Source organism: Schistocerca cancellata, chromosome 1 (assembly GCF_023864275.1).
Source record: "Schistocerca cancellata isolate TAMUIC-IGC-003103 chromosome 1, iqSchCanc2.1, whole genome shotgun sequence".
NCBI classification, from domain to species: Eukaryota; Metazoa; Arthropoda; class Insecta; order Orthoptera; family Acrididae; genus Schistocerca; species Schistocerca cancellata.
In genome coordinates this window covers 863,253,749-863,397,927 of record NC_064626.1, presented here as the reverse complement: position 1 = coordinate 863,397,927, position 144,179 = coordinate 863,253,749, and the positions used below count along the sequence as shown (strand labels likewise).

The 144,179-nt window shown below is 39.1% G+C and overlaps 2 protein-coding genes across 5 annotated transcripts; one reads left to right on the top strand and one right to left on the bottom strand.

Annotated features, from left to right (window-relative positions):
• The first annotated feature begins 27,268 nt into the window (after positions 1 to 27,268).
• On the top strand, positions 27,269 to 63,271 carry LOC126189501 (CD63 antigen-like). Its single transcript, XM_049930948.1, has 6 exons — positions 27,269 to 27,390; positions 32,794 to 32,982; positions 33,469 to 33,639; positions 51,626 to 51,756; positions 56,914 to 57,016; positions 61,958 to 63,271. Exons 1-6 carry the CDS (start codon positions 27,316 to 27,318, stop codon positions 62,141 to 62,143), a joined length of 855 nt encoding a protein of 284 aa, XP_049786905.1. The 5' UTR covers positions 27,269 to 27,315; the 3' UTR covers positions 62,144 to 63,271.
• A 14,125-nt stretch (positions 63,272 to 77,396) lies between these two features.
• Positions 77,397 to 127,060, bottom strand: LOC126189455 (transmembrane and coiled-coil domain-containing protein 6). 4 transcript variants are annotated; one of them, XM_049930947.1, is made up of 6 exons: positions 126,579 to 126,707; positions 122,286 to 122,459; positions 120,007 to 120,205; positions 112,098 to 112,240; positions 98,077 to 98,252; positions 77,397 to 77,938 (listed from the first exon to the last, which is right to left on the bottom strand). In XM_049930947.1, exons 3-6 carry the CDS (start codon positions 120,038 to 120,040, stop codon positions 77,464 to 77,466), a joined length of 828 nt encoding a protein of 275 aa, XP_049786904.1. In that variant the 5' UTR covers positions 120,041 to 120,205; positions 122,286 to 122,459; positions 126,579 to 126,707; the 3' UTR covers positions 77,397 to 77,463. The 4 variants fall into 4 exon arrangements, with proteins under 4 accessions (XP_049786904.1, XP_049786902.1, XP_049786900.1 ...); XM_049930945.1 differs by lacking the exon at positions 126,579 to 126,707 and adding an exon at positions 126,191 to 126,492; XM_049930943.1 differs by lacking the exons at positions 120,007 to 120,205; positions 122,286 to 122,459 and having other exon boundaries at positions 126,510 to 127,060.
• Between the last annotated feature and the right edge of the window lie 17,119 nt (positions 127,061 to 144,179).

The window sequence follows — 144,179 nt, the reverse complement described above, 5'->3', positions numbered from 1 at the left end:
CGCCGATTTGGAACCAAGAAATTACATCTTATAAAACAATTTAACAAGAAGGGCTGATGTTATTGCTTAATATAGAATTTTTCTTATAAAATTGGTTATATTAAATTTACTTAGCATTCTTAGCCGATCTTGAAGTACGGAATTTCACATTCACATTTAGCTGCCATGAAAAGATAGTTTTCGTTTACATAAGTTGAGGACGGAGGTGAAACTTAGCGATTTGAAATGAGGCAGACAGACATGAGCAATAGTTAGTCACTCGCCTTTTCCTTCGTATCATTCTTCTGAAATGTCCTCGCAGGTTCCGTCTGGTGTGGTCGTCCAAATGGCGCGATATTTCGGCAATAAGTCGGCTTGCAGAAACATCGCACCGTTTTGACGACACTACCCACCTGAACACCCGAGAACGTTTCAAAATCATCATTCGCTGAGAATGACTTGCTGTCCTCTACTATCTTTATGGACCCGACACTGTGACAGAGATCTTTTATACACAACTAGCAACCAAAAGGGGGCTGATTGAATTGAGTACTCGGCTAATGTGTTGATAATATTAATTCATTTTTATACCTTATTTATACGTCACTTATTTCTGCATTCGTTTGATGACTAAGCAAGGATGGAATCCGGTGCCATACCATCTCGCATCTAACAACTACGACTAGACAACAGGTCTATATCAACGGGAGAACTGCTTTCATCCGCTGTTAGAGAAAATACATCGTCTAGGATCTGGTAAGCAGAAAGATTCTCCATTACGAGACGGTATGAACAAGGCCCCTCTCTCCCACTGGACACTCAGGATATGTGCCCAGAGCCCCCGATCGACAGGGGTCCCCTAGTTCCTGCCAGATCATCAAACGATAACCGATATTTGAACGATAATGACTGACTAAAATATTACTTGCTTATTAGCTTTGCGCAGTGCACAGTTCTGCACGGAGCGAATAGCGACGTAAAATCAAACGTGACCAACCGATTTAAATAAATCGACTCGACGATAGGGGATTCCCCTGTATTTATCTGCTCTGTTGTGACGTTTGCTTTGTTTGTAGTTATGCTGTGAGGTATTCTTTGATTAAATCGTCGTTTGCATTTTTGTTTTGTGTTACCGACTATTTTCGGTGTAAAAGTAAATAATGGCTTGTAATATAAAATGTCGAAATGGTCATATCCTAGTGGATCTACGAAAAGGAAAAAAGCTGTATATCAGAAGGAAGTAATTGAAAAGTTACCGAAATTAACAGCATATTTTACTACTACTACTACTGCAACAACTTCTGTAAGTAGCAATCAAATAATAATTCTTCCACATGATCAGTTGTGTCGATCACATATTGCGGGAATTTCTGAATCTTCATGTTCTACACCAATTTCAGATTTCTACCAATTTAGGAAAAGAGATTGAGTCAGAAAGCGACCGTCCCAACGACAAAAGTGCAGCAACTTCAGTGACTTCACCAACACTGACAACTCTGTCAGTTGAACAACAGTTTTCCAGCCCAGAAGAAATATCACACGATCCCGCTGATTATTTTCGTAAAAATTTTACAGAAAGAAATCGCAAAATTTTGATTCATAAGGGACCTGTATATTTTCAAAATAAAGATTCTGGCTTTTCTGAGGCATCCAGAACCTATAAAGATGGTAATAAATCAAGACTAGGTATTTCAACAAAGCATTATTTATTCGCAAATTAAAGAACATGTAAGTGTCGAAAGAAAATGGTTGTTCTGCTCGCCTTCCAGAACCTCAGTATTTTGTTTTTCATGCTGCTTATTTAACCCTTCTGGTGCAAAAATTATGCTCTCCGAGAGGATGTGATGATTGGAAGCACATTAATCACATAATTTTATCACATGAAAATAGCCCAGCACATAGGATTTATGATGACTTATCTGGCACGAAGTAAAGCGGTTGGTAGAATAGATTTAGACTTACTATCTCAACATCAAAAATATGTGGGTTACTGGAGAAATGTACTGAAGCGGATTGTAGCTGTTGTAAAATTTTTGGCATCGAGACGGCTTCTATATCGTGGTGACAATGAAATCCTAGGCACTCCCAACAATGGAAATTATTTGAGATGTGTGGAATTATTGAGTGAATTCGATTTCTTGTAGATCACTTACAAAAATTTGGGAATCCTGGAAAAGGTAACACCTCTTATTTATCAGCGAATATCTGTAATGAGTCGATTGACGTAATGGGAAAACAGGTCCTAAAAAATCATAAATGAAGTTAAATTAGCAAAATATTTTTCCATTAGCGCTGACAGTACACTCGATCTGTCTCATGTTGACCAGCTAACTTTTATAATTTGATCTATAAAGACCGTGTCTCTGTTGAAAGGTTCCCGAAATTTGTATCTATCAAAGGTCATAAATCTGAGTATTTAGCGGAAACCATCCTGAATTTTTTAGAGACTCATGTTATTTCCATAAAAGATTGGAGAGGACAAAGCTACGAGAATGCTTCAAATATGTTAGGAAGTATGCTAGTCCACCTGCAAGAGTCAAGGAGAAATGTGACTTTTTCACCTTTGTACGATGTGCAGGACATTCACTAAAATGGTAGGTGCCCATGCTGCTGGGTGTGTATCAGAGTCAACAAAGATTTTTGAAATGGTTGAGAAAGTGTACAACTTTTTGTTGAGCTCTACCCACCGATGGAATATATCGACAGAACATTTAGGGTCAAAAAAAGTTGTTAAATTTTTTTCACAAACCAAATGGCCAGACGAGCTGATGCAGTAAGCACCTTGCATGAAGGTCATGAACAAATTACAGAAACTTGGACGTTCATCGCAGAAGATACAGAACAGACAAGAGAAACCAGAGACGAAGCCCTTAGTCTGTCCAGAAAAATTGGGAAACCTAGAATTTATTGTACTAACGGAAATTTGGAGCTCTATATTGGAAAGAATAAACAAAACAAGTAATTACCTTCAAAAAGAAACAATAACACTGCTCGTTGCAACTAATTTGTTCGATTCATTTTATGATTTTATCATTAACCTCAGGGATAAATTTGATGGCTTCGAATCGTCCGCCAAAGAAAGAAACCTGGAATCTGATTACAAGGACCTATCTCAAAGAACAAAACGTAGGAGCTTACGCCAGAGGTTTTTTTATGGCTTTGCACTGTCAGTCCAACTAAATGGAAAAGAGGAATTCGAAGTAGAAATCTAAGCGTTCATCTAAAACAGCGATTAAGTTCATATGAGAACATTAGTCAACGTTTTGGTTTATTTTTTTAACTAGAAAACTCTGAATTCCAAAGAGCTGAGACAAAGGTCCAAGTTAACGAGCAAACATTCATAGTAAAAATGGGGGAAATTAATAGTATATTTGAAATATATCACATTTTGAAAGAAAACAAAATTGAAGACACATTTCCAAAAATAGAAATCGCACTGACAATCTTTTTTAAGCATGATGGTAACCAACCGCAGTGTGGAACACTCCTTCTCAAGACTGAAAACAATAAAAAATGAATTAAGAAGCACAATGCTTCAAGAGAGATTAACTAGTTTATCGCTGATGTCCATAGAATGTGATATGCTCAAAAATATAGATTTTGAAGAAGTGTTTGACGATTTTGCCCATCTCAAATCTAGAAGGGTACCTCTTCAATCAATATAGATTTTTAAGCACTGGCCTGTGAAGGCTGAAAGAGTTACTTTTGTGGTTTATATTATATTATCTATTCATTTAACGTAACTGTAAAGAAACAAAAAATATATCTACAACCTTGCTTATCTACTTTCTTTGTCTGCCCTAACAAAATAGTGCTCTGTCAAAATCATAGGGGTCCCATTCTCCTAATGTGCCCAGGGCCTGTACGAATACTAAAATTACATACCTCTGCAGGTAAGCATTGCTGGTCTTACCGTATCGCCCACCCAAAACAAATCTGCCCAAACTGCAGGCTAATTGTGTTATGACCAGATGAAAGTACAATCATTCGGCCATAACTGTGGATGTTTTTATTTCTTTGACTTATCTGAATGTCAACATATGAAATGTTAACTGACTTTATCACACAAATGATAAAAAGATTTACTTAACATGATACAGTCCTTTGTCACAGAAGTGCCTGATAATTTACAACTGTCATCAGCTATTAAAACATCACTTAGTGCACTAATTAACAAACTGTTCTCCTGAAGTGTAATGTTCAACATTTACAAAAGTACATCCATCTGAGATTTGAATAACACGTTCGTCCTAATCAATGATGTTGACTACTTCAGCTGATTGCAGCAAGACTTTGCTAATGTCTGTGATATCAATGTGCTTGCTGAATTTGGTGGTGCCACGAGCTTTGGACAATTCCACAAACTGGGACTGTCATTGGCTTAAAGACCACACACAAATATAAATATGCCAAGCCAAAAGGCTGAACTCCTAAAGATGTGAGAAGAAATACTAATAGAAAAAATTAAATCACTGAAGAGAGACAAAAAATGGAAAATAAGACCTGAAGTCTGGAAAACAGAAGTAATATCCCCTACCAATATATGTAATAAATGTGATAAAATGGTACGTGAAAATTACCAAGGCATTCCCTACTAAATGTTGTGAACAAGCCTGTCACTTAAATTCTCAAAAATAAGATCATGATTGGTACGTACAGTCAAGAAATCTCAATAAAGATTCCAATAGGGAAAATCAATTGTGCATCAAATTCTCAAATTCAAACAAAAGTTAAAAAATGCTTATGAACTAAATATCAAAATGAAGCAAATCAGGGACTGCATATATTACATCCTGCTTTAACACTCCTCAACTGAGAATACATCCAACACCTTCCTGAATGATGATTTGCTGACAGTCTGGATGACTCGCCTCGTGATTGCTGGAGGACTCATATCGTAGCATCGATGTGCATCAGCAAGCACTGTATCTCATAAGTACAAGAGATCTTTCTCCATGCTCAGTGTGTCCAATGGTGGATTCAATACACAGGGTGAACCACAACTCCACTAACAAACTTTCAGAGGTTGTTTCAAGATACCTTCTGAGTATTGAGGTGTAAGCGACTCACAGTCTCCAATAGTACATTACAGAGTTATTGCATGTCACTTTGTTTCTTGCCCCAATTAGCTTTGTGTCTGTATTCCACAGCAAATAGTGCACAACAGCATAAATGTAGCACTGTCATGTTTCCATTTTCTCACAATACCTTTTGTTGACAACAAAAATGCTCCCTTAACTCATTGCCCTCAAGCTTGCATTTACTAATGCTCTGTCCTGTCTAGGGTTTTGTTTTCCAGTAGTGTTACTTTTTCATCAACAGCGATAAAGAGCAGTATTATTATGGATAGGTTTACTGATGCAGAGTTGGCTGATAGGCACCTTGTGTAATTGTTCACTAAATGCAATGGAAGAAGGGCACAACACTATTCTGAGCTGTCCCCACATCAATGGCAAACACATCACTGTGCTACAGCATCTGTCTGAGTGTTGTTACATTTATGCTACCAGACATCAAAGACAAAAATGTAAGATGTTAGCTAGATCAGTTATAACCTATGGAGTGGAACAAAGATACTTACAAAAAGAGAAGAAAATGCAAAAAGAAAATACTGCAGAAAACAAATGAACCAGTATACAAAAACTGGGAATGAGTGCATGAATGAATACAGAACTGGAGTATCTGTATGGAAATCCAGGAGTACCAGCAGTCATGAGAACAATGTTGGGAGGGTATATGGTAAGAACGCTAGACGCAACATTTATGAAGATTGTATTCCAGGGAAAACACTAGAAAAAGAATGAGAAGAAGAAGGCATAGGAAATAATGGTTAGAAGACATGGAAGAAAATCAGAGTAGAATGGGCCTAAGTGCTGAGGAATAAGTGAGTAGATGGTGCAGTAGCTAAGGCAAGGGGCTCCTGTTTGGGAGCAACGGGATTCAAATCACATCTACTCATCCTGATTTAGGTTTTCCTTAATCATATGAGGTGAATATGTGGATGGTTTCTTCAATAAGGCCAGTTCTCCCTTCTTACTTGTCCAATAAAACCAATGATTCATCTCTAGTGAGGTCACTGTCAACAGACTGAAACATTTTGATCGTTGTCCTACAGACACTAGAATCTGACAAGAACATGCAGTTTTCACAACTCGATGGCCTGTTCCTCCAAATACTAAATGCAGAGCATGACAAAGTAACTCACAGCAGAAGAGAGGGAGAATCACTAAGATAGAGCCACTAACTGAACTACATGCCATGTGGAGAATTGTTCTCAAACTGGCTCTGTCTATAGTGAGGACAAAGTTAGACAAAGATGAAGAGAGTGTGTGAAAAAGTGTAATGAAAAAGGAGAAAGAGGATGTGTTAATGATGATGAATTCCAGGAGGGTGTGAGGATCAGGGGCAGTTTGAGAGCATTTTTCGACATATCATATGGTGCCCCTGCCTCTCCGTCAGATATCAACTGCCTTCCCTTGGGTTCTTGGTTAGATCATCAAGTATAAATATAACTCTAGTTATCATAGAAATGCTTTTTCTTCCTTTCAAACTAAATAATACATAGTCACTCCTCCGTAACACAAATAAACCTCTGAATTTTATTCTTGTGTTAAATATTAAAAGAAGAAACAATAAAAATGAGCTATCTATTAAACTGAGTGGAAATAATGTAAATGCAATACTTATGTTAGTGTTAGTATAATAATATAACTTTTTTAATTCTATAATTTATATATTATTTCACTTTCCATCAGAAAAAGTGAAACAGAAATACAAAGCATAACATAAGGCATTGTTTAACAACATAAGTTGTAAGTTACAACAGAGAAAATTCTCTGATTAGTAGCTAAATTTCAGAAAATTTGTCACCAAAGTAGTTGAAAATTGGCCATACTTTTTATGTATGCAACTGAAAAGAAAAATGCAAATATGTATGTGATATCAAACAGAAATATTACATTATTTGAGACATGTATAATACCTACAGTAGTTCAGTACATGTACTGAGAATTTTCCCTTGGAAAAAAGCATTATACTGAAGTTTTTCTAGACTTAAACTCAGCAAAATCTTTCAAAACTGAAATTAATCTGTTAACTTTGAGGTATCACTTTCTTCAGCTTAAACAAACAGTGTACACAGTTTTCCTTGAGAAAGTGTTGACCTGATGGATGTCTTTATGGCCTTAAGTTCTCAAAAACTCATTTCACCATTAGCTATAGATATTGGTAAACTCAGGAGGATTTGTAACCTTATAAAACTACCAGATTTGGGAAAAATTTGAGGCCAGTTAGATGGCAACATAACTGAAATGTTGATATTTCAGATACATTTATACTTAGTAGAACAATATTTCATACAGATGTCAGTGGCCTCTCATAACCACACATCCATAACTACACTCCTGGAAATGGAAAAAAGAACACATTGGCACCGGTGTGTCAGACCCACCATACTTGCTCCGGACACTGCGAGAGGGCTGTACAAGCAATGATCACACGCACGGCACAGCGGACACACCAGGAACCGCGGTGTTGGCCGTCGAATGGCGCTAGCTGCGCAGCATTTGTGCACCGCCGCCGTCAGTGTCAGCCAGTTTGCCGTGGCATACGGAGCTCCATCGCAGTCTTTAACACTGGTAGCATGCCGCGACAGCGTGGACGTGAACAGTATGTGCAGTTGACGGACTTTGAGCGAGGGCGTATAGTGGGCATGCGGGAGGCCGGGTGGACGTACTGCCGAATTGCTCAACACGTGGGGCGTGAGGTCTCCACAGTACATCGATGTTGTCGCCAGTGGTTGGCGGAAGGTGCACGTGCCCGTCGACCTGGGACCGGACCACAGAGATGCACGGATGCACGCCAAGACCGTAGGATCCTACGCAGTGCCGTAGGGGACCGCACCGCCACTTCCCAGCAAATTAGGGACACTGTTGCTCCTGGGGTATCGGCGAGGACCATTCGCAACCGTCTCCATGAAGCTGGGCTACGGTCCCGCACACCGTTAGGCCGTCTTCTGCTCACGCCCCAACATCGTGCAGCCCGCCTCCAGTGGTGTCGCGACAGGCGTGAATGGAGGGACGAATGGAGACGTGTCGTCTTCAGCGATGAGAGTCGCTTCTGCCTTGGTGCCAATGATGGTCGTATGCGTGTTTGGTGCCGTGCAGGTGAGCGCCACAATCAGGACTGCATACGACCGAGGCACACAGGGCCAACACCCGGCATCATGGTGTGGGGAGCGATCTCCTACACTGGCCGTACACCACTGGTGATCGTCGAGGGGACACTGAATAGTGCACGGTACATCCAAACCGTCATCGAACCCATCGTTCTACCATTCCTAGACCGGCAAGGGAACTTGCTGTTACAACAGGACAATGCACGTCCGCATGTATCCCGTGCCACCCAACGTGCTCTAGAAGGTGTAAGTCAACTACCCTGGCCAGCAAGATCTCCGGATCTGTCCCCCATTGAGCATGTTTGGGACTGGATGAAGCGTCGTCTCATGCGGTCTGCACGTCCAGCACGAACGCTGGTCCAACTGAGGCGCCAGGTGGAAATGGCATGGCAAGCCGTTCCACAGGACTACATCCACCATCTCTACGATCGTCTCCATGGGAGAATAGCAGCCTGCATTGCTGCGAAAGGTGGATATACACTGTACTAGTGCCGACATTGTGCATGCTCTGTTGCCTGTGTCTATGTGCCTGTGGTTCTGTCAGTGTGATCATATGATGTATCTGACCCCAGGAATGTGTCAATAAAGTTTCCCCTTCCTGGGACAATGAATTCACGGTGTTCTTATTTCAATTTCCAGGAGTGTATATGATAAATGAATCATTTGTGGACCCACATTTACAGGAACAATTTTGCTTGTATTATGGTATACTTTCACACACGTCAGTCAGTTTTCATTACTAATTATGATATATAATTTTGCACCTGCGTGTCAAGTAAGAATTATGTCATTTGGTCATTAAGCTTACTCCAGTCAAGACACAAGCATATGCTGGTGGCCAAATTCCCAACCCCAAAGTTCAGGAAAACAAGTACTGGGTAGAAGAATTCAAATAGCCCATGTAGTGTAACCAGCACTCAGGTGCAGAGACTTCTATGGCATAATGTGCCATTGATGAATTTTTATAAAGATACTTGAGAATGGTCTATGAATGAAATTGTGCAAATGTACAACAAACAAAGAAAAAAATGACAGCTGCAAGGATCACTAAACTACTCAAACAATTCATCACAGTAGTGAGCCCAGTTCCAATGAAGCTCTTGCAGTGAAGCATGTTCAGCTACTGGATATACCAGTCAGCCTCAAAGCAAACAACTCTTCTATACTCACTCATGCACTCAAACAGTTTGATGATGGTCATACCTATGTAAAACACTGCTGTAGACATAAATTAGTCAATAAACAACACACATTGTTTCACGAGTTACTCTCACTTTGATACCAGTGTTGGGGCTAGATTATGTAGTAATGGATGGGTATATGGAGCAGCGTTTACAGCAAGGATGATTGCACAGATAGGAACCTTGAGTTTGGAAGAATGGATTGGTAATGTTAAAAGGTTTGACTAACATGTTGTGAAGATTAAGAGGATGACAGTGGGCAGTGTGCAGTGGATATCATTTCATGGCTTGACTTGAAAAAGCCATACCTGTAGTTGGTTGGGTATTTAGGCATGCAAACTCTGGGTGGTACCAGGTGATGAGAGACATTTGTCTGAGTTTTTGGAAGTGGGATCTCTATTAGGCAAAGGATGGGAGGAAGATACTGCCCAGGAAATTTGTTTGTGATTAATTCTTAATGAGCATTAGCGGGATAGCAAAGCCTGGAAGAGGTTCAATGTGTAGGTGTTGAGCGATTTAATCAGAGGTGGAGAAGATACATTTGCCATGGATGCCTAAGCAGTACAGGAGAGAGCACTTAATGTTGAAGAAGTGCCAGTTATCAAAGTGTATGCATTGTTGCTTGTTGTTTGGTTTCATATGCAGTGACGTTTGGATTTGGACTTCAGTAAGATGGCAGCCAATTTCAAGTAAGTTGGCTTTGGATTCAGGCAAGTACCATTTGAATTTGAATTATGAAAAGGAGTTATGCTGATGCAGAAAGTGGAGGGGTAGTCAACCTTCTTATACCTACTGCCCACTTTTGTATCTCTGTTAGTAATAAAATTTTCTAATTGCCCACTGGTTCCACAGTAATGGTGATTTATAAAGTGGGGATGTAATTTTATAAAGCAAAGTTACAGCAAGTTAAAGTACATAATAATAATAATAATAATAATAATAATAATAATACTTGTCAAATTCTTTATGTTGAACTTTTGTTAAGTTTAGCAGACTAAGTGGCTCTGAGCACTATGGGACTCAACTTCTGTGGTCATAAGTCCCCTAGAACTTAGAACTACTTAAACCTAACTAACCTAAGGACATCACACACATCCATGCCCGAGGCAGGATTCGAACCTGCGACCGTAGCGGTCGTGCGGTTCCAGACTGTAGCGCCTTTAACCGCTCGGCCACTCCGGCCGGCAGCAGACTAAGTCTTTATAAAACAAATTCCCATAGTTAAAACTAACTTTCTATTTATACTTTGCATACATTGAAGCATAAAGTCTCATGACATTGCATTTAGGTAATTAAATTATTAATGCGGTACCTGAGGTTGATGCTGTGAAACTAAATACTGGTTATATGGCACAATTTTTATAAAGAAGTAACAGAAGTCTCCTCATTCAGGATTATTGAGACAGTTTCTTTGTTTGGTCACAATATGACTAACAGAACTAAAGCCTGAGTCCACAAGATATGAGGTACGGAATGACGTCAATACACTGGACCGCATTTTCCACATATTTGGAAATAAGACAGGCATTTTTGTTATTTTGCCATAGATTATCATATCAGCCAATATCAAATATATGTTTACTGTACTTTCTTCATCAGTCTACTTTCTAACAGTTCTTCATGACAATTTGTATCCACCTCTTCATTATCTGTGGTAAAAGGATTTTACATCCAGTCATACATCTTCCATTTCAAAATATCTTCATATCGTTTTTTTATGCCCAATTTAATTTGTTGAGGTGGCTACTGAAACGGTCAATAAACTGTGGAGTTACATAATTTTTATATATGATAATTCAGCAAAGTGATAAAATTAGCTCTTCAATATGTTATAATGAAGTAATCCAAGTCTGATAATAAAAACAATGCTTCGGAAAACTGTAAGCATTTTATTAACTTCTTGAAGTAGCAAATTGGCATAATTAAATCTCTTGACAATGTCTGCCAAAAAAGAGATCATTCTTTACTGTTCTTAACTGCTAACACAAACTGGCCTCATTATAAGTTTCAAAAAATTGTGTAACACCATCATGTAATGATACAAAACAACCTAGAGATGTACCCTTTGATAGCCACTGACCTCCCATGTGCAAAAGTAGCTTAATAAAATCTTCACTACATCCTGGAAAATCTGTCAAAACATTCTATGACATTTAGAATTGGATTTGATCTTGTTTATGGGTCAAATTATTATATTTAATGATGAATGGAAACTTGTTCTTTGGTGTTTTCATACAAGTTGTTGTTTGTGTGCCACACAGTGAACAGATAAAGCATTTGACACTTCTTCCTTTAATTAAGCAATAAATCCATGGTATTGACATATCACTGATGGTGCTCCATCAGTAGCACGTGCAAAAGTATTATTCAAAGAAATCTTCTGTGTCCATCCCACTCCCACTACGCATGTTGCTTGTCACCTCTCCCTCTACACCAGCATTCCCCACGTACAATGGTCTGTCTACTGCTGAACGTTCGCTCAGTCAGTGACTGCTTGATTCCAAACCTATGACATCCTTCCTGCTCACCTTAATCAACTTTATATTTACCACCAATTACTTCACCTCTGAGGGGCAGACATACAAACAGATCAGGGTTATGGCCATTGGAACTAGGATGGCTCCTTCATTTGCCAAGCTTTCCATGGGTCACTTGGAGGGGGTTTTCCAGCCCCTGGTTTGGTTTAGATACATTGATGACATCTTTGCCATATGGACTCACGGTGAGGCTGACCTGTTAAAATTCCTGGAATCTCTAAATACCTTCTCCCAATCAACTTTCACATGATCCTATTCTGAATCTCACACCACTTTCCTTGATGTTGACCTCATGCTCACTAAAGGCCTGTTCAAACATTCCCTCCCAAATAACCTTGGCATTCGAGGCAAATTTATTTGTTTGGATGCAGACTCTTTACAGCTACACACCACCATTCTCACCTCAGCCTTCACTGGATGTAGTTACCCCACCAGCCCAGTTCATAGCACATTTCCTGGGCCATTACATCCAATCCTAGTACTGCTGATCCCTCCAAAAAAGAAAAAAAAAAAAAAACTTCAGAGCACACCACTTGTCACTCAGAATTATGCCAGTCTTGAATGTATTAAGCATCTACTTCGACAAGGTGATGATTTCCTAAAATAACTCTGTCTGAGATTTTGGCCACCGCACCTAGAATAGCTTTTAATCCAGTACCTCACAGAGAAAAGAGATTATAGCATTTTCAGTTGTCAAACGACTTCTAAAGCCAAACTGTACATTCAATAGCAAATTGTGTGATATAAAATGATCAATTAACCTTACATACACAGCCTTTTCGATAACTTTTGAAAACACTGATGGCATAGAAATAGGTCTAAAATTATCTACATTATCCCTTTCTCCCTTTTTATAAAGCGGCTTTACTACTGAGTACTTTAATCGCTCAGGAAACTGACCATTCCTAAAGGAAAAATTACAAATATGGCTAAATACAGGGCTAACATGTGCAGCACAGTACTTTAATATTCTGCTAGACACTCCATCATAACCATGAGAGTCCTTAGTCTTCCTGAAGAAACTAAATTTTTATTTAATTAACCGGCAATGCTCAGAAAGTGGTTGTGAAATACTGTACATATATCTGATTTATCAGTAACAGAAATATTATTACTGTGAACTGACTTTATATCATCAACCTTGTGCTGCTGACCCGACACTTCCATCACGGCTGACCATATGGCTTTAATTTTATCCTGTGAATTAGCTATTCTATCTGCATACCACATACTTTTTGCCTTGCTAATAACATTTTTAAGCACCTTACAATACTGTTTGTAATGGGCTACTGTAGCTTGATTGTGACTACTTCTAACATTTTGATATAATTCCCGCTTTGTTCTACATGATATCCTTATCCCACTAGTCAGGCAACCGGGCTGTCCATTACTGCTAATACCCCGTTTAGAATGTTCTAATGGAAAGCAACTCTCCAAGAGCATGAGAAATGTGTTATGCAAAGCATTGTATTTATCATCTATATTATCGGCACTATAAACATCTTGCCACTCTTGTTCCTTGACAAGTTTTGAAAAACTCTCTATTGCTGTTAGATTAACTTTCCTACATAGTTTGTAATTAAGTATGACATTGGTTTGACTACAGAAACCTTTTAGTGTTAAAATTTGTGCATCATGGTCTGAAAGGCCATTGACCCTTTTACTAACAGAATGCCCATCTAGTAATGAAGAATGAATAAAAATATTGTCTATTACTGTGCTACTGTTCCCCTGCACCTTAGTTGGAAAAAACACAGTTTGCATCAGAACATATGAATTTAGGAGATCTACCAACATCCTTTTTCTCGCACAATCATGTACAAAATTAATATTGAAGTCACCATATATAACTACTTTCTGGTACTTCCTACAAAGTGAATCAAGAACCCTCTCTAGCTTAAGCAAAAATGCTCTGAAGTCGGAGTTAGGGGACCTATAAACAACAGCAATTAGAAGTTTAGTTTCACTAAATTCAACTAATGCTGCACAACTTTCAAACATCTGTTCAGTGCAGTGTCGTGATATGTCTATGGACTCAAATGAAATACTGTTTTTTATATACAGAGCCACTCCCCCACCCCGCAAGGAACTCCTTGAGAAACAGCCAGCTAATCTGTAGCCTGGTAAAGGAAACCTCTGAATTATCAAATTATTTAAGTGGTGCTCTGATATACCAATAATTTCAGAGTTAACATCTATTAGCAGTTCACTAACTTTATCTCTAATACCTCTTATATTTTGATGTAATATGCTAATTCCTTCTCTACTTGGAAACATTACATCCTCTGGAGGTGAGCCCTTAGTTAGAGGCACTTCCTTTAAGCAGGTATACCTATCAGCTGACTTCAGTCTAAAAAAGGTACAGCTCTAACACCAACTACTACAGGAATTTTTCCATGAGTGATACCACTACCACCACCACCCACTACACTGTCACCTATAAGCTTAGCCAGCCTCCCCTTCCCATACCTATTGAGGTGCAGGCCATGCCTAGTGGAACCCCATCTACTGATGGACCCAACTGACACCACTGAGATGTGATCCATGCCCTCCGCCATCAGTGCCCTCCCCAGCCCCACATTAACGCGCCTAACAGCCGCATTAACGTGAGGCCGGTCATGACGCTGAAACAGTTGCACGAAATGCGCATTAGTGCCACCAGTTTGAGCAGCTATCTTAACCAAGTCACCACTGACATCATATTCCTCGTCCCTATCGAGATTGTTCCCTGCTCCACCCACTATCACTACCTGATCCTCTTTCGTAAAATTCTTACATAACTCACCTACGCTTTCAGTCACCTGAGCCAACCCTGCAGTAGGTTTCACAATGCTGGTGACCTTGTACTCACTCCCCAACACTTCCTGCAACTGCTGGCCCACACCTCTACCATGGGAACTACCTAGCAGCAGAACCTTCTTTCTGCTAGACTTTGCAACTAACCTAGGCCTCCTAATTGCTGAGGACTGCTGCAAGTTACCTACATCTATGGCTACATGAGGCTCCTCTCCACTCAACTCTGACAGTTGGTCGTATCTATTGCATGTATGCAAAGTAAAACTGTCTGAATACCTCCTCTTCCTAGCTACCTTCTTGCCAACTGCCACTTCCCATTCCCCACCACCCTTCACCCTCCTCAACCTATCTAGTTCCTCCTTTGTGCATTGTAACTGCACCTGAAGGGCACAGATCTTACGCTCCTGCTCCTCTATTAACTTGTTTCTACTACAGATTCTACATTCCCAGGAGAGGATCTCCCTAAAATGACCAATGGCTTCCCCACTGCATTCCCCCCAATGAAAATGCTTTGAACAAATCCCACACCGTAATCCACTACTCACAAACCTATGGCTGAGCTCACACTTTTCACTCATGGTAAAATTTTACAGTTACTGAAAAAAACTATATGTCTATGTTACCAAAGTTCAGTTACACCAGTAGAACTATTTAAGAACTAACAATAATGGTCTCGGAATTCCTTGCCTACTAAGAAAGCAGCTACTTGTATTAATACTACTACAACACAGCCGATACCAATACCAGCAAAACTTCACAAAATTATTAGCTAAAACCCAAAAATTAAAACAACCACTGTAACACTAAGCGAAGTTAAACCACTAAATAAAATTTTACTGAAATATTTCACTAGAAAGAATAATAAACGTCAGTTGAAAACTAAAGCACGAAATTTACTAAATACTTCAACACACTGAAAACTCTATAAAACACAGCGAGCAAACAATTACAAAAGTTTATTAAGTCGTTATTTTGCCACAAACGGCATGCAACACCTCTGAAATCTATTAAATTTAATAACTGTATTACAAAGCACAAATAAGTTTGTCAGTACTTAGCTTATAACCGCTACAGCTGCAGCTACAGCTACAGCTTCCATGCGCTTTTACTCCAACAAATGATGTCTGTTGTCTACACAAATTTAAGATAGCTTTGTGTTCCCTGTGTTTTATCCCTAACAACTTTTATCACTTTTCATAATTAATTGTGAAGGCAGGAGTGGCAATCAATCCATCTTTGTCCACTGCATGTTGTTTCTTAAATGACACAATGACTGTTGAATGATTTTGAAATGTTTTATATATTTCCTAAAAACATTCAATGGTCTCTTCATTTGGATGCTTCATTGAAAGATGTTCTCACAAGCATTTTGGCTTCATTGCCTAAATGGATAACGTTTTATGGCAATAAACAGACTGGATTTTGTTTATTTACAACAGATCAATGAAACACATATTCATAGCTACAGTTGCATCTTTTCTTTTCTTTTTTTCGTTTTGAGACATGAGTTCACAATAATTGACAATACAGTGGAACCTCACTTAACAATTGCCTCCCATAATGTGCAATTTGATAATGAGCAAAACAAACTGCAAAAAGTGACTCGTTCAGTGAGGAAGCCACTAGATCACGCACTGTGGGCTCTTACCTAATGTGAACTAAACTTATGCATGGGCGATACAAATAATATATTTTCTAAAATTTAAAATTTAAATTGTTACTAGGAAGTTCATGAAAACCTAATGAAAGTTTTTGTAAACCACTACTGCCTACCACTCACCATCAAAGCTGGAACACCCACTAGTGGGTGGTAGAGACTGTTGATTGCTACTGTTTTGGACCACAATGAGGTCATCAATAAATCTTCACCAAGCCAGGCGGCTCAGTTTCTAGATCATGAGATATGCCTCTTCCATGTGATTCATGAAAATACAGGCACTGGACAGGGCTATCCTGGTTACCCTAGCAATCTCTGATTTGTTTGTAGGGCTAGCCCTTAAAAGTGAAGCGGTTATGAATAACAATGAAACTGATTAGGGTTTGTGTAGAGTGAGTTCATGTCAATGGAGACAACAAAGTTTGAATTGGTAGAGGAGTGGGAATTAATTCAAGATGTTCCAGGAAGTGGCTCACATTTTGTCAATTGCATTTTCCATTGATGTTATCACTTGGGCCATTTTCAGATATATTGCTACCCAAACAGCTTGCTCTATGCACAGATAGAGTAACATAGGAGATTGGCTCCAACTGTGTCTCACCTCTTTCTCAGTTATTGCCTTCCTTCCATGCCCTTTTACTCCAACAAATGATGTCTGTTGTCTACACAAATTTGAGATAGCTTTGTGTTCCCTGTGTTTTATCCCCAACAACTTCAGAATACCAAAATGTGTATTCCATTCAACATTACCAAAGACTTTTTTTTTAAACATGCAAGCGCTTTAACTGTGGGTTTGCTTTTCTTCAATCTATCTTCTAATAACAGCAGTGAAGTCAGTAATGCGTAATATATTTTTTTCATTTCTCCAAAACCCAAACTGATCTTTGGCTAGGTCAGCTTCTTCCAGTTCTTCTGTAGATAATGTCAGTATTTTGCAATGACATATTAAATTGCTGGGTTAGTTAATACACACACACCTGCCATCTTTGGTATATTTTTCTTGAAGTCTGGGTGTATTTCGCCTGTTCCATGTATCTTGCATAACACATGAAATAGTTTTGTCATTTTTGGTCCCTCCAATGACCTCAATAATAATTCATATTCATCCCATGTTTCATCTCTGTCTTCTTTCCTTAGTACTCATTTGGCATCTGCACTCTTGATAATCATAAAGCTGCTTCTCTTTATTCCTGTATGCAGCATCATATCTTGTATGCATGTTTCTACACAACTGCAATTCTTCTCTAGCCATTCCTGCTTCAGCAGTTTGCACTTCTTGTCAGTCTCATTTTTAAACAGGTGTATTCCCTTTTAGCTGCCTCATTTGCTTTATTTTCATAGTTTCTACTTCCCCTAATTAAATTCAATATCTTTTGTGTTATCTGATTTCTGTTGTGCCATATCTTTTTGCCTGTTTGATCCTCTGCTGTGTTTGCCATTTCATCTCTACATGCAATGCACATTTTCTCCAGTGTTATGGCATTAGGGATCTGGAACTCTCCCTCATTAAATCATATCTCAGTAACAGAAAGCAAACTGTAAGCTACTATGGTCAAAAGTCACAGTTACTGAATGTCACTAGAGGTGTACCCCAAGGATCAGTGCTTGGGCCATTATGTTTATAATATTTATAAATGACCTGCCCAGCAATATGCCATGCAAATCTGTGCTTTACACAGATGATACAACTTTCATCAATTCAGGGAAAGACATAGATAACCTGAAGGAGCAAAGTAAAGATTTTCTCAGATTATCCAATATGTGGTTCGAAGCCAATGAGTTAGCTATTAACAATGAAAAGACTGTAAATATATCCTTCAGCTTATCCAATGTTGATATTGAGTACACTTCTACCAAACTTCTTGGCATATGCTTAGATACGAAATTAACCTGGCAGAGTCACATAGACAACATATCTCGAAAGCTTTCGCGAGTTATCTATCTACTGAAAAAATTACACACATTTGTTTCTGAAAGCCTGCTGATAAATTCCTATTATGCATTCTTTCATTGCCATATTAGGTATGGTATTCTTTTATGGGGTAATTCTCCATGGTCCAGGAAAATTTTTATTTGGCAGAAGAAAGCCATCAGGAGCATCTCTGGGATTACCAAAAATAACATATCATGTAGGTCATACTTCAAAGAATTACAGATAATGACAGTCCCTTCTCTTTTTATATACAGCTGCCTTTTGTACATAAAAGAAAACTTTAACAGTTACAACCTTAGGCAGTCCGTTCATAATCATAACACTCGTCAAACATTTAAGATAGACATACCAACAACTCGACTCAAGAAAACACAAGACATTTATGAATACATGGGAATAAGGCTTTTCAACACATTACCTGTGCAGGCACATTGTGTCTCTCTTAATATGTTTAAAAGTAAGACTAAAAAATGGCTGAAAGACAAAGCTTTTTACAGTGTTAAAGAATTTGAAAACTCTTCGAAAATAGACCTGACTTACAAAACAACTTGTCACTCTGTTTGTACCTCTTCCTAAGATTTTTTGGTCTCTGTAGTTCCACATTTAAATGTTAAACATGTGGAGAAATCCTTATGTATGAAATGTATTCTTTTATTATGTATGTTCTTTTAAAATGTATACTTTAGCTTTGTGTGATACCTCACAATAGTTATATTTCTTAATATGTAAATTGTACATTACTCATGATGACATCAATTGCATGTAAATGCTTAAAGATGGATAAATAAATAAATAAAAGTTTCAGTAAATTATTGGCAAACAGCCTCTTCAAAACTTGCATCACCTTCAGGTTCTTTCTATTTATCCGGGTACCTTTGCTTTGATTTCCTACCTGCAGCAACTTCTCCAGTTTTAATCACAGTCCAAATCTGTTTTTAGATTTCTTTCTTTTTTATTTCAATTCAAAATGTAGTAAATCTCTCTTGAACCTTCTGGTGTCTCCAGATCTCCTGCATGTGTACCCAATCTTCTTTCATGATTCTTAAATTAAAGTATTTGTAATGACTAAACAACAAATTAAATACGTGCATTAGTGTATCGTTTAGTCTTGCCGTTAAAGGTTTGACTTTTCTTTGCGTATTTTTTCAGAAAACATGAAAAGATCGTAACTTCGCGAAGTCGCGCTTAGGCTTAAATTTTGTAAACGTGTTTGTTTCTTGTTTCACGGTAATTTAACTAGTTTCTCGGTAACAAATAAGTAAACTACCGTAAATAGCGTATAACTTCATTGTTTTAATACAGATTTCAGAAAAACAGCGTAATTTTATATCAGAAACTTGCCTATATACATTTGTTTATAGGCCTAATTCTCGTAACGTTTTTCGAGAATCAAAGTTAAAGTATCTCGTTTAATTGTCCTTTTTTTCATTCCATCGAGTGAAATATATAATAAATAGCGTATACCTTCGTTGTTTTAATACAGATCTCAGAAAAACAGCGGAATTTTAAATCAGAAACTTGCTTATATACATTTGTGAATAGGCTTAATTCTTGTAACGTCTTTTTTGGTTTTCGGTAATTTAATTGATTTATTCTAGCTAAAGTATTATTTTTGCCATGAGTGAGAAGTGCCTGACTTGCCGTAGAATTGTTAGTTCCGGGGTTTGGTGTGATGGATGCAGTAGTTTTTTTCACTGGGGGGACTGCAGTGGCGTGGGTGTTGGGAAAGTGGATCAGGCTCATCAGTGGTTATGTAGGATTTGCAGCAGAGATAGGATGATAGTGGAACAGGAGGGGAAAATTGCTGCCCTTCAGGCTGAGCTAGATCAGGCTAGGGAAGATCTGGACAGGTTAAGGAGGGAGAAGGGCAAAGAGAGGTGGGAAGTGGCAACAGGTAGCAGAAGGAACAGGCCTAGAACTAAGTCTGACAGTTTTGTGGTGAATGTCAAAAATAAGTTTGACCTGTTGCTTCAGTTAGAAACTGATGAGCCTCAAGCAGAGGTAGGTGTAGACAGGACACAACAAACTTTCAATAGGAAATTGAAAAAGAATGTAGGAAAGTCATCGAAAAGGAAGAAAGTTTTGTTGTTAGGCAGTTCTCATGCCAGAGGTGTAGGCCAACTTCTGCAGGAGGAATTAGGACCAGAATACCAGGTCACAAATTTTTTCAAACCAAGTGCTAGTCTGGATCAGGTGACAGAGGATTTACGTTCACTCTGTAAAGGATTTACCAGGGAAGACACCGTGGTTATTGTGGGAGGGCCAGGGAACAGCATCGACAGAGATCCTGGGTACAGTATAGAGTGTGACCTGGTAAAGATTGCGTCGGCATCGAGACACACCAATGTTGAATTTGTATCTGTCCTGAGACGCCATGACTGGCCACATTTGGACTCTTCTGTTGGGAGAGTTAATTTGGAGTTGGAACGGCTGCTTGGGTCAGGTGCGGGGGCTCATATTGGTGTGGTTCCTGTTGATTATCTCAGTAGATGGGACTATACCAGGCACGGCCTACATCTCAACAGGAAAGGGAAGGGGAAACTGGCTGGGGTAATAGCAGGAAATTTAAGGGGGGGAGGCACTACCATAAATGGTAAAATACCAGTGGTTACAGGTGCTGGAGCAGCACCTTTTTTAGGATAGGTAAGACAGAAAGATGTCAAGTTCTACGAGAGGTCAGGATTGAAACAAATCTTCAGTTTAGGAAAGAAATTAAACAGCACAATTCTAGCACATTAGATCACCAATCACAGCTACCAATTATAAATTTTCACCAATCACCAGAAATTTTATTTCCACCAAGTTGTATCTCAGTCCTAGGTAATTGCATTGATGAATTAAAGTCACCCAACCCAGTTGACATAATCTGCCTCTCTGAACACCATGTGACCACTGGTATAGGAACTAGGCCTAAGCACAATGGGAAACTCAGACAGGAGAGTACTGCAAATGTTAGAATAAGGAAAGGTTCTCATAAAAGTATAATTAAAAATAATGTAAGTATATTTCATCAAAATATTGGGAGTTTAAAGAATAAAGTAGATGAGCTTCTGGTTTGTTTAGAAGATTTAGAAGCTGAGAATGAAATAGATATACTATGCCTGTCTGAGCATCACATTGTTACTGATATGGATAAGGTAAATGTAAGTGGTTATAAGCTCTCTGCACATGTAATGAGAGAAAATATGGAGAAAGGAGGAGTTGCCATATATGTCAAAAGTTATCATTGTGCAAAAAGTATAGAAACAAAAAAGATTTGTGTAGAGAAACATATAGAAGCATGTGCCTGTGAGCTTAAATTAAATAAAGGGACATTTATAATTGTAACTGTATATAGGTCCCCATCAGGAAATTTTCATCTATTTCTGAAAAATTTGGACTCCTTGTTGTGCTATCTGTCAGACAGGGGGAAGCAAATTATTATTTGTGGGGACTTCAATGTAGATTCTCTGAAATAGGGTAATAGGAAAAATGACCTTGAAGTATTACTCGGTTCTTTCAATTTGACACCCGTTATTGATTTTCCTACTCGGGTGGTAAAGGATAGCAGCTCACTGATAGATAACTTCTTTGTAGACCAAGATAAGTTTAACCAGATAAATGCTCAGCCTGTTGAGAATGGTCTTTCTGATCATGGTGCACAGCTAGTTACAATATATGACATAGCTCCATTCAGCAATACTAAACAGTCCTCCAAAGTAGTACGTTCAGTCAACGATTTAACAATTGCAAATTTCAGGGAAAGCCTACAGCAGTTAGACTGGGATGAGGTGTACCGTGAACCTGGTGCCAATTTAAAATATAATTTATTTCATGACATTTTTGTAAATGCATTTGAAAACTGCTTCCCCAAGAAAATAGTTAAATATACTCGTAAGAAACCTTGTAACAAACCATGGCTTACTAAGGGTATAAAAATATCTTGTAACCGGAAAAGGGAAATGTATCTGACAGCAAGAAAGAGTAGTGACCCAGAAACTATCAAAAATTATAAAAACTACTGTGTTATATTGAGAAAAGTTATTAAAAAATCCAGGAGTATGTGTATCATGTCTGAAATCAGCAACTCTGATAATAAAATTAAAACAATTTGGAATATTATTAAAAGAGAAACAGGTCAACCAAGAGCAGAGGAAGACAGTATTACCATCAAATTGAATGAAAGCTTTACGAACAAAAAGTCAGAAGTTGAAAATATTTTTAATAATCATTTTCTAAATGTTGTGGATATAGTAGGATCCAGGTGTTCATTAGAAGATGCTAGGCTGTTAATGGAAGAGGCCATACCTATGCAATTTGATACAATTGAAATCTCACCCACTTCTCCCTCTGAAATTAAGAAAATAATAAACTTGCTTAAAAGCAAAAACTCACATGGAATTGATGGCATTTCCAGCAAAATACTAAAAGCTTGTTCTCAACAGATAAGTAAGATTCTCAGCCACCTGTGTAATAGCTCTCTGGAACAGGGCATTTTCCCTGATAGACTGAAATATGCAATTGTTATACCTTTGCATAAAAAGGGGGATAGATCTGATGTCAACAATTACCGTCCAATCTCCCTTCTAACAGCTTTATCCAAAATTTTTGAGAAAGTAATGTATTCAAGAGTAGCTTCACATATCTGGTAAAAATGAAGTACTAACAAAATGTCAGTTTGGTTTCCAGAAAGGTTTTTCAACAGAAAATGCCATATATGCTTTCACCAGTCAAATTTTGAATGATCTGAATAACCGAAAACCACCCATTGGGATTTTTTGTGATCTCTCAAAAGCTTTTGATTGTGTAAATCATGAAATTCTGCTAGACAAGCTCAAGTATTGTGGCATGAGTGGGATAGTGCACAAATGGTTTAATTCGTACCTAACTGGAAGAGTGCAGAAAGTTGAAATAAGTAGTTCTCGTAACACGCAAAGATCAGCACATTCCTCAAACTGGGGAACTATCAAGAATGGGGTTCCACAAAGGTCAGTCTTGGGTCCTTTGTTGTTCTTATTATATATTAATGACTTGCCATTCTATATTCATGAAGAGGCAAAGTTAGTTCTCTTTGCTGATGATACAAGTATAGTAATCACACCTGAGAAACAAGAATTATCTGATGAAATTGTCAATACTGTCTTTCAGAAAATTACTAAGTGGTTCCTTGTAAACGGACTCTCACTGAATTTTGATAAGACACAGTACATACAGTTCCGTACAGTGAATGGTATGACGCCATTAATAAATATAGACCTTAATCAGAAGCATATAGCTAAGGTAGAATATTCCAAATTTTTAGGTATGTCCATTGATGAGAGATTAAATTGGAAGAAACACATTGATGATCTGCTGAAACGTTTGAGTTCAGCTACTTATGCAATAAGGGTCATTGCAAATTTTGGTGATAAACAGCTTAGTAAATTAGCTTACTACGCCTATTTTCACTCATTGCTTTCATATGGCATCATATTTTGGGGTAATTCATCACTGAGGAATAAAGTATTTATTGCACAAAAGCGTGTAATCAGAATAATAGCTGGAGTCCACCCAAGATCATCCTGCAGACATTTATTTAAGGATCTAGGGATATTCACAGTAGCTTCTCAGTATATATACTCTCGTATGAAATTTTTTATTAACAACCAAACCCAATTCAAAAGTAATAGCAGTGTGCATAACTACAATACTAGGAGAAAGGACGATCTTCACTATTCAAGATTAAATCTAACTTTGGCACAGAAAGGGGTGAATTATACTGGCACTAAAGTCTTTGGTCACTTACCGAATAGTATCAAAAGTCTGACAGATAACCAACAAGTATTTAAGAAGAAATTAAAAGAATTTCTGAATGACAACTCCTTCTACTCCACAGAGGAATTTTTAGATATAAATTAAGAAAAAAAAATTATTAAAAAATAAAAAAAAATAAAAATAAAAATAAAGAAAATAAAAAACACACAAAAAAATAAAGTTGTTATATTAACTTAAGTATGTTGTTAAATTAACCTAATTATGTCATGTATTGGAAAATTCGACTCGTTCCACATCATTACGAAATATCGTATTCATGATCCATGGAACTAGTATTAATCTAATCTAATCTAATCTCTTTCAAAACTCTACTGGGTCACTTCCCTTTTCACCAATTTCCCCCATTCCTAGCTCTCCACCTATTTTTCCTTTTCTTCCTTTTCCTATTGTCAAATTCCAGTCCCTGTGACAATTAAATTTTTGTCTCTCATAACAAACTGAATAATTTTTTATCTTATCATATATTAACTATTCATCATATATATTTATATATTTCAGTATATCCATTTCTCTTTTCAAGTTCTCCAACATATCTACCTGATTAAGTGATCTAACTTTCCACCCTCCAACCTGTACAATGGCAATCAGATGCACTCTTTTTGTCATTCTCCTGCATAGTCCCCAACCAGAGAATCAAATGGGGACTATTTTATCTCCAAAATATTTTATCCAAGAGGTTACCTTCGTTATTAAACCATGTGGTAAAGTTGCATATCATTGGGAAAGACAATGGTTGCAGTTTCTCCTTGTCTTCAGCTGTTCAAAGAACTAACATAACAAGGCCATGTTGGCTAATGTTATAAGGCCAGCTCAGTCAATCATCCTGACTGTTACCCCTACAACCACTGAAAATGTCGATGTCCCCCTCCACAGATAACTTCGTGATGTGGCTGCACCTACTGTACAGCTATCTGTATCACTGAAGCACATAAGCTACCACCCCATATCAAGCTCCATCTCATGGCAGATGCAGTTTCTTATAGTGGGTCAACAAAGCTTATAAGTGAAAGACAGTTTTAGAACCCTGGCCAATGATAACATCACTTATTGTTGGTAGCACAATGGTACACTAAGAATGTCCAGCATTTCATGGCCTGTATAAACTTCAATGAACACATTCACATACACTAACCTTTCATATTTTTGTCTGGACCACAGTGTCCTAGAATTCAGCTAAAATAGTTCCTTTCCCCTGCATCTGACAAATTCCAGAATTGGAAATCCCTCCCAAATATTCCAATTTCATATTGCCTCTGCCCCACTATCAGCTTGTCTGGTAAACCCTTTAAGAAAAACTTTACTCTACAATTTTAGAGGACAAAGAATGTAAAGAAAGGAAACAGAACTTTTCTTTACTACAGTTTAGTAATAATGCTTCAACCATTTTTGGCAATAACCCATCACAGAATTTAACAGAAAGTTTAACAGCTACCAGTTTCATTAGTACCTGCTCTAATCACCTCCCTGTGAATATTCATATCAGGAAAACAGTTAATTTTATCAGGACAGTGTACTAAATATAAGCTATTATTACCAGCAGATTAAGAAATGCTGCATATTACCTGGCTTTCACGTATTTGTATGTCCATTTGTTTCTTACACTTTATCAGTGATCTTTTTTTATGCTGCTGAATGCCTTTACAAAAAAATGATTATGGCTGGTGCAGAGTGTGACACCAAATTCTTCTAACCACATATATTTTTCTGTAGTTTGGTATTTTGTTTAAGCTTAGATGGTGCTTTTCTCAGGAGGGTACGAACTTTGCCAGTGAGTATTGACCTCAAAGATGAAAGTACATAAATATATTTGTATTTTGCAATCATTTTTTGACCTTTTCCACATAATGGATTGTCAAGTCCCCAAAACAAGGGTAAGTATCTTTTATTTTGTACATGCACATGTCTGCTTTTATGTGATTGCTTGAGTTTTTTCCATCTCCATCTCATCATAGTTTCATAGTTTCATTTTGAAAATCCTATCCTTTTACATTTTATGCATATAAATGTTAACATACTTTTCATTGACTTGTAGAGTGGTGCTCTGTATCTGAAATCACATAATATGGGTTCTTATTAGATCAAGAGTAGAGGTGTTTGTCTGCAAATTAAATATGGCTCATTTTGGTACCCTTTTGTTTGATAGACTTTACTTCAATATACTGCTTGGAATGTTAATGTTATCAGGATATACCATCAATTCTAAAAGACCTTCAGTGTCTTCAATAGATAATTTATATGCATCAGTAAGAGAAATAAGCTGCAATAAATGTGATCCCTTGTTTTCTGTTATGTTTACTTGATGTCATGGGAAGATGTACTACTATGTAAAAAGCATTTTACAATGACTGGATTTTTCAGAGTTTCATTTTGCCTACAGACAGTGACACAACAAGTGAGTTTCAGTAGTCACTCATTCTCTTCACCCCATTATCTATATTTACATGTGTAACTTGCATTCCTGTAGGACTGAAATCCTACCAGCTCAATTTCATTTTGAGATTAACAGAGGAATGACAGAAGATACAATGAACATGTCAAACAATGATTAAACATTTGTATATCACCATGTATCCGTTGTTTTATGAACAAATCAGAATTTGGCTGTAAAGATTATGAGTCAATGCTCATACAAATTTCGTTTATTGGTTAAACTGGTTTTGACTCATAGTCATTTTCAATAGCCCAAAATGCTTCCTAGCTAATTGCTGCATTGTAGGAGTTAGTATCTCCTCATGGCTTCTGCTAGAGGGTGGATGCTCTATGCCAATAATGTGGCAAATATGGACAGTCAAATTAGAATCCTTGGAGATATGGTTGCTCTTTACTGAAATGCTTTATTTCAAATATTTAAGACATTAAATGCTCCTGCATATTGATGGATTTAATGTTTTCATTATTTCACAGTCCAAACTGAATGCCTTTTTATTTATTCATTGTGCTGGGTGCCTTAATTCTGTCACTGTTGACCTCAGTTAAGGACCTTCAATACATCTTATATCTATTGTTGACTTTAGCCTTTCTGTTTGAAAGTATGTAAGTGTTTGACAATACTAATGTCATCAGCCAGCTCCACTTTTAAAGCAAGACAATATAAGGTTTTGGCTAGAAGTTATTCTATCTTATCTAGTTAAAAGGTACTTCTCAGAACTGGCAGTAGATAATTGATCTGTTTTATCACAGAGATAATGGACTCTGTTGATAACAGAAATGCCAGTCTTGTGATCAGTCTGTTACTGCTGCAGCACACATAAGGATAATACAAAATGGCTGTTCAAGATCTAGATAAGGGAATGCGCTGTATTAAATATTTACTTTTCTCTTTCAACCTTCTATTTGTGGTAAGTTACATATTGACTATAAAATACATATAAATATTTTAATGGTCCTGGAACACATATTTCAGATACTGTTCAAAAGGTGATGTATAACACAAGTTCCAGACATAATATTTTTGAAAAGTTGACTTTCCCTTACCAACAAGTATTTCATGAGTGGTACAATTATGAGCCCTGTAACTTAACTCTTACGTATTCATTAGCCAGTGACCAAATGAAGTGCAGAAATTTTGGATGAGAATGAACTGTCTTTGCCATAACTGATAAGAAAAAATAATTGGGACAATGGATGATATCAGTTTACAATTCAGTCAAAGAAAATATGTTCTATACCTTAAAGTTCTCTCTTGAGCTGGGTTGTCAATGGTTTGTCATCCACCTCTGTATCTGTCATTCTTCCACATGTTCCAGTCTGCCTTTCCTTTTTGCTTAGTGTCCAGAAAAATAATGTTAAGTGCACCACAAATATGGATAGTGAGTTTATACAGCTGCATGAGGTACCCATGCTGTTAACAGAAACAGATATACAATAAATTGGAGAAAAGGTTACGTTTGAGGAAAAATCAAAAATGGAATGGAGGAAAAATGTAAGAATGAATTTTCACACTGATTTCTTTGTTTTTGTGTGCTTTCAAATGAGGTTATAGTTTTTTTCCTCTCCAAACAGCACTGAAAACAAAGCAACTTCAGTTGATATTTATTATTTTATTTTAATGATTTAGTCTTAGGTGAGATTTCTTAGATGGAAACCAATTATTATAGAAAATGAAATAATTATGTTAGTATATTCTGCACAGATGCAGATGAATTGACATGTCATACATCTGTGATCTTTAGATAAAGCATATCAAGACTATCTAGATAAGAAAGATTTTTCTCTCTTTCTATAATGAAAGTTGTGTGGCTCTGATGAAACCCTCTGTCGATAATTCATTTTTCTAAATAATGAAAGTCTGTGAATGAATGTAATAGAAAAAGCTGATCATTTTTACAAAGGCAATACACTGAGGTGACAAAAGTCATGGGATACCTCCTAACATCATGTCAGGGCTCCTTTCGCCTGGCATAGTGCAGCAACTTGATGTCGCATGCACTCAAGGAGTTGTTGGAAGTCTGCTGTAGAAATATTAAACCGTGCTGCCTCTATAGCCATCCATAACTGCAAAAGTGTTGCTGGTGCAGGATTTTGTGCATAAACTGACCTGTCCATTACACCCCATATATGTTTGATGGAATTCATATTTGGCAATCTGGGTGGCCAAATCATTTGCTCAGATTGTCCAGAATGTTCTTCAAACCAGTCATGAACAATGGTAGCCTGGTGAAAATTCCATTGTTGTTTGGGAACATGAAGTCCATGAATGGCTGCAAATGGTCTTGAAGTAACCAGACATAAACGTCTCCAGTCAACGATTGGTTCACTTGGACCAGAGGACCCAGTCCATTCCATGTAAGCACAGTCTACACCATTATGGAGCCACCACCAGCTTGCAAAGTGCCTTTTTGACAACTTGGGTCTATGGCTTTGTGGTGTTTGTGCCACTCTTGAACACTACCATCAGCTCTTACCAACTGAAATTGAGACTCATCTGACCAGGCCACGGTTTCCCAGACATCTAGAGAACAAACAATAATGTCATGAGCCCAGGAGCGGCATTGCCATGCTGTTGTCAAATGCACTCATGTCAGTTGTCTGCTGCCGTAACACATTAACCATATTTTGCCACACTGTCCTAACAGATACATTCATCATTTGTCCCACATTGATTTTTGTGGTTATTTCATGCAGTGTTGCTTGTCTGCTAGGTTATTAAGTAAAGGTCCATGGTGAGAGATAAGGCCTGAAATTTGATATTCTTGGCACACTCTTGACACTGTGGATCTCGCAATATTGAATTCCCTAATGATTTTCAAAATGAAATGTTCCATGCATCTAGAACCACCAACCATTCCTCATTCAAAGTCTGTTAATTCCCATCGTAGTGCCGCAGTCACGTTAGAAGCCTTATCAAATGAATCACCTGAGTACAAATGCACTCTCTTTTATACATTGTATATGCTATACTACCACCATCTGTATACAGTATGTGCATATCGCTATCCAATGACTTTTGTCTCCTCAGTGTACATCACTGTTCCTTAGTTACAGAAAAACTAAGAAACAAAAAAGTGTGGAAGAAAACAAAAAATAATGCTATTAATTGGGATACATATTTTAAGCAGGGTACCAGCTATTGATGAGTACATAGTAAAAGATAACAGATGTTGCAGCTGGAAAGGAAAACATTTATCTTCAAAACACCAAATCTATTTTTATTGCCAACATCATTTGTAACAGTGCCTGTAGAAGAAACAAGATTATCAATCAAACATGATAAAGAACTTACCTTTGTACACAATGTCCATTCAACAATATCAATGGCAAGCTACAGCTCTTTGTCAGTTCTGGACTTGAATCTGGATCTTTGCTTTTTGCATGCAGTGTTCAACCAGTAAGACAATGGACTCATACGCAGGAGGACAATGGTATAAGTCCTCTACCAACCATTCAGATTTAGATTTTTCATGATTTTGTTAATAAGGTCATGGCAAATTTTCTTCCCCATCCATCTGCAATGAGAGTTTGTAGTTCATCTCTTATGCCTCATAATCAAAGGGGCATAAACTTTAATCTCCCTCTTTTTTATATCTATGATTTTGTAATCCATGGAAGCAAAAGCAGGAATAAATTGCAATTATTAGTTACTGAACTGCTGTAATCTTTTTACTGATGCCTGTAACCAAAAACTTCGGTAATTTAATAAGAAGCACTGCTAAAATTGACATTTTTCTTTCTCTGCCACTTGTGCCTTTAATTATTGCTCTAAAACTTTTAAGAATATAATTATGAAGAGAGTCAATTATTTTGCTAAGAGAGAGATAACAAGATAAAATTTCTGTGTTTTTGTTCTTGGGAAAACAAACAATGAGAATAAAACTGAGACATCAAAAAAGAAAAAAAAAATACAGTACTCAATCATTACACTATACCTGTGAACATGGAACTGTTATGCTGAAGCAGGGCTGCTAAAGTGTATCTAGGAGAATACCTATGATTGCTCAACCAAAGTCTAAGGTTAATGTTGCATGAGGGTCCAAGTAATATCATGTTTTCACCACTGATGGAAGACTGATACCCCTTACAGTAACAAACTGTTGCCATTCCTAAATAATGTAGTTGTTGCACCCTAAAATATTTTGAGACAACTCTCAAACTGCCAATTCATTCATTGGGAAAGAAGCTCTGTTAGGTAACTTTCATTATCATACTTTGTATGTACTGAATGTTATACTCTAATACAATTAGGAAAAAAATTCAAGAATATAAACACAATACAAAATTTAAAAATCAAGCACTCACATGTAGCTGATCTATGCAGTACATATAGGTATACAAAACAACACAGAGGCATTACTAATTTTCATCTGCAGCTCACGGTCTAGTGGCTGTCATTGCTACGTGTGGATCATGGGGTCATGGGTTTGATTCCCAGCCAGGTTGAGGATTTTCTCCACCTGGGGACTGGATGTTTGTGTTGTCCTCATCATCTCATCATCATTCGGGAAGTGGTGAGATTGGAACTGGAAAGACTGGGAATTTGTATGGGTGCTGATGACCACGATGTTGAGTGCCCCATAAAGCAACATCATCATCACCATCATCATCATAAGTATATAAGTACAACATAACTTCTGCACAATTTCAGTACAGTAATGTGTTCACTGAAAATTTGTGTGTGTGTGTGTGTGTGTGTGTGTGTGTGTGGTTGTGTGTAAGTATAATCTAACTTCTGCACCATTTCAGTGCAGTAATGTGTTCATTGTAAATAAGTATTTCAGTAGTTATATTACATGTTTATTACCTTATAAATAAATAAAAAACTTTTTTATTTTAAATTCAGTGCTTTAGTATTTGTAAAATGACTCTTAGTGTTCATTAAAATATGACGATCATTCCACTTGGGACCTGTGGAATGGTACATTAGCTTATTTGTTTTAGTTGTAAATATTTGTCATGTATTGTTGTTTTTCTGACATGTTCCACATCCTGGAGGACCTCCTCACTACGGATCAATTGGAATGAAAGTAAATCTAATCTAATCTAAAACTAATTTTCAACTACCTCTCATTTTCTAGCTTAAGTGCACAATTGATTCATGTGGCTGAATTTGTGTGTCTGTGTGTGTCACTGATTGCAGACTTAAAAGAGTGGTAGTTCAAAAGCTAGTAATATATCTATGCTGTTAATTGCATCTGTGAGTAATGTGTCAATCATCTAAGGTGAATGGTTGCATCCTAATTTTTGTTGGTTGTTATATCCTTTATAATCAAAACCAACAATACAGTAAACAGAACAGAGATGCAAGGATCTTTAATTTAGATGTTTTGTTATTGCTGATGAAAACTTGGTCCCTCCATCAAGAAAATTATAAAAATAAATGGTCAAGGATAATTGTAAAAATTCTTCTGGCATAGGGTTATGCAAACTGTACCTGAAAACTGTGGCAACACTTAAGTATCTGTGCATATATCACAAAGGTATGCCAACTGTATTTCAAGACTGTCATGAACCTGGGGTGGGAAGTGGTCTCTCAGTTGCCAAATGAAGACTCTGCCTCTGTTATCATTGTTATTATTTCAAACAAAAATTTTATTGATCACTGTCTAGTATAGTGATTTTTTTCTTTGTCTCATTGACACACACATCCAATTACATTAAGAAATGAACATCCTCTTCAGTGCAAAAATTATTCAAATCTCAAACTCTGGTAGTTCCAATTCTCCGCCAGTCTGTGCTCCCTATATGTAACATATTCTTTAATACTGCCCTTGACATCATATCATTTCCAACTACTTCCACTCCCAATACCTGAATGTTCCTCACAAACTGTTATTCTAACTATAATTTTAGTTTCTATGATGGCATCTCACTAACCATTTTTCATTGGCTCTCTCATTATCTGTCCTCTACTCTCCTCCATAAAATTATCTTAATCATCTCCTTCGAACTGTTCCCTTCTGTCCCTGCTCCCTGCCTCTTCCTACCCTCTGTTTCTTCCACATTCACCTCGTCGCTCCACCAAACACACACATACACCTCAGTCAGTCTGCAAGCATAGGCAGTGAAAGAGAACAAAAGGGAGAGATATCTCGACAAATTTCTGACAAAGGATGCAAATTCCAAAGTGAAGTACAGCATTCAGGATATTGTTTATCAGGCTATACTCTGCTCAAAACTTTCTTTATATGAGTGTTTGTGTTTTTCCTACCATTGTTCATATTCTACCAAAGCTCTTCCATTTTTAATTCATTTAACCATCTTGTATTACTATTATTATTAATTATTATTATTATCATTATTTTCAGATAACTGGTATCCTGCTCATCATGGTTGGAACAACAATTTATGCTATACATAATGATTACATAAATTTTCTGGAGGACAAATACTTGACACCTGCCACCTTACTTATAGCTGTGGGAATTATTATATTTATTGTTGCCTTCTTTGGTTGCTGTGGTGCAGTACGTGAAAGTACATGCATGGTAATGGTGGTATGTATCAAAAACACTTTTCACGAAGGAAAAAAACTCTGTAGATAAAGTGCTTAAGTTTCAGATCACCAATTTTAATACTTTAGTAGACATCCTACTGACATTTTACTATGTTCTCACTGAGTTTGCTCTGAACATCCATGAACTTTAAGTGGAATTTCCAGCATTGACATTGAAAAATTACAGTAGCATTAAATTAATGCTCAGGTGTCAAAGCAGATCACAGCAGGAAGATTTATAGTATTACATGCAATTTCAAATGAAATTAAGTTATTCAATCTGTGAAAGACATTGGCCCCACATTTTACACAAGCAAAATATGGTAGGATGAGAAGAAAAGGAAATTTATACTTGTCTTGCTGTATCATGCTAGTAATAGATACTAATGACTTCACTACTTAATTCCTGAGTGGTACTTCATACACCTCTTGCAATATCCTGTATAAGGATTTTATGAAGCTTTAATAATCTTTTTTGTATTAACAGTTTGCTGTCCTTCTTGGAATTATCTTCATATTGGAGCTCTCAGCCAGTATTGCTAGTTATGTCCTCAGGGATGGACTAGTGGACATGTTAGTTGAAAGTATAAATTCTACAATGCACGATTATCCAAAAGACGTCTACATGGCACAAACAGTGGATTACTTACAACAAACTGTAAGTTAAACACAAAAATTACATTGGTTCATGAGATAGAACTGTGGTATGTGGAAACTGTAATATTGATACTATACTTCACAAATTGTTGTTTCATATACTCTAGTGTTATATGTTTCTTGTGGTTTTATTTTGTAATCAAAACACTAAGACTTGACATACTACTTGACCAACATTTCATAATGTTATACTGATATTGCTCAATATCATAAAGAAAAGCTAAAAGGAAAAAATGTTGTACAAATAACAGATGAAGAAAAAATTAAAGATAACAATGGCATACACACATGACAAAAAAAGAGAGGCAACAATTCTTTAGAGAGCAAACAGTTCTACATCTACGAGGGTAAGTCAATTATCATCCACAAAGTAGTTATAAAATTTTATTGTAATCAAATGGGAAACTTACAAGAACATCACTTTTTGACATAGTCTCCTTGCGTTTCAATGCACTTGGTCCATCATGTACAAGCTTCCTGATACCCTCATAAAAGAAGGTTCTCGGTTGAGCTGCAAGCCAGGAATGCACCGCTTCTTTCACTGCTTTATCCAAGGCAAATTGATGGCCCCTTGATGCCTGTTTGAGTGGACCAAACAAGTGATAGTCAGAAGGGTGCAAGATTGGGACTATATGTAGGATGATTCATTACTTCAAATTTGAGTTTCTGGAGTATTTCAGCAGTATGGACAGCAGTATGTAGGCGGGCACTGTCATTCAACAACACAACACCTTTTGACAGCAATCCTCGGCATTTGCTTTGAATTGCAGGCCTTAGCCTGGCAGTAAGCATCTCACAGTAATGTACACTGTTTATTGTTGTGCCCCTTTCCCCATAAGATTCCAGTACTGGACCTTGTGCATCCCAAAAAACCATAAGCATCAGTTTTCCTGTGGACAGTTTGGTCTTGAACCTTTTCTTGCACAGCGAATTTGGATGTTTCCATTCCATACTCTGCTGTTTACTCTCCAGCAAATAATGATGGATCCATGTTTCATCACCAGTAAGGATCCTGTCTAAGAAGTTGTCCTCTTCGTTATCATAGTGATCCAAATGTTTTTTTGCAGATGTCCAAGCACATTAGTTTATGCAACTGTGTGAGTTGCTTTTGGACCCATCTTGCACAAACTTTATGAAACCCCAAGTCTGTTGTGGACGATCTCGTAGTCAGCACCATGACTAATCTGCAGATGATGTGCCACTTCATCAATAGTTAATCATTTGTCTAAGAGAATCATTTCACGTACATGAACGCTCAATGGTTTCTTCATTTGTGGCGGTAAACGGTCATCCTGCTCCTTCATCATGCCTAACACTTATGCAACCATTTTGGAATTTTTCAATCGACTTGTAAACACTCTGTTGTGGAAAAACACTGTTCTCGTACTGTACCAAAAGTCTTTGATGAATTTCAGCCCCTGATATGCCTTCCACCCACAGAGAATGGATCACTGAACATTGCCCTTCTTTGGTGCAAATAGACAGCGGAGTAGCCATGATTAACAGCATGGCAGAGATAACAAAACTAACCTAGCAGCTTGAAAATTGCAAAGATATGACATCAAATAACAATATATTTAAAAAGAAAGATGATGAGACTTACCAAACAAAAGCGCTGGCAGGTCGATAGACACACAAACAAACACAAACATACACACAAAAATCTAGCTTTCGCAACCAACGGTTGCCTCGTCAGGAAAGAGGGAAGGAGAAGGAAAGACAAAAGGATATGGGTTTTAAGGGAGAGGGTAAGGAGTCATTCCAATCCCGGGAGCGGAAAGACTTACCTTAGGGGGAAAAAAGGACAGGTATACACTCGCACACACACACATATCCATCCGCATATACACAGACACAAGCAGACTTTTTGCTTGTGTCTGTGTATATGCGGATGGATATGTGTGTGTGTGCGAGTGTATACCTGTCCTTTTTTCCCCCTAAGGTAAGTCTTTCCGCTCCCGGGATTGGAATGACTCCTTACCCTCTCCCTTAAAACCCATATCCTTTTGTCTTTCCTTCTCCTTCCCTCTTTCCTGACGAGGCAACCGTTGGTTGCGAAAGCTAGATTTTTGTGTGTATGTTTGTGTTTGTTTGTGTGTCTATCGACCTGCCAGCGCTTTTGTTTGGTAAGTCTCATCATCTTTCTTTTAAAATATATTTTTCCCACGTGGAATGTTTCCCTCTATTATATTCACAACAAATAACAAGACGTATGTCATCAATGTAAAAGACAGTACTACCAGAATAAACAAAAATATAACTGAATTGTGGATAATAATTGACTTACCCTCATACATCCATACTCTGCAGACCACAGTGAACTGCATGGCAGACGGTACATCCTATCATACCCGTTACTACTGCTTCTTCCCATTCCATTCACATGTGGATCATAGGAAGAATGACCCTTTAAATGCCTCTCTGTATGCTGTAACTAACCCAGTGTTGTCCTAATGATCCCTACAGGAGCAATAGAGAGGTGGTTGTAGTTCTATTTCTAGAGTCATTATTGTACATACAGCTGTTAAAACTTTGTAAGTAGGCTTTCTCAGGATATTTTGCATCTATCTTCAGGTGTACACCACTTTTCATGTGTAAATAAAGTGCTTAAGTTTCAGATTGTTAATTTTAAAAACTTAGTACATACTCTACTGAAATTTTCTCTGCTTTCACTGAGTTTGCTCTGAATATTCACCAAGTTTTAATTAAATTAAGTTTTTTATATGTACTCCACAGTATCAAAGACAGCCATCACACATGGCACTGTAAATATTCTGTTCCTTCAGTTTGTTCAGTAAACACATATAACACCAGGATTATTATTGTTTTGATGAATTTCATGTCATTTTGACTTTCATCAGAACTATGCTGTTTTAAATGTTCATCAGATGTGACCTTAGGCTGACATAAAGCATGACTTTCTATAGTGTTTCATAATTTCTCATAATCAGTCCTGTATGTGTTAGATTCATATTGGTATAGGCCTGCACCCTGTAAATTTCATCCCTTGGCTATAAGAACACATTTCTTTAGTACGTTTGTAGCGTTATGGGCTAATTTGTATGGGTAAGTCATTGTGTACCATGTCATTTGCTTTTAGGGGTTAACAATGTGTGCATGTGTTTTACTTAAGTGTAAGCATCATGCTTGGAAATTTTGCTGTTTTAATTGTGTTGTGTTTATTCTGTAGCTAAGTATTAATATTTTTGTTTAAGCTCATGCACTGTGTGTGTGGCATACTCATAGTACTTGGCTATGTGCCGATTCTTTGCCTGTCTTCCTTGTAGTTTCTTTTGTTGAATAGGATTCTGATTACTCAACACTCTATGTATCTCAGCAAGTTTTTAGCTGTGGGGATGTTTGTAGTGATGTGTAATATTATGTCAGCAGTTACTGGTTTCCTGTAAGTACTTATTAAAAGAGTATTTACCATTACCTTTGTTGTTTTGTCAATAAAGTTTACTGGCAGTAAATTAAAACCACTATTGTTTCTGATTTATGTAAATGACATTAGTGTTGGAATGGAATAAACTTAATAACTTAGTATTGCACAAGGAAATAAAAAAAACTGGAAAATGCAAATGAAAGTCAACAAGAAACTCTCACAAACAGCAACAGTAAGATAAAACACAGAGGCTAGGACCAGATTATGTCACAGCATGACAACAATGATGATAGCTGTATGCAACACTTGAGTGCCAGAAAACTATACTGAGGACAGAACGCAGACATAGTGAACAAGTCATATAATAATATGCAAATTATTATGAAATTACTGAACATTGCACGAAAGAGTATATGGGTTTAGCGTTGTAGGGTTGCCGAATCCAATGATGCACGCTACACCACATGTAATAAACACTATTTTTATTTCTCGTAAGCACACATATACAGTTGTTTACATTCTGAATTCTCGGTACACGTCCGTACACTTTCACGCGCGACCACAGACTGCCGCAAAGAGCTTGCCAAAAACAAAGATATTACACGCGACTTGGTCGATAGTCGCCACATTAGCCCCCCCCCCCTAGAGTGTGGAGCACAAACATAAATATTGGGGCATACATGTAAAGGGAACACCCAGGGGGGAGGGAGAGGGTGTTTAATCAGAAACCATACCTTACATTACATTACATTAGTAATTGAAGTCTTCGAGCCAGCGAGGGGGGCGGATGGTCCTGCCTGACCGGGTGAATCCTCGTACAGCAGTTGAGGGATCTGGGGAGGGGATGGTGGGTTGTGAGGGGCCAGGATAGCGGATCTGAATGCCTGTGGCGGTACGTAGGACTTTGACCGTTGATGGGTCAGTACCAACAGGCAAGGGGACAGACTGGAGGAGATGAATGTGAGTTAAGTTGTCACTGGGGAAGCTGGCTTGTTCGTAGAAGATGTACACATTACCCGGCTGCATAACAAAAAACACATTAGAGCTGCAAATAAGATCTGTGTTGACATTCACTACCACTTCCTTATACGGGTTGACAGAATCTCCACACGAGTCGTCATCGGTGACATCACCCGCTCTGAGGCTGGTCCCTGATACATCACTGAATCCTAACAGGGGAGAGGCGAGGGGCTGCCTGTAGGAGGGTAAGTCATCACACGCATCACTCTGCATAGGAATGTCACACGCACCTGTAGCACTGTCACACGACTGGGAGTGGGGAACGTCACACGTGTGGGAATGGGCATCGCTCACCCATGGACTGTCGGTAGATGCCTCATGTGAGGTGGGTGCAGCAGGGGATGGGGTCTGACTGGGTGGGGTATCGGGCAGTTCTCCCAGAGTCCATGCAGGTTTGAGGCGGCAGACGGATACCGTTTGAGGCGTGCTGTTAATGAGCACTTCGAACGTGTTGGTACGCCGTGATATGACTCTGTGCGGGCCCGTATATGGAGGTCTGAGTGCCGGTCGGATGGTGTCATCACGCACCATGACATGAGTGCACGACGCCAAGTCCTTATGCAGAAATACGGGAGGGGGCGTGTGTGGTCGAGGAGGCGGCACGCGGATGTTAGCAATTAGCTCCTTGACCTGCCCGACGAATGTCGAGTCGCAGATTTGATCTGGAGGAAGTGAAGGCTCGACTAACTCTGCTGGGAGTGTGAGGGGTTCTCCATACAGTACCTCTGCCAGGGATGCGCCAAGGTCCTCTTTGTACGCGGCCCGAACGCCTAACATTACCCATGGTAAGGCATCGGCCCACTCACCTCCGTGGCACATCAGGGAAGCTTTAAGCGTTCGGTGCCAGCGTTCCACAAGCCCATTGCTCTGGGGGTGGTATGCTGTAGTCCTAAATCGTTTCACCCCACACAGTTCACAAAGCTGTCGGAAGAGGGCAGACTCGAACTGGCGGCCCTGGTCGGTGGTGACAGAGACTGGGCAGCCGAAGCGCGAGATCCACATTAACAGCAGGGCTCGGGCCACTGCATCGGCTGTGATAGTAGTGAGAGGAATTACCTCTACCCAGCGGGTAAACCTGTCAATTGCGGACAGTATGTAACGGAAGGGGCCTGAGGGAGGTAAGGGCCCTACGATATCGATGTGTATGTGCTGGAATCTTCTTTTTGCCACATCGAACGTACCCATGGGGGGCTGTGCATGACGTCCTACTTTTGCGCGCTGACAAGCCACACATGCTCGTGCCCAACTGCGACACTGTTTTATCACCCCGGGCCAAACAAAACGTTCAGATACCAGACGTGCGGAGGCGCGAATGCCAGGGTGTGCCAAGTCGTGGATACTATTAAATATGTCCCGGCGGAGAGGTGCAGGAATCACCGGGCGTATGCGTCCTGTTGAAATGTCGCACCAGATGGGTGATGAAAACCCAGGAAGTGTCCGTAACTCTAGTTTGAGTCCTGTTTTGATATCGGAACGCAATGCTGCGAGTTCAGTATCCTCTGTCTGCAATTTAGGGAGCTCACTGAGGTCCAGTTGTGAAGATAAAACCGACACCCGAGACAGAAAATCAGCGACGACATTGTCTGCGCCTCTGACGTAACGTATGTCATTCATAAACTGACATATAAGGTCCATATGCCTAAAACGTCTCGGGGATGAGTCCTTACCTGGGTTACGGAAAGCGTAAACCAATGGCTCGTGGTCGGTAAATACCACGAGATGGCGACCTTCGATATCGTCTTGGAAATATTTGATAGCAGCGTAAATAGCAAACAGTTCCCGGTCGAAGGTCGACCATTTACGTTGGGAAGCGGTCAGTTTGTGGGAGAAAAATCTGAGCGGCTGTACAACAGAACCCACGGATTGCTGAAGTACTGCCCCCACTGCTGTATCACTTGCGTCTGTAGTAAGCGAGATGGGAGCATCAGGAATGGGGTGAGCAAGCGTAACAGCTGTCCGTAAGGCTGACTTTAGATTATCAAATGCGCGACGCATATCTGGAGTCCACGTGACCGCCCGAGACCCTGATGTGTTTTTTCCTGCGAGGGCATCCGTCATTGGGGCTTGTATGTCGGCGGCGCGGGGAATATGTTTACGGTAGTAATTTACCGTTCCAAGGAAGCGGCGGAGGCCCTGAAAATCTTTGGGCAAAGGTACCGTACTAATGGCCTCCACCCGTTCAGTTAGGGGGCGGATGCCGTCGCCAGAAACTCTGTGGCCCAGAAAAGTGACACTGGTGCGGCGGAGTTGTGACTTAGTATTGTTCACTGCGATACCGTTTGCTTTTAATAGTTGGAACACTGTATTTAAATGTTGTTCATGTTCCTCGAGGGAGGAAGAAAAAATTAACAAGTCGTCCAGGTACGCATATGCAAAGTCCAGTTTTCCAACCAGCGAGTCGATGAACCGTTGCCACGTCTGTGCAGCATTTTTAAGGCCAAATGGCGTAAACAAATACTCGAACAACCCGAACGGGGTGATGATAGCGGTCTTTTCAACGTCCTCAGGTGCCATTGGCAGTTGGTGGTACGCCTTATGACAATCGACTACACTGAAAATTTGTGCCCCATGCAGCTGGGAAGCAAAGTCTTGAATATTTGGGACGGGATAATTATCTAAAATTGTTCTGGCGTTAAGCGCCCGATAGTCACCGCAGAGGCGGAAAGTGTCATCTTTCTTGGGGACCAAATGAATGGGTGATGACCAACAACTAGAAGAAGGGCGGATAGTCTTATTATCTAAAAGTTCCTGAACAATAGCTTTAGCGTGTTTAAGTTTTTCCGGATTTAAACGCCTAGCCTTTGCACGTACCGGTGGGCCTTCTGTGGTATTTATTCTGTGGACAGTACCGTTATTGATCGCGAACACCGATGGGGATGCTGGACCAGCACCCGTTGCACTGTGACTGACCTGTAATGCACACGTGTGTGTGTCCAAGGCCGGCAGTTCAGCAGCAGTGGCGGTGATCCACTGGTAGTCCTTGTCGAAGAGCTCGGTGGGGTACCTGGTAGTGTCGCGGGTACAGCTTCCGTCCGGCAGTAGAAATGTCACGCGGCGTCGGCTGCAGGTGCGAGGAAGTGGTGCGGGGGTTGGGGGCGTGGCCGTGTGCGACAGCTGGGCGGCCTGCTTACGCGCGTCCGTGAGCTTGGCTTGCACGGCGGCGATGCGTAAGCGGAGGGCCCCATTGCTGTCCCGAAGTTCGTCGTTGTGTGATCTAAGAGAAAGCACTGCAACAGCAGTTTCCGCTAGCTCACACAGCAGAATGGCGCTTTCGGATGAGAGGGGTAAGATATCTGAACCGGTGGTACGGTCTCCCGAGTTAAAGGTTAGTGTACCTCGTTGTAGGTTGGGTGACAGCGCGTGGGCTAAGAGAAAATCTACCCCAAGCACGGGTTCATCCACATCCGCGATAACGAAAGTCCACTGTAAGGGCGTATTAATGTCCTGCAGTTTAAGGCTTAAATTCGTTATTCCATGAGAGCGGATCAGGGAATTATTGGCGGCTCGAAGCGGGGGGCAAGGCTGAAGCTCGAATTTAATACCTGCGGACAAAGGTATCACACTAACCTCGGCCCCCGTGTCGACTAGAAATGAAAGGCAAGACACTGCATCTTTCACGTACAAGCGTCCTGGCGCGTGAGGAGAAGAAGTATTTAGTGATAGGTGTCTGTGCGGTGCAACGCGGCCCGTAGCGCCTGAATTGGGTCGCGTTACTAGTTTGGGAACGCGCATGGAGAACGACATTTCTTAGCCGCGTCGCCAAAGCGGGAGTGGAAATAACACCAAGCGGGGCGGCGCGTGGCGTCGCCCGTCGCGCTGGTTGAGGTCGAAGCGGCAGTGGAGGGGGACTTGTTTGTAGTTCCCTCCGATGGCGACGCTGCAGTAGTGCTGGTAGGAGAGGAGTTACTGCGGCGGTTGCCAGGCGGCGTTGGCTCCGCGCGCATGCGTGGAGCGAGTCGTGCGCACTCTGTACTGCAGGATGGGAACTGCCGCGCAGGTGTGCCAACCCCTGAGGCCTGAGGGCACCCTTGGGGGGTATTCGGGGGGGGGGGGCAGAATGTTGTAAACCTGGTCTGCGATCTTCAGTTTGGCATCTAGTGGGGCCGAAGTTACATGTAGAAGGTGAAGTTGAACTTGCGGGGGAAGTTTCAGCAACCAGATGGTCCAAAGTGTAATGTCCGGCATGTGATGCGTGTCAATCATAGCGCGGAGATGACGCCAGAGTTGCGACGGGGACCTGGATCCCAGCGATTCCTGACTGATGAGGCGGATAGCTTCCTCTGTCGATGTGGATAGTCGCTCGAGGATGGTGCGTTGGGCGAACGCATATTTGTCCGTAGCGGGGGGCGAAGCCACAATGTCGCAGATCAGATCCAGTTCGTCATGGAGGTGACACAGTAAGCATAGGAACTTCGAATTGTCGTCGGCGACGCCGTGTAGCTGCAGGACGTGGTCGACCAAGGCAAACCATGTGCGTGGGTGATCCTTGCGAAGGGGTGGTAGCTTCGGCCAACGGGTGGGAAAGTCTTGACCTAAATGTTTATCAGAAACTGTCTCTCCCTGTCCATAGTTCTGCAACGTAATTGTCTCGGGTGCAGTAGCGGTGCACCAGCTTCCGCCACTGTCAGTGGCACGCGGCACGGTAGGCGCGGCTGGCTCGACCTTGGTCGAGAAATCAACGAATCGAGCGGTCGACGGAGTAACGCCGACGGGCGTAGAATGGACCGGCGCGGTAGAATCGACCGTAGTCGACCGATGTGCGGCGAACGACGGAATACAGTTTCCGGGCCCCTCCCCTACAGGTGCATTAAAATAGTTAAAATCACCCAATGTTTGTGGAACACACGCGGCAGGAACGGCGTGTGCCGTCGGAAACACTCGTAAAGCGGACGCTGGTGGTGTAGGGGGGGTTGGTGCAAAATCCGGAGTTCCGGCAGAAATATGAACTCTCCTGTCTTGAGCGTCCGGCTCGATTTGTACAGTCACTGATTCGGGTGGAAAATTCACTCTTGCACTTGGGAAACCTGTAAACATAGTCACTGGGGTTTGAGCACATTGTGTCGGCTGTTGAGCACTCTGAACACGCGGAAAGTTCGTATTGGACGTAATACGTTCATATTCAAAGTTTTGTGCGCGGAAAATGTTCTGATGGTACGGAACACTGTCACACGACGGCTGACTCATGTACGGTAACGGAAAGTTATTGTTCGTACCTGATGCCGGCACACGTGGCTGTGGAATTGTATAAACACTGTCCTGTTGAGTACAGCTAGTCGATGTGTTCGGAAACTGCGTAGAACTATTGCGGACGCCCGGTGGATAATTGTAAAACCATGCCGAAGCGTCCGTTGGAACACTTAGTTGGCACGTGTTCGGTGTAGCAGGCGGCAAGCGATCCATTGTGTACTGCTCGACGGTATAAGATTTCGTTGTAGCACTCGCGAACAAAATTCGGGGTCACCAGTATGGGTTTAGCGTTGTAGGGTTGCCGAATCCAATGATGCACGCTACACCACATGTAATAAACACTATTTTTATTTCTCGTAAGCACACATATACAGTTGTTTACATTCTGAATTCTCGGTACACGTCCGTACACTTTCACGCGCGACCACAGACTGCCGCAAAGAGCTTGCCAAAAACAAAGATATTACACGCGACTTGGTCGATAGTCGCCACAAGTACAAAGGTGAAACCGTCAAGCTCAATTGACGCTGACTGTCACATCAAGTCATATCCTGTCAGAAAATTTTACAATGCATTTGGCAGCATCTGCACTGGCCATCATGTTACAGCATGGCAGTGTCAAGGTTTCTCAGCAAGAAAGTGTTGATGGTTGATAACATTGTCTGTGATTAAATCATGTGACCCCCAAGCTCACTTCCTCCTGATACACAGCCATGTGCTCATCCTCCATACTTTGTTTCATCATGCTTTTCATGGTTGATATCGGTTGTTATTCTGCATCTACATACTACTCTGATACCCACCATATGGCACATGGCAGAGGGTACCCTGTACAACTACTAGTCATTTCCTTTTCTGTTAAACCCACAGAGAGGGTGAGGGACAAACAACTGTCTCTATGCGTGTGTATGAGCCCTAATCTCTCTAATCTTACCTACATGGCCCTTGTGTGGAATGTACATTGGCAGCAGTAGAATTGTTCTGCAGTCAGCCTCAAATGCTGGTTCTCTAAATTTTCTAATAGTACTCCTCCAAAAGAATGTTGCCTTCCCTCCAGTGATTTCCATTTGAGTTTCCAAAGCATCTCTGTAATACCTTCATGTTTTTTGTACCTACCAATAACACATCTGGCAGCCTGCCTCTGAAATGCTTCATTGTCTTCCTTTAGTCCACCATGATGCAGATCCCGAACACTTGAACAGGGTGAACCACATTTTCCAAAAAAAATCCACCAATAAACCAAAGTCGACTATTCACATTCCCTACTATAGTTCTTAAATGCCCATTCCATTTCATACTGCTTTGTAATGTTATGCCCAGATATTTAATCAACATGGTTGTGTCAAGTATCTTCTAAGTCTTTGTTATTCAATATTTTTGTTATTTGTTGTCAGTTGTTTAATTTTGTTATTTCTTTTGTTAAAATTTACAGTTTTATAATGAATGACAAAAGATTAACTGAAGCAGTGTGCAGTAGTCTGAATAATACATGAATGATATGGGGTACTCAAACTACATTTAAGCATTGTGGAAAAATAAAGAATGTGCAAGATCTGATTTCTAAACATCTTAAACCTTCTCACATTTATATTGCAAATGTCACATGCCAGAACAGTATTTTCAATAGCACTTCTAAATTACATACCCTCTACTACATTTATAAAGTTTACTTTTATACATAACAGTATTTAATATTTTGCAATGAAGTGGACTGCAATATGACTACAGCCCACGGTGAAAAAGGTGCTGTGGATATAATCAAACTCATTAGTAATTGGAATTTATTTGTATGTTGTCAGAAATTTGTAAAGTTTGATAAAGAAATGAACTGAAACCTTCAGACACTGCAATAATGGCAAAATGCTTGTTTTGTGAGGTGTACATCAAGTAACATATTAGAGACATTTGTTTAAATTTGTATTTGTATTTGTGGCAGGCTTATATACTGTTAAGCAGCTCCATGGGCTGTGTGTGAAACAGTTTTGCAAGCATTAGTATTCAACATTTATGCAGTTTCATTAGCTAACACCAATACAAATAAGGCACTTGAACTATTAAAAGCCAAATAAAAAATGTAAAGAAAACCTATAGCTAAATCTCAAAGGGAAAGATATTGAAGGAGATTTGCCTATTGCACAAAAATTTACACTGAAATGGCAACTAAACTTAACCTTAAACAAACCAATTTTTCATGGGTTGTGATGGCAGCTTATGACACTGTGTTCATTACAGTAATTCTGGTTGCAGTTTGACAAAAAATGGGAAAAAAATGCTGCTTCGATATCCTAAAATATGTATAAAATGCAGATTCCTCTTCTTTGAACTCCTTGTAGTGTGTGTGAAATTTCCCTTATGTAACATGTAACAAAATTATTTTTCAGACTCACAACCTTCCACCCCACCCCCCCACCCCTCACGCCCCCCGTCCTCTAACATACAAGCTATCCCTGCAAGCTGCAAATCATACTAGTCTGATAAGTGTCTGAATAATGTGAAAAATTGATTTTGTACACATGTGGACTCTAATATCAACATACAAAAGCTACCACATTGTGTATGTGCACTGCATAAAGCAGTTGAGAACCATCTTGCAAAGACCATAACTCCCATGAGAAAAGAGTTGAGTACAGCCAAATGATTTGAGATCATGTGACCTGAACTGACTTGATGTTATGGAAATGTGAGTATACACCCTGAAGTGACACTGTCACAATGGCCAGTGTGAATTGGCCTTCACTACTGCTTATAAGATCCCAGATGGAGTATGCTGGAGTGATATTGGATCTTTCACAAACATACACATCAAAATAAATAAGAACGCAACTGTATGCAGCCTGGTATTCGACGAGAGCCTTCAATGGACAAGTAGTGTCACAGAAATGCTAATGAATCTGAAATAGGAATGCATTATACAGATAAGAGTAAGAGCAAGACTTCATGGAATTTACCAAGTACAGGTATGTAAGGGAAGGAAAGGCTATCATTACAAATTAAGAGTGTATGGAAATTTTGGAATAATAAATTTGCATAAATATTCATTTTTAGGTAGAGGTATAAAAGTTTGGTAAAGCTTACCAAGCAATCTCTTTCATTTTTAGTTTTGTAAAGGCAAGTTACACAAAAGATAGTAGCGACCTGCTCTGGTTTATTAACAACAGGTTATATCTGCAACATGTACTTCAGAAACAGCACAAGGTAATTTAATTAACAGCACAAGGTGTGTTCTGTAGCAAAGTCTAGTCCACACCATATCAAAGTTCCATCTATGACAAATGGAGTCCATGACAATAGCACCAAAGCCAAACAGGTAGTAAATTCACATCGCACTCCACAGATCGCATTACAGCTGACTCAGATCAGCCCTCAACCAGCTTACATGCTAAATTCTGGTGTGGTCCTGATGACTAGCACCATCTAAGTAATGGCACTATGGCCCTCAACGTTAATGCTGTACCAGCAACAAGATTTCTGTAGCAATATCATATGGTGTCACTACATACACCCATCAGCCCCTTCCCCTGCCCCTCACCTGCCCCACCAACAATCATGGAGGGTGAACACTGAGTTGGTGCATGGCTTGGAGGAGATACGAGCAGCAAAGGTGATGGATTGACTTTCATGGGCATTGCTGCAAAATGACAGGGTAGAACAACACTCCATGTGAGTAGTATGAGTTGACACAGAACCAGAGGAGAGTCAGCTGGGGGCTGAGGAACAAACAGCTGCTCACCAGGATGGGAGAGGTGAAGTTGATTTTGGTGGTACTGCGTAAGTTCACGGGAGGAGGTCATCATGCACATTAAGCAGCTGTGACAGATGGAGATCATCCTGCAGATTCAGACTGGGTGGCATTTGAACAAATCCTTCACCACTAGGGGACAGTCATCCAGAGAGAAATGGTCTCATTGACAACATGTGCCGGAGGTGGAAACAATATATCAATGTGGGTGCACTGAGGGCAGCCGTAAGGCTGCTCTGCTGGGCTGCGGCCATCAGTTGGTGTGACTGTAAATTGCTAGAAAACTGTACAGCATTTAGGTGTCAAGGTGGGTGCTAGCTGCGAAATAATCTTCCACTGATTCAGATTCATTAGCCAAAAGGTGAACCCTAAATCTGTTACAGATGGTTGCCTGAAAGAATACTGAAGCAGGCTGCATTTTAGTCCACTTACTGTTTCACGAACTGTCAATCCAAAGGTGTGAAAAAGAGTATATCCCAAAAACATTGTCCACTGCAGAGTCAGCTACCATAAGAAAATTTACAGGACAAATGACTTTGTTGTAAGTGAAACTGGAAGTTTTCCTGGTAAGGGCAACTAAGAACACAGATAAGCCTGCATCTTTGTCTTGGCTCCCTGCATGGTCAGTGCCCCTAAATTGAAGTAGATTGATTCAAGATAGAGTCATAAGCACTGGCGTCCAGAAGTAATTTCACTGGGTGTTTGCCTATGAACACAGCTAAGCATATTTACTGGATTGTGTCCTGAGAAATCTGCACTTCCATAAATTTATCACTTACCTGGTACACTGTCATAGGTTCGAGACTATTTGTTTTGGGACTGCTACAACCTCCCTCCTGCAAGTCTCATTTTTTGCCACACCTGTGGATGTTGTGTACTGTTACGAGTCAAGCATTGTGTGCATAGCAAAAGAAGCAATGTTTACAGCCAAGCAATGACACCACTGACATGTAGCTCTTTGCTGCTGGTGTGGTTGTTTCCAAGGTTGTCCTAGGTCATGGAGCATGTGGAGGCCCAACTGGAGATGGCATGATGTTCTGCGTGACTGGTGCCAGAGAACTGAGTACTGTAACATTTTCTTCCATCATATGCAAACTCTGGGATGCACAGGCAGTTTCATGGGCTTGGGCAATTCAGTTACCTCAATTATGGACAGATCTGATTTTCTCAGTGTGTGGTTGCTCACTTCCAAGTTGGGGTAAGATGCTCCAATGCCCCTGATTAGAGAGTCTGTGTTATCCTGCCCATATAAATATTTAAAACTGCAATTCCTATTTAATGCATGTGAGCCACAGGCCACATCTCCATGAGATTGACTGGGCCCCTTGTCTGTTGATAAAATTCTGATCTCATGCCTTTCTCAAAAAATGATCTTGCAGTAAAGAAAACATTCTAAATACCTCTTGCTCCACCAGATTTGTTAATAGCTCTACTTTATGTGTTTGATGAAACAGTTCAGGAGTTCCTGACAAGAACATGGCATTTGTCTTTCTGTATTGGAAATTTGACATGCTGAAAAATATGACTGTAGTCATCAATGGTAAGCATCCCAGTCCTTCCATTTTTTTTGTTAAATGGTGGAGAAGCCATGTCCTGTGCAGTTTGCATTAATAATTGTTGTAAGTATACCATGATTGAATAATCTGAACTCTCACCTAATTACAAAAATTTTCAGGGTTTGCTTTGCACACATTACAGGAGTCCTAAGTCACTGTCACTTTTGTAAAAGCAAATTACACATGAGCTAGCAAGGACTCCCCTGGTTATTTATAACAGGAAATGTATACAAGATGTTCCTCTGAATTAGTACAAGAAATCCACCTAATACACAAACAGAGATGATGCCAAGGGATCGAGGCGGTAACAAGAATCGGGCAGGGCAGATATAAGCTGGCACCCCCCCCCCTCCACCTGACAGACAGATGTATCAGTTCACTATTAGTTTAAAGAAAGGCAGAAAATGGAAAGCATACCCAGAGCCATTTGTTGTGAAATCAAAAAACTAATTTGCCACCTGCTACAAAACTAACACGAGTTCCCCCCTCTCACAAATCCCACTACCATCCTCACCTACCCTGCCTCAGATTATGGGTAGATGCTTGGAGATCATCATTAAATCTTGAAAATTCTTGTTTCTTGGATTGAATCCAACTATGTTAACTATTCTTTCTTGTTTTGTACTGTTAACTACATAGCCAGTCACTAATGTGGTGTCACCGCCAGACACCACACTTGCTAGGTGGTAGCCTTTAAATCGGCCGCGGTCCGCTAGTATACGTCGGACCCGTGTGTCGCCACTGTCAGTGATTGCAGACCGAGCACCGCCACAGGGCAGGTCTAGAGAGACGTCCTAGCACTCGCCCCAGTTGTACAACCGATGTTCATAGCAGTGGTTCACTGACAAATTACGCTCTCATTTGCCGAGACGATAGTTAGCATAGCCTTCAGCTACGTCATTTGCTACGACCTAGCAAGGCGCCATATCCTTTGCTATTTATCTTGTGAAGCATGTACAGTCAAGAGAGATGTTCACCAATTGTGGATTAAAGTTAAGTATTCTACCAGTTACCTCCTGTTTTGCTAGTCTTATTTCTCTGACCTGTTCCAGACCTCACGCCAGCCTGCGTGAGCTTAAACGCGTGCCTTTCGGCTTCCTCCAAACTCCGTGAATTGGCTCCTGCCAATTCACAACAACTAAAACTGGTCAGGTCAGTTTCATGGCATCTGTTAGTTGAGAATTACAGGGGAAGTTACTTCTTCAAAGGTTTAGAAAGAAAAATTAAATACCAACAGCTGGTGCATACAATGGAGTAACAAATAGTTGACAGTCGTCACCTTTGCCTGGAATTGGAACTCTTGTTTCTCCTCTCCTACCATTGTTCCCAATGATAGCATCATCATTTCTCTTGCATTTCCTACTGGTTGACTTAATTTTTAGCACAACAGTGTCTTCTGGGGTAATTTATTGTATCTGGTTATTCATATGATATAAAACAAAGCACACAGTGAAATAAAATATATTAAACAGACCTGTGGTATGGACTTATTACCCCATTTATATTTTGTTGTCCTGTCATCCTTATTTGTGTGTAATATTATGTCAATAATTAAAGCATTTAATTCATCTAATTGCAACTGAATGAAATGAGCTTTTCATACCATAGGTGTTTCATCATTATTGTTTGAAAGGCGTCATCAGTGGCTTGAAATATTTGTGTTCACAATGTTTTGTTCTACATACTGGACAGTATGCAGTATTGCAGTTATAAACAGTTCTGGCAGTTTCTGATTTTTTAATATGTTATTGTAGTTTAACTTCCTATGTACAGACTTCATAGATCCTGCTCTCCCTGCACTTGTGTTCCTATTTTACAGCTGTTGCTCTGCATATTGCTATCTGCAATTTCACAAACACAGCACTAAGAATGAATACTCATTTACTTCATGAACATGCAAAACATCATGACGTAAATGAGTGGTCATTTTCTAGTGCTGTGAAAATGAAATTGTGAATGGCATTAAGCAGAACAACAGCTGTAAAACAGGGACACATACACATGTGGAGCAGCATCTATGAAATTTGTAAGTGGAAATTTAAACTACTATTATGTTATAAAAACCAGAAAATGGCAGAACTGTTTGCATCCTCAGTGTACAATGTCCAATATGAAAAACAAGCTACTGTAAACACAAATATGTACATTTTTCAGGCCACTGATGGCACCTTCCAAATAATAAAGGTGAAACATGTCTGGCACAAAAAATTCAGTTGCAAACAGATGGACTCATTACCAATTATAACAAAATTCTCTTTAAGTATTTCTTCATAATTTGGTTTAAAACATTATTTTTTAATCAGTATCCAGCATATACTAGGAGCAGATGGTTGGTTAGCAGACTGTTCCTCATAGTTTCTTCTTCTGCCCCCTCCCTCTTTAATTATTATTTATTTTCTATGGAACTGAAGAGAACAATCACCCTCTGTATACACTCATAGAGTAATGCGCATTGGCTGTTTAGCTTTGCACATTTAAAGCAAATCATTTTATGGTAACTTTGTTCAGTTACTTTGTGAACACCAGCTTTTCTTAAAATGAGAGCATGTAATCATGCTTAGAAATTAATTTATCCAAAAAATCAATAAATGTGTGCAAAAGTACCAACATATTCTTCCTGTCAACAGATTTTATGTATTAGCTAGAAATAAAATTCATCATACATTCAACTGTGTGTGAATTCCTAAGAGACCAAACTGCCGAGGTCATCGGTCCCTAGACTTACGCACTCCTTAAACTAACCTATGCTATGAACACCACAAACACCTATGCCCGAGGGAGGACTCGAACCTCTGGCAGGAGGGAAAATTCATCACAACCAATTACAAATTTTATAAGAAATTTACCGACTGAACATATCTATGCAGTCATTATATTTTGACAGAAATATATTAAATGACACTAGTGGACACATTATTTCTATTTGGCTTATAATACTGAACATTAAAAATATTTTCAATGTATTTGTCAGCTACAGGATTATCAGTTCTTAACTAAGTACACAATACAGTGCAGCTTACATTAAAGCAAGCAGAAGTGACTTTTTTCCTGGCCTATGTTTTACATTAACTATAGTAACTTTATTTATTTTTATATTTAGATGCAATGTTGTGGTCTTGCAAGCCCAAAGGACTGGGCTGGAATACTAACAGAAGGGGAGAACACATTTACAACCAATGGAACAGTATTGCCGCAGTCATGTGTAGCAGCTTTTGCCTCAAATGAAACTACGTAAGTATTCAAATAAACTCTACAGATCTAAGCAGGCTGATACAGGGTCCTTCAAAAAGCACACCAGTTTTTAATCATGTAGTATATTTTTGTTTGCCAGTTGATCATGTTGTTATGTATCGTTTCGGTTACCGTGAACATTCAAGTTGTTCCTTCAGTCTAAATTTCTTGGATTTTTTTGTTGGGTGTCTAATCATGGAGCAGTTTATTACTGTGCAGCATGTGCTAACAGTGAAAACATTTTATCAGAATGGAGAAAGTTAAGCAGCAACTGTCAGATGTCTTCATGTGATTCTATGGCTGCATAGAAGTACTGAGTGAATCAACAGTTCACAGAATTATTGTAAAGTTCAATGAAATGGGTTCATCAGCAAACTTTAGAGTTGTGAGTGCACTTGTACTGGCCATTCTGTGCAAAACATTATGGTAATTCATGACAGTGTGGCTGTTAGTCAACTGAAGTCAGTTTTTCACCATTCCCAAGAATTGCAAAGATGATATTCTTTAGCATGGCAAATTATCAAGTATGATCTCCATTACCACCCCTACAGGATACAGTTAATACAGCACCTGTAAGAAGCCAATAATGAGACAAAGCAACATTTTGTTGATTGATTTCTGAGATGATGACAATCTAGTGTGGAACATAATCTTGAGTAATGGGGAGCCCTTCCACTTAAATGGATCTGTGAATAAAGTGAACTGCCATGTCTGGATCTCAGAGAACTCTTCCATGGTTCAAGAGGGGGAAATGTATCAACAGTAACTGATAGTTTGATGTGGCTTTTGGATGGGCAGCATTATTGACCCATATTTTTTGGCAGATGAGGCAGAACAAGCTGTGACAGTTGATGAAAACTGATACTGCGGGATGGTAAGAGTTTTTTTTTTATTTATTTATTTATTTTTTTTCAGTGGATTGGATATTTGTGAGTTGCAATTTCAGTAGGGTGGTGCCACCTCTCACACTTCCTGCAAAACATTTGAGGTCTTCCACAAGAGTTTCCGGATCACCTCATTTCGCCTAACAATGACTGACAATGGCCACCAAGATCATGTGACTTAACCACAAGGGATTTTTTTCTTTGGAGTTATCTTAAATAATTAGTGTATGTCAATAAACCCTGAAACATTCATGACTTAAAGGAGGAAATCCAGTGCACACACACACACACACACACACACACACACACACACACACACACTAAATAACAGGGCTGACTGTGGTGCTCCACAGGTGTGCGCTCTCAATTTTGAAGAGAATCAGATAATGAGTACTCAAAAGGGATGTGCCCCGCATGAGCATCTGGCATCCGCATGACCAGTAACTCCACCAACAGAACATGCATAAATTGACCCCTGCAGATTTTCTGCAATGTGTCAATTTCTGTATGTGGTTCCTACATCATTGTGTCAAAATGCCCAAATTTCCACAATGCGTTCTTTGTCGGATGAAGCTTAATTCACCCTAGTGGTTTTAATGTTTGGTGAACTTGTTTTACAGGAGAAAGAGAGTAATGGTGAGAAGTAATGTGAAGCTACAATTATTGTGACTTACTCTAATGTAGTCTTTACAATAACATTTTTGCTCTTCGCTGCATTCCTCACTCTTTTGTTTCTTAATGTTGGTAACTTTTCACTGTTCCCTATAACTATTGTTCACAGTATATTAACTAGTTATATTTTTCCCACCAAACGTCAGCCCAAACTGTGTTGGTCTTGTGTTATTTTGTGGTGAAGGCAATGGGGAGATCCATTTTCCATGAGTACAATTAACACCTATATTTTCTCTTCTTCAACTGTTTGAATCTATTTAATAGGATTAAAAACACTTAAAACATTACCCCTGCTTTTCAATTCACAGACTGAGCAAGATAATACAGAGAAGCAATGAAAATATGTTTACAACATGAACTATTACTTTAAGGATAAATGCTTAGTGTTAGGTGAAATATAATACATCAAGTGAAAGTGAAACAGCTAATGATCAAGTTAATTTTAATATACCGAAAGATCTTAATAAGAGATAAACAAGATTATATAATTAGAAATGGATTTATGATTTGAGAGAAAATACAAACAGCTTCTCATATCATCATTATTAATCCCAGATTTTTGACATCCATTTCCAGATAAAGGCATCCATGTTATTCCTGAGTGTTTTCTGATGTCAGCTGACCACCTTCCATCAGACTGCCTTCCAGGTATTTTCTTACCTCTCAGACAACACCAAAGTACTTCATTGGTCATTCTATCATCTATTCGTCTAGTTACATGTCTAACCTACATATATTTACATTTCATTATGGTCATAATTATGTCTCCCAATCCAGTCCATTCCCTGATCTATTTGTTTGTTTTCCCATCTTTTCCAACAAGTATTTCTCCATTGCCCATTTAGCTGTCCTCCACTTCTGAATAATTTTTGTATTAAAAGTCCATGTTTCACAACTAAAAACTGATAATATACAGTATTATCAATCTGTCATCTTCAACTACCCTTATTACACAGTTGATCAATGACATCTGTGACTTTACTGTTAACAAATACAACCTTCTTCTTAATGCAATGAGTTTACATCATTTTAATGCTAACATAATTCATTGTCAAACTTACTTTCAAATTTATCTATACTATTGAGTTCTTCCATTAATTGCTGGAAATTTGTCTGCACTGATGGTAAACTGTACAGTGTCATCATCAAAATGATGTTTCAGATACTTTCCATTAACATGTATTCCTTTTAGGTTTCCTCAGTTTAAGGATCTTATAATTTTCTCAAGAACTCCAGAGAATAATTTTGATGATATGGAACATCATTTTCTATTACTCATCAAATTCTGAATTTCTCACTGCCAGAGTGAAGTCTAACAGAGCCTGTAGGATTTATAAATCTATTCTTCACTATACCAGTGAAAGCTGAATCAGTGCCTTGTTTTTAAGGGATCTTCCTATGGACTCTGTGAAAACAGTCTTATTGAAACATATGAATCCCAGACATTCATGAGCTGAAAATAGTCTGCTGTACTACATCTACAGCTAGTTTCTTCTTTCATCTGCTTACAATCTAATGTTTATTTCATGTGATAGTTTCAATGAACTCTGTCTTTACTGAGTGGTGGCTGACTGTTTTCTTTTATTTTCATTCTTTTGTGATGTAAAATAATTACAAATTTTTTCAAGTTTTTGGGAATTGTCCTCCTCTGCAGCCACATTGTAAACAAATTTCCAACTTTCTTTTGCATCACTTTGCTTCCAGCTTTAACTATTCATAATGAAATACAATAATATCTAGACACCTTTCTTCATACTTCAAATGACTTCACACACCTTATCAGTCATTGCTCTCAGGCATAATTATTTTCATTGTAAGCCGCCTGTGTTTCTCATTCACAACTTGAAATTTGCAAACATTTAAATGTATCTTGGAATGATTGAACAATTTTCTCTCTGTAATTAATCACTGCCATCTGTCATCTTAACTGACAAAATGGATTAGATTAGATTTACAGTACTTTCATTCCAATTGATCCTTAGTGAGGATGTCCTCCAGGATGTAGAACATGATGTCTAACACAAACAAGTTTCTGTTTCATTCATTTATCTCACCAAACTTTCATCCTCTTAAAGGCATTTATGAGCAGTTTTGTAGAACTCAGCATGCACAATGATGGTAGTACTGTTATCTAAAGACAACTTTCACCTTCTCTATAAAAGCTATGTTGTTCCATTTGAACTTTTTTCTTTTCTTTTGTTTTCAGTATACAAAGACCTGTAGGCCTATGATAAAATATCTCTTTTAATCCTGGATGAATGTTATATACAGTCCTCGAGTGGGTCTGTTTCATCTAATAATAATACCGGTACCTCTTTTACCCAATGAACTTCTGACTCCTAAAGAAGTATTATTGCCTTTTTGGGCATAAAGAAATACATCATGGAGTAGTATGTATTTTCAGTAAACCAAACATTTTTACAGTTTATGTAATGACTTTGATGGGAAAGTACACTCCTTGTCTTCAATACACTTGAAGTTGTTATGAAAATATTCTAAAAATTGAAATATAACATAGTTGTCATAACTGTTGTGTTTGTGCAAGATCATCATTCATGATTTACGTAACTGAGAATATAAAATTTCTGTTACCCTCACTGTGTGATGCAGGAAGTGTATGGCCATCCATTATTGAAAAACCCCATTCCCCACATATCTCTGAGCAATACAGATAACACCACATACGTGATTTTTCTCTGCAGTGACATGCTGCACGACTGTCATCACCCAAATTATGTTAAACTACTCTGAGGAATACTCCACTGACATGTGAGAGCTTATGTGGCTCCAGACATCCTGTGACCCCAATCCTATCCAGCACATTTGAGACAGCTGTGGGCAAATATGTACTTTGAATACCTCTCCAATTAATCTCAATGAGTTGTGAGCAACATTTCAGCAGGCATGATTGGTTTAAGGATCCCCACCCACCCACCAATCCCATCTGCCTCAGTACTTTCAGTCCATAACACACTGTGTTGGTACCATTATTAGAGGGAAAATGGATGCTACACACTACTAGGTAATTATATCAATTCATTTGCTAGTGAATGTATATTGTACCTTCCACAAATATGATACTGACAAGGGCAATAGACTAATACTACACTAAACAAAAATTCTCAATGATCATGAAAATGTTTGCTAGTCCTCAAACCAGTTAGGAATATGTGTCTGTTTCTTTACATGGTTCTTTTCAGTCACAGACTACTGCATTTTCTGAAGTTATATGTATAGCACTCATGTATGTATCATATATTTTGTATCAGATTGTACTATGAGTGCACAAAGTACTTAAAGAAACATTTTTTCTCAGTTATTAAGTTTAAATGTAGAAAACAATAATAAAATACTTTGGAACCAATAGATTACATTGTGTGTGGTTGAAATAGCAGAACATATGCACTCACACGAACACAGTCACAGTTCTAGCAGATAAAGTTCACGCACCTGTCTTGCTGATCTGCTGTCATCAGTTATAATTCCACCTGTCTTTAAATAATGAGCACACTTTTGTTAATATATGCAGTGTAGGTTATGTACAGACACTGTAATTGTAAAACATGTAAATGAAGTACTTTATGTAATATTCTTCTTGCAGAACAAGTATCTTTGCTACTGGGTGTGTGTCACGTTTGGGACTCCTGATTAACCAAAGTGTCCTGCTGCTTGCAACAGCTGCTATTTCAATTGCTTTATTACAGGTGAGTAAAAAAAGCAAATAGCACAAATGTTGTGCTTAAACATAGCACATTTATTAAAGCATATTGCATACTCACGGTATTCTCATGGCTATAATACAAATTACACCCAAGGTTTGCAGATACAGCCATGAACATTGAAGCAATGTACTACATTAACTCTGACACAATGTTAGCAGTTAATGTCAAATTATGTTTCCATGATGATTGTGATGATTGATGATGATAATAATTATTATTATTATTTCTTTATTTCTCTGCAGCAACTTTTACAAATTGTTAAAGCTGTGAGGTAGCCTGTGAGCTATGCTTGAGAGGCACAATTGGTTGACAAGAACTCCACTGCGCAGTAATGGATCAACATATAGAAGTGGAAAACTTAACTGCATGATCCTCCCTGTTCCTACACACAACATGCAACTGCTTCTGATCTGTGACTATTTAAACTCTCTCTGACATTGTACTACTGTTCTCTCCCTGTGTTCTCTAGTCCTTGCATGTTCCTTATCATGTTCACCCAATATACTCCATCCAAGACAACTATCCATTCTAGTTAGGCTGACCATCAATTGCAACCGGTTACAACACTCCAATAGAAAGATTCTCAGCCTCTTGTCATTCAGAATGTCAGCCGTATTCCTTCATACATCCACAGTACTAATTACTTCTTCACCATCTGTCCACATTAGCTGTCCCAATATCAATTGTCTTATTTCTTGTCCCTGTGAATGCTATGTCCCTGTACATCAATATCCCCATGCCTACAGCATTGCTGCCATGCATAAACACCTTTCCCAACATCCTCCTCATATCATACACACCACCTTCTCCTTAATTGTTTGGCCAATTACAATTTGACCCACAATTATTTTTCCTTACAAGAGAAATTGCTCATACCCATTAAACACCTAAAACCTGTTGTCCGATTTAGATTTATTGATAACATTTTCACAGTGTGGCTCTGTGTCAAGGACAGTCTCTGCTCTTACCCGTCCAGCTAATCCCAAATCCATTTCACTTGGTCCTTCTCAACTCAATGAGCTACCTACCTAGAAGTCCATCTCCACATTTTAAATGGCCACTTAAATTCTGCTGTTCATATCAAACATCCCAATATCCAACAAAACATCCATTTTTAACCCCCAACACAAACATGATTTAATCGGGATGGTTCTTAGCTATGTTTCATGAAAGTCTGTTCAGCTGTTTAAATTTCATCAGCTAAATTAAGTAAAAATGTTTTCTGACAGCATGCCCACTTGACATACACTATGTAATACGTAAGAGCAACTTCATGTTACCACACTGTTGAGCTCAAAAAGATCCAAATAAAAATCTGTGAGAACATAAGTTCATCTCTTATGGTTAACTTATAATGATGATTTTTGTCTTTTGAAGTCACCAATTTCAGCACCTACAAAGCAGAAAAAGAGTGACTGTGACTCAACTGTAAAAGACAAGCACATGCTCTCACAGACTATTTGTAGTTCTTTTTGAGGTCTATAAAATAGTACAAGATCAAATGATTTTTCTCTAATAGTTTAGGCAACCTATTTCAAGAGAGCACAATGGCAACCCACTTACTTGCAACCTGATTTAGAATTATCACCACAGCTTACTGCTTATGTTACCTAAATTAGTTACAAATATACTGAAACAGAGCCAATGAACATATGTGTGAATTAAAAAAAAAGAAACACACAAAGCAAATAAGTGACAATGATAAAATAGAATGATCTCGTTTCGCCATTTCATGTTCGTCCCGCAAAGTATTTGTGTAGATGTGGGGGTAGTATGAAAATCGGAGGGTGTCTACTAGTAAGATATAAAGTCTGAAAAGCATGAAACAAAACTTCAATTAAAAATTTAAAAATGACTGAAAAAACCTGTAGAAAGTAAAAGATAGTATGTTGTACTATTAGTGCTATAGTATTACAGATAGTATCAAACCAATGCACAACACAGAACATAGGCCCCGTAAGATAAATTAATGCCTGAAACTAAGCTCTTACATGATTATGCAAAAATATGATATAAAATAAATAGGCAACTAGGATACTAACTAGGATACTAAAAGGTATCAGATAGATTACATAATGGTAAAACAGAGATTTAGGGACCAGGTTTTAAATTGTAAGACATTTCCAGGGGCAGATGTGGACTCTGACCACAATCTATTGGTTATGACCTGTAGATTAAAACTGAAGAAACTGCAAAAAGGTGGGAATTTAAGGAGATGGGACCTGGATAAACTGAAAGAACCAGAGGTTGTACAGAGTTTCAGGGAGAGCATAAGGGAACAATTGACAGGAATGGGGGAAAGAAATACAGTAGAAGAAGAATGGGTAGCTTTGAGGGATGAAGTAGTGAAGGCAGCAGAGGATCAAGTAGGTAAAAAGACGAGGGCTAGTAGAAATCCTTGGGTAACAGAAGAAATATTGAATTTAATTGATGAAAGGAGAAAATATAAAAATGCAGTAAGTGACGCAGGCAAAAAGGAATACAAACGTCTCAAAAATGAGATCGACAGGAAGTGCAAAATGGCTAAGCAGGGATGGCTAGAGGACAAATGTAAGGATGGAGAGGCTTATCTCACTAGGGGTAAGATAGATACTGCCTACAGGAAAATTAAAGAGACCTTTGGAGATAAGAGAACCACTTGTATGAACATCAAGAGCTCAGATGGAAACCCAATTATAAGCAAAGAAGGGAAAGCAGAAAGGTGGAAGGGGTATATAGAGGGTCTATACAAGGGTGATGAACTTGAGGACAATATTATGGAAATGGAAGAGGATGTAGATGAAGACGAAATGGGAGATACGATACTGCGTGAAGAGTTTGACAGAGCACTGAAAGACCTAAGTCGAAACAAGGCCCCCGGAGTTGACAACATTCCATTGGAACTACTGACGGCCTTGGGAGAGCCAGTCCTGACAAAACTCTACCATCTGGTGAGCAAGATGTATGAAACAGGCGAAATACCCTCAGACTTCAAGAAGAATATAATAATTCCAATCCCAAAGAAAGCAGGTGTTGACAGTTGTGAAAATTACCGAACAATCAGTTTAATAAGCCACAGCTGCAAAATACTAACACGAATTCTTTACAGACGAATGGAAAAACTGGTAGAAGCCGACCTCGGGGAAGATCAGTTTGGATTCCGTAGAAATGTTGGAACACGTGAGGCAATACTGACCTTACGACTTATCTTAGAAGAAAGATTAAGAAAAGGCAAACCTACGTTTCTAGCATTTGTAGACTTAGAGAAAGCTTTTGACAATGTTGACTGGAATACTCTCTTTCAAATTCTAAAGGTGGCAGGGGTAAAATACAGGGAGCGAAAGGCTATTTACAATTTGTACAGAAACCAGATGGCAGTTATAAGAGTCGAGGGACATGAAAGGGAAGCAGTGGTTAAGAAAGGAGTAAGACAGGGTTGTAGCCTCTCCCCGATGTTATTCAATCTGTATATTGAGCAAGCAGTAAAGGAAACAAAAGAAAAATTCGGAGTAGGTATTAAAATCCATGGAGAAGAAATAAAAACGTTGAGGTTCGCCGATGACATTGTAATTCTGTCAGAGACAGCAAAGGACTTGGAAGAGCAGTTGAATGGAATGGATGGTGTCTTGAAGGGAGGATATAAGATGAACATCAACAAAAGCAAAACGAGGATAATGGAGTGTAGTCGAATTAAGTCGGGTGATGTTGAGGGTATTAGATTAGGAAATGAGACACTTAAAGTAATAAAGGAGTTTTGCTATTTGGGGAGCAAAATAACTGATGATGGTCGAAGTAGAGAGGATATAAAATGTAGACTGGCAATGGCAAGGAAAGCGTTTCTGGAGAAGAGAAATTTGTTAACATCGAGTATAGATTTAAGTGTCAGGAAGTCATTTCTGAAAGTATTTGTCTGGAGTGTAGCCATGTATGGAAGTGAAACATGGACGGTAAATAGTTTGGACAAGAAGAGAATAGAAGCTTTCGAAATGTGGTGCTACAGAAGAATGCTGAAGATTAGATGGGTAGATCACATAACTAATGAGGAAGTATTGAATAGGATTGGGGAGAAGAGAAGTTTGTGGCACAACTTGACCAGAAGAAGGGATCGGTTGGTAGGACATGTTCTGAGGCATCAAGGGATCACCAATTTAGTATTGGAGGGCAGCGTGGAGGGTAAAAATCGTAGGGGGAGACCAAGAGATGAATACACTAAGCAGACTCAGAAGGATGTAGGTTGCAGTAGGTACTGGGAGATGAAGAAGCTTGCACAGGATAGAGTAGCATGGAGAGCTGCATCAAACCAGTCTCAGGACTGAAGACCATAACAACAACAACAACAGGCAACTCAATTCTTTAACAATGTTAGGCTACTTAAAAATTGACTGGTTTTCATATTTTACATAATAAGCTAACTTCACAAGCTATTTTGAGGTGTGGATGCAGGATTCGCAGGACTGGGAGAGATGACACCAAAAAGAAGAGGCTTATACCCAGCAATAACGAAAGTATACTGTTGAGGAAAGGAAAGCTGCCGTTAACTTCTCTCTCTCTTTCTCTCTCTCTCTCTCCTTTTTTAAATTTTTGTTTATTTATTTATTTTTGCAACCACTACCACTTTTTATTGCAGTCCAGGGAAGGGCACCTCTTATCCTATGAAAAGTAGGGCCACATGTGAAAGCATATTAAGTATAAGCTACATTGCAGTTACCATACATAACCCCATGTGGAAACAACAACTTAATTGACGATTTCTCCACTACAACCTAGTAGAAGGTAGATGTAATATTTTACTATCTTTATTTTCATGTAGGTTTAGTTTAGAGGTCCTCCCCTCGATACAGAGATAGTTAATCATTCTGTTAGTCATGTATAAATGTCAATATAAATTAGATGAAATTCAAGAAAACAAAAGCATGCTAATATTAACAATAAATGCCATTTCAGTTCCTTGGGATGACTTTCGCCTGTTCTCTTGGAAAAGCTATCAGGGCGCACAAAACAGAACGTGAGGTACGTCGTCAGGAACTCCAAGAACAGCTTATTAAGAGCTATTCTCTAATTAGTAACAGTGATCCGAAGAGGACATTCCCTGTTGTGTACATGGACGCAAACAGGGAGTACGACTGCTGAAACTTGCAAGAAAAACTATATTTGAAAATGCATACTAATAAAATAGAATAATAATTTTTCAGTGCAATGTATAATGTATATGTGTGTAAGAGTTTCCAGAGGAATTACCATTTTTTATTAGGAGCTCTAGAAATGTGTAAAATAAAAATACAGCTCTGACATTAATTAGACATGAAGTACATTAAACAAGGAGATAAAAACTGAATCTACAATGAAGTAAAAGCACAACACTGTCATGAAGTCAATAATGTGGTAACAATTACATAACCATCAAGGTTACATGGAAACTACACACAAATTTATCTGTAAGCTCTAATTTACAGGACAAATTCATGTCATTACCTCATTATCATGATAAATTTAATCGCATTATGAAACCAAATCACAGGATGAGATGACACTACCACTAAGTTATTACTTCTATCTTAAGTTACATATAATTAAGATATATTTTTGTATGTCCAAGTAATGTTACCACTAATGTTATGATTGGATATGTACAGATAATTAATAAAACTGGTATTAAAATGAAGCAGCAGTCAAAGAGCATCACTTGCCTTGTCATATTCACAGATTTCTTGCCCAATTTAATTAACAAGGGAAGAAATGATGATACAATATGATACAGTAGTTTATTAAAGTACAAAAATCAATCACTATACCTATTACTAAAAATATCAAAGTCAAAGTAGTCTCATACTCTGAGAATGGGCATAGAGGAGCAGATGCAAGAATCCTGCATGGCCATTCTAGGCAAGGTCATAGTCGAGTGGTTTGCCATTGCCTTCCTCCGTCCTGTTATGAAGCGTCAAAGCGTGTATCTGCACTGTATTGATGACTGTGATGAGTGCTTGTACAGTGTGGTTTTGGGTTTGTGTTGTTATGGATGAAGGGATGGAAAAGAGTGAAGCTTGGTGCCAACACAGAACCTACATCTCTCAAATAAAACCAAGGGGGCCACTGAGCTTAATATCCTCATCCAACAGATGGACAACCATCACGAGTGTCACATTGCCCTCATTTCAGACAGACATTGCAGAGAGGTTTGGAATTTAATCCAGAACACTGGTGCAGAGACTGGCAATCGGGAACTTTATTCCATCACTTCTCTTTCCCTTGTGATAAATACTGGCAGTGAAAATTGACCACCAACAGGATGCAAACCAGTGTTCTTATGAATCAATCACCTCCACACAACTGTACATTACTGACCTCGTCTGTGGATGTGGGCATGAAATGTATACGAAGTTATAAAAATGATACTAATTTTTTATTTTCTTTTTGAGACCATCTCACTTCATTTCTGGGTTCTTTCATTTCTAGAAACTTCCGGTAATTATTTTAGTATATTCTGTATAGCCACTTCATTCTTTTTACTTCAGATTTTCTCTGCATATAATTCCATAAGGTCGTTAATACATTTGTGCCTTCTCCATGTAAAAATAGTTTTTCACCATTATGTTGAAATATTGTATTGTAGCCCCACCCCAAGGCTTCAGTAACTAATAGTGCAATGATTAACTGTGTCTCACACAGTTCTTTGTATGCCACAGACAACTTCTGCTCAATTTGTCATACGAGATAACAGTGATGTGCCGAGAGACAAAGGACTTAATTTCTGAGGAACTGTGACAATGAATAGAAATCTCATTACATTTTTCCCTCAAATTAATATGTTGCAGAGGATGTAGTTACAGAAAATTAGATGTATTTTTAATTTTTTTCATAATTATTGTGCTATCGTTCATGTTGAATTTTGAGTGATACACATGGACAAGTAAAAACAATTTTTTATTGAAATACATATGTTACAAATGCTGACTCCAATTACTGAACCTAACTCACAATTCCATTCTGAATTATTACTAAAATCCAGTTTTCTGTCGGTGGTATGCCAGCATTTATTGAAACAAAAATGTAGAAACAGTTCACAACCAGAAGACAACTGTAAGTTAATGGCATGAGTGGGTTGTGATTCCAGACAACTAGGCACTGAAGAATGTCTTTGGAGAAAGACAAAGTCTGAAACCAATAAACACCATACCAGGCTATAGAAGATTCCAGGTGAAGCAAGATGAGCAAATGGGTGAGTATATGAAGTGCTTGGTATTAATAACAGCAGTGGACTGACAACTACTGTTAAGTGCCAGCCTTACAAGTTGGTGTAAGAAAAGGAGTGGCCTAGAGAACAGAGATCTCTCCATGGGAAACACAGTGGTCAGCACAGAACATGCTTGATGGTGGCTGTCACCAGCTCTCACAGTATCTGACTCAATGTAGTTATCAATAGTACTGCTGGGCACCAAACATAGAATACATTGTAACACAGATAAAACATGAGTTAGTTACAAATATTACAGTGATGCATATACTATGCTTACTATGTAAGTAAGTGCTGTGTCCAACAGTAAGTCAGACAAAGGAGATAGTGATGTGATCCTTCACATTGCATTACTAACAGTGTGCCAAGTCACTAGAATTTACAGAATGTAGTGTGGCAGAAGCACCTCTCCGCAATGCTTCATGTTACGTGGAGCAAAGTCTAGTCAGTGAGTTCCCACTGGAGCCTCCATACTGGAGCAAAAACAGATGCTCATTATAATATAGACCATCTGACAAAAAAAAGTGAAGCATGCAGAAGACATAGTCGGTTGTCAATGTAACTTCATACACATAGACAACATTAGCAGGTATGTAAATGATTAGAGGTGTAACTCTCTGCGACAGATAGAATGGTCAACAGAGTGCATTAGTGTTGTTGCCAGGCCTGGTAGGATATATAAGGGGCTTTGAATGCATCAGATGCGGAGCGATACCTGTGAAGGACACATAAATGCAGTGCCTTCATAGAAGAAAGCATTATCAGCACCTGACAGCATTTGGTTTTACATTTGACTGGCTGGTCAAATCATGCAATATTCAGATTAAGGGGCATTTGATATGACAGTGTTCCAATGTTTTACTACATGGGAATGTGAGGGCAGGTAAACTCCTTGTAAAGGTTCCGGTTGAATATGTCTGACCATCACAAAGGAGGACCACTGTATTGTGCACGAAGCACCAATCACATCATAGCCCCATCACATCTGCGCCTGCCATTCAAGGTCATGTAATGGACTCCCTGCAACATCCAATGTCATCCTGCATCATTGGACAGAGACTAGCGACAGCTGCACTAGGGAATTACCATCCCACGCATACGCTGCTGGTAACACTGCAGCACAAATGGCTGCGTTTGGAGTGGTACCACAACTGGTATGCGTGGATTACTGACTGGTAAGTGTCACATTGTGCTCAGCAATTAATCACAGTTCTGCATTACCTCAGATGACCATCGTCTGCAAGTATGGCAGTGATCTAGGGAAGGGACCCATACGTCCAATGTTTTGGAAAGGTACAACTGCATCACTTCTGTTGTCATAGTGTGGGGAGCCATAAGCTGTGACTTCAGGTCATGGCTGGTAGTGACTGATGGAAATGTAAGGGCACAATAGTAAGTTACAGATATCTTTTGTCACACTGTGTTACCTCCCACAATACAGAATCTTGGTGCCATTTTTCAGGACAATACTTGTCCGCACATGGTATGTGTGTCTATGGAATGTCTGCATGATGGTGAGGTACTCCCATGGCCAAAAAGATCCCTATATCTCTCCTCAACAGAACATTGTGGGACCAGTTCAGATGCCATTCTGTCCCACTGCCATCCAGATATTAAGGACTAGTTACAACAACTGTGGGCCAGCTTGCCTCAGGAGAGGATACAATGACTTTATGACATCCTTCCTAACCGATTTAGAGCATGGATCTAAGCCAGAAGGGGTACAACATCATAGTGATTAGTGGGCTCATACTACCACGTTCTTTAAATTTGACTTGATGTCGTTATCACTGAGATATCACACACCATGTTAACATATGAAGTTTCATTTCATTTCCTCCTCCCCTTCTACATACTTCCCTTTTTCTGTCAGGCAGAATAACTTTTGGTCATATGTATCATTTCTAAGGTAGTACTGAATCAGAAAACGCATTCTCATGTAAACAAATTAATTATGTTTATCATACATGAAGCAGGAAGCACAACTGAGGAGAGAGAAGGCGGGTTTTAAAAAACATCGAAGCTGTGTGGGCCTTATCAGTACTCTCAGAATTATTTTGGAACAAAGTGTGAAGTGGCAATATACCCTCTACCTTACCTTCATTGACTTTAAAAAGGCTTTTGACTCTGTCAATCAAAGAGTCATGTGGGATACACTTGCAAAATATGGCATTCCAACAAAGATTATTAACATCATCAAGGAAATGTATGAAGACTATGAATGCCAAGTACTACATAATGGAGAACTAATAGAGCCTTTCCAAGTTAATTCAGGAGTACAACCAGGGTGTATTCTTTCGCCAACACTATTTACTTTGGTGTTGAACCATGTGATAACGAGAGTGATGGGGAGCAGCTGTGCAATGGGCGATGCAGGATAGGCTTAAAGATCTAGATTTCGCAGACGACATCTGCTTAACGGCACAATGATATTGAGACTTCGAAGAGAAACTGGCCAGGTTACAGAGAGAGGCAGGAGTTGCAAGCCTCAAGATAAATGTTCGCAAAACCACAGAAATGTGGATAAATTCAACCATCATCACTAGGCTGTCCATTAATGGAGAGGATGTAGAGCAGGTCCAATATTTCCTCTATCTCAGAAGTATAGTCATGACTATAGGAGGGGCTGATGAGGATGTCCATAGTCACATCCACAAAGCAAATGGTGCGTTTGTACAGCTGTACCCTGTTTGTAGAAATAGGAAGACCAAACTCTGGCTTTTCAATAGCAATGTGAAGGCTATTCTGTTGTATGGCTGCAAAACTTGGAAGGTGCCTAACCACATCAATAACCAGCTCCAAGTTTTTATCAACCACTGCCTCCAGCGTATTTTAAATTTGAGATGGCCAGATATAATGACAAATTAAGATCTTTGGAGGGAGACAAATCAGCAACCAATCAATATACAACTCAAGGAAAGAAAATGGAACTGGATTGGGCATACACTGAGGAAGCCAGATGGAGCTGTTGAAAGGGTGACGTTGGACTGGAAACCTCAAGGAGTTAGAAAACGTGGTCATCACAAACAGATGCGGAAAAGGATGATCAAGAGAGAAGCTGCAGAAGATGGGAAAACCTGGAGTGAAGTGAAGAGACTTCCTAGAAATCGTACCAGGTGGAGGAATTTCATAACACCCCTATGTTCCAGAGGGAATGAAAAGTACTAGTACTAGTAGTAGTAGTAGTAGTAGTAGTAGTAGTGGTATACATGAAGTAGATATTGATAATTTAGTTTAATGCATATACTTTCTTAAAAAAATAAAAATAAAAAATCCTGGTGTTACAACAGCACTTGGACAAACCATTGCAAATGTAGTTCATATTACTAGTGCAATTTTTATGTAGCAAAAGTTGTGTGCTTGTTAATGTAGCCTTGGAGAGAGTTGTGAGCAAACAGTTCATATTTATGGGTGCAATGACAGAAGAACCAAATTAGAGATGAGCAGAAGTGATAATGAGACTTCAAGATGCTAACAGGGTCTGAACTACGGACAAAAAATGGAACTGTACAACACAATCATCAGGCCAGTCCTAACTTATGGAGCAGAAGTGCAGAATTTAACTAAAATGGATACAAGTACTGTATTTGAGAACAAAGTTTATAATAGAATCTTTGCTCTATACCATGATAATGAATCATGAAGCTGGAAGAGAAGAAACAACACAGCAATCCATATGCTATCACAACAAGTAGCAATAACGTGGATAGTTGATTCAAGAAGACTTCAGTGGGTGTGCCATATGATGAGAGTGAAAGAGGATTGTAGTAGTTTAAGGAATATTCATGGAGAAGTCTTTTGGTAAGAGACCAAGGGAGAGACCTAGGAGTACATACATAATTGTCATTAATATAATATGCAGCAGGATGGATTTAAATAACTGGCAGGAAGTAGATACAAACATCTGGAGGCAACATGTGAGAGCAGTACAGGAGTTTTGAATCCCTTAGAAGCCAAGAAGAAGAAGAACAACAAGAAGAAGAAGAAGTAGTTTTAGTTGTTGGTGTTGTTGTTGTTACTGTTGTCTTCAGTCTGAAGACTGGTCTGATGCAGCTCTCCACCATACTCTACCCTGCACAAGCCTCTTTATGTCTGATTAACTACTGCATCCTGCTGAATCTGCTTACTGTATTTATCCCTTAGTCTTCCTCTATGATTTTTATCCCCCACACTTCACTCCAGTATGAAATTTGCGATCTCTTGATGTCTCACAAAGTGTCCTATCAACCAATCCGCTCTATTAGTTAAGTTGTACCATAAATTCCTTGTCACCCCAATTCTCCTCATCAGATATGTGATCTATCCTCCCAACAAATACCTTCAGAAAATACTTTATAAAACTTAAGTCCATATTCAATGTTAACAAATCTCTCTTGTTCAGAAACACTTTACTTGCCATTGCCAGTCAACATTTTATATCCTCTCTACTTCGTTCATCATCAGTTATTTTGCTACCCAAATAGCAAAACTCATCAACTATTTTAAGGCCTCATTTCCTAATCCAGTTCCCTCAGTAACACCTAACTTGATGTGACTACTTTCCATTATCCTTGTTTTCCTTTTGTTGATGTTCATCTTATATTTTCCTTTCAAGACACTTCCCATTCCATCCAGCTGCTCTTCTAAGTCATCTACTGTCTCTGACAGAATTACAATGTCATCAGTAAACCTCAAAGATTTTATTTCTGCTCCCTGAACTTTAATTCCTACTCCAATTTTTTTTTTTGTTTTCTTTACTTTTTGTTCAATGTGCTGGGATAGGCTACAACGCTGTCTCATTCCTTTCTCAACCACTGCTTCCCTTTCATGCCCCTTGACTCTTATAACTGCTGTCTGGTTACTGTCAAAGTTGTAAATAGCCTTTCGCTCCCTGTATTTTACCCCTGCTACCTTCAAAATTTCAGAGAGAGCATTTGAATTAATGTTCTCAAAAGCTTTCTCTAAGTCTACAAATGCTATAAACAAATGTTTCCCTTTCCTTAACCTATCTTCCAAGAGAAGCCGTAGGGTCAGTATTGCCTCGCATATTCCTCCATTTCTCCAAAACACAACCTGACCTTCCCTTGAGGTCATCTTCTGCAAGTTTTTCCATTCTTCTGTAAAGAATTCATGTTAGTATTTTGCAACCATGACTTATGAAACTGATAAGTCTGGAAATTTTCAAACCTGTCAGCACCTTCTTTCTTAGGAATTGGAATTATTACTTTCTTCTTGAAGTATGAGGGCATTTAGCCTGTGTCATACATGTTGCACACAATATGGAAGAGTTTTGGCATGGCTGACTCTCCCAAGGCTATCAGTAGTTCTGATAGAATGTCGTCTACTCCCAGTGACTTGTTTCGACTTAGATCTCTCAATGCTCCGTCAAATTCTTCTTGCTGTATGATATCTTCCACGTCATCTTCATCTGCGTCCTCTTGCTCTTCCATTTCTATAATATTGCTTTCAGGTTCATCTCCCTTAGATAGACCTTCTCCTTCCTCCTTTCAGATTTCCCTTCTTTGCTGAGGACTGGTTTTCCAGCTGACATCTTGATATTTATACAGCTGATTTTCTTTTCTCCAAATGCCTCCCTAATTTTCCTGTAGGCAGTATCTGTCTTTCCCCTAGTGAAATATACTTCAAAATCCTTACATTTGTCCTCTGGCCATTCCAGCTACTTCGCAGTTCCCATCACTCTCATTTTTTAGACATTTGTATTTCCTTTCACCTGCTTCATTTACAGCATTTTTATATTTTCTTTTTCATCAATTAAATTCAATATCTCCTGTGCTATCCAAGGATTTCTACTGGACCGTGTCTTTTTACCTATTTGAACCTATGATGTCTCCACGATTTCACCTTTTAAAGCTGTGGATTTCTGAGAATTTAGTGTCTGGGGGAAGAATCCAGATGGCACGTGTGATGAAACAGGCATCAACATCGCTACTGTCACATTGCAAAATGTGTTCTGCAACAGGATATTGTGTGCTGACAGTCTACACCCTCTACCTATGTCCTTTCATGCTGACTAATAACTTGGTGGCAGTCATACAAATTTAAAAGGCGAAACAGTGCTTACAAAACAACTCGTACATGAAATGTGTATTATTACATATGGCTCTTCCTTTGATAGTGTTTATTTTACTAGTTACAGGACTGGTATAGCGGGTGGTTGGAGGGTGCATAGTGGATGTCTTGTTGCGAGGACTGTCACAGGTATAGGAGGGATAGGATAGGGAAATGAGTGCAGAAGAAGTGTGACTATATTGTGTCTGACCAGGATATTGCAATGATTTGGGGGGGGGGGGGGTGAGGCATAAAGCTATTCTAAGTATGGTGGGGAAAATGTTGGGCATTTAAGGACGTGATTTTATGAATTCAGTACTTAGTCATGAATGGTTCTAATTTTGACTTTTGACTAAGGGGGGGGGGGGAGGGGGGAACGGCTATTCTTCACCTAACAATGATAACTCCACAATGAAGAGACCATGAGGATAAAATCAGAGAGATTAGAGCCCACACAGAAGCATAGCGACAATCCTTCTTTCCACGAACAATACGAGACTGGAATAGAAGGGAGAACCGATAGAGGTACTCAGGGTACCCTCTGCCACACACCGTCAGGTGGCTTGCGGAGTATGGATGTAGATGTAGAAATCTATAGACAGATGAACTTCAGTATACTAGACCCCATGGTGACATTACTGGCAAAGGAATTATGTTATTATTTATATTTCTGAATTATGTTAATATTTAGAAGAGTGAAGAAATAGGACTCAAACTCAGACTATGATCAGGAAATAATAATAATAATATAATTCATATAGTATTCATCGTCACCACCATCACCACCACAACCACAACCACCCACTTCATACAGAGATGACAGAGGTGAAAGTACTGCGCATTGTGTATAACCATGATTACATGCTGTAGTTTTACAGGTGTTGGATGAATATGATCAGTTTTTCAAACTTGTGAAAAGAGGTTTTCAACATAATTTGTTGATAATCTGCTAGTAAAAAAATAACCAATTAACTGCTTGTAAGAAAGTTTCTCAGTTTTACAGCTGAAGTAATTGACAGTGGAAGTATGGCTTTCATTGGCTTCCATTGCTCCTTCCCACTGAAACTGCATGTTGCAAACCATTTCAGCATTTGTTTCAAATGCATCAACTTGTCTGGTTTGTTCCTACTAAGAGACTCCATTTTATTTCTTGTTACAATTATCTCACACCACTTGTTAACATTATTTACAAACCATCTTGTTGTTAGAACCTCTTTTGAAATATCACTCATTAATTAATCAAACTGTAAAGCTGATGCCATGGCATTACTCAAAAAGAACTCAGCTAACTGCAAATACAATGAACTCCAAGAACTACCCACATGACAACAGTAAAATATACTTACCAAAACTGCTCAATGCAAGTTTTGCACCAGCCTGATGGCTTGCACTGTTGTGTTTTTATCAGAAACTCATTCTGAAACAGTATTTTGACCACAATCAACTGCTGTGTACTGCCACCAGTATGGTGGGACTGAAAGTAAACCTGCATTCTCTATTAAGTTTGGTAGAGAGTACTGTGTCACCAATTGAGAGCAGGATGAAGTGGCTTGTTCTCGCTGTTCAGTCTGTCAACATGCCTCAAAGGCTCATTTCACACTGAGACTGTGCACACTCTTCCATCTTATGCCACGAAGTGTTGCTGGTGCAGTAAGTTGCCCACAACATGTATACACTCTGCCTCACAGTTTTTGCTTCAGGTCTATAACACTGTATGGTGTATGCTACACATTACGGCTCATACCCATGCAACAGAACAGTGCACTTACTGACTTACTTGTATTGTATTGTATTGTATTGTATGTGAACAGGGGACCTAGAAACGACGGAGAGGCTCCGTCCCCGCCGCAGCCTCAGTAGTCTACAACCCCACGACAACTACCGCACTCCACTTCACCCCTCCGCTGCTCCACACCGAACCCAGGGTTATTGTGCGGTTCAGGTCCCGGTGGAACCCCCCCCCCCCCTCCCCCAGGGAACATCTCACGCCAGATGAGTGTAACCCCTATGTATGTGTGGTAGAGTAATGGTGGTGTACGTGGAGAACTTGTTTGCGCAACAATCGCCGACATAGTGTAATTGAGGCGGAATAAGGGGAACCAGCCCGCATTCGCCGAGGCAGATGGAAAAACCACATAAAAACCATCCACAGACTGGCCAGTTCACCGGATCTCGACACAAATCTGCCGGGAGGATTCATGCCGGGGACCAGGTGCTCCTTCCCGCCTGGAAAGCCGTGCGTTAGACCGCACAGCCAACCGAGCGAGCTACTTACTTACTTACTTACTTTCTTTCTTTCTTTCTTTCTTTCTTCCTTCCTTCTTTTTGAGGTAGCTAAGAAGGTTGTGTCAACCGAGACAGTATGTGACTGTCTCCACATGATTATTTTGGCACCTAATGTCTATTACAGAAAACAGTTAATGTCTCACAGCACTATGCCATATGAAGAAGGTGGACAAGGGAAAGACTGGTATGGAAACTGGATCAATAGTGTCTGTTCTCTTCACTACAAGTGTGGGATTTGCATGAGGTCTGACGACTATGAAAGAAGAGTGTTTAGGCGACCAAGTACCAATGGACATCTTGTCCATGCGGCGTCTGGCTCAGGTGGGAGGTGGACCATTCACATCATGGACACTCTCTTATCACTAACAAGGATAACTGAGTGCTGAATAGTAGAATGATGGGATACTCCAACCTACTGTCCAGCCCTTCAGTCAACATTTCACAACAGGTTCATCTTTTGTCATGTTAATCGAAAAATACACAGTGTCTATCTTGTAAACTCATCCCTGCTGGAGGTAGGAATCAACTGAATGGAAAAGCTTGTGGTATCGGCATACATGAAAAAAAAAAAACTGAGTACGCCTAATGCCAGTTGAAACTTGCAGTGCATCATCACGCGTAGGATGACTGCACTAGGGCTACCATCATTTAGCGAGAATGTTCTTGAGCAGAAATGTTTTGATAACCTGATTGACAGTCTGCTGAGGAGGATCCAAGCATGTTACAATCTATGGGATGGAGAAACACAATACTGAATGTTACCCAGCAGCAGATTTCCAGTTCACCAATTTGCTATTCCATACAGCCTTTATTTTGGCTATTGTTTTGCTTCTATTTTAACATTGTTACTTTTTAAGTTTCGTAAGATATGTTATTTTATCCCCTGCTGCCTTTGAATCTAAGCCCACACATATTCGCAGAAATGCAAAACTTTTTCGGCTTTTTATACGGCCTTGACTAAATATACATTCAATTATTTTTCTGACAGATTGCCAGTTTCTACTGCTCTTCTAGTGGTATGCACCACAATAACTAAAGTGTCACAAGTAAGTTGCATATTTTCCAAACTACTGATCTCTTTACTTACAAAACACATATTTCTCTTGTATCCTTGCCATATTCTACACATAACCTTATTAAAATTTCATTTAATGAAAGTATACACAGTTAAATTCATGCATTTTTAGACAGAAGTTTTAAGCCCAACCATTTGAAAACGTACCAACTTGCAGTATTTAATCCTCCACTTCGGCGTGGCAGATTAAAATGAATAACTGTAATCTCAAAGAAATTCTCATAGTTTTTACCAATAGCATTTGCTACTTTTAGGGCAAATCTTATGGCCTCATTTGACTGCTTCAGCAGTTTGACTAAGAGATTGACTGCAAATATTTTATCTGATATGGACGTAGAAATACATTCACCTTCCTCTCTGTTAGCAACCTTTCTACCTGATACTCTTTTCATCTGTGAACAGACCTACCATCCAATCATATGTAAATGATAAAATATTTATATTTAAAAAGAAGATGACGAGACTTACCAAACAAAAGCGCTGGCAGGTCGATAGACACACAAACAAACACAAACATACACACAAAATTCTAGCTTTCGCAACCAACGGTTGCCTCGTCAGGAAAGAGGGAAGGAGAAGGAAAGACAAAAGGATATGGGTTTTAAGGGAGAGGGTAAGGAGTCATTCCAATCCCGGGAGCGGAAAGACTTACCTTAGGGGGAAGAAAGGACAGGTATACACTCGCGCACACACACACATATCCACCCGCATATACACAGAAACAAGCAGACATTTGTAAAGGCAAAGAGTTTGGGCAGAGATGTCAGTCGGGACGGACGTACAGAGGCAAAGATGATGTTGAAAGACAGGTGAGGTATGAGCGGCGGCAGATTGAAATTAGAAATTAGCGGAGATTGAGGCCTGGCGGATAGTGAGAAGAGAGGATATGCTGAAGGGCAAGTTCCCATCTCCGGAGTTCTGACAGGTTGGTGTTAGTGGGAAGTATCCAGATAACCCGGACGGTGTAACACTGTGCCAAGATGTGCTGGCCGTGCACCAAGGCATGTTTAGCCACAGGGTGATCCTCATTACCAACAAACACTGTCTGCCTGTGTCCATTCATGCGAATGGACAGTTTGTTGCTGGTCATTCCCACATAGAACGCTTCACAGTGTAGGCAGGTCAGTTGGTAAATCACGTGGGTGCTTTCACACGTGGCTCTGCCTTTGATCGTGTACACCTTCCGGGTTACAGGACTGGAATAGGTGGTGGTGGGAGGGTGCATGGGACAGGTTTTACACCGGGGGCGGTTGCAGGGGTAGGAGCCAGAGGGTAGGGAAGGTGGTTTGGGGATTTCATATTTTTCCCACGTGGAATGTTTCCCTCTATTATATTCATATGATAAAATATTTAGTACAACAAAAATGTTAGTAGTCAGTTTTCTTAACAACAAAAGTGGCGTTCATATAAATGCCGCCTCAGCTTTCAACTTTATCTTCAAACAGATCTCTGCAAGACAAAGGACAAATACTTGACGGAATTTAGTTGCATTAGCACAGAAAATAATATATATTAAAAGAAAATATACAAAATAATCTAACTCCATTGTGAGCTACTCATTACAACATAGCCAACTGTGTGCCTTGATCATCACATCAGTGGGATGAATAGATTTTAACTTGTTATTCTTTTGGACACTGCATTTGAAGTGATATACCCAGCTTATTAATGGAGAATCAATTGTCTGATATGGACTCAGAACCACTATGCTACTTGGCATTTATCACCTACATAAAGGGGCAACTGACAGAAAAATTTCTGGAGACCACCTTCAACTCTGAACCTTTGAAGTAGTAGTCTGTCACTTACTCACTTAGCCATTTTTTAGTGTATGCTGATCAATATCTCTTTCTGGTACCTATATGCCATGTTTATTAATTTAAAATCGTGTAACACGATTCTTCATGTGACGAGGACTTAAGACTGACTGGTGTAAACCACTGAGTACTCTTCAGTTAGCATTTTGACAGTATGTGGTATGAAACTTCCTGGCAGATTAAAACTGTGTGCCCGACCGAGACTCGAACTTGGGACCTTTGCCTTTCGCGGGCAAGTGCTCTACCAAATGAGCTACCGAAGCACGACTCACGCCCGGTACTCACAGCTTTACTTCTACCAGTATGTGGAAGTATGTGGTATGACTGAATTCGGACACTAGATAAGTTACCATGTGTCAAGTACAAATGTTATATGGCTTTTTGGCAGTCCTTCAATGTTCTCAGAAGGTCATTTGTCAATGTTTTCTTGATCACTGAGCGATCTAGTTCCCCAGCAATAGAAATTAGACAACTTGGGTATTTGGAATTCTGTGTGCAACTTCTCTCCACCTTACAGTTCTAACAATAATAATACAAAGTGCAGCACTGCAATAAACAATAAAAGATTTGTATGTCTGGCGAGGGAGTGAGATATGCCTCCTTGCCCAATTTAGGTGTTCGCGTGGATGTGAATGTGATCACTCCCAAGGAAATGATGAAAACACAATAGTTTGTCACATAAGCTGCAACAAATGAATGCAACAGTTTCACAAACAGGCAGTTTCTCTGTGCTCCGTCAAAACATATGTTTTTAACATTTTTCAAGTTGCATTCCATTTTGGAAGTTTTTACTCTTGAATTGCTCTATTGTATAATAGTCCACACCCATTTATTTGTTGTTTTCATTTCTGTGAGAGGTCTATGTGGTATCTTGCTCTCACTACTCATCACATTTACTCATATTCTATAACCAATAAGTAGTATGACAACTACAAAGACATTTCAATGACTGGATAGACAGTTCATAATGTTGTAAAAAAGTAAAATAAAATAAAACAAATAGCTAGAGGGAGTTTCAAACACGGCTTGTCCGCTTTGCAGTCCAACACCATGACCACTTACCCACAACGCCATAGTTTTTACACTTCACTCAATGTTAAGATTGGACCAGCCATTGTTTTCATTTTGCCTTTTTTTCACACTTCAATACACTTTCTTCCTGTTTTTGCTTGATCCGTGTTCTGTGTTTGACAGGCTATCCATTGGACCATCTTACCACCAAATATGAGGGGGGAGGGGGGTGCAATGGGAGTTTCCCTTCTGAGTGTAGAGAAATTTACAGTTTTACATGTAATACACTGAACTTACCTGTGACATTTAATTTTAATCATAACATGCACAATGCCAAATGTTGTTGACATCCATGGAACACTATGTAGATCTATTGACAGTGTTCACAGTATTTCCCTCTTGTCAATTATTAGAATATTTCTGTAATAATTTTCACAGAAGAACTCCTTGTCCATTGCCCCTTCAATCCCTTGCTTCCATCCATTGCCTTCCAACAGACATCCTATACCCATCTTCTACTAGACAGATGATATTCCACAGCAGATTAATCCTAACACAGAAATTCTAGACTAGCACATTTGTACTTTAACGCGGTATCAGTATTTTTTTCATCAACACAGTCACTGCTTCCTGCCATGGCCCAATCACTATAGCTTCAGGTTATTTTAATCACTTAAGTTACTTGTCAAAGGTTCAAAGCTTACATGGTATATATAACTAAAAAGCATAATCTATTACTATAGCTATTTCAGTGTAGACCATACACCATAACAAGCTGAAAGACCTAATAAATCTGAGGAGCGGCTAGGAATCAAATTCAACTCTTACAAGCTACTGCAAGTCTTGTAACTCACTAAACTTCTTGGGCAGTTACAAGCAATTTTGTCCCAACAAAACAACAAGCATAACATAAATATATATATTCCTTATCATCAAGGTACAAAATATTAAATTGACACCAATTATTATTACACATTTATTATTATATATTCAGTGTAATGTTGGCTTTGAGAGTGTTACTAAGGCTTGGTTCCAGTTGTGATAAGAAGATCTCTGGTTCACACAAATGTTTGGCAACATTTCCAATAACCCACAATGATTCACATCTTAGATGAGGATATGGAGAACTTAGAAGTGTCCTAAACAATTCAAGCATGTGTTTCTTAGAATCTACTCCCTGCATCAGTTCCTCTACACATTCTTCCCTTCCTCCACACAAGTTTCCTATAATTCTAAGTAGTGCTGTTACAGTCACTATATCATTGCTTTCATTTTCACTGGCAAGTTTTCTCACCAATTCCAGCAAAAGGCTCGATGCTTTTGAGACAACAGAATTTTTAAGCATGATTATATCACACTTTTCAGTGCAGCTCAGAAGATAAATGACCCAGTTAACAGTTGGTTCTGTTGACATCAACGGGCAACTTTCCACAGCAATTGACTCAAGCTCATGGTCCCTGTTAAAAGAAAAATGACAACATTTTAGATAGTAAATCAGATCTCTATTACACATAATTAACAAGATTTCACTTAATGGGTTAATGTTATGTTGACAAAGTTTATAACTCTCTGTCTGTCTGTCTATCTCTCTCTCTGTGTGTGTGTGTGTGTGTGTGTGTGTGTGTGTGTGCAGAATTTTGTTCCCACACTGTGACTTGGCAGTAATGTCATCATTATATCATTACACCAATAGGCTAGATGCACTTGTAATCTGCATGTATTTTACCTTAAACACAATATGAACACAAAATCTCTCCACAGAGAATCTGAGAAAGAAACTGATCATATTCTACAAAACAGGGAATACATGTGGAAGCCTGGGAGGGGTCTAATACAATGCCTTGGAATGGAAACTCTGAGCTAAGTACTAATCCACCCCTTACTTTCTTAGAAACTGAAAACAAATCTTACAGAATGAAATTTGTTAGCGTATCAAACACACACTAAACACAAACTTTTATACTGATTAAAATATTTGTCTGATTAGAAAATAGAAAAGGAAGTGCTGTAACTTTCATAGGCAGCATACTATTGATGGCACTGTATATGACTGAAAGCATCACTCTGCAAGGCCACCTTACACACAGGCTAAAAAATGAACAATGAACATTGTAAATATGAGTGTGACCATTCCTACAGAATGAAGTACCAAAATGTTTGGTAAAAGAAGAAATGTAGCATTAACTCAAACCAAACAACTAACAAAATTGTTCTTTTACTTACATACGTCATTACGAAAGTGTAACAAAATTTACTTTCACATGACGTTCACAACTGTCATTTTTCGTCCAGGTTTGGGATCACAAACACCCATCAATGTCTTACCAAAAATATGAACTATAGCATCCTAACTGTTACTTGTACATTTAACTGCAAGATTTACAAAAATGATTGTCACACAGTCTCCCCACTGTGTGAAACTGTTAAAATTCGCCGGCCAGTGTGGCCAAATGGTTCTAGGCGCTTCAGTCTGGAACCGCGCGACCACTATGGTCACAGGTTCAAATCGTGCCTCGGGCATGGATGTGTGTGATGTCCTTAGGTTAGTTAGGTTTATGTAGTTCTAAGTTCTAGGGGACTGATGACCTCAGATGTTAAGTCCCACACTGCTCAGACCCATCTGAACCATTTTTGTTAAAATTCTGGAGAACCATGCTATGGTACAAATCAAATACCACTTATCTAACTATTAGTCAGCAGACTCACAAGTTTTGCACTTTTTCTGCATTGTTATTGTTTGTGGGAGTTTACGACTATCCAAAGAAAATTACGGATCCACAGCCATCACAAAACTCTCTGCAATAATGGTATACTTCTGGGTATGTAACCAACCTATTGCTTCCAGTTTTGCACAGTTTCAACGACCAACACACTCATCATCTGCAGGTGTGGTGAGTTGGGCTTTAGGTGTACTCGCTGACTGACTCCAACCACACTGTGAACTGTTGTCGGTCTCACACCGCTATTTATAGCTGGTTTTGAATTTGACTCCCAACATTAACTACACCCTTTGATGCTCTCTTATTTTTCAGACAATGCGCTGATATATCATGAATTAATACAATCTCTCAGTATGCATCTCTGGTGGATCTGATAGCTGGTGAGGTGTTACTAAATTGAGTGCCAGAGACAAAAGCCTCTCTCCCTGTTCATTAGGTTATCTGGCATCTTTATTTCGACAGAATCCTTCATCAAACTGTCCCAGAAACTTGGTGTCTGCACCATGATACCAATCTCATTAAGTTTCACTTCATGGCAATATTCAGAGCAGTGGTTTGATTCCTTGTTTTAGTTGGGTGTGTCACAGATTTTCCTTGCATTTCTCCTCAATTGTTCTCACAGTCTGTCCTATGTAAGAAATCCCACTTTCACGTGGAATGTGGTGCACATCCCACTTTTGGAGACTAGATCTTCTTTAACATTACAAAAAAAGACTTTTTATCTTTGTTGACGGGAGTGAAATACAATGTAAGCATTATTTCAATAGGAGTCTACCAATCTTTCTGAATACTCAGCCAGCATTAAGTAGCTAAATGAATTTCAGATTCTCTTTCTCCATCTCAGTCTATACCTCTTTCTCAGGAGTTCTTGATTTTGACAGCAAAACCTGATCAAATTCTTCAAAAAGTCTCTCCTTGTCTGAATATGTTTGAGCTCTATGGACCAGAATCTTTAGCACAAAATTTCTTTGTGATTTATGGCTCGATGTATGGAGAGAGAGATCAGTGTTTGTGGGTTTCTATATATACTATGATCCAGGGATCTGTTTGGAACTCTCAGGTTTCTTAATTCCATATAGCAACACCACAAATATATCATCCAAACCTTGCTATAAACTAGTTGGTTTGAACACAGCAGATTCTAATGGCTCTGCTTGGTAAGTACTCTACAGGTTTGAATGCAAACCTTTTCTGCTGCTTCCAGTGACAGCATGCACCACATAGCTGATGTAATGTGCTATTAGTAGCACATTTGGAGTGGGCACCAAATTTAGCCTTTGATTGTGGCACGATACACAATCATTAACCCACTCCAGGGATGTAGGGTCCCCTTCTGTATTCCTCCACTGGTGTGATTCCTGTCTGGTGCATCCACGTCGCTGGGGTGGGCATCCTACACTTCAGTAGGCCAGAGTGGTAGGATGGCTGAGTTCAGGCAGGGACCCAATCCCATGGGGTATAACATGGAACCCATGCCCAGAGTTACAGGTGAAGACCTTAATGGCAGCAATGGCAGAGAAGAAAGACTTCGGAGCGGTGAAGATGCCAAATGTGGCAACCCTCCTTTCTGGGGATTAAATGAGAAGGGAACCACTGCCTTGAGGTGGAGGAGAAACTCCAAAGACAAAGGGACACAACCCCAACAGAAAATCCTTTCTTGCATTAGGCCTAGCAAGCCAGTAGGAAAGTCTTCCTATATTGATTTCTAAACACAGACGAGCCTTGGAACAAACCACACAGGGTTTGACCCCACTGCTTCTTCAAGTACTGGTGTGAATGATGGGATGATATTCATCAGTACAAGAAGATGAAACCAGACAGACTAAAAACTAACCTAAATATTGGCACCCTTAATATATTAACCCTCAGTGGAAAAATGGAAGAAATGACAGATGTACTAACAGAGAGAAAGTTAGATATTTTGGGAGTAAGCAAAATGAAGTGGAAGGGAATAGGTGAGAAGAATTTGAGAGGAGGAGAAAAACTGTACTGGAGTGGGAATAACAGGTTCGGAAGAAACAGTGTGGCAGTGATGGTGAATAAGAATGTACAAAACTGTATTGAAAGTGTGAGGTATATATCAGACAGGATCATAATCTTAAAACCTGAGATTCCAAAAAGAAACACTAAACGTTATCCAGATTTATGCACCTCAAGTGGGATGTAGCGAAGAAAAGATGAATTAGAGAACCATATAGAGAGTGCTAATATAGTGATGGGAGATTTTAATGCACAGGTAGGCAAACAGAGAGAGAGATCTGAGCAAGTATTGGGATGTTTTGGATATGGAGGCAGAAATGAAGAAGGAGAAGACTCCTGGATTTGTGCCAGAGGAATGGAATGAAAATAGCAAACAGCTGGTTTACGAAGAGAGAAAGTCATGTTATCAGCAGATACAGTTGGGGTGGAAGAACTGAGAGAGTAATTGATTATATTCTAGTAGATAAGGAATGGGGAGAGAAAGTAACAAAAGCGAAGGTAATCCCAAATGTGAGTGCAGATGGAGACCATAGATTACTGGTGGGACAATGGAAAATAAATCAGTGTGCGAAAAATAGAAAACAGAAGGAAGTGCTGAGGATACAAGGTTGGAAACTGAAGGAGAGTGAAAGTGCAGAGAAGTATAGAGAATTAATCACACAAAAATTTCCAAAAGAAGTTTTCTGTGGTGAAGAAAAATAATGGAGTTTATTCAAAGACACTTCAGTCATAACAGCACAAAAAGTATGTGGTAAAACATCTGAAAAGGAAAAAGTAAGACAGACAAGTTGGTAGGGTGATACCACAATCTAAGCACTAAGAAGAAAAAATGGAGCATGGAGAAAGTGGTGGAAAACTAAAAATGACGAGGACCATAAAAGATATATAGAGGAAATGAAGAAGTACAAATAAACAGTGGAAACAGCAAAGAAAAAGGCATGGGAAGAGTTTACAAAAAAAACTTGAAGATGATGTGAAGAGCAATAAGAAAATGTTCTATAAAATGATGAAAAATAAAAGGAAGGCTTCTGAAGTACCAGTAAAGATGGAAAGAGAGGATGGTACTGTGATTGAAGATCCAGGGAATATAAAGGATCTCTGAAGAGAATATTTTAAGAAACTGTTAAACACTGAGGAGCAGATACGTGAGGAAACAATCAATAATAGAGAAACTGAGAGAAGTTGGGAAGCAGAATCAGGTCAAATTACATGGGAAGAAATGGAAATAGATGTGAAGAAGATGAATGGGGAGAAAGCCCCAGGACCTGATGAAGTATCAGTTGACACGATAAGAGCAGCAGGTCCAGTGGGAATGCAGTGGCTGTACAGAGTACTGTCAAGTGTGTGGAGAAATAGAACAATACCTGATGATTGGAGAAGAGGAGACATTGTTCCCATCTTCAAAAAAGGCAATAAAAGACTTTGTAAAAACGTCAGAGGAATAACCCTTATGAGTCATACAGCCATGACTTTTTTTTAGAATTTTACTAAATTGAATAAGTGAAAAGAGAAAAGGAGCTAAGTGAAGAACAGCATGGGTTTAGGAAAGGAAGAAGCACAATCAAGCTGATATTTTCTGTCAACTGATAGAAAAAAGTTGGTAGTATACAAAAGGATGATAATTGTTTTTATAGGCATACAAAAGGCATATGACTCAGTTAACAGGGAAAGACTGTGGGAAGAAGTGAAGAAGATAGGTATAGAAGATGGATACATTAATGTAATAAAGACAATGAACAGATGACAAAATTCTTTGAAATAAGACAAGGACTTAAACAAGGAAGTATTCTATCTCCTGCACTTTTTAATATTGTGATGGAGGGAATGAATAAGGTAGTTAAAGATATAGTAAAAGAAAAAGACAAAAAGATGATTTTTGCATATGATATGGTAATATGGGGCGATAAAGAGGTAGATGTACTGTTAAAACTTGACATGTAGAATGAAATAATGAGAAGGCATGGATTAAAAATAAATAAAGATAAGAGTGAAGTAATGGAATTTGGAAGAGAAAGGGAGCAATGGGAATATTACTTTGAATGCAGAACCCCTCAAAGTGGTAAACAGTTTCACTTATTTAGGGAGTGAAATATCTAATGATGGAAGAATAACCAACAAAATTAATAGGAGCTTACAGAAGGGACGCAATTCTACCAAACAATAAAACACCTGATTTGGAATAAGGAAGTTTCAGAGAAAGCAAAACTCCTTACGTATAAGAGTTATTACTTCCCTATGGTTACCTATGGAAGAGAAACATGGACAGTGACAGAAAGGGGCTGGAGCAGACTGCAAGCAGGGGAAATGAAATTTCTCAGAGCAGTTAAGGGAAAAATAAGAATGGACAGAGTAAGGAATGTAGATATCAGAAAGGACCTTAAACAAGACACTATGAGGGAAGAAATTGAAAAAAGAAATTAAGATGATACGGGTATGTTAAGAGGATGCATGGGCAGAGACTTCCCAGAATTGTGGAAGAACTTAAGAGGGATGGAAAAAGACCTAGAGGGCACCCAAGAACACGATGGAAAAAGGGAGTGAGAATATCTGTGGAAAGGAGAGGTGTGATCTGGCAGCAAGTGGAGGAAAAAAAGCAGTGGGAGGGCCGAGCTAAATGGAGAGGACTCGTCGGCACCCAGACTCAGCAGTAGCTGGAGTGGGATCCAGACACTACTACCAAATTTAGCCCTTTAGCAGGGATTTTCACTGTTTCCTCGTCCAGATGATGTCAGTGAGATTGATTATTATGTGGCTTTCTGAATCTTGTCTAAGCATTCTGTGAAAATGATCAAATATTGGTTTCTGGTATGCAGACATTTTCCACTGCACTGATTCAGCTTGCGAACACATCATATTGTCAACCCATTACTAATAATCTACAGACAGTTCTGTGGTAATGCCCCACCCCTCCACGAAATCATTTTATTTAACAGCACTGTCCCTACATACCCAATGGATTAACTTAAAATTGGAATGTCCTGAAGGAACAGAAATATCTGCTTGCATGGCCTAATTATTTAGGCAGCTGTTTACATTAAACAGAAGATCTGGATTGAATCAGTGTCTGGATGCACCACTGTCATTACCAAGAGGAGACAATTTGCTACCCTTTCAGTTTTCACAAATTAATAATAAAATATTCTTTTATATATTCTGAGCACATTGATTGTTCACCACCACACATACTGTACATTAATCATGGGAAGCCATTTTACATTTTTTAGCATGGAATAAGGTGACCTAGAATCATTTTAAGTATGATTTTTAGTAAAGCACTCCTCATGGTGTTGTACTGGGTCTAGTTGTTCTTAATATACAGGGTGTACATAATTAAAGTGCCAGTTTCAAAAAACTATAGAAAGAGAAATACTGCTCAGAATGATGTCAAATTTGAACAGCGTATTATTGACACAAAGGGGAAACATCAAGGAACACAAAAATTTTTATGAAAATTTGGCCAGCATCAGAATATGCACACCAATAGATGTGCAGCACACAGCTGTTCCTCAGTTTGTGTACGAGATTCCCTATATGACTGTCCAAGAAGGATTGCATGCTGCTGATAAAGCTCTTTTACAAGAACAGTAACTGTATGCCAGTAGCCCTGCAGAAGTTCCACAGACTCAAGGTTATGAAAAAAGGCACTGGTCTGATGTCTGCTAGGGATCTGTAGAAAATGATTACAAAATTCAAAAAGAAAGGCTTCTTCAAAGTGCAATGTGGCACAGGGAGGAAAGGAGTTGATCGAACAGCTGTCAAAGACATGGCCATAATATTGCAGCAGGGCTGAAGCAGTGGTGTGCAAATTTGCAGAGCACGGGGAACTGCCCGAACATTGGATATGCTTGTGAGCATTCTGTATAAAATCCTAAGAAACATCCCGCACAGCTATCCATACAAAATCACCAAAGTTCAGGAGTTGCTTCCTGCTGAACTGCCAGCGAGACATTTACTCCGGAATTTCTTGCTTGCATGGAAGTGGACAACGAACGGCCATGACCCATTTTGTAGACAAGCAAACCAGATTTCCATCTCAAAGGACTTGTCAGTATGCAGAATTGCAGAATATGGATAATGGATAATGCCCACGCACATCCACTGGTACCACTTCATTCTGCAAGGGTCACTGTGTGGTGTGGGTCGACAGCATATTTGTTCAAACAGGTGAGTCCTGCAGGTCTTGTTAGTTGTACCATCACTAGTACAAGCTATGAGAGTCTTTTGCACACCAATTTCATTCCAACCATTCAACAGCATGGATGTCTGGGTGAGATAATTTTTATGCAAGATGGCGCTCTTCTGCACACTGCACCATCAGTGAAGCGGCTGCTACAGAGGCGTATTGGAACTGCTAGAATTATCAGCCATCATTTCCTTGCCATCTATATCACTTGATCTTAATCCAGTTATCTGAAAGACATCATGTTTAGTGCTTCAGTTACGAACATGGCTGAAAGTGCTCCAATTACAAATGTGGCTGAACTGAAGGCATGAACTGCGAAACATGTTCTGAATGTGACACCCGAGACATTCTGATCTGTTGTGGAACTTGCTGTTTCTCGATTTCAACTTGTGGCAGGAAACGGTGGACAGCATATTGAATAAATCTTGCGCCAGTCTCATGACAATTAGAAATCAATGTCATTTTGCCTTTTATTCAGCTTTGGCCCCATGACAATTCAAAACCGATTTTTCCCAACCAATGTGGTGTGACCTTGTCATGGTGGATGGGTTTACCTAGCGAAATTGCCACAACTGTTGACTGTCGAATCAGGCACATTAAACAGTACGGATGGTGTAATGTGCAACTCAAACCACAGCCATCGTATTGCAATTCATCTGTCATTTGAAGGCAACCCCATCTATGTTAAGATACTTACAGTGCCATCTATTGGTAAAATTTTTGTTAATTTTTTTCTTTTGCTCCATGTTTCTCCCTGCATCAATAACAGAGATGGGTAGTCCATTCCTGAACTGATTCAAAGAGCCTGATCCTTGAGTGATTTGGAAAAAATGAATGGTAGCTCATTTGATTTCAAAATGCGCCTCTGGTGGCTGTAATGAGCAGAATGAAAATTCTGCAGTAGGCTGCTGCAACGGCATCCCATGCCACATTCTTAAGAACACATTTTCTAAGATACAATAAAAGTGCACATGTGGATTTGCATACCTTATTAATATGTGAAGCTTTTCTCATCCATGAAAACAGCAGAAATAAAGAAAAAGCTACATGCCCCGACCCCCATTTATTGGCTGTCAAGTCATACCCATTCAGTCATCTCAATAGTAAAGCCGGTTATGACAGTGAAAAAGTAAGTACGAGACAGCACCCAGTAACAAAGTAGAAAAAATCTTCAACTCAGCCAGGAATCGAACTCAGGTCCCTATATTTAGCAACCCACCATGCTCACTGTGCAGCTACCGAGGCAAATGCTAGGTTGGCTCTTTAAAATGACACCGTAACACAGAAATAACTTCCAGCACCGTGATACCACTCTTCAGTTGAAAAGAAAACCTCAAATTTCAGAAGCTCAATCAATGTTTACAGACTTTTGAGTGAGTTGATACTTTTTATCCTTTGACTTGGAGTCGCACTTGGAACGTCAGTGATCATATAAGCTGCGGTCTTCAGCCACTGTGCAGTCAGAGTATACCGTAAAGTGACCCAAACATCACTCCCCTCCCAACAGCTCATTGCTCCTACCACTCTCACCAATCAAACCATACGCCGTCTCATTAGACCACTGCTCCCCACTTCTCTCAAGAATCAGATCACAAGGTAGCTCACTAGCTCACTGCTCCCTACTACACTTACAGATCACACTGCAAGGTACATCACTGCTCCCCACCACTCTTACGGATGAGATCGCATAGAGCAGATCACATGGTGACCTGGGGCACCAATCTTTTCTCTGCACTCTTGGCGCAGTGATACAGCTTCCAACTTGCTTTCCTCACTGACCATCTCTCCATCCGAGATCAGTTTTTTATAAAAATAATGGCATGTGTATGACATAATTACTTTAATGTATATAATAGCCCATATACACAGATTGGCTCAGGAGGAATGGTCAGTATTCAGGGATATGATAGGAATGATCATTTGAAGCAAAAAACAAAATATGGACATATGCCCTATTATAAATGGTTTTTGAGATGGAACACATTTACAGTTAATTTTGTACGCTTTTCTTGAATAACTCGAAACCCTGGCCTCTAACAAAAACATGTCGCAGTAAAAAATTAAACTAAATTATATTTCCCTTCAAAAGGTCATATTCATTTTTTCTCTAGGACTTACTGTTTGCGTGAAGAGAGTAAGAAAACGATGAAAATCTTGTGAGGCACACACACACACACACACACACACACACACACACACACACAAGCAAACGCAACTCACTCACACACACACACACACACACACACACAAGCAAACGCAACTCACACACACGTGACCACAGTCTCTGACAGCTGAAGCCAGAATGCCAGCAGCAGCACATGATGAGAGAGGCAAATGGGTGGGGGTAAGGGGGAAGCTGGGGTGTGGAGGGATAACTGGGTAGGGGTGTGAGACGGTAAAATGCTGCTATTGGGAGTGTGCATGCACACAGATGAGGTGCAGAGAGGATAGGGTAGCTAGGTACAGTTAGGAGTTTAGACAAGAGGGCAGGTGGGGAAGAGAGAGAGAGAAAGAGAGAGAGAGAGAGAGAGAGAGAGGAAGGGGGGGGGGGGGGGCAGCGGAAAAGGAGAGAAGTAAAATGACTGGGTTTATTGGTGGAATATAGGGCTGTGTAGTGCTGGATGGGAACACGATGGGATAGATGATGTTTGTAGCCAGAATGGAGAACATAGTGGTGGAAGGATAACTGAGACAGGTCATGCATCTACATCTATTGCAGGAATATTAGCCAAGAGGCAAGGAGTAAGAAGCAAAGGTTGTGTATGGATGGACGAGGATATTGTGTAGGTTCGGTGGGTGGTAGAATAAAACTGTGGGAGGGGTGGGAAGAATGGTGGGTATAAATTTCTCATTTCAGGGCAAGACGAGAGGTATTCAAAACCCTGGCAGAGAATGTAATTCATTTGCTCCAGTCCTGGGTGATACTAAGTCATGAGGGGAATGATCTTCTGTGGCCAGATGGTGGAATTTTGGGAGGTTTTGGGTGACCGGAAAGATAAGAAATGACAAGGTTGAGAGGGTAATTATGGTCTGTAAAGGCCTCAGTGAGGCTCTTGCTATATTTTGTATTATCAGACTTGTCTGCACGAGTTCCTTAATCATTTTGACTGTTTCACACCTTTTCATATATGGTACCAACTTTATGATCGTGGGTCTAGGTTCATAAATCATAACGTCCTACATCATACTCTATATCTTCTGATTACGAATGCGCTGCATTTATAACTATTCTCACTTTAAGCTTTTACAATTTAAAATGTCTAAGTTAATAGTAATTATTTTAACTTTTCAGAGCTGCACAACAATATGTCAACAACATTGTCTTTGAATAGAAGAATTATGAGTGATGTACAGTACCATTTTACCAAGATAGAAGAAAAACGAAAATACTGCTACTCTCAAGCAGACATTTTCCATGGTTTGTGGCTCATCATCAAACCTGAAGAGACATCTAAAATAGAAGAATCCCACAACACCTCTGGAATGATGAGGGTTAGGAAGCCAATCTGTATCACCAAAGATCGATACAGAAATTTGAGAAGTCATTTCTCGTGACCTGTCCTCACTGATGTATGCTTCCACTTCAGGCAAATTTAGTCTCAAACTGTAACCAGCCTATCTCTGTCGCCAGTTTCTGGACCAAGTCCTGATTTATTTCCTTTTGTGGTGCCCTCACCCCAAGCTGCTTTTCATTTACAACAACCAATATGTAAATTTTCTGATAATATGAAGCTGGCCACGTAAATAAAAGTATGGCACTACATACACAGCTTTTAAAAATGATTTGCAGGGAATACCATCCTCTCTCTGTAGTTAAAATGTCGTGTGACTGGGGCCTCCCGTCAGGTAGACCGTTCGCCGGGTGCAAGTCTTTCAATTTGATGCCACTTCGGCGACTTGTACGTCAATGGGGATGAAATGATGATGATTAGAACAACACAACACCCAGTTCCTGGGTGGAGAAAATTTCCGACCCAGCCGGGAATCGAACCTGGGCTCTTAGGATTGACATTCTGTCGCGCTGACCACTCAGCTACCGGTGGCGGACTCTCTGTAGTTGATGAAGATACAGAGTACGCTCTGCCCAAATTATAATTTACCAAGTCAAAAAACGTTGTTGAGTTCTCTAATGCCCAGTTTGTATCATGAGTTATTCGATAAAAATAAAAATGATTTGACCACTGAAATGGCAGTCTACCTTATATCTAATGCATGGATGGGTGTAAATAACATTAGTTTCTAGGCTCTCACTCACATTTTATAGATGAGAAGTGTGAATTAAAGTCATACTTGTTGGAGTGCTAACATTTTGAGGACAGACACACTGCAGAAAATATCTCAAACTGGGTAAAGTCTGTTACTGCCAAATACAATATCAATTTTAAAAACACTTCTATAATAATAAACAATGCATCAAATGTGAAATTAACTGCCATGCTTCTGAAACTTTCACATATCCCATGCTGCGTACATTCTTTAGAACTCACTGTCCAACATGCTATTCAGAAGTCCATACAGAAGACCACTGACAAGGTCAAAAGAGTTATGTTTTTTAAGGAGAGTCCATTTACTTTAAGCACACTTGCAAAAAAAAAAAAAAAGACCAACTGAAATTGAAAAAACTTGTACCATTTTGCAAAGATATACTTTAAATAAAGATCCCATAATTTCTGGCCTCATTATTTTAGGTGCAAAATTGATCACCTTAAACTTAAAAGATACAGAGTGGGAGATAATGCAATAGGCTTTACTGATTTTGAAAGATTTCAATGAGGTGACCCAAGAGGTGTCCTCAGAAAAAATGTCTCACTTTCAAAAATGAAAATCTTGCCAAGATTAATGGAACTGCAACTAAAATTCTTTAAAGACAAAAATATACAATGTCCTCAAGAAATAAACTAACTCTCTCTCACTCTCTCACACACACACAAACAAACAAACACACACACACACACACACACACACACACACACACACACACACACACAGAGAGAGAGAGAGAGAGAGAGAGAGAGAGAACTCATTTCTAAACCAGTTGCCATCATAATGCATGGGACTTCTTCAATCTGGTAGGAGTCTGATAAAACTATTAGTCAGCTTCAAGCAAGTCACGATCCAGATAGTGCAGCAATTGTCAAATTAGTCAAATATTTGGCAGAGGGATACTTGCCTAGAAACAGTAATCCCTTAAACTGGTGGAAAACAAGAAAATTACTGTGGTCAGTACTGTATCAATTGGTTCTAAAAGTATCATGTATCACAGCAACATCAGTGTCCTGTGAAATGAATACTTTCAAAAGCAGGACAAGTAGGCACTGAGAAGAGAAACAGACTCACATCAACTAAAATGGGTCAGATTTCATTTATAAATGACAATATTGATTAATTTTTCTTTTTTGGCTATTTATAGGGTTGTAGCCTATCCCTGATGATGTTCAATCCATATATTGAGCAAGCAGTAAAGAAAACAACACAAAAATTGGAGTAGGAATTAAAATCTATGGAGAAGAAATAAAAACTTCGAGGTTTGCTGATGACATTGTAACTCTGTCACAGACAGCAAAGGACCTGGAAGAGCAGTTGAATGGAATGACACTGTCTCGGAAGAAGGACATAAGATGAACACCAACAAAAGCAAAAAAAGGATAATGGAACGTAGTCAAATTAAATCATGTGATGCTAGGGAATTAGATTAGGAAATGAGACACTTAAAGTAGTAAATAAGTTTTGCTATTTGGGGAGCAAAGTAACTGATGATGGTTGAAGTAGAGAGGACATAAGATGTAGACTGGCTACGGCAAGGAAAGCGTTTCTGAAGAAGAGAGATTTGTTAACATCAAGTATAGATTTAAATGTCAGAAAGTCGTTTCTGAAAGTATTTGTATGGTGTGTAGCTATGTATGGAAGTGAAACATGGATTATAACGCCGGAAATGCATATCCTCCTATTTCCATCTATTGCACTGCAAATTTTTTTCCTTATTTTGTTACCTGAAGGTATAACATTTCTGTGTCTTTGTATATTGTAACGGTTTTACTATTTGTATATAAATGCATTTATGTTGATGTATAATTGGTTTGTCTTGTGAATATTATTTGTATTTATACGCTGGGTCTGGCCTAGGGAAAACTATGCTATCGAACGAATACATCGATAGGTCGTGTGGAGAACCAAAGTGTTTCGGATCATTGGTAGTGTTAACTCTGTCGCGTGGAGCGCGGGCAGAGGGGAGTCTGGCTGGGGTAGGGTGGTGGGGCAGGTGTGTTGTGTGACGCTCCCGCGAGTTGCCGCGCTTTCGGGGTTGGGCAGCATGTAATTGCGCTCGACTTGCTGTATAGTTTCTGCCACGGTGTCGCAGACGGGAAGCATTAGCTGGCGCATATCAAGAGCCCGTTTGGCCTGGTGACCGTGTCGAGAAGAAGGCGCACCAACATCCAGCTTCTGCAACAGTGACGGCCGACAATGAGTGACTATCGCCACCTCCTCGATCGACGGCTTCAAACCTTCAATCAACCAACAAGGAAGACTGGAAGCACGTAAAGTTTTAGAACTGTATGGCAGACCTCAACTTTTCAAACTGTTCAATTTTCGTAACTATAATTACAGCAACTTAGCATGAACATTTGTTGCTCATTGTCCCAATTGCATTACCAAGCAGGGTCCCTTCCTTTTCCGGAATGAACCCGAATGTCGTTGAAATTCAAACGCCAGCATTAAAGTAATATCATTCCATTTCACTGCTTTAATTTCAAAGTTCAGTTAAAGTATTCATAGCTGGCTACAATATTTAGATTACACAAGCACAAATTAAGAGTGCGAGTTTTGTTACCATACTTTAGCTTACCTGTGCATCTCAGCTTGGTACGTACTAAATTTTACTATTGTTAATTGTTCAGAATCATTTAATTCAAGTTCAAAGTTAAATCTCTTATTTCTAAATTGCGTAGATTCAAGTAGCTTTGAAATGATTGTTGAGGTAGCCCAAGACTAACCGTATTTTACTGAATTTCAATGTGCTTCAGAAACAAAGCTCACTATTAATTTCAGTCACTAAATTAACTTTCAATTTTCCGGTTTTATTAATTCTTTTGCTAAATTGAGTCAGAGTGTAGCGAAATTTATTACTTCTGACAAACTATCAGTTTTCACACTACACGTGTCAACCTTCAGTTTCCACGCTTCTAGTGCTAATTATATGTGTAATAACTTTTCTTTTTGTTACTGTAGTAATTGTCCATAGGACTGGCGACCGTAATTTCCCCCAAATCTCAAATATATAATTACCGCTAGTTAATTGTTAATGTAATGGCCGCACATTTACTTTCTTAATTAACTTTACCCCTTTTCAAAATTAATTTCCACCAGTTTCATTTGCATTTTTCCTTTCATTTAGATGTAACCCTTTCCTCCCTCTTTACCGACAGATTAACTTCGGTGACGATTGCTTTTCCCAAATTTCCATTAGGTACATGCGGTTTAATTTTTCACTGTCATTAAGGTCGATAAGGGAGGGGGAGGTTACAGGATGATAAACAATTTAGACAATAAGAGAATAGAAGCTTTGGAAATGTAATGCTACAGAAGCATGCTGAAGATTAGATGAGTAGATCACATATCTAATGAGGAGGTACTGAATAGAATTGGAGAGAAGAGAAATTTGTAGCACAACTTGATTAGAAAAAGGGATTGGTTGGAGGGACATGTTCTGAGGCATCAAGGCATCAACAATTTAGTATTGGAGGGCAGCGTGGAGGGTAAAAATCGTAGAGGGACACCAAGACATGAATACACTAAGAAGATTCAGAAGGATGTAGGTTGCAATTGTTACTCAGAGATGAATATGATTGCACAGGATAGAATAGAATTGAGAGGTGCAGCAAACCAGTCTCTGACCATGACAACATGGTAATGCTAAATGTAAATGATGACTGCAGAGACACTTTAATTACAGTTATGTCATAATTCTTATATTGCATTTTTCCAATGAAAGTATCAAAATATAACAACAATCAGTCCTCATTTTTAAATTTTTTCCACTTGATAAAAAAGTATTTAGGATTTTGTTGCAATACTTATAATTGTTACAGCAGACGAAATTTAAAACTTTGAATTTCAAAATTACTACAGACATAACAAAAAATTATTACTCCTCTTTATACGTTCTTTCAAAATAGGACCAAATCAGATAAGGCAATGTGTCTTGCTTTTACTTATTTTTGTGAATGAATGGTGAGTGGTTAGTCATGAAAAAGAACTAGTTCATACCAGTGAGTGACCAGTTCTCATCTAATCTCTGAAAAGAACAGTTTTACCCATCTCTAATCAATAATACGCAGTTCAAATTTGATGTCATTCTGATCAGTAGTAATCTTCCTACAGCATTTTGAAACTGGAACTTTAATTATGGACACCCTGTATGTCAATGACTTTCCAGACAGGTTCTCTTTGCTTATGACAACAACATTATAGTCACTGAACTCCTATTAGTAAAAAAATTGAAACCCTGAAGTATGTTCACAATTGGGCAGAATGTAATAAGTTAACACTGAATATGAAGAAAACAAACAGTACGCACTACAACATTAAGAGGCAAAACAGTCATGTTGAGTATAGATGATAAACTAAAGTGTCACAAACACAACAATTTTAAGAGATGAATTGTGATTGTCAATTGACATGGAATACACACACCAAGGTATTGGCAAAAATAATGCCAACAGAAAGTTTTGCTCTTAGGATTCTATCACCAGTTTGTAACAGCCAATGTCTTGTGTTGACATACTATTCCTACATACTCATTTCTTAGTGATTGGAATTTTGTGTCACAAAACATGGACACAATTTTTAAAATGCATGGGCCGTAAGAATAGTAACAAAAGTATTAGACCACGTCATCCTAAACAATTGTTTACCAAAGTGGGTACCCTTACTGTAACAAATTAGTCTAGCTACCTATCTGTTTTATATACTGAGAAAAACATTACTAAGTATTTAACTAATAGTTATACACATAATGATGGAACACAAGCCAGTTTGGACTTACATTTATTTACAAAAACAAATAAACTTGAAACAGAACTTTCTATTAGGGAATAAAATTATACAATAAATTGTGCAAGAAGATGAAAAAGGCTATTAAAATATATCTGTTCAAAAATGCAGCTACAACATTTTTCATAAGTAATACATACTACACACACAAAGGGTACTTAGAGGAATCAAGATAAGTGGTTAATAATGCAAGGGGATAACTACAACACCTTGTCACATCACAATACATGATTACAATGTAATTCTTTTACAGGAAAACCATGTGCCAAGGTCTATAGTGCATGATAGTAACATCTTTCTCCTAACTTCAACATCTCACTCTTCATGGGGTGCCAACTCAGTTCTTCAGGTGAAGTGTGGACATGAAGACATGCATGGGGCACCACGGCATGTTTACGGATCCAGAATCAATTTTCCGAATGGACTGGAGCTCCTATCATAGCACAAAAAAGGCGAATATGTCCGGGGCAAAATTAGGGATGTAAAAGAATGGCACTAGCTTTTTCACTTAAGACATTTAGATCAAAACATCGTGACATAGTCTCACTTTTTTACTTGTTAGTACTAGTAACCATGTCACATAACATAATGCATCGTGTCAAGTAAAGTAACATGATACATCACGTCATGTTGTATAACATGGCACATGCCATCATGTCATCCAACATGGCATTTGTCATGTTGTGCAATATGATGCAACGCTTCATTAATGTTTAGGATGCGTGCATCCCCCCTCTGGCACACTTTCTATTACAGGTCCACCCCCACAGTCAGATGCAACCCCCTCTCTACAAGCATAAATTAGTGTCTATTTGTTTTTATATTCCACACCATACGTGTATCAGTGGGTGGATTTGGGAGAGAAATTGTCCCCTGAGAGAGAGGGGGGGGGGGAGGAAATGATCCCCCCCCCCCCCTCCAACCTAGAAACAAAAAATTGTTGTAGCATCCCCCAGGAACAAATTCACCTCCAGAAATATTATTTCACCAGAAAAACTTTTTTAGCTATTTCATATATGCTCTTCAGCTATATGATATGTATTGTTTACTATGGCTGACAAATCATCTGCCTTTTGAACACAGGATCAGGAACCTTGCTCTATAAACTGCATGGTGCATGTGTGACAATACATTGCAGTTAAGAGAACTCTATGCACTAGGGAAGTAGGGTTAACTCATAAAAGAGTGTGAATATATCAAGATGTTTTGATTTAATTGTCTTTGAAGCTGGCACATAGGTCAAAAAGCTAGTTCACTTCTTTTACATCCCTAACTCTGCCCAGGACATATTCACCTTCTTTTGTGCTATGTACGAACATTTTTCATTCTAGTTCATTTACCATAATTTTGACACTGGACTGCCATACCTTGATACTTTGGTAACCAATGCAGATTTCTGTTGACAGGCAACATCTGATTCAGCATAGGTCTTTTTATTGTTTTTCAAATGATGTTGCTTGTATCATGGCGGCGGATAAAGCTTCCACAAAGCAATAGGACAACCATTAATTACATGTATTTGTCTACCTTCTCAAAGAATTTGAAACAATTTGCACAAGTTTGAAACACAGAAGTGGCACGCTTTTAATTATTAAAAAAAAAAAAAAGTGTTTCTACACAGAAAAGCCGAATGAAGGTAGATTTTTACAAGTGGGTTTTCAATTTCATTGTAAGAAAGTATTTTTCATTTATATGATTAACTTTAAAAAAATTTCTGCACATTCAATTCATGCAAGAACAAATTTTACGAGCTACATTTAGGTCAACTTTAAAAAATCGTGTCTCAACAACGAGTACAGATTATTGAATTTAAAAAATTCATTTGGACTTTTATTTACCTTAATCAAAAGTTTGAACTGATTCATACAAGTTTAGCGCATACAAATGGCTTTCTTCAAAAACCTTCCAGAAAAATGTGTTTTCTGCATATAAAATCCAAACAAAGCAATATTTTTTCAAATGGTTAAAATTTATCTGAGATCAAGATTGGATACACCAAAGGACCAAATTTGAACCAACAGTCTTGCTCCAGTCCAATGTATTTAAAAGGGACCTGTTTTTGCACATAATATCTGAATGAGGTGGATGGTTTTTGCATGTAAAATCTGAAGAGTGCAAGTACAAATGGTGCCATTAGCCGAGCATTAATTTCAGCCCAATTAAATTTTTTTGCAAAAGGAATTAATCAATCTGCAAAGTTTCCCTAAGTGCTGGTTTGTCATTCAAATCTTGCACAGCATACTGTAACATATCTACAGTAAGACAGCTGTTTGAATGGCTATACAAATGGCCACTGGTCCAGTCTAAACCAAAAACCTTTTACTCCAAGTTACTAACTCAGATAGGAACCAAGCATCAACCAAGGACACCCCCACCCCTGGCCCAAATCGTGATTCTGTGTGCAGCATTTTCATACATATTTGTTAAATCACTTTCTATATCATTATAAGATAAACCCTGGATGAATAAATAAATGTCATGTTAACAATGAGACTGCTGAACAAAATGATCATCAGCTGTATACAATGTGCCAAACTAGCATCAAATAAAATATTCTCATCACATTGTGAAGCCAGTTCTTCAACTATAACTACGCAGCAGTTCCCATCTTCCCCCCAGCTTTACACCCTTGTTACTCATATTACTACAGCAAATATTTTTGTGTTGTTTTGTCACTTTATTATGTCATGTTTTGTACCCAAGCTTCTTTGTTATGCCTCTTCCACCTTATCTCATTTTTTCTCTGATGCTACCTTTCCTCCTATCTGTAAATTATGTGTCTTTTTATGACTAGTTTTTAAAACAGACTTATAGATTCCAAGATATTTCTTTGCTGGTCATTGGAGCTCAGTTTGAAGCAGGACTCAACAGTGAAGACTAGTCTACTCCAGTCAATGAGACTGCAGACCAGAGATGGGTCAAGACACCCCAGACAGTGGTGGGATACCAATCTGACTGTCACCTGCCTTATGGCCTGACTTATCTGGGATGTCATTTCTTTTCATAGCAGGACCTCTTTGGTTGTCATCCCCAGCACCCTTACAGCACAGTATTATGCCAATAATTTTCTACTACCCGTTTTGTTGCCCTTCATGGCAAGCCATCTTGGCTTACATTTCAGCAAGATAATGCTCACTCACACACAATGAGTGTGCCTACTGCTTGTTTTCGTGCTTGCCAAACTGTACTTCGGTCAGCAGGGTCACCAGATCTCTCCCCAAATGAGAACATTTGGAGCAATTTGAGCATGGTCCTCCAACCAGCTTGGGATTTTGATGATCTGATGCACCAACTGGACATAATTTGGCACAGCATCCATCAGGAGGGATCCAACAACTCTATCAATTGATGCCAAGTCGAATAACTGCTCGCATAAGGGACAGAGGTGGACAAATGCATTACTGACTTAGAGCGTAAATAAAATTTATTGTTAGTTATTAAATCCAGTTTCTAGTATCTTTTAGTTGTTCTAAAAATGTGAGCTTTGTTTCGAACAACTCTGAATACAGTATATAGCCATTTTATCCTATAATATTTACACCTCACAGTTGCAATCATGAGTTATTGCCAATATAAAATTACAGTAAATTTAAACTACTGCTTTTTGTCATTGAAACTGCACAAGATCACAAAAAGAACTAACTTTTTTTAAAAAACTTACTCTAGAAAAGTGATCCCTGTCCTTGTGTACATCATAAGAGCATAAACTGCTGACTGAATGACACTTCCCATGGCAATGAGTTGCAGAATCTTTGGTAAAAGACCTTGAGTTTTTAATATTGACCAAGGCTTCTCACCACTTCCTGCCAAGTTTCCAAGAGTCCAGAGGCAAATATCCTTTAAGAGATGATTAGGAAAAAAAGTTCCATTAATTTCACATTCACTACAGACCCTTATACTATATTTCATGATAAAATGCATATTTATCTTTGGGGAAAAAAGTAAAGCAATAAATACACGAAACACAAGCAGAAATATTATCTGATTTACTATAATCACACCATAAATAAGTTGCTTATGACATATCATTACAAGCTTCCAATTAATTATTGATAAGCTGTAGTACACACTATTACTGGCATATATTGTAGCTACATAAAACAATATTTTTGTAGACAGACAGACTGTGGACTTTGAATTTTCTGCCTTGCATTTATCCCGCTACGACACATACATCTAACAATATTACTAGTTACTGAATTACAGTTACTCAAGATGACTCAAAATCACTGTGTAAAATAAAAGGTATACATAGAGAGTCTCTGAGAAACAGGAGCTGCACTTACAGTGCAGTCGTACTCAAGTACAAATACTGACAAGCCAACACCACAAAGAAATTGCATTAGACAACAGATATCCAAGACCAATGGTTGGCCACATACTAGACAAACGACAGGCCAACATACTGCAGAAGATTGTTGACATGCCTCACACCATTACACGTGTAATATCATTTGATAATATCCTGCTATGTTAGTCATCGAAGACAACACGCATTGCTCTCCTGACTGTCAAATGGTTTCATTCAGCGTCTCTCTATGTATAGCCCTACACTTTGTTTTACTCCTATTATGCAGTAATTATGCAGTTAGAAGTTTCTTCGCAGTGATTGGAAGTTCCCTCTCATTATGATCTGTTCTACTAGATGTATATCTATCCTGTGCGTGGTCAACTCCTCTCTTAAATGTGAGCCACAGTTTTCCTACATGCTCCTTCCCTGTACTGAAAGTTTCAACTTCCTCACTGAGATATGACACGACTGACTTTTTGTCTAGTTTACTGAACATATACAGCTTTCTGCTTGTTTTAGTTGTCCTCTGTACTTTGGTAATCATTCTTGCCACAACCATATCACGGTCACTGATCCCAGTTTCGATGTGGAGATCCTCAAGGAGGTCAGGTCTATTTGTTGCCATTAGATCCAATATATTTTCATCAAGAGTGGGGTTCCTAACTATCTGTTCTACCAGGTGTACAACTTTGCTTCCGTCATTTACCGATAGGTGGCGACAACAGTAAGTAGCGGTCGAAAGAAACAGATCGCAGACGTCAGGCAGTTAGCTTGGACCTCGCTCAACATAATATCATTCAAACATTAGTTGATTTGTGTCTGCATCATAAAGTTGTTCTTGATTGAAAATGTCAGTTTATGAGCCTAATTCTCATCATTTGCGGGAGGTGTTAGTCTCATCGAATGTTCTCAAGTACGAATGGTAAGGACGCTATTAGTGAAAGAATGTGTCGTGAATGGTTTCAACACTTCAAGAACGGCAATTTTAATGTCGTAGACTGGCATAGTGGTGAAAGAGAGAATGTTTTCAAAGATACAAAATTGGAGACATTGCTGAGAGAAGACTCGCGTCAAACTCAAGAGGAATTGGCATGATTAGTGGGAGTCACACAGCACGCCATTTCAAAACATCTCAAGGCTATGGGCATGATTCAGAAAGAAGGAACTTGGGTCCCGTGCCAGCTGAAACCAAGAAACATTGAATATCGTTTGTGTGTTTGTGAACAGTTGCTTCAGAGGCAAAAACGGAAGGGATTTCTGCATCGCATTGTGACCGGGTACGAAAAATGGACTCATTACAATAACCCTAAACGCAAAAATCATGGGGATATTCTGGCCATACTTCCAAGTCGATGGCCAAACCGAATATTCATGGCTCCAAGATCATGCTCTGCATTTGGTGCGACCAGCTCAGCATCATGTACTATGAGGTGTTAAAACCAAGTGAAACAATCACAGGTGCTCGTTATCGAATGCAATTAATGCGTTTGAGCAGAGCATTAAAAGATAAACTGCCGTAATACAGCGAGAGGCATGATAAAGTGATTTTGCAGCACGACAACGCTTGACCCCACGTTGCAAAAGAGGTCAAAATGTACTTGGAAACATTAAAATGGGAAGTCCGACCCAACCCGCCGTATTCTCCAGACATTGCTCCCTTTGACTATCACCTGTTTAGATCAACGGCGCATGGCCTGGTTGACCAAAACTTCTGATCTCATGAAGAAGTCACAAAGTGGATCGATTTGTGGATCATTTCAAAAGATGAACAATTTTTTCGACGCGGGATTCGTATACTGCCCAAAAGATGGGAGAAAGTAGTGGCCAGCGATGGAAAAGACTTTGAATGATATAAGTGTAACCAGTTTGTTTCATTAAAGCATCAAATGTTGGGGAAAAAATGGCAGAAGCAAAGTTGTACACCTCGTAGATGGTTTTCAAAGAAGGCATTTAGTAATGTTTCACAGGATGTCTTATCATGCCCGCCACTAACAAAACTGTAATTTTACTAATTAACTCTTGGATGATTAAAGTCTTCACTGATGACTACAGTATGATTACGGATCTTACGTACGAGTGAACTGAGGTTTTCTCTAAAGCTTTTGGTTACATCAGATGAGTCCGGTGGGCGATAGAAGGGTCCAATTATCACTTCAGGCCCACCCCTGATAGTGAATCTTATCCAAACAATCTCACACAGAGTTTCAATGTCTATCTCAGAGGAGTTGAGCTTCTTGTCTACTGTGAGAAATACACCACCTCCAGGTCCCATTTGCCTATCCCTTCCCCAAAAATCTGAGCGCTATCAATTTCAGGTTTCAACTAGTTTTTGGTACCCAGTATTACTTGAACTTCACTGTTTTTAGGATCACTTCAAATGTGACACTTTGTTGTGAATGCTTTGGTAGTTAACCATTAGAATTTTAATGCTCTCACCTGTGAGAGGCACTTCTTTCGGTCTTACACTGGTACTTCTGGGTTTCCTACAGTTACCATTATATGGATAGGATAGAGAGTCGCCTAATCTAGAAATACTCACACACAGTCAGCTACCTGTGTAGTAGCCTCTGACGTGTAGTGCACATCGTGCCATTTAGGGGGACCCTACCATTCTTGACCCTATGGCGCAAGTCCAAGAAGTCACAGAACCTTCAAAGTCTCTGGTTCAGTCCTTCCACTTGACTCAGAGCCAAAGGGCCACGATCAGTTCAGGGGACAATACTGCAAATTGTGAGCTTCAATGAAACTCAAAACTCCAAGCACAAGGCTGATCTTCTAAACTTTCTCTTCCAGTTGCTGAATTGACATAAGTATGACTTCAGAGCTCAGACAACATGCATCATTTGTTCCAACATGCACCACAATCTGCAGTTGGTTGCACCCAGTTCCCTCAATGGCTGCTGGGATAGCCTCTTCAACATTTTGAATGAGGACCACAGGCATACACACTGAGTGTATCTTGTGTCCTTACCTGTTACTTGCTGCAATTTACCTAAGGGGTACCACCACTGGCTATAAGTTTGAACTGCTGACAATTAATAGACCCCTACCATTTTTCATTTGTACCGTCATGACACTGGACAAAACAGGTTTCCCCAAAAAAGATAAAGTGAGTTCCATGGGCTCAGTTTTAATTTCAGTGACAGACAGTACCTTAAACCTGTTGGTTAGAGGGATCAGTACAACACCATGAGTTCTCCCTAGTCACCACCCACTCTATTCAGGACACCTAGATTTACCACTGACACACCACTCACAGTCACGTGAACAAGCACTGACAGATCCTGTACCTTATGCAGAGGAGACAGGATCCACTGAAAAGGACAGTACTCAAGGAACCTCTAGCATGTGTATCACGAGTACACGAGTCTCGGTAGCTCTTCCAACACACCAATTCACAGCAGCTGCCAATCGTTTGACAGTAGCCAGGGCGCTTTCCAGCTGCTTACGAATGTCAACCAAGTCATCCTGTGTTCGAGAACAGCATTCATTGGGGCTGCATTTTGGCTGGTGCAATATATTACAGAGCAGTGAATAATTAACATTAAATTAAGGTCACTGGTTATCTTTTAATCTGTTGTGCTAAAAAAATGCTAATTCTCTATCAGCATTGTAGTAGCAAATACACAAAACGAGATTTCCAATAACGCAACACTAAAACCTGTGGTAAAATTACTAGTTTCTTAAAATGTTTTGAGGTTAATTATAGTTGTTAGCAACTCAAAAACAGAGCCTATTTATGATAAATGTAAATAATTATATAAGGCCACTCCTCTTTAAGGGGAAGCTAGATGTAACACAATATGTTTATTAGAATATCTGCAACAATTACTAAATCGTAAATGCTGATTTACTACAAATTACTAATAGATTACTCAAAGGACAATGGTAGCTTCTGAAAATTCTCAAAAATACACGTTTATTTGCGTTGATATACAATGAAATTCTGGGGTGATGTATTATTTGGCACTAACCGATTTCCTACGTATCCAGAACACTCATACCAATAATCTAGCATATTATATTTTGTAAGCGTCCTAAAATTCTGAAAACTAACTTATTTCACACGTAATTATACAATGAAATAGTTTATGGCAGCACTGCAAATGCCTGAGCTTTCACAACATATCACAATAAAAATGGGTATCGGTACACTCAATGATAAAACTATGCAGAAAGGACGCAAACAGTAAAATATGTGGCTCTAGAATTACAAATCGGCACACAATTCTTGTACATGCGGTCTCAAAAAAAGAAAATTCTGAAATCACCTTTTTATTGTAAATAAATGTATGTATTTAATGGATTTTTCACTTGGCTGTTTCTGTGCACACTTCTACACTGGCATGTCAAAGAACCTGTTGCAGGTAACAATGTGTTGTTTTCTGTACATAGAATCAATTCAGAAGTGAAACAGATTATAACTTTTTGTACACTGAAACACTTCTCTTTACTAGATGTAGATGTTCTGCAGAAATGGTATTTCAGTTAAATGAAGACACAAAGAAATTAAAGACATTAGGTGCCAGTATGCATTTATCTATATCAATGGGGCAAGTTGAAAATTTGCGCCAGACTGGGATTTGAACCCGGGACTCCCGCTCACTAGAAAAATGTGCTGACCACTACGCCATCTGGGCACAGTGGTCACCACAGCTGCATGGACTACCCTAGCACGACTCCCATCAGACCAAAATTCTCAACTTACACCATAGGTGGAAGTTGAAAGAACAGACACCACATGTATCAGTTAAATGACCCACTAATGCGCTGATATTGTGAATGATGATGAAGTTTGCACAGAGTAACATCAACTGGTTAATTAAACAAATAATAAAATATTTTTGTCAAGGTAGAAAGAAGTGTTCTTTAATCAGGATATTGAAAGTCTGAGTTACTAACCCAGTAATGAAAATAAATCTTAATTGAACATGGCCAATGTGATTAGTTAAGACAAGTGCTAACTATATAATAGAAATTTGCAGGAGCCGACAGCCACACGATAAAGAAACGGAATACAGTAGCTCAACAAGGTGAATGATAGTTTCCTTCCAAACAGTCAAAGGAAGTTCACCATCATCATTCACATTGCCCAGAAACTGTGTGATACACAATTTCATTGCATAATTCTCGTAAGTGCACTGGACAATGAAACCATTTTACTGGAGAACCAAATCAATCTCCTCTGCCACTATATTTGCGAAATGTTCTGACCTACAAAACAGTGATAATCAGTCTACTCCCTGACTACTGATTTTGAGTGATTCATGTGTACATTACTGTTAACATCACACCTGACTCATTCACTGCACTGGAAGATTCACATTGGTTTCTGTTTCAGCTCAACTAATAGTAAGTTTCAAAGAACATCCTTGAATCTCTATAGAGAAATTTCTCTCAAGCATTGCTAAAAGTAACAAATGTAGCCAACATACTAACATACACACTTAAGTTTAATCTGGAACATTACCACAATAACAAGCACATTGAAGTTCATTCCTGACACTAAATACCTTTTACAGCTTGCTTTAAATAATAATAGCCAACATACGGAGGAATAGCTGGAATACACTCATTGGCTGTATCTCAATTATGACCTCCCACAGATTCCCTTCACATATAATGATCATAAGCAGAATCAAGGCAGTGATTTATCACTATGCTTTGCACTTAAAGCAAAATTCAGTGATAAATCACAAGAATAAAAATTAGGATTTGAAGTCCTGGTGACAATAAGGTCATTATAATTGGAGCAGACGCTCATGTTCGGGAAAGACAGGGTGGAAATTCAGACATGTCTTTCTCAACTGAATCATCCCAACATTTGCCTCAGTCTAAGGATATCCCAGAAAAGTTAAATGGTCATATGGAAACTTATATCTCAGTCCAGTCAAATGTGAATCTAGAGTGCTGAGCAAAGCATCCATCACACTCAAAACTCAGAAAGCTTGACTAGCTATCATCTACTCTGTTCACGCAACAAAATATCAACCTTATTCACTTTTCTACACAAACCTACACACATGATTCTGAATACAGTTCAAGATTCAGACACTCTACAGTGTGATTAAAGGTCACAGTGCAGTCTCCTACAAGACTGAGTAGCATAGAGCACCCCAGCGGATTGACATGCGCCGGCCATCGACGACAAGGAGACTGGGCCTTCCTCTGTAAGCTCCACCACAGGAAAATAACAATACTAGAAAATGTCGCCATTGAGACCACACGCTGGATATAATATCAACTATCGATTTTTTTACTTGTAATGTATAGTTACTATTTTATTAATTGTACTACAATTATGTTTATGGTAATCGATTTGTCAGGCTGGAAGATTTTTTGGATATTTTATTTTATTGTTACACTTTTTATACTAGCTTATACAGGTTGTACGTTTTGCCTAGTCAGGCATTTTATTGTCGGACACTCGTTTTGCTGTGGGAAGTAATTTAAAAAAAAAAAAAAATTAAACTAATGACTGTGCATGCCGCAATTTAATCATCACACTGGCGACACTGGTTTAATATGCACTCTGACTAAAGTGCCCTCTGCTGGCATCAGTCTCTTGTAATACCAGACGGAATCTGGGTATTACCAGCATGTACCATGTACTCACATGTTTAACTTGATGATGATTTACATCAGAAAATTTTAATTGTATGTATGGCTGCTATATGTGGCTATAAACATTTCATATTTTATATTTTATGTATCACTAAGACTTGTTAGATTTGGCTTTAACTTATTGAACCTGTCGCTTGCACAGTATTTATCTTTGTAACAGATCTGAAGATGGCAGTATGGTGAAACCGGTAATGAAGTGTAAGAAATCTGTGTGACCAAGATGGACTTATGAAAATAAAGTGCCAAAAAAGATTGCGGGCTCATTTACAGACTTTATGTCTTCAATTAATAAATAACATCCCTGTAATGGACTGGCCTGACAGAGTCATGGCCTGAATCCAATATCACACCTTTGGGATGTTTTGGAACGCCAACTTCATGGCAGGCCTCACCGACCAGCATCGATACCTCTCCTCAGAGCAGCACTCCGTGAAGAATGGGCTGCCATTCCCCAAAAACCTTCCAACACCTGACTGAACGTATGCCTGTGAGAGCAGAAGTTGTCATAAAGATTAAGGATGGGCCAACACATATCGAATTTCACCATTACTGATGGAGGGGGCCACAAATTTGTAAGTCATTTTCAGTCACATATCTGGATACTTTTGATCACATAGTGTAGTTCTGGGTCCACATTAAACTCTTTATTGTCCTTTAATGGGCAAACTGAGAGCATAGCACTTGCCAAGTAAAATGCCATGGCATTCAAATCACCCTTCATATTGAGTTCAGCATTACTTTTTATGTGAACCCAAAGATAAGATGTTTAGCGACTGTTTTAAAGATCAGCGAACTAAAAAATTTTTTCCTGTGTGAAAATAGTGATTATTTACGAATCGCTGCAAGTTTCATCTAATTAAAGTGTCTTCTTTTACACCAGAGCCAGTATTTTTTTCTTGTTACAAAGAAAAACATATTATTTCACTTTTCTTAATTTATTTTTACCTTTCCGTTATATTTAACTACATGCAGAGCCAGTTATACGTACAAGTCACTACTCGAATTTGAACTTTATATACCCATACATTCAGTAGGTAGTCCCTCTGGGACACGTAGAAATATGATAATTTCTAAGATTTTTGTACACAAATGTATCAAAAACTTCCAAAGAGGACATAACTTGAATGTGATCTGCTTCCAGTACAAATGGACCAAGCTGGAGACTTCCAATGAAATGGTGTGAAATCTTCACTTCTGGAAAATATTTCTTGTGACAGCATGAAACATAAGGCATGATGAGTGGGATTACTACTACCCTATAGCATTTCAGAGACTGGTTATGCCATTTACATCTGCCACTACAACCTTCAATCCAAATACATGCTGTCATCATCATCATATCACCGGCAAAGTCCATGATCAATGCCACAAACGCAAATTGGCCTGATATTTATTTAGTTTTGGTCATGTGACATCTTGAACAGATATAGTAAAAAAAAAAAAGATACAGAGGAAATAAAGATTACATATAAATAGAAATAATAATAGATTTTATCACATGTGACTGCTCTGGACAAGTTTAATGTAAATGATTATGTTAATACAGTACCATATGTAAAATAGGTGTGATTTATCAAACACAGTTCCTGTAATATATCTGGTAATTTTACATTATAAGATTCCACTTTAAATGACGAGGAATTCGTTTACAGAGTAGAAACAGTGGTCCATCAGAAATGACTTCCACATTTTTTTTGAAACTTTCTTCCTTTAATTACTTGGCATTGTTAGGGAGGTGATCATAAAACTGTGTGCCTCTATGAAGAACACTTTTCTGGAAGACTGATGCCCTGGCCTGGTAGACATGAATGTTACTGCAGTTTCTCATTTATAACTGTGCACAGAGCTGTTTTGCTGATATGAATTGGAGATTTCTAAACATTCTCTTGAAAAGACTGTCATTTCAAACATGTACAGGCTTGGAAGGTTCAGTATCTTTAATGTCGGGAAACAAGGGAGACATGGGTCTTGTCTCTCGATGTTGCATATGATTCAGATAGCTAATTTTTGGGTTTTGAATATGGACCAACTACAAGGTGCATTATCTCAAAACATTATTCCATATCTAACTGCTTATCTGATGTGTGTGTGATATACCTGTATTACTATTTCTCTGTTACAGCTTGTGTTTAATATCTGTAGCATATAATAGATTGATGACAGTTTAGCTGTAAGTACTTTAATATGTGTGTTCCATTTTCGTTCACTCTGCAGATATCTTCCCTGAAATTTCACATCATCAATCAATTTTAAGTTTTTGTTATTTATTCTCAATGAGTGGTCATTTTGTTGCATAGGGCGGAATATATGAAAGTTCATGGTTACCATTTTTTCAGTGTTTCTTACAAGTTCATTTCTTTCAAAATAATATATCAGCTCCAACAATGGTGTGTCTGCTCGCCCGTCTAGCCATGCAGTCTAACGCGCTGCTTCCCGAGCAGGAAGGTGTGCCGGTCCCCGACACAAATCCACCTGGTGGATTAGTGTCGAGGTCCGATGTGCCGGGCAGCCTATGTATGGTTTTTCAGGCACTTTTCCACCTGCCTCAGCAAATGTGGGCTGGTTCCCCTTATTCCACCTCAGTTACACTATGTCAGCGATTGCTGCGCAAACACTGTCTCCATGTACGCATACACCATAATTACTCTACCATGCAAACATCTGGGGTTACACTCGTCTCGTGTGAGACGTTCCCAGGGGGGTCAACTGTGAGCCAAACCGACCACCAACTCTGGGTTCGGTGGGGGTGGTGGTGGTGGTGAGGGGGTGGGGGGGGGGGGCATGAACTGCTATGGTCTGTTGCAAACCACTGTGGGCTACGGTGGGACAAAGCCTCTCTGTTGTTTCTAGGTCCCCAGTTTAAGTACACAATGGTGTGTCTGTAGATTACTTGTTTAACACTGTAATCAAAATACTGGTGTCATCAGCAAATGAAGTTTTCTGTTTGTCATGGACAGTCTCACGCAGATCACCAACAAGCAAAAGAAAGATGACTGGACTTAATGTTTATCCTTGTGGCACGCCAAATTTCATGGTAGCTTTTTCTGATGAGTATACTGTTTTTCTTAAAATACTTCCAGTTATTTTATCTTGTTTAAGAACAACATTTTGTTGTTGGTTGGTAAGATATGACCTAATCCATTCATTTGGAGTAACTCTAACTCCCTTTCCACTTTCTTTCCAACTTATGTAATACAACAGCATGATCTATAATGTTAAATGCTTTGCATAGGTCCAAAAATATTCCAGGAGCAATTTCCTTTCCATCTATGGCTTTTAGTGTAGCATACAGGAATTCGTAGAGTGCTGTGGTTGTGAATCCTGAAACCAGGCTGGTGATTTGACAACAAAGAGTTTTTGTTAATAAGCTCTAGCAACATATTATACAAGACAAGCCACTAAGCCGAGCTACTGACTTGTAATTGTGAACATTGCCCGTGGCTCCCTTTTTGTGCACGGGAGTTACCTTTGCAACATTTAGGAGATTTGGAAATATAACTGAGAATAAGGAGTGATTAATAATAAATATGCTTCAGCAGGTCTACAATATTATGTCCTGTTCAGTTTATAATACAGGCCAAAATGACATGAAAACCACGCGAAAGTTTCTTTAATGATCTAATTGCCAGTGTAGCTCATTGTGTCTGACTTTTTTGAGAAACATAGATCCATTGTGTGGCTTGTGGTTTTTATAGTGGTACATGTTAAGAGCCTGAAAGTTACTTTACATAAGATTTGCTATTCTGCTAAAGTACTCATTAAAATATTAGCTACTGAGGTGATATCAGATACTTGTCCATTTTCCAGATTTAGGTTAATAATTTTTGTCACTGGCTTGGTGCCTGTTTACGATCTGATGATGTTCCATGTTGCCCACGACATGTTTTTCATTTTGCAGATGTATTCATCATTACCCCTATTTTTTGATCTTTAACAGCTTTGTGGTAGACACTCTTGACATAATTTTGCATTTTTAATGATTCAGTTTTTTTCCTTTGTATGGAGAAATCTTTTCTTTGTGCTGGAGATTTTTATACTTGACGTGATCCAACTTTTGTTTCTAGTTGGTTTTAATTTACATTGTTGAAGTGGGAAGCCTATGTCAAAATGGTAATGATATGTACCATGAAAGTTATTGAACATTTTACTTTCATCTGCTTCATTGAACACCTCATCCCACACAAACAGTTTTTTAAACAATGGAAAATCCAGGATGGAATGTAATATTATTATGAAAAGGATAGTTGCTACTCACCATACAGAAGAGATGCTGAGTTGCAGATAAGCACAACAGAAGACTGTCACAAAATGAACTTTCACAAAATGAGCTTTTGGCCAGCAAGGCCTTTGTCAAAAATAGACAACAGACACACACACACACACACACACACACACACACACACACACACACACACTTTCACTCACACACTCACGCAAATGTAACTCACAGTGAGTAGAGTTTAAGAGTGTGTGTGTGTGTGTGTGTGTGTGTGTGTGTGTGTGTGTGTGTGTGGTGTCTATTTTTGACAAAGATCCTGTTGACTGGAAGCTCATTTTGTGACAGTCTTTTTTGTTGTACCTATCTGTGACTTAGCATCCTTGCGATATGATGAGTTGCTACATAATAAAATAGTTTTTTGATTGATGAAAAGCTCTTAGGTTTCTAGCCAAGTGGCAGTATTATAGACCACAACATTTCGGTGAGTAACATACTCATCATCTTCTGGCGAAGTGTCGAGATTTTGCGGGTGACATCCTACTTATACGAGTGATGTGATCCCCTCCACCTAGCTTTGGATGCTGGGTTCAGAGAGTGGCTTGGCTTTGTGAAAGACTCCCTTAAACTCAGCGTACCAGGAATTTACAACATTGCCTGCGACTGCAGTCAACAGTACATTGGACAAATACAGCAATGTATTGTTAACCACTACGAGGAACATATTGAGCATGTGCAACTGGGACAGACAGAGAAATCAGTGATAGGACAACAAAGCATCAAAGAATACCACATATTTGACTTGGAGAACACCAAGGTGCTCTGCCAAGCCGCCAGCTATTGGGACAGTGTCATAAAAGAGTCCTTAGCAATTTGGATTCACGAGAGTCTTGTAAACACAGACAAAGGACACCAACTGAGCATGGCATGGAATCCAGCAATAGCAGCAATTCATCGGAGCATGCCTACCACTGTTCTCCTCACAAGACAGGGCTGGAATGCTCTGACAGAGATGAGCACAGCATGCCCGCTACCATCACGACTTCTCCCCTCACCCTGAACACTGACCTCTCTGTACCATGCCTCCCAGAGCCAGGTGGAATGGGGCACACCACGGTTATATGTAGGATACAACCCACGAAACTTTTTCGTTGAGGGCAACCACAGATGAAGTAATAGACATTTCAGAAGTGAACTGCTTTCAGCCATTTATGTACACATACAGCTGTAAGCAATTTATTTGTGAAACATACTTCATCCCATGTTTCCCAGCTTAGGTGGCACAAATTTGCTATATTACCATCACTGTGATCACTGCACCCAGTCATTTTGATGGGTGGTATTTTCTCTGTACATAATTCCATTACTGGCAGAGCCTCATAATCACCGTAGCCCACATTTATTGTTTTAGCGCTGTATGGGAAGAGGGTTTCTTGAATAAAAATCTATTCTAGTTGAAGATGTCTATTCTAGTACAGTTTTACGATGCTTAGAGATTCTTGTCTGTGCATTTGCTGTGGGGATTAAAGTGAAACTCTTTGACATGGACAGTAATTCCTCTCTGCAGTTTGAGGATTTCAAAAAATCAATGTTAAAGTCACCACAGATGATTTTCTTTTTCATTGGATCTAGACTACTTAACATCATTTCAAATTTACACAGGAAGTCTTGGAAGTTGCCGACACGGGATCTGTGTTCTATTTCAATGGTAAGGCTGATGTCATAAGTTCAATAGCTGGCTTTTCAAATACTTTATCCTTAATCAAATCAGAATGTTTGATGTATCTAATAGCAACTCAGACATTAAAACAAGGTGCTGGATGATCTTCTTATTACTGACAGATTCCTGGACTTCAGTTATTTATGTAGTTGAACACTTATTTTTCTTCTCTTGGTTATCTGTTTTTGGTTCCAGGAATTCTGTAAAAACATACCAACAGTATCGATGAACAGTTACATTCTAAATGCTTCTCTCTCCCACTGTAAAGTTTCAGGCACCTATCTAACGGTAACTAAAAATATCACACATTTTTATTTCAACTTGCTGCCCATTTTCATTGAATAAGTCTCAATTCCTTGATTGGAAATGTTAACTGCACATCATTTTCTTTTTAACCCTAGATTGTGTTCACCTTACTTACAACTCCATTGTGATGCTCTCTATTGAGCTGGATATTTGCGTCTATACTACTAATCTACACTTTTCTGTAGTTTTCAATATCTTTCCTCTGACTGAATTTCCTTAATCTTCTACAGTTTGTTAATTTGAAGGATAAACATGAGAACTCCTTTAATAGAGGTAACTGACTCATAAAAGTTGCTTTCTTCATCATTTTATCCATTTATTCTATATATAATAACAGCACATACTGGTTATCCCCTTCATAGGACATGTCTTCTATCAACACACACTTCATAACTTTGCTCTAAGCAAATATATAAAAACAATATTTCCCACTGTATATGGTTAGGGCAATTCTGGTATTAATAATAATAATAATAAGAAGAAGAAGAAGAAGAAGAAGAAGAAGAAAAATGATGAATTATTTACCAGGAATACATGGCTGAAGCAATCCAACTGTGAAATAAGATAAGGTGCAAATGCTTTGGTTAGTTGCATTCCAACTTTTTCATTTCCAAGTGCAAGATTGCAACAGCAGTTGATAGCTTCCAACTTGTATGGTGTTTTATGACCTGCAAAATGTTACTGGTGCAATGAATAATGATCAGTCCAAACTTACTATCTGTACAGAAAATGCAGCTCCATATACCATAATTTTTAACTGAACAAGATTTGTTGAATGAAATTAAAGATTTGCTTAACAGTACTTCTTCACTTCTTTTGCAATGAAACACAGTACATTCAGTCTCTGCTGGTGCATATGATGTTTTAGCAATAAATGGAACAATAGTATTCAGTAATATTGAAGGTTATTTTTAAGTCTTTGAACTGTTAATAGTTAGTAAGTTGTCTATTGATAGAACATAGTTAACACTGTACGAAATAAATTAAATGCTTACATTTCTCCTGGTAAATACTCATTATGCATACTTTTATCAAATGAAAAATTCAAATGAGAAAACTGTTAAAATTATCACACAGAGCTGGCCAGTGCAACAGGTACATTTTGTACATTAAAGGTGATTAACTAGTGAACAATTCTTTGAAATTTGAAACATGTTACGTAGTTGGCATCTGTGATGTTTTTCTTTGTATGTTTCAGTTGACTGCAAATGTAATGGAGTGAGATCAGATGACAAGACACATCCTGAAGCACGAAAAAATAGTCAATCTGATGATGAAGGAAAGTCTGGGAGGTAAAAGCTGTAAAGTAAGATCAGTGTCTGTTACAGCAGACAGTTTCAAGTGGATGTAGGTTGCTGTAGTTTTGCCGAGATGAACAGGCTTGCACGTGATAAGACTGGAATGGACCGCTGCATCAAATGAGTCTTCAGACTGAAGAACACAACAGTGTTTCTGTTGTAGATGTCATTTGAGAGTTTTGCTTACTATATGCTGTTTAGTTCTGGTGGGTGAAGCCTTGGATTGCAATGTTTACTACACATATTGATTCTAATACTGTCTTGAGCAGTGACATCACTGATGTCACTATTTTTAATGGAATCTGTGGTGTCAGAATTATTTATAGCATATCATGAAGCAAAACGTTTCGAGTGTGATTTTACTCATGGCATGCAAGTGATGTCATTGCAGTAACTATGGTGGCAACTTGAACTAACAACTGTAAACAACAGATGTGCATTCGACCAGTCAGTTATCAGCACACATTCTTAAGTAGTGGATAAGGCCACAGTGTATTGACATTGTTGTGTCACAATGGAGCGACATCTCTAAATCAAATGTTCAAGACTTTCTTTAGAATGTTTTGAAAAAGGGAAAAGTGTGTGCGTTTGTCCCAAACATCTTGACTCACAAATAAAAGTGACACGCAGATACAGCTTGACTGAAAATCAAAACATGACCAATCTTTTCTAGGAGATCGTCATCATAGGAGATGAGACTTGGTGTTACCCATAAGAACCTAGCACAAAAAAGCAGAAAATGACATGAAAGGTGAATGTTTTGGCAACATAATTGACATTCAAGCCAATGAGAGATGCAATTAAACATCACCCCAAAGACAGTTTCACATGGTTGTACGAGTGTTCTGTGCAATGTATGTAAGTGTGTGTGAGTGGGGGAGAGGGAGGGGGCGGACTCTGTAGTAAAGCATTAAAACCGCTATTTACTGTTTCCCTATTTTTTATCAATCCACACTCAGAACTTTTTGAAATGATGAGGTAGAGAAGTTGATGGTTTGATTGTATTTTAGCAAAGCAAATGGCTGTATCACAACAATCATTTTCTTAATACACTGTGCATTCCACTGCTATGTTTACATTCCTGGCTCTGAGCACTATGGGACTTAACATCTATGGTCATCAGTCCCCTAGAACTTAGAACTACTTAAACCTAACTAACCTAAGGACATCACACAACACCCAGCCATCACGAGGCAGAGAAAATCCCTCACCCCGCCGGGAATTGAACCCGGGAACCCGGGCGTGGGAAGCGAGAACGCTACCGCACGACCACGAGAATTTACATTCCTGATGAACACCACTATGTTCCCACTACAAGTCACTGATCTAACACAACACAACATAAAAATTGGACTTACATGATTTATCACTATTCAAAGAATCTACACAATTCCACTACTTCAGATTTTGCCAGATTTCCAAAAGAAATTGAAGTCTTAGTATTTCAAATCAAAGCTGATAACCATGTAATGAAACTCTTCTGTTCTCAAAAGACTATTCCATGCATGTACTATTAAATTTACATCCTGATCATAGTAATCAAAAACAAATATTCAAACCAAATAAAAATATTCAATGATATGTAATTTGAGATTACCCACACAAGTGAAAAAGGGCTGAATTCCAAGTTTCAGGATTGTGTGCAATGGAGATAACAATAAATGACATTAAAACAGGTATTTCAAACACATAATAATGGTTTCCAACAGAGAGATCAGATTGAACAATTCCACATTAACAACTGCACTCTACACAGAGTATTTAACTGGGAAAAACTGATCATAAAAAAACCAGGTTTGGGGAATGCAGGATTTTTCAAAAGTAAGACTGAAGAATGAAAGGCACTGTTTAACCACATGGTAGTTCCTTTTGTGTGTGTATATTAAATATCCACACATATTCCTAAGTCTCCAACCAAACCTAAGAATCAGCTGTAAAGCCAGTATCATCCTGGACTGCGAAAACTGAATCATATCCTTTGCCTGGGCTTTGGCTACTTGTCACTCTGCCTGGAAATGATGAACATCCTATCCACACTTCCCAAGGTGGTACTTCACTTCTTACTAAATCTATGCAATTTCTTAGTCCATCCTCAGTCCTCACACCACATTTATTTCCCACCTCTTGCTACACTACTCATGTGGAAAAATAAGGTGCAAAACTTGACTAATCCACCCACATTGCACATGTTACTCCAGTCCCATCTCAGGCTCATTGTACACAGAGGTGATAAAAATCATGAGATATCTCCTAATATTGTGTCAGATCATCTTTTGCCCAACACACTGCAGCAACTCTACATTGTGTGGACTCAACAAGTTGTCAGAAGTCCCCTGCCTCTAAAGCTGTCCATAGTTGCCAAAGTGTTGCTGGCACAGGATTTTGTGCATGAACTGACCTCTCGATTTTGTTCCATAAATGTTTGATGGGATTCGTATTGGGCAATCTGCGTGGCCAAGTAATTTGGTCAAATTGTCCACAAATTTATTCAAACCAATCACAAATAACTGCGGCCCAGTGGCAATTACATTTGTTTGGGAACATTAAGTCCATGAATGGCAGCAAATTGTCTCCAAGTAGCCAAACATAAACATTTCCTGTCAATGATATGTTCAGCTGGACCAGAGGACCCAGTGCATTCCATGCGAATACAGCACACACCATCATGGAGCCAGCAGAAGCTTGCACAGTGCCTTGTTGACAACTTGGGCCACGGCTTTGTGGGGTCTGTGCCACACATGAACCCTATTTTCAATTGTTACCAACTGAAATCAGGACTCATGTGACCAGGCCACGGTTTTCCAGTGAGCTAGGGTCCAACTGATATGGTCATGAGCCCAGGAGAGGTGCTGCAGGTCACGTCGTACTGTCAGCAAAGGCACTTGCATCGGTCATCTGCTGCAATAGCCCATTAAACCCAATTTTTGCCGCACTGTCCTAACAGATACGATCACTGTAGAGCCGACATTGATTTCTGCATTTACTTCACACAGTGTTACTTGTCTGTTAGGAATGACAACTCTATGCAAATGCCATTGCTCTCGATTGTTAAGTGAAGGCCGTCTGCCACTGCATTGTCTGTGGTGAGAGATCATACCTAAAATTTGGTATCCTCAGAACACTGCGGATCTCAGAATATTAAAAGAACTAATGATTTCTGAAATGAAATGTCCCATGTGTCTAGCTCCAACTACCATTCCACATTTAAAGTCTGTTAATTCCCATCATGGGGTCATAATCCCGCCAGAAACCAAGTCACATGTATCATCTTGTAGTAAAGACAGCTCCACCAATGCACTGTTCTTTTATACCTTTTGTACATGATACTACCACCACCTGTATATGTGAAAATCATCATCCCATGATTTTTGTCACTGCAGTGTACAGCACAGACAAGGCCACCTCTGAAATCAGTAAGCTGTAATTTCTGAACAGCATTTTATGTAGGCATGACCACCGACCAGTTGTCCACTGGAATGAATGGCCACCCCCAAAATGTGACCAGGAGCAGAGTTGACCACCTTATGTCAGAAAATGCTGTGAAGCATGTAAGCTCCTCCCATTATACGCTTAAGAGAGGTATACTAGACATACCACAATTCCTTTCACATGTGGAGAGGTGTTGTTGAACAGACTTACAAAAGTTTTGATAAGGAACCCATGTCCAGAAATGTACCATTTGGATACGAAATAAGTTTGAAGATCGGCTAATTTTCAAATCTTCTGCTTCACGGTACAACCGAAGATGGTAGAGCCACACAACGCATATACTGAGTATGTTTTCTGGATCACTTCAGTACATCAAATATCATTTTCATCAAACTACAGCAACAGCTGCAAGAAGTTGGTATATTCACAACTAGCAGCATTAATTGTTGTGCTCTATGGATGCACACCAAGGTTTGTGAATTATGTGTATGACAGCACATGTTACAAATACACCTTGTGCAACAAAGAGCAAGGTTGCCATGTGGATGAGCTTCTTAGAGCACACAGGTCAGAATTCTTTGTCTTCGCTGTGCACTATAACATGGCAGAGTGGGATTTGATCCAATCCATATTCACTTGTATGCCTAATACCACAGTAGCATATCCTACTTGCACACTGTGTGCATTTATATGTTAAACATTATGTGAAATTTATTTGAATTTACATTTGATATTTAGTAACTTTCAATCATCTATAGAACAGTGCTATACATATTAGTTAATTATAAAAAATTCTAATATTGACGTCACTTGAATATTACTAGTATTGAGTCTTAATGTTTTTCTACATCAAAAGTCATACATCTCACAAAACACAATGTTGACAAAGGTGCTGAGATTATATCATCATTATACTGCACGTTGTAACTGGAAAGTAATTTGTATATTAATTAAAAACAATGATGCAAAATGTCATGCTGCATAATTTCTAACAAAGCTCATAAAATAATCTATAATATTATTACGTCAAAAGCATACTTAAAAGTAATGAAAACAATCAATTTTTGACAATATACTGTAACTGGATAGGTAAAAAATCTACTCACCAAGTGGTGGCAGAACACACACGTAAGAAAAGGTTTTAATTATGTAGGCTTTCAGAGCCAGTGGCTCCTTATTCCAGCAGAAGGGTAGAAGGGGAAGGAAGAGGGGCAAAGGAAAAGGACTGGGGAGGTCTAGGAAAAGGAGCAGATTTTGGAAAAGTCACCCACAAGTGATATTCACCAGATGGGACAGGAATGAAAGACTGATTGTTGGGGATTGTACGGGATGAGTTTGACAATCTATTCAAATCTTATCCAATGCAGTCCCGAACAATCAGTGTCTTCTTCTCATCCCATCCAGTAAGCCTTACTTGACCCACAGTTGTGGGTGACTTTTCCGAAATATACCTCCTTTTCTACACCTCTCCATTCCTTTTCCCCCTCTTCCTTCCCCTTCAACCCTCTGCTGGAAGAACGAGACACTGGATTCGAAAGCCTGCATAACTGTAACCTTTTTTTAAGTGCATGCTCTTCCACCGCTTGGTGAGTATGTTTTTCATCTATCGAATTACTTTGTTATATAAAGCAGTTTACGACGTACGTAACTTTCTTCAAAGTTATTATTTTTACATGTAAATCAGTCAAAGTCATATGTTCAACAATGCAGTGTAATGTGAATCATTACAGCAATAAATAAACTTCAGTACAAGCTATTGGTGATATTAGTTTACAACAGGAATGCACAAACTGCAGCCCACCTCCCACTGTTCACTATTGTAAACTTTTTAAACTTTAATATTATTCTTTCTCATCTTCCATTCTCTCCCAGAAAGGGAAATGATGGGCCCTTGCAGAACTTAATTCTTTTGGGGCCCTGCAAGTCTAGCTGGCACTGGGGCAAGGGACCCCAATCCAGAACAATAACTTGTTGATCGCAATATCTTATTTCTGAACTTCCACAATAATGTAGTCAAGTGAACGTGTGGGTGCATAAGAAACAACATTGTTTAGCCATCAATGGTTCACTTATTCTATAGTGCATACCTTGCATCACTGAGCTTCATCAGCAGACCCAATAACAGGACTGAACTTTTTGCAATGAAGTTTAGTAACAATTTGATACATTTCTGTGAATCAGGAAGCATTTACTTCACAACCATCGGCCAATAACAGCGTAACCAAATTTTATACAGTAATCTTTTTGTAATTAAAATTTTGTTTTTCTCTTCATAAGCACTGTTGTGAGAATTCGGTGTCTCCATTTGGAGAACGTCTAAATTTAAACCTAGAATGGACGAAGAAGGACCAAGTAGGCTACATATGAGAAGTGGCAGTTTCAGGGTAGCTGGACTAAAAGATATTTTTTTGTGAAATGACTGAACAATATCATTTGCCTTATTTGCAAAAGTCTTTCATCTGTCCCAAAAGAATACAACTTACGGAGACACTTGAAAAAGTCTGCCGTCTGCATTTTCTGAATTGTCAGAAGAATTATGCAAACAGAGAATTCCTACCTTGAAATGAGAATTGGCATGTCAGCAAGTGATGTTCAGAAAACCTGTTAAGGATTTAGAAATTGTAACAGAGATAAGTTTTGCAATATATTTTCTTATAACAAAAAGTTGCTGGGCATTTACTGATGGAGATTTTGTCAAAAATTGTTTTGAAACATTGCTAGAAAGATTTGCCTGGAATCAGTTAAACACTTTAAGAAAATTCAGTTAAATTGGATGTCTGGGAAAAGGAGAATTACTGCTCTCTCGAGCAATACGAAGGACCAGTTAAAAATTTGCTCAAAGAAATTTGCTTGCTTTTCATTGATGAATCAACTGACATCACCTCCACACTCCTGTCATTAGCATTTGTACATGGAATAATGCATTGGAACAGTGTTCAAACATTGATTTGTAACTGACTAAGTTAGCAAGTATTACAACAGCTTCCACAGTAGGAATATCGGTAATTTTGGATTGGCATCATAACTAAAAAAGCATTTTGGTATGCACAGTGATGATTTGATATCATTACACTGTGTAAACCATCGTGAGACTTTGTGCCCAAAGAAAGCAGATTTTGAACATGTCATGAAAGTTGTGGTTTCAACAATTAATGTCACAGAAGATCACAGTCTCAATCACAGAAAGATTAAAACTTTTCTTGAAGACATTGACAGTGATTACAGTGATCTGATTCTTGACACAGAAATACCTGTGAGATGGTTAAATCACGGTCAAATGTTAGAGCAAATTCTGAATTTAACTGATGAAACCGAAATTTTCATGACTGAAAAGAACAGAAACATCTCTGAATTTAAAAAAAATAAAAATAAAAAATTACAAACTGATTATGTGACATAATAACTTTGACTGATTTTACCAGTTATTGAAATACTTTAAATATGCAGCTTAAAACCAAAAATCAGTTGATTAATCAATTCCATGGCTATATCATATGTTTTCATTAAGTTAAATCTGTTTCAAACCACAATAAAGAAGAGTAATTACATCCATTTTTCTGATTACAAGAAAGTGTCAGAAAACTTAAAAAGTAAAGTCTGGGAGGGAAAGGGGGGTAGAGAGAGAGAGAGAGAGAGAGAGAGAGAGAGAGAGAGAGAGAAAGGCAAAGTTCTGCATTCCAGCACTAGACAGGCCAATTGAGCCATACCAACAGTGACATAGGATGTGGTATGGAAGCTCATGTCGTGAGCGCATTTCTCTCCCAGTCTCTGTCAGGTTTCCTGACTGTGGATAATCAGTCATTTCACCGCTCTTGATAAGGCAAAGTCTTTGCTCGATTTATTTAGCAGCCCTTTTGCTGCTTTGCTTCTAAATGCACATGAAGAGGTGAAGTTGGATCTCGTCAACTGGCAAAACAATGAAACACTGTGAATTACATTTGATGAAGAAAATCTGTTGAATTTCTATCGTTGTGTTGACAAGGATAATTATAAGTTATTTGTATGTAATGCATTAAAATGTGCTAATCTCTTTGTGTCAACTTACTACATCTTAATTATACTTTTTCTAAAACACAAGAAATGTCTGCAGTGACAAGCAGTTATATAAAATCCCACATAATAATTACAATGTGAACCCTGTCCTGTTGCAATTGAAAGTATCTTCATGCAAGCTGGTATAACTAGTAGGTCACAGTGTCTGCTTTGACGGGAATGAACTGATATTGTCCCAAGATAAACCCACTTTAGAGCGGGGGAAAGTGGGAAGACTACAAGGCAAACTCAGTAAAAAATGAGAAACTGTCTTAGGTAGCAGAAATGTATTTGAAGTGTAGCCTGTTCATGTAAGTTCCAATCTCATTGGGCTTGATTTTCATCCATGGTTAGGGAATACGGCAGATGCACAACGGTGGCACTGGCAAATTTTGTTGGCGATTTAGGATGATGTCTAACACATCAGTGTGGTCGAAAATGAGTAGGTCGGTTGGCGCCTGTACCTTAGCCTACCAAGATCATCTGGTCTAAATTCTCTGTTGTGTTTTGTCTGGGTTCATCTCAAAAGTGAAGTATACAGCACTACCAGTGATAAGGTCATAGAACTGAACTAGTGAACCATGTAATCTTGTCAAGGTTTCATATGAAAGAATTCTTAATTCACTGCAGGGATGAGTGCAGCATGGAAGGACAACACATCAAACACCTCCTCTAGCAAGTATGGGTAAATGTACAGTAAATTACAACATGTAATTTGCTAAACTAGTATTGTAGAGGATCTTCCAAAATATTTACAACTTTGATAATGTACATCTCAGAAATGGGGATGGCATTTTTATAATGAAAATGGCCATGACCCTCCCCCCCCCCCCCCCTTGCAGATGGCACAGTGTGTGGAATGGTTGATGGCAACCAAATCTGTCACACAGATCCATGGAACTTCTGGACACGTTACATAAGCACACCGACATGACATTTGACCATCAGGCAGTGGAACACGAGGTTCACAGAAACCAGGAGTGTCATGAAGAGGACAGGTTCTGAGCATCCAAGCACGAATGCTTGCAAATGTGATATGGGCGCAACAGACATTTATCTGGAGTCCAACAGAACCAATCAGTCAGGCATCCTGACAGCTGCAGCTACAACCAACCACAGAGCACAGGGTGCTACATAAGAGACTGTAGTTTCATGCTTACAATGTGCAACTGCTGCATGTGTTTCAACCTGATGTAAAGTCAAAGCACAAAGCATTTGCAATTGAGATTCTGAGACACATTGGCAATGACCCAGACTACATTTATAGACAAAGCTTGTTTTTGTGTGTCCATGAAAGTAAACTGACACAATGTGTGGCTATGAAGATACTTCAGCAGGGAAATTGTAAGTGACAGTCTAATGGCAAACATGTAGTTTCTCTGCAGAGGCCTCAATAAACTTGACTGTTTATCTGGACATGTTGGAACTGATTGCATTTCCACGGGTTGAAGAACTACAACCTGACATCATGCTGCAGCAGGGTGGTGGCCCTACTCACTGGGCCTTGATCATTAGGAAGGCTTTGGGCAACATTTCCAGGTTGCTGGACTGGCAGAGGAGGACCCATTTCATGGACCCCAACAGTGGAGGACTCATTTCATGACCACTAAGGTCACCAAACATGATTTTATTAGATTTTTTTCCTTTAGGGCTTTCTGAGGGATGCTAACTAGAAGACCACAGTGCAGGACCTGCAGGAACTCAGAACACAGCAACAACTGCACAAGTTAATGAGGCCATGCGAGGCCAAGCATGAGAGGAACTGGAATACTAATTACAATATCCTGTATGTTACAGATAGTGCACAAACTGAACTTTGTTCAACAGCTACTAAAGCTTTATGTGTGCATGAACATTATATGCCACAAACCACACATTTCCGCCTATCCCCATTTCTGAAACATAGTTGATCAAAGTTGTGAAGATCATTTTAGAATACCAAATATTTCTTTACCCTGTACGCCACAGGTGAAATATCAGCTGAATTAGATGCGGACTTGATTCCACATTTACGGAAACATTTTTGCTTCTATTGTTGCACACTTTCATCGGCATCAATATTTGCAATTAATTATGGTATATCTTCAGCAGGTACAGTAAACCATGCAATATGAACAATCAACCCACTCTACAAACAGGAAAGTAAGTAGCAACAATTAATATAAAATATACAGTTGACTCCACTCATAATTAAAGAAATCTGCACTTTATGAGAAAGAGAGGCCCAAACAAAACAAACATTAAAAGAAATCACAAATAAAATAAAAACACTAATATGAAAAAAATAACAAATCCATGAAGGCAGAGCTGGCCACACATTTATATAAACATAAGAAATACACATAATGACTATCACAACCTCAAGTCACAAATAATCATGCATTAACAAACCATTCATTCTGCTAACAACAACAACAACAAAAAACACACACACACACACACAAAACTAACCTTCAGAAAAGATTCAACAACATATTCATTGTCCATACATACTACTTCACATACAACTGCTCTTCCACATGTAAACAAACATCCACTTACAATATCAGTGTATACCCTAGGAAGGGGAAGGAAATGGAGCGAATGGGAGGGGGGGGGGGGGGGGGGGGGGAAATGAGACAACAAAGCCGCAAAGAAGGCTATCGTGGTAATGCTTGTCCGCCCCCAGTAGCTGACACCAGCGTGACGGATTGTCATTCCTCTGGGCCCGTGTTCAATTCCCAGCTGGGTCAGGGAATTTTCTCTGGCCAGGGACTGGGTGTTGTGCTGTCCTCATCATCATTCTTTCATTCTTCATCGACTGCAGATCGCCGAAATGGCGTCAACTTGAAAGACCGGCACCCGGCGAACGGTCTGCCCGAAATGGGGCCCTAGCCATACGATTAAATAAATAAATAATGGTGAAAGCTGAAAATTTGGGCGGGCTTCAACTTGAACCCAGATTTAATGCTTCTCATGAGCGGCTGCCTTAACCACTTCAGTAAATCGGACACAGTCCCTGATTGACTCAAATTTCCAACCTAATCGCATACTGCAATGCAGCATCCCTCGTCCATTAAACTTTCCACTTGCAAATTCTGTTTCCCATAGGAATTCAGAAAATATTTATGCATTCACATTCAAACAACTGTTGAGGAAAAATTACCTCTTTTTCAGAAATGTATGTATCCCAGAGGTGACTGCTCTGTCAGACATGTCCAGCTCCTCCACATTTGAATCATTGCAAATGGATAAATATCATCCAAACTTCTATGAGAATCAGAATTTGCTAATAGAGAGTTCAACACACAAGGACGCTGCATTGCTGCGTGCAATAAGTTGGAAATTTCAGTTGGTCAGGGACAATGTCCAGATGGTCAAACTGCTTATGGCAACCTCTCATAAGAATCAGTAAATCCGGGTTCAAGGCCTTGTATGGCATAAACCCTGAACTTTCGCCATAGCATTATCACAATGTCCTCTGCGGCTAGCTGTCACAATTTCCCATCCATCATTTTCTTTCTTTCTCCTTCCTACATTTCCATGTATGTTCCAGCTGCATCATCACACATGATATCTATTCTGCTGGATATGTCCGACAGAACAGACACCACCCATATGCAAGTGTTGTTCAATAAGTAACGTCCCACCTTTTTTTTTTTTTAAATCTAGTAATATACACAGACAAACGTCCTTGTTGGTGCTGCAAATTTGATGTTTATTCGGCATGCTGGTGAAGTTTCTAACCATTCTGGCAAATAGCAGAACTGTAGTACAACATCAAAATGGCATCTACATACGACTCATGACACAAGCAGCATGCTGTTATTGAATTTTTGTGTGTAGAAAAAGAAACCATGGTGAACACCCATAAACACTTGTGTGCAGCGTATGGCAATCTGGCAGTTTATAGGAATAGAGCTGGACAATGGGTCAAGAAAGTTACAGCCTCAGGAAATGCAGAAACAGAGATTCATCATCAGTCACTGCACCAGACATTCTGAATAGCGCGGGTGCCATAATTTGTGCCGACCGGCACATCACAACTCAATAATTGGCTCTACAGTTGTCGGTCAGCTTTGGAAGTGCGGCTGCAATGATCGAGACTGTCGGGTATTCGAAGAGGTGCTTACAATAGGTTCCATGGATGCTCACAGTGGACCACAAGATTCAAAGAAAGGCCATTTCATCTGAATTGTTGGCACTTAAAGATTCTCTATGAAGAACAGACTTGGAAAACAACTAGATTGTCAGTCATGCAGTGAAAACATAGCTACGTCTACAGGACAAGAGCTTTTACCACCAGGGAATACACGCTCTTCCACAGTGTTGGCGTAGGGCCATAGAATGTGATAGAGACTTCGTACAAAAATAGGACATGGACAAGACATGTTGATGTATATTGTCGTGAAATTCTGACTTTTAAAAATAAATATGTTAAGAGAAAAAAATGTGGAGCCTTACTTATTGAACAACTCTCATATATACATCAGAATAAATAATATCTCCGTCCTCAGTGTTTTTTTACCAATATTTAAAACAATGGTTTATCCAATTTCTCAATGATGTTTAATACTAGGTCATCCTCTTACTTGAAACAGCATCAAAACCTCAAAACATTGAAAACTGACTTACCCTTGCGAAATTTAACACTCCCAAACCAAGATTCATTTACTCAAACAATAGTCCCCTCAACCTTCCCCATCAACTATTATGTTTCATGCTACAAATTGCAACAATACAAAAATTAAACCAATCAGTCACAGATTTCCTGCTAACAGTAATCTCATGACAAGCAAAACACCAGACTTTAAACAACACAAGAGATGGATTTTTTCAAACTTAAATTTGGAACACTCAAACCATGTACCCTGCCTGTTTGACCCATATACGCTCCCACAGACAACACCACATGAACTCACCACCAGTTATAGTAATTCACACAGCTGTTAAGTCCAATGACATCTCATCTTTTCTCCAATCAGTCATTAAAAAAAAAATTATCAAATCTCTTTTGTCACTAGCCTACACAGTTCTACTATAAAAATTTGTGCTGACTGAAATAAGGGTACCAATATTCCAAATCTGTTCCAGAAGACATAGTCAACTCCCATCCCCTCTCATTTTTGTGAAGGTGAACTAGCATGATTAACACCACTAGTCCTAGGAACAAGCTCTATAATGGCAACAGTTTTTACAAAATTTTACACTTCATTATATACTATACCAACATACATACCAAAATAAATAACTACCACTACTGAAAATAAGAACCAAACAACATAGGCTATTTCAAACAAACACACAAATGAAATCTATTATTTTAAAATGAAACATACAAACAAAAACATTATAAATGTAAGCAAACTTCAAAGAATATGCCGGTGGATCACATTGTTCACTAGGATCAAGAAAGGGCATCATCTTGTGAATATATATTCTTTGTCTATGGAAGCTCAGGGTAAAATGTGCCCAGGGGGTAAAACAAGTATAAACATTTTATTTATTACATAACTACCTACTAATAATATGTATCTACAAAAATATCATTACACACGATGGTATACTGTAAATGCGTTAGCATTACTGATACCCTAGATGCCTCCGCCTTTACAGCCGCTGTATGATTAAACAAAACCCATACCTATAAGATACTGTTTGAAGTTATCATACTGACACAGAGAAATGAATTAATGTACATAAATTAAAGGGGTCAACTTTAATTTCTTGTCTGTTAAAGAATAATCTAATGCTATTAACGATTTTAAAACATAGGGAAATGACGGTAGTGCTCACTATCCTGCCTATTAACCTCGGCTACGGAAGTGGAAAAAAAAAAATAATAATAATGTAGCATTTGGGAAAAATAAAATGGCTAACCCTATTTTGATTGAGAAATAAGGCGGCTGATGGTGTCCAGAAGAGCTGTTTGAACAAAAATAAAGTGAAGATGAAACCAATAGGCCTAACGTTCTCAGGCCAGTTTTGAATGACCTAACTAGGATTATGGGTATCCATCCACTGCTAGAGTGAATATGGTAAAACGGCCTCAGGAGTAGACCTACAACGAGGAAATAACTGCGCAGTATTCCGGAATAAGGAATGGATTTAACTATAACACAAAAAAGCTGATCAAACAGAAGCATCCACTGAACAGTGTCAGATGCTTCTGAAACACACACACATAATTGTCAATTACCGGATGCTTCACGAACTAGAGCATGCAGCGCGCCGTTGACATTTAAAAATGCACGTATATTGTCCTCACTCTGGATAAGGGCCTGTTTTAAAATCTTCATGTCTTGTAGCGTTATCTTTTTGCATTTCAATTTATTCGCCAAATCCGTGATTTCTGTAGCGCTTACGATTCGATCACTTAAGTTAAACTCTCCCAGCGCTCGTCGATGATTTACAATTTCCTGTCGTCTCTCATCTCTCTCATGAACCCTCTGTTCTCTTAGATTACTTCTTATAATAGTGGTACTTGTTTCCATTATTAATGCAAATGAAACAATTGCGAATATCAATGTTTAAAAATTATAAGGTAGCGTGAATATCATTTTAGTCTGCGTCTGTTTAAAATTAGTGTAACTATATGAATTCCTATCTCTTTCGTGATCTTCTGTCAATTAGTGGATCACTTTCCCACCGCAGCCAAGTAAACAATAAACATACAATATAATATAAACGAAAACAACGTCGTATCAACGATAAAAACTACCGCTGTGATCGAAACAAAGGTGTTAGAGGAGCCCCACTAAGGATCGCTGACCAACTTACAGCCGTGACCAGTAATAAATTGAAAGGCAACTAAAGCGACAAGGAAGGCATTAATTTAATCTGCAAATTACGCCTTACAGCAGCTAGAGCATTCAATGCAGATTTATATAGGATCTCTGACTCTATATTTTATTCATCTGAAGTAGGAGGCGAAGAGCACCATTGCCAAAATTCATCTTCCATTCTCAAACAGAATGTCCATCATCTTTTGTTCTTCTATATCTCGTCATGGCTGTTCTCTACCTATCGACCGGTTGTAGGAAATCGGAAGGTATATTCTCGGAATGGCGAGGGAAACCCGTTGTACCAGCGCTGGAATATACCTAAGTAGAGTACATCACCATTTACTACAAACTGTACGTCATTGACCAATCAGGACTGAATTAATAGCATCAGGATTACATTACTCTAGAATAATAAACCCTAAAACGGACATCTGTCGTTGTTGTAATTACTGTCTTCAGTCTAAAGACTCACTTCAGCTCTCCATGCTACTCTGACCTGTGCAAGCCTCTTCATCTCCAAATAACTATTACAATCTACATCCATATGAATCTGTTTATTGTATTCGTCCTTTGGTCTCTCTCTACGATTTTTACCCCTCACCCGTCCCTCCAATTCCAAACTGGTGATTGCTTGATGCCTTATTTGAGCCATATTGTGCCGCAAATTTCTTCTAGCCTCAATTCTATTCCCCGAATCCTCGTTATTTAGGGTGATCTACCCATCTAATTTTCAGTATTCTGCTGTAGCACTCATCACATTTCAAAATTTCAAAAGCTTCTATTCTCTTCTTCTCCAAACTGTTCATCGTCCATGTTTCACTTCCAAATATGGCTACATCCCAGACAAATAACTTCAGAAAAGACTTCCTAACCCTTAATTTTATATTCGATGTTAACAAATTTCTCTTCTAGAGAAATGCTTCTCTTACCATTTCCAGTCTACATTTTATATCATCCTGACTTAGCCCATCATGTTATTTTGCTATCCAAATAGCAAAACTCTGCATCTCGTTTCCTAATCTAATTCCATCAGTATCACTTGAATTTATTTGACTATATTCCTTTATCCTTGTTTTGCTTTTTTTGACAGTCATCTTATATCCTTCTTCTAAGATACCGTCCATTCCATTCAACAGCTTTTCCAAGTCCTGAAAGAATTATAGAATGTCATCAGCGAATCTCAAAGTTTTTATTTTTCTCCAGAAATTTTCATTCTTACTCCAAAACTTGTTTTGTTTCTTTTACTGCCTGCTCAAAGTACAGATAGAATAAGATCTGGGATAAGCTACAACCGAATCTCACTCCCTTCTCAACTGCTTGCTACTTTTCTTTCATGCCACTTGACTCTTATAACTGCCATCTGCTTTCTGTACAAGTTGCCAATAGCCTTTCGCTCCCTGTATTTCACATCCACTATCTTCAGAATTTCAAGGAGAGTATTCCAGTCAACACCGTCAAAAGGGTTCTTTAAGTCTAGAAATGCTATAAACATAGGTTTGCCTTTCCTTAACCTGCCTTCTGAGAGAAGCCTCAGGGTCAGTATTAACTCATGTGTTCCTACATTTCTCCAGAACCCAAACTGATCTTCCCTAAAGTCAACTTCTACCTATTTTTCCATTCTTCTGCAAAGAATTCGTGTCAGTATTTTGCAACCATGAGTTATTAAGCTGACAATTCGGTAATATTCATATATCTCGGCGTCATCTTTTCTTGGAATTGGAAGTATTTTATTCGTCCATAAATCCGAGGGTATTTTGGAAGTATTATACACTCCTGGAAATTGAAATAAGAACACCGTGAATTCATTGTCCCAGGAAGGGGAAACTTTATTGACACATTCCTGGGGTCAGATACATCACATGATCACACTGACAGAACCACAGGCACATAGACACAGGCAACAGAGCATGCACAATGTCGGCACTAGTACAGTGTATATCCACCTTTCGCAGCAATGCAGGCTGCTATTCTCCCATGGAGACGATCGTAGTAGTCCTGTGGAACGGCTTGCCATGCCATTTCCACCTGGCGCCTCAGTTGGACCAGCGTTCGTGCTGGACGTGCAGACTGCGTGAGACGACGCTTCATCCAGTCCCAAACATGCTCAATGGGGGACAGATCCGGAGATCTTGCTGGCCAGGGTAGTTGACTTACACCTTCTAGAGCACGTTGGGTGGCACGGGATACATGCGGACGTGCATTGTCCTGTTGGAACAGCAAGTTCCCTTGCCGGTCTAGGAATGGTAGAACGATGGGTTCGATGACGGTTTGGATGTACCGTGCACTATTCAGTGTCCCCTCGACGATCACCAGTGGTGTACGGCCAGTGTAGGAGATCGCTCCCCACACCATGATGCCGGGTGTTGGCCCTGTGTGCCTCGGTCGTATGCAGTCCTGATTGTGGCGCTCACCTGCACGGCGCCAAACACGCATACGACCATCATTGGCACCAAGGCAGAAGCGACTCTCATCGCTGAAGACGACACGTCTCCATTCGTCCCTCCATTCACGCCTGTCGCGACACCACTGGAGGCGGGCTGCACGATGTTGGGGCGTGAGCGGAAGACGGCCTAACGGTGTGCGGGACCGTAGCCCAGCTTCATGGAGACGGTTGCGAATGGTCCTCGCCGATACCCCAGGAGCAACAGTGTCCCTAATTTGCTGGGAAGTGGCGGTGCGGTCCCCTACGGCACTGCGTAGGATCCTACGGTCTTGGCGTGCATCCGTGCGTCGCTGCGGTCCAGTCCCAGGTCGACGGGCACGTGCACCTTCCGCCGACCACTGGCGACAACATCGATGTACTGTGGAGACCTCACGCCCCACGTGTTGAGCAATTCGGCGGTACGTCCACCCGGCCTCCCGCATGCCCACTATACGCCCTCGCTCAAAGTCCGTCAATTGCACATACGGTTCACGTCCACACTGTCGTGGCATGCTACCAGTGTTAAAGACTGCGATGGAGCTCCGTATGCCACGGCAAACTGGCTGACACTGACGGCGGCGGTGCACAAATGCTGCGCAGCTAGCGCCATTCGACGGCCAACACCGCGGTTCGTGGTGTGTCCGCTGTGCCGTGCGTGTGATCATTGCTTGTACAGCCCTCTCGCAGTGTCCGGAGCAAATATGGTGGGTTTGACACACCGGTGTCAATGTGTTCTTTTTTCCATTTCTAGGAGTGTATTTCGTTGCTGAGTAAATGTACTGTGAAGAAGTTGTAAGAATTCCTAACATTTTAAACAGATAGCTACAAGATGTGCAACTATGAAACCCACACATTATTCTAACTTTCTTTTGAGCAGTAAATACCTTTTGCCTAAGTGTTGAGTTGCCCATATGACATCAGATAGTGGAAGTATGCAATGTATATTAGCTTATTAATTTCTACATCCTCATAATTGGCAATTATTCTGATTGCAAAAGTTGCTGAACCTAGTCGCTTTAGGAGATCCAAAATATGACTTTTCCAATTAAAATTCTCATCTATATGTACACCCAGAAACTTAGTCTGTTCTACCCTGGCTACTGATTGCTTTTGATGTGTTATGTTTATTGAAGGAATTATACTTTTTGCAACCGAAAATTGGATGTACTGGGTTTTTTTAAAAGTTCAGAGCAAGCTCATTCGCAGAAAACCAATTAATAACTTTTCCAGAGACCTTATTTGTATCATTTTCTATTGGACTTTCTTTTAGTGGATTAATAATTATGCTTGTATCATCAGCAAACAGTGTCAGTTGAGCATCTTGTTTCACATAAGAAGGGAGGTCATTCACACATATAAAGAACAGGAGGGGACCCATGATCCAACCTTGTGGAGCACCTAATGTGATTTCACCACAGTTATATGAAGTGGAAAAACTCTTTTGAATCACTTGAATCATATAAAGAGACTTTTTGCTTCCTATTCTGTAGTTATGACTTAAACCACTCATATGCTGCTCCATTTACACAATAGAACTGTAATTTCTCTAACATAATGTCATGGTTCACACAATCAAATGCTTTGGATAAGTCACAGAATATTTACTATTTAAAGACTATTATGTGGACAGCGAAATTGTATATTGCTGTCTCAGTGGAACAGCATTTCTGAATTACGAACTGTGATTTACTAAGTATCCCATTACTGTTGAGATGGCTAACCACTCTTGAGTACATGACTTTCTCAAAGATTTTCGAACATGCTGTAAGCAAGGATACTGGCCAGTAATGATTGACATCTGTGGTTTCCCCTTTTCGTAGAGAGGCCTGACAATGGCATACTTTAACCTGTCTGGAAAAATACCCTGAGTTAGTGATGCATTACATGTTGTTGTTGTTGTGGTCTTCAGTCCTGAGACAGGTTTGATGCAGCTCTCCATGCTACTCTATCCTGTGCAAGCTTCTTCATCTCCCAGTACTTACTGCAACCTACATCCTTCTGAATCTGATTAGTGTATTCATCTCTTGGTCTCCCTCTACGATTTTTACCCTCCACACTGCCCTCCAATACTAAATTTGTAATCCCTTGATGCCTCAGAACATGTCCTACCAACCGATCTCTTCTTCTGGTCAAGTTGTGCCACAAACTTCTCTTCTCCCCAATCCTATTCAATACTTCCTTGTTAGTTATGTGATCTACCCATCTAATCTTCAGCATTCTTCTGTAGCACCACATTTCGAAAGCTTCTATTCTCTTCTAGTCCAAACTATTTATCGTCCATGTTTCACTTCCATACATGGCTACACTCCATACAAACACTTTCAGAAATGACTTCATGACACTTAAATCTATACTCGATGTTAACAAATTTCTCTTCTTCAGAAACGCTTTCCTTGCCATTGACAGTCTACATTTTATATCCTCTCTACTTCGACCATCATCGGTTATTTTGCTCCCCAAATAGCAAAACTCCTTTACTACTTTAAGTGTCTCATTTCCTAATCTAATTCCCTCAGCAGCATCCGACTTAATTCGACTACATTCCATTATCCTCGTTTTGCTTTTGTTGATGTTCATCTTATATCCTCCTTTCAAGACACTGTACATTCCATTCAACTGCTCTTCCAAGTCCTTTGCTGTCTCTGACAGAATTACAATGTCATCGGCGAACCTCAAAGTTTTTATTTCTTCTCCATGGATCTTAATACCTACTCCGAATTTTTCTTTTGTTTCCTTCACTGCTTGCTCAGTATACAGATTGAATAACATCGGGGAGAGGCTACAACCCTGTCTTACTCCCTTCCCAACCATTGCTTCCCTTTCATGTCCCTCGACTCTTATAACTGCCATCTGGTTTCTGTACAAACTGTAAATAGCCTTTCGCTGCCTGTATTTTACCCCTGCCACCTTTAGAATTTGAAAGAGAGCATTCCAGTCAACATTGTCAAAAGCTTTCTCTAAGTCTACAAATGCTAGAAACGTAGGTTTGCCTTTCCTTAATCTTTGTTCTAAGATAAGCCGTAAGGTCAGTATTGCCTCACATGTTCCAGTGTTTCTATGGAATCCAATCTGATCTTCCCCGAGGTCGGCTTCTACTAGTTTTTCCATTCGTCTGTAAAGAATTCGCATTAGTATTTTGCAGCTGTGGCTTATTAAACTGTTTGTTCGTTTATTTTCCCATCTGTCAACACTTGCTTTCTTTGGTATTGGAATTATTATATTCTTCTTGAAATCTGAGGGTATTTCACCTGTCTCATACATCTTGCTCACCAGATGGTAGAGTTTTGTCAGAACTGGCTCTCCCAAGGCCATCAGTAGTTCCAATGGAATGTTGTCTACTCCGGGGGCCTTGTTCCGACTCAGGTCTTTCAGTGCTCTGTCAAACTCTTCACGCAGTATCATATCTCCCATTTCGTCTTCATCTACATCCTCTTCCATTTCCATAATATTGTCCTCAAGAACATCGCCCCTGTATAGACCCTCTATATACTCCTTCCACCTTTCTGCTTTCCCTTCTTTGCTTAGAACTGGGTTTCCACCTGAGCTCTTGATGTTCATACAAGTGATTATCTTATCTCCAAAGGTCTCTTTAATTTTCCTGTAGGCAGTATCTATCTTACCCCTAGTGAGATAAGCCTCTCCATCCTTACATTTGTCCTCTAGCCATCCCTGCTTAGCCATTTTGCACTTCCTGTCAATCTCATTTTTGAGACGTTTGTATTCCTTTTTGCCTGCATCATTTACTGCATTTTTATATTTTCTCCTTTCATCAATTAAATTCAATATTTCTTCTGTTACCCAAGGATTTCTACTAGCCCTTGTCTTTTTACCTACTTGATCCTCTGCTGCCTTCACTACTTCATCCCTCAAAGCTACCCATTCTTCTTCTACTGTATTTCTTTCCCCCATTACATATGTGACTCAAAACATCAGCTGTAATTCCTCCACATTATTTTAATAACTTGTTAGAGATGTCATGTACTCCAACAGAATATTTGTTTTTCAAAGATTTAATAATTTTCCTTATTTCACAAGATGTTGCTAGATGAAACTTAATCTGAGTAAAATTTTTCAAAACTGACTCTTCCATGTACTGCCTGGCTTTTTCTTTTGAACTATTCTCACCAATTTTTTCTCCTACACTTAAGAAGTGATTGTTAAATACATTGGCTACCTGTGTACTGTTGGTTAAGATGGCCTCATTCTCTTTAACAGTAATACTACCTACCACAGTGGTTACGTTTCCTGTCTCCCTTCTAACAACATTCCATATTGATTTGATTTTATTGCTGGAGTTGTTAACTTCTTCTCTAACACACATATTTCTTAATTTCCTTACAACTTTTCTCAGTATGTTACAATAATTTTTATAGTGTAAAACTACTTCTGGATCTTTACTAGTTCTTGCTGTCTCACACAGTTTTCTTTTTCTTTCTGAAGACACTTTAATACCTTTAGAAATCCAAGGTTTCTTTGAAAAGTTTATGGTGTTACGTTTAGTAATTTTCTTTGGAAAACAATGTTCAAAAAGGGATACAAATTTTTCAAGATATATCCTGCGTTTTTCATTAGCATTTGGCTCATTATATACATCTTCCCAGTTTACATTTCCTAAACTTTCTCTGAAGTGATCTATAGATACCGTGTTGAGCACCCTCACACTTTTACTTAATGGTTTCTGAAGTGTATGCCCTGTTAGGTTTTGTAAGTTAATCAGTTTTGCATCATGGTCAGACAATCCATTTACCACAGGGAAAGCATGTGTTTGTTCTACATCCTCTTGCTGTAGAAATACAGTATCTATTAGAGTAGTACTGTCGTGAGCCATATGTGTAGGGAAATTCATCACTGATTCTAAGTTATATGTTGTTAACAACATTTCTAGTTCACTTTTCATATCAGAATTGCTTAGAAAGTTAACATTGAAATCACCACAGATCAATAACTTCTTCTTTTTTTCGTCCGACAGACAGCATAATGGGAGTCAAACTTTTTATGAATAGCTCCCAATCTCCTAGTGGAGACCTGTACACTGTTGCTAATATTAACACAACCTAATCTAGCTGAAGTTCACATGCACAAACCTCAAAGTGCTGATCAATACAAAATTTGCTTACTTCAACAGTTCTGTATTTATACCCTTGTTGTATGAAAATCGCAACTCCTCCTTTATCCATACTAGATCTACAAGTGTAAAATGCTAAATTATATACATTTATACTGACATTTTCCATCCCCACAGTTACATGGTGTTCAGACAGACAAAGTATATCTATCTCATTCTTATTTTTGAGATCATCTAAACACATTATCAGCTCATTTACTTTATTTTTTATTCCCCTGATATTTTGGCGAAGTAAGTTGATACCGCCTTTAGCTTTATCCCTATTTGCTGTGCCTGAAATTTCTTTTTTTCTATTTTCCTTGGTTGTTGTCTGTCTGGAATTTGGTTTTAACCTAAAAAACCTGTCTGCCTGGCCCCAATAACCACAGGGATCACCCCTTGTGTGACTGTGCCCGACCCCCCTCCTTACAGGCACAGGCACAGGAGGTGCTGCTGCTGGGCTGGGTGATGATGCAGGAGTTCCTGTGGTTGGGCGAGGAGAAGTGGGATGCTGTGTCTGTCTAGCATTAGTGACGGGTAGCTCATTGAAAGCGTATGCAGGCTTGACCCCATTTATTCTAACTCTTGTGCGTTTGCTGTTGATCAAGACGTGCAGGATGGGATCTCCCCTCTTTATGACACAATGTTGCCTGGTGTATGGTGTTTGTAGGGCCGGTTTGATGCCATTAGTAGACAGCAACATGTGTGTGCATGTTTCGAGCTCTTTGCAGGCAACTGTGGCAACCGTTTCGTGTGTGGCCAGGTATGGAGGTTAGATCGTCTTGGCATGATCTCTATGGATACCAACGACGATAGATGGGCCTATATCAGGCTGTGGAGTCACACCTACAAATTTGTCAGGCAGTCATAGTACACCAGTTCTACAGATGAACTGTCTAGACTGGGTTTGTATGCATTCTGCAAGCCAAATAGAACCATCAGCTGAGCTTCTGCCTGCCCAGTGGGTGGTACATCAGAGCTTCTTTTAGTGCTCAATGCCAATGCTCTATCATTCCATTGCCGACTGTGTGGTAGCTGGTTGTTTTGTGATGATTCATATCACAGAGTGCTGTGAGCTTAGTCAACAATTCTGATTCGAAGTGCTTGCCACTATCTGTTGTAATGTGCAGAGGACAGCCAAAATGTAATACCCAGTTTAGCACAAAAGCATGCACCAAAGCTCTTAGGGAGATGTTGTCCACAGGTTCTGCATCTGGCCTGTGGATGAATTCCTCAATCTTTGTCAGCAGATACCGATGACTTTTTGAAGTTGGTTGTGGTGACACAACATCCACATACATGTGAGTGAAATGCATGGTTGTGTTAGGGTAGCTGCCGATTGGCGCATGTGTGTGCCAGCTGACGTTGCAATGCTGACACTGTAAGTAACATCATGCCCACTCATGGCAGTCTCTCTTCATTTCTGGCCACACAATCAATCTATGTTGAGGCATATCGTAGATCGTGTACTGGGGTGACACAGACTGTGTAAACATTCGAAGACGTTCTTTCGAAATCTTGCTGGTAAAGACGGCCATGGTTATGATGTTGATAACGTGCCAAAAAGTCCGCGCCTATTATGGGTTCTGACACGTCTGCAACTGTGAAATACCAAGTAAAGTCGCGTCATAGTCCGAGGTCCAGGGTGATTTGCAGCGTTCCATATGTTGATACAGCTGAATTGTTGGCGGCAGACAAGCAGAATGGTTTGGGCAGCTACTTGCTGTAGGTTCGTGTGTGGGAACACACATAAGTCAGAACCAGACTTATGTTCACTGATGAATAGGTGCCAAGACGACGCCCAGCAATCGAGCGATGCGCCTATATTCGATTGCTGCTGACATTTGGGTGTGAGCAAAGCATTGCACACTTCCTTGCATGGTCCCCAAATAATCTGTGGTACCAGCAAATGGCAAGCTCGTCAGTCCCTGATGTGAAGGAAGTGGTAAACGAACGGCTCCTCCATTGTTTGCGGTTATGACCCCTCCATCTTTGCTGTGGCCACGCCAAGGTATAAACAATAATACTGAGATATGTGGCCAAAATGGTGGCAAACGCACAGTGAATCATGACACAGAAAGCATGGGCTCTGTTGATGCGTCCGCCATGTCGAATGCAAGTCCTGTGATATAATATGGCTAATTCTGTCACATCATGGTGATCACTTTGGTGATAGGGCTGCGTCTGTCCATGCTGTTTCAATTATAATAAATAACACACAATTGCTGTACCTTATGGAGATTGATAGGAACTTTAGTCTCCCTGTAGACAAGCTACTACTGTTTGCATTACATGTAGTGAAAGAATAATGAGCCGGAGAGAGAGAGAGAGAGAGTAAGCTTGACTGTTTATCTGTGACGAAGCAATACAATGAGGAATGTGAATGACAGTTCTCCTACTTTGCAGACCACAAAGAATAAACAAGTGCAGCAATTATGGCGAAAGACTGCACTCCTGGTGGCTAGCATGGGAACTGAATTGATGATGAGAAATCAAACACTTGCAGAATGACACATGGCAAACACTCATTTACTGCACTGCACAGAACCTCTCATTCTTTCAACTTATACACGTCCCATCTCCTTAATTTCCCACCTTTCTGTAATTTCTTCAGTTTTATTCTACAGTTTACAAGCAATAAATTGAGGTAAGAATCCACATTTGTATTACATTTTAAGGTCTGGTTAAGGGATCTAACATTCCATGCTCTGCCTCCTAGAATGCCAGTTTTATTTCTCCTGAGTTGACCTCACCTGGAGACCCAAATGGGGGTCTACTTTACTTCAGGAATATGTTACCCAAGATGATGCCACTATCATTAAACCACACAATAGAGCTGCATACCCTTGGTAATATGGACAGTATGAAAATATTAAACGTATTCAGTGTTGTTGTTTGTGATACAGCACTGAGTTGAAAATAAAGAGTTATTGTTTTATCTCTAAAAACATATTTATCCACATGTATAATGTTATTCCTTTTGTATCATTTGAAATTTTAGCTTTAAACAGCTTCACTGGTGAAAATTGAGCACTGTTTGGTAGTGGACAAAATATTTCACAACCATCATTAGAAATTTTTTTGTCTTGGTCACTCAACGTCTTGGCCTATCGAGACAGCCTTTATCTCTGGTGTTGTGAAGATTAATTTGATATCTCTTGTTGTATGTATGTGTTATGGTTCAGCTTCACATGAATGTGGTAGATGGTGACCATAAACAGTCATTACTCCCAGGCCAGCAAAAATAGGTTTACAATGGTCGAAGTAGATGTATTTAAATTTTTATAGACTGCTCAAAACAGATATGGCTAAGCTAAGATACTTAAGAGCTCAAAAGGATTATAAATAATGAGGCTATGAAACAAAATAAATTGTTTAGTATTGAGTCATCCAGAAATAAATGCAGGTAAGCGTTTAACTCAGTGGTTAACCCTTTCTTTACCGAATTTCGAAGTTTTGAGAAAAAAATATCTGCATTCTTTTTTACACTTATTTAGGTGCATAAATGTAAAATATGATACAATCTTTTTTATATGTTTTATTCCAAAAAATTTTAAATGTTGCTTTTAAGCAACAGTGGTTCTTACAGGTAGTGACATCATAGAAACAAAATTCAATAAACATGGGTTCATTTAAGCAAAATATTGGTTTATACATCACATTTTACAGCTTAGAAGTCTATGCACAGCATTTTTATAATTGAGAATGTGGTGATGACTAATTTTCCTTCGAGTAATTAACAAATTCAACTCTGTGTATTAGTAAAAATTTGAAATTTTTGTACTGCAAACATTTCACTGTTTTACTTTCATGTATCTTGTCAGACATTAGTGTGTGTTGTATCTTCTCCTTATAAAGTTATTATATTCCATGAAAGATTTGGAAACACTTCTTATTTACTGTGAGACACAAATACACTTTACACTTGGTGCAAAAAATTTGTGTAGTAGACTTAATGCAAACTTTACATCGACCTTTCTTCGCTACCATATCTGCAAAGTGTTCGAACCCATCAAAACGCACATCCATAACTGGAGCTGCACATACAGTGCTTTTTGCTGCAGGAGTCCTTGTCAGCATTTCAGAACTTGGTCTTCCTCTCTTCTTTTGGGAAGCTGATTTCCCCGCAAGCAGTAGACCTCCAGCAATATTAGCTTGGAACTGCAGGAGTGACTTCTTTGAGATTTTGCCACGTTAGACCATATGACGTCGGTGGAGTAGCCATCCATTGACAACTGCTACAGACAAACACCAGTACACAATGCTCATATACCACTTCCGTGACCTCAAGTTGATACGGTATAGTTCTATCAACATGTCAGCAAGGTCCACACCCCCCATATGTTCGTTGTACTTTTCCACTATGTAAGGTCTAGGTACATCAATGAATTTCTTTTCAGATGCAGAATAGCGTCTACATGTTGCCATGGGCTCAACACAAGCATATGTTGACATGACATTTATGCATTTTCTGTCAAACCAGTGTACTAAAGCTACATTGTTTGTTGTCTCCAGTCACAGGAGCCACGTCCAGTTTTCTTGAGCTCCACTTCAGTTTTCAAGAAACATTTTACCATCCTGTCTGTCCTGATAGTGCCACAGAATTCAATGCCCCTTTCTTTCAGGGCAATTGCTAATGGTATAGACGAAAACCAACTATCTGCAAACACTTTGAATTGCTGTTTCTCTGGCAATGTTTCTGTCAATACCAAAACAATATCCCCAGACAAACCTAACCCTCTATCACTGCAGGTGTTTTTGTCAACATAAATTTCAAAATCATACATCATGCCTGAAGCACCAGCACTCGTAAAAGATTTGTAGCCCCATTTGTGAGGCTTATTTCTTACGTACTGTTTCAAACTGCTTCTACCCTTGAATGATATTATCTCTTCATCAACAGCTTGGTGTTCTTCTGGAGGGAGTGTCTTCAATGATGACTGCAATGCAGATAAAAGTGGGCGAATCTTGAAGAGTTTGTTATGATTACTATTAGCTTCAGGCAAGTCTTGATTATTGACAACATGAAAATACCGCAGTAGCTGGAAGAAGCGAGTTCTGCTCATCACATCAGCTTTGGTGAATACCTACACTCATTCGACCAGTATAAATGAATGGAAGGCATTTTGAATATGCCCATGTGCAGTAAAATACCAACAAACTGTTCCATTCCATTTTTGCTCGTCTGCAAAGAAACTGAATCATTCCTTAATAACCATAGACAAATTGTATTTATTCAAATTAAGTGTGTTAAATTTTGGGACCTTTGTTATTTATGCTAATGATAAATGATTTGCATTTTATATACTCAGTCCATTCTCTATGCTGATGATACCACTTTTTTACATGTCAGTCAGACTTTGATGCCCTTCAAACTATGACTAAAGACACCCTATCGCAAGTGCCAATCTGGTTTCCAGTTAATGAATTTTTGCCACTGAGAGTAAAACACAAGAAACTATATTTAGTTGAAGAGATTTGTCAGTAGGAGGCAGTTTATGTAGTGTCAAGTTTTTAGGTACTTCTATTTATAGTTAATAGTCTGGGGATCCATATATTAAATATGTTAGTGCAAGATTGTCTGGAGTGGTGCACTTGTTAAGATACTTTTTAAAAATCATGTGCCTTTGGCTTATGTAAGATCAGCCTATTTTGGTTTCTTTCGCAATATTATGTCCTATAAGCTTTCGTTTTGGGGCAATAGCGCCCATTCAGGACTTTTCATGCTTCGAAAGAAAGTTTTCCAGATAAACTCGATTACTGCAGACCATTGTTAATTGATCTAAAAGCATTAACTGTAAGAAACTTTTACATCTACACTGTTCTCTTGAATACAAAGAATAACTTATCAGGTTAGACAGGATTTACACCATTATGGTACTAGAAATAATAGGCTTATTAATACAGATTACTGTATATTATCTAAATTAGTGAACAGCTTTGAAGTGATAGGTACGAAAATGTCCAACAAACTGCCTCTAGAATGAATAGAAGCTCCATTCGACTCATTTAAGTACACACTGTACAGTTGGATATCCATTAATCCTTTGTCCTCAGTTAATGATGTTCAAATGTTATAGCCTAGTGGCCTAGTGGCCTGGAGAGTGCAGTGTGATTTCTTTAACTTTGTTAATGTAACATGTTAATGTATTATTCAAAACCGAGCGAGGTGGCGCAGTGGTTAGACACTGGACTCACATTCGGGAGGACGACGGTTCAATCCCGCGTCCGGCCATCCTGATTTAGGTTTTCCGTGATTTCCCTAAATAGCTCCAGGCAAATGCCAGGATGGTTCCTTTGAAAGGGCACGGCCGACTTCTTTCCCCATCCTTCCCTAATCTGGTGAGACCGATGACCTCACTGTCTGGTTTTCTTCCAAAAACAACCCCCAACTTATTCAAATTATTTTAGCTTAAACCGTAACACACCATCGCTTTTCTGACAGCGTTTTGCACACTGTTTGATTTCCCACTAGGATGTTTTGTATGAGTCAGTGGAAACATCTAATCAAATGTTTTGTTAAAGGTTTTGGAAAGGCAACTGAATACATTCAAATATTTATTTGGATTCAATAGCAGACAATATCGTTTTCAAAGTATCTTACTTTTTTATAACCCAGTACTGAACAAATAGTTTAGGTGCCATGTGGGAATATTTGAGTACTGAGTGTGTTTGTGCACAGCTCAACATCCAGTACTCTATGGTCTATGAGCATTGGTTTGACCACACTTGTCTTGTAGTATTTAAATATGTTATTATAGTGTTGAGTCAGTCATCACCTCAAGTTTGTATTCAATTCGCCATAAATGGTTCACAACAGCCAATTAGGCTCATGAAGACTCTCTCTCTATCACTATTCTCATTAATATATAAGTTGAAATCAGCTCAAAGGACTTTTTTTCTCCTAAACGGATTAGTTACATATTCAGCTTTGCAACTCGTTATTAAGGTATGCAGTTACCATCTGGAGAACAGTACACAGAAACAACAATTATTTTTGTCTTTTTATTTATGTTTACTGTTAACGACTTCACTTAATACTTGTTGTATATCCCCATATGGGAACCTATTTTAGGCCATTTTTTCACAGAAGAGACATATCATTTGTCTCCCCACCCCCATCCCCCAACCTCTTCATCAGACATAAGTTGCCTTTTCCTTGGGTTTTAAAAGAAATACTATAATACTTAATTACATGAAGATTGAAATGACCCTCATACTACATGGTACAGAAGGAAATCACCACTTTTCATGATACCACAGAAATTTGCACAAGGCTTTTAGGGGGATAAGGCAGGCGCATTGTAATATCAACATAAACTGGCATTTTTGCGAAGGCTGTGTAGTATAGAGGACTGAACAAGTGTGAGCCAGATACTCAAGAGTTTACTTTACTTGTCATTTTTTTAAAGATTTTGGTGGCATAAGGCAGGAGAATGACAAGTAGGTAGGCAGGCCGGGTCCTTAAGCAGAGGGTGTTATCGATACTGTCATGAGGTTTCCTCCACCACTCCCCCATTCCTCTGCCATTACCCCTTTGACAAAGGCCAACTACCCTATGTTTAAAATGACAGAAATTCAAATTTTTGTGGGAAATTCAAAAAATATCCAATTGCACTAGTATGGGAGTAGAACAGTTGTCCTAAATTTAAACTCGTGGGAAATTCAAAATGGTTCATTATCTTGCTGGTTGACTTGGTATACCGGGACAGGCTCTGTGACATCAGAACACAAGATGGCGATTCCAGATGGCCGACCTGGAAAATACATGGCCAACCCAAAATGGCTGACTCAGAATACTGGGAGAGGTTCTAAGACATCACAACCCAACACTTGGATTACTGACACAGGCTTGGTATAACATCATAATACAAGATGGCAATGCAATATGGCCAAACTGGAATGTGGGGGATGGGGGCAGGAGGAAATCCAAGATCTGAATACTGACGCCAGCCTAACTATGACATCAAAGCTTTGTGTCACAACCAGAATCATGGAATACTGACACAGCCTTGTTATGACATCAGAATAAAAGATAGTAATGCAAGATGACCAACCTGGAATACTGGGGGAGGAAATCCAAGACTGCATACTGGGACCAGCTCTGCGACGTCAGAATCCAAGTTCTGGAATACTGCCACTTCAACATCTGAGACAAAAGTTGTTTGTGGAGGTCCAGCTCTGCCTAAGGACCTATTTGACGTGTTTCTCTCGATTACTATCCACTCAAAGATGTGTCGTAACAGCTTCTCATAACTCTAAATTTATATCTATAACACCACACTGGATGCGAAAGGCTCTCCCTCAGAGGTATACAGAGAATTCCTGCATACTACTTCCCCTAACTCCAATTACTCAGCTCGCCCAGGGGTCGCACCAGTGACAGTTTGGAGCACAGAAACATCACATGTGTGCTGTTGATTCAACTACCTACACCAAATGGAGGCTATCACTGCAGAAACACCCCTTGTCCTAACCTTAACTCTGAATGTGAAATGCTTAAACCAAATCCAGGGAGTGCGATAGTAACACGTTTGTTTAAACAAATACCTGGCTATGCAGAAGCCCCCTTTCCATGACTGCACAGTTTGCATTCAAGAAGTTTACCATAGCAGCTAAGAGCCATGTCACTGGCCTCCATTAGTGATATCGGAAGACAGGGCTGTGGGACTTGCCATTTTGTCCACCTGCAGGAGATTGGGCAGAGCTGTCAACCACTGGGGTCACTGTACTGCACACAACATAAGAGTCTGGCAGCTGATAGTCAGCTGACCGTCCATCACTGACAGCTCTGAGCAGAGAACAGACACCATGCAGATACTTCCAAATCGATGACCTATCGCTATGATGGACACTTGTGCGGTGGCTCTTAAACTGAAAAAAATGTTAAGGTGCTATGTAAATTCACAAAAAAATAAATTTTTCGTGGAATGGACTGTAGGTGTTTACCGACTATAACAAAACCAACATTACAGAGTCTTTTTTGTTGTTGTTATTTCATCCCCCACACACCACATGTGTTGGGGTTTGGCTGTCAGCAGCACAGTACTCTGATCTTCAGGCAAAAGCATTGAAAAAGCTAGACCAAAGGTGACAGAAAAAACTCAGTACAGTTCACATTTTAATTTAAAAAGATTATTGACAGACCACTAAAAGATTGAAAAATATATAGAACTTAAAAAATACAGTTGTGATGAAGTGATATTCTTTTATGAAAAATACATTGGAGCACTGCGCTTTCATGTAACATCTGAAGGACCTGCATTGAGTGAAAAGTATTGTGGGAAGAGATAATATGTTCCATAGAGGTTGAGTGGTGTGGATAAAGAGATCTATGTCTGTTATGCGAAGAAACTATGGAAGTGGTATGGAGGAGGTGAAGCATATAGTGGGAATACAGATGTTGAGAAGGAGTAATGGTGTATGAGGAGGATAGTGGTACAAGAAGAAAGGGATAGGGGTGGGTGGAGAGGTAAAAAGAGAGAGGAGCTGTGAAATATGCATTCTTAAGTGCAGAAGCTGTGTAGCATCCACAGTTGGGAATGAAACACACCTATA

Excerpts from the sequence above, each read along its gene's own strand:
- LOC126189501 (XM_049930948.1), top strand. The coding sequence starts at position 27,316 with ATGGCTGTTCAAGATCTAGATAAGGGAATGCGCTGTATTAAATATTTA. Across the intron at positions 32,983-33,468 it reads GTACATGCATGGTAATGGTG|TTTGCTGTCCTTCTTGGAAT; the intron begins GTATGTATCAAA and ends TTGTATTAACAG. Across the intron at positions 51,757-56,913 it reads TTTGCCTCAAATGAAACTAC|AACAAGTATCTTTGCTACTG; the intron begins GTAAGTATTCAA and ends TTCTTCTTGCAG.
- LOC126189455 (XM_049930943.1), bottom strand. The coding sequence starts at position 126,804 with ATGGAAACAAGTACCACTATTATAAGAAGTAATCTAAGAGAACAGAGG. Across the intron at positions 98,253-112,097 it reads GCTTCAGCCATGTATTCCTG|GATATTTGCCTCTGGACTCT; the intron begins GTAAATAATTCA and ends CATCTCTTAAAG. Across the intron at positions 77,939-98,076 it reads ACAGGGATCACTTTTCTAGA|GGACCATGAGCTTGAGTCAA; the intron begins GTAAGTTTTTTA and ends TTCTTTTAACAG.